The sequence below is a fragment of the Hyla sarda genome, chromosome 11 (assembly GCF_029499605.1).
Source record: "Hyla sarda isolate aHylSar1 chromosome 11, aHylSar1.hap1, whole genome shotgun sequence".
Classification (NCBI taxonomy): domain Eukaryota; kingdom Metazoa; phylum Chordata; class Amphibia; order Anura; family Hylidae; genus Hyla; species Hyla sarda.
The window spans coordinates 92,517,580-92,639,475 of NC_079199.1; the positions used below are offsets into that span (position 1 = coordinate 92,517,580).

The following is a 121,896-nucleotide window of genomic DNA, read 5'->3' on the forward strand; positions in this document are numbered from 1 at the left end:
TTCCGCCACAAAATGGGGGCCTTTTTTACACCCACTGAGAGGGAGGACAAACTGACCTACTACAGAGGCATCCTGTGTAGTCAGTTGGCCGATGCCTATCTGCGCCATCGTCCATCCTCTCACAGGTCTGATTCGGGGGGCCCTCTGCACTCACCTTCCACTGCCATGGCTGCTGGGGAGGGTTGAATTGGCAGGAGCAGTACCAGCTCCATCAGCAGCAGCCTGAGTCTACAGTCGCTGATTAGTACCTTTCTTCACCCACATAGTGAAGCAACTCAACAGCAGCAGGTAGACGTGGAGCAGGACCTGAACCAGCAGCTGGTGGCATACCTTGACCTGACCATGCGTACACACCTTGAAGATCCATTGAACTTCTGGCCAGCCAAACTTGATTTATGGCCGCAACTAGCAGAGTTTGCCCTAGAAAAGCTGTCCTGCCCGGCCAGTAGTATGCCATCAGAGCGGGTGTTTAGTGCGGCGGGCGCCATAGTCACCCCAAGGAGAATCCGTCTGTCCACAAAAAATGTAGAGAGACCAACCTTTGAGAAGATGAATCAGGCATGGATCAGCCAGGATTTCCACCCACCAATGCCTGATGCATCAGAGTAGATTGACCATGGTGCCACACCAACACTTCACAAATATGGATAGTGCCAAACAGATTTAAGGCACTGCTCCCCAGTTACAATCATTCCTCCGCATGAGACCCTTTTTCACCCACCTTCATCACCGGGTACTGGTATTGCCACCCACCGCACCACTCTGTCACCGGATCACTTTCAATACTCCTGATGCTTCTACGGCCACCTCCAGACTGTGCCATTCAGCCACTATTAGGCCTCCTCATGCTTCAGCCACCTCCAGGATGTTTCATTCAGCCACTATATGGTCTCCTCATACTTCAGCCACCACCAGGCTGTGCCATTCAGCCACTATATGGTCTCCTCATGCTTCAGCAAACTCCAGGCTGTGGCATTCAGCCACTATATGTTCTCCTCATGCTGCCGCCAACTCCAGGCTGTACCATTCCGCCACTAAATGGTCTCCTCATGCTTCAGCCAACTCCAGGCTGTGCCATTCAGCCACTATATGGTCTCCTCATGCTTCAGCAAACTCCAGGCTGTGGCATTCAGCCACTATATGTCTCCTCATGCTTCAGCCAACTCCAGGCTGTGCCATTTACCCACTATATGGTCTCCTCATGCTTCAGTCACCTCCAGGCTGTGGCATTCAGCCACTATATGGTCTCCTCATGCTTCAGCCACCTCCAGGCTGTGTCGTTCAGCCACTATATGTTCTCCTCATGCTGCCGCCAACTCCAGGCTGTACCATTCCACCACTATATGGTCTCCTCATGCTTCAGCCAACTCCAGGCTGTGCCATTCAGCCACTATATGGTCTCCTCATGCTTCAGCAAACTCCAGGCTGTGGCATTCAGCCACTATATGTCTCCTCATGCTTCAGCCAACTCCAGGCTGTGCCATTTACCCACTATATGGTCTCCTCATGCTTCAGTCACCTCCAGGCTGTGGCATTCAGCCACTATATGGTCTCCTCATGCTTCAGCCACCTCCAGGCTGTGTCATTCAGCCACTATATGGTCTCCTCATGCTTCAGCCAACTCCAAGCTGTGCCATTTAGCCACTATATGGTCTCCTCATACTGATGCCACCTCCAGGCTCTGTCACTGTTCCACCATGTGACATGTGACTCCTTGTTATATTTGGTCCTTTGAAAGCACGCGTCGGTGCCCGAGACATTAAAACTTGGGAGTGTAATCTTAAATTTCAATTTCAAAACCTTAAATTTCAATTTTAAAATTCATCTTTTAATCTTAGGGATTGTGAAGCCATGTTGTCTACTCATGCTGCCGCCAGTTCCAAACTGTGTTATTCCGCCAATATATGGTTTACTGATGCTACAGGGCCTTGTACATTACCTAAAAATATTTTATGGTAGCACTAGCTACCATAAATCTTCGATCAAAAATTTGAAATTCATAATTTAATCTTAGGGATTGAGAAGCCCTATTGTCCACTCATGCTTTCGACACCTCCTGGCTGTGTCATTCAGCCAATATATGGTTTACTGATGCTGCAGGGCCTGGTACATTACCTAAAAATATTTTATGGTAGCTTTGAAATTTAAAATTTCAAAAATATCTTTAATCTTCTCTATTGTGAGGCCCTATGGTCTTGTCAGGTTGTTGCCACCTCGAGACTGGGTCATGCTGCCACCAATTCCATGCTGTGTCATTCTGCCAGATTATGGTGTCCTCATGTTGCTGCCACCTCTAGGCTCTGTCATTGTGCCGCCATGTGACTCCTTGTTAGATTGGGTTTTGTGGTAAAGCAGTATTATTTCAAGGTAAACCTTTTCAAGACTGAGGCCCTATGGTCGTCTATGTCATATTACTTGTGGAATAATAACAAGGATCCAATGAAACAGCTTGGAGCGATAACAATGAACCATAACTGAAACATTCGCACTTTCATAGTCAGGGGGGCGCTGAGAGGCAGGGACTGGAACAAGTGGTATCTCGTCTGGCGGAGGACCGCCAGCTCGCTGCTCACCAGAATGGGTACTAATAAATTCAAATTAAATTAAAATTACATAATAAATCTCTTCATTCTCTTAAATTTTTACACCATATGGTCTCCCTGCTGCTACATCGATGCTCTGCGGCAGTGATTCTAATAGCAATGCAGGTAATCTGCATGTTATTCTGAATAACAGTATTATTTCACTAACACAGCACACTCCCTATGCATGTTAGAACAAAGCAAATTAGTCTACACCCCTATTGAGGCTTTCTGTGGTCCAGAAATAGCCGTTTTTTATACAGATTCGCCACGAATAAATTTGTACCGAAATGTTACCAACATTTTTAAAATGTACCAATTTCTTCGGAAAATTCAGCAAATCTAATTTTCCAAAAGTTCGCTCATCTGTAGACTGCACAATTAAATATAATTACGCATCATAAATTTGAGTGCCAAGTTTATTCATGAAGATTTGATATGGAGTGGGGCACCTATCCAAAAAGAGTGTCATATTGATTTGCTTTTATTGGAGTAATACATATTCAGTTGAATTCTTCTTTTAATACCTGCTGTGTTGGCTGAAAAATAATTCATAACAATGAAAAGCTGCCTTAATTCTTATGATCCACCTAAAGAGTAAGTGATTTTAATGAGGTACTCCGCTGCTCAGCGTTTGGAACAAACTGTTCCAAATGCTGGAGCCAGTGTCGGGAGCTTGTGACATCATAGCCACGCCCATTATGACATCACACCCCGCCCCCTCAATGCAAGTCTATGGGAGGGGGCGTGACAGCTGTCACGCCCCCTCCCATAGACTTGCATTGAGGGGGTGGGACGTGACATCATGAGGGAGCGGGGCTATGGCGTCACGAGCTCCCGGCGCCAGCTTCAGCGTTCGGAACAGTTTGTTCCAAACGCTGAGCAGCGGAGTACCCCTTTACGTCTCTTTTAAAAGGTGGACATCATTTCATAAACTCACATTCTGACTAAATTCAGCATCCAGATTACAAACCATCCAAACATGGAAAATATTTGCATTTCATGTCGTCGATTGTGATATATTTTTGCATCTTTCCATTTTAACATTTTACTCCGTCTCTCCGTACAGTGTGTGCAGGACACGCGTATTTCTTTTAGACCAGTGGTCACGTCCTATTGCCTTTTATACAATCTACTAATATAATTACCAATATGTTATCATTTCTGGAAATCTGCATGTTGGTTGTTGATTTCATTTCTATCCTGATAACATTCCCTGGATACATGTTCATATTAGTTGTGAATATTCTGGACTGGATGAAGAACAAAAGACTTGATATAAGTGATCAGCTGATCTCTGGGATTAGTCTCTTTCTTCTTCTTCATAGATTGCTTCTAATGAGCGTTCACTTCATTTTTGCCATTATAGGAAGTCATAAAATGAAACAAAATGTTCTTTTGATTTATATTTTCCAACTCTCAGTGATATTCAGCACTTTGCTGTTCTCCACATGGCTCGCCATTCACTTTTGCCTGAAGATTGTGAATATAAACCACAAACTCTATATATATATTCAGCGTAATTTCCCCAAGATGTTTCCGTGGATCCTTCTTCCGTCCATCATTGTATCACTTCTTGTAAGTTCTCCTTCTGCACTGAGGATGTCACAAGAAACATCTCCAAACTCCACACATTCTCTATATGATCCAGAATTTAAAGGCTTAAATGTTTTATTGTATTTTTTCCCTTATATGGTATTTTCTTTTTTGTGTATTCTACTGTTTTCTGGTTCAGCTCTGAATATAATTTTATCTCTGTATAGACACATCAAACAGATCAATAATAACAATCTACAACTTAGCGCTCAGATTGTTCAGGCTCATGTCACTGCGATGAAAACCATTCTATCTTTACTCGCTTTCAATTTCTTCTATTTTGCTTTACTTATCTTTTTGGTTCTAGTACATTTATATGGAATGACAGGTTATGGTGTAATGTTCCCTTATGCACTGTGTCATATCCTTGGTATACCAATATTAATACGGGGAAGCAACAAGTTACAGAAAAAGCTTCATTCTATTTGGCTTCATTGTTTTCATTCAGAATAAGCTTTGACTAGAAATTCTACCCCATGATATGGCACTGTAGAGAGTACAAAAAGAGCGCTACTGTGTTTCGACGGGAGTCAAATGAGACAGAGATATGAGCAAGCACTTACGCAGGACTAACTTTTATTAGAAAAAAGAAGTCAAAGGTAAAACTTATCAACGCGTTTCGGCGCACACTCACACTTCCTCAGGTCCACAATCACAATTTTCTGTAGTCCCGGCCGGGATTCCAGTGGGCACAATGTTCAACGCTGCCATAGAAAATCATGCACACCAGCAATCATGTTGTCAGGAAGCTAATGGTGTTAACATCGCTCATAAACTCCTTAAATGCAGCGGTCACAAGTTAACTGTGGCCTGTAAAGGGTTAATCTACCCAGAGCGTTATTGGCGACTTTTCTCACCCTTTAGAAGCATTTTTAAGGTCATCAAATTGCAAATAAAAAATATGAAATTATGAAATTATGAAACAGTGAGGTACTTAGCTTGCAAATTTGGCGGCCAAATAGCTTGGACCGTCCCACCACGGTAAGGTGACCTCATTTTGGGACGGACCCTACACTATTTTCAAGCTTAGTACCTCACTGTTTCATAATTTCATAATGAAAAACATGAAAAGCTGTATAGCTTTTCATGTTTTATCTATATACTCATGTTTCATCTATATACTCATGTTTTATCTATATCTTTGTGCTAGTAGTGTGCTGCTGTATTCTCCTGTTGCTGTATATTTAGCCCAGCAGCCTGCACCTGTAAGCCAGGTCCATATAATAGTTTGGAATCAATAGTGCTGGCCAACTTATTCTTTGGTTGTATTACACATACGGGGGAGAGGCTACATCCATGTTGGCTCTTGCACCCCAACCACCTCTATCAGGTGTATATAAGGTGCCTTGGATGTTTCAGATCCTGCAATGCCTGCTGAACGATTCACACAGAGGCATATTCATAGTGTAGGGTCTGTCCCAAAATGAGGTCACCTTACCGTGGTGGGACGGTCCAAGCTATTTGGCCGCCAAATTTGCAAGCTAAGCACCTCACTGTTTCATAATTTCATAATTCCATATTTTCAATTTGTTGCACTACAGCTGTTTAGCTTTTCATGTTCTATCTATATACTCGTGTTTCATCTATATACTCATGCTTTATCTATATTTTTGTGCTAGCAGTGTGCTGCTGTATTCTCCTGTTGCTGTATATTTAGCCCAGCAGCCTGCACCTGTAAGCCAGGTCCATATGATAGTTTGGAATCAATAGTGCTGGCCAACTTATTCTCTGGTTAGATGGATAGATAGATAGATAGATAGATAGATAGATAGATAGATGGAAAAGGGAATTTCTGCAGAACACAAAATCCGTGAAAAAAATAATAATGTGGGTTTATTCTATCAAACAGAGTGTCCAAGAACAACGTTTCAACCAGCTCACCTTTATTTTTTCAAGCTCAGGATGCCGTTGAAATGTTGCATTTGATATGGGTCAATAAATTCCCAATTTTTGCACTTGAATTAAAGGGAACCAATCATCAGATTTTACCCTATATAACTGTCGGCCGAAGAACGGGAGTAGGGGAGAAGAGCTCCCCGCCCAGGTGACTACTTACAGCGGCAGCGGTGACTAGTTTATAACTTCATATCTTCACCATCCCTGGGGGCAGGAGCGTCCCCCGGGAATGGTGAAAATAAAGATTTTACCCTATATAACGCTTTGCCAAGCGTTATATAGGGTAAAATCTGATGATTGATTCCCTTTAAGGGGTGTGCTGCTGAAATTCTTTTTTCTGCATTATCTATGCAGTCTGCGATTGGGACTGCATTCTTTTGCTTGCACCCTGGGACTTTTCAATTCATTGTGATAGTACTGCCTATCCTTGTATAGATGATAGATAGATAGATAGATAGATAGATAGATAGATAGATAGACAGAGTGATATATATATATATATATATATATTTAGAAATGGGATTTTCTCTTATTAAATGAAGGGGATAAAAAAGAATATAGGGATAGTTTATATAGTATACAAGCTTTACATCAAAACTTTGCAAATATCCTGCCCATACAATTCCATAGGTCCGGACACTTTTTGTCTCGGTTAAAAATATAAGACAAAAAGAATAAATTGTAAAAAAAAGGTTTAAAAATCTGTCATTATGTCTACGAAAAAGCTACCATCGGCACACACATTAGCCATAATTCCAATGGCCGTTCAAATGATGAGCAAAGTCCTATTTCAATCCCGCCCTCAGCACCCATCACAGCTCTGCTCCCAGGCTCATTTGTCCAATTGCTGAGAGGCCCCTGACATGAGGCTAGAACTCCCCTCTCACTGCGCTAGAGCTGGGAACTGTTGTTTTAGACCATGCACTCCGAGCTGTGATGCCCAGCATTAACCTATGAGATGCCGCAATCAAAGTTACATTACTTTATGAGCTTATGTTTCTTAATATATTGTTCCTTATGTTATTATAGGACACTTTGCTATTTACTTGCTTTTAAAATTCTCAACCTTTATATGTTTTTAATGTGATTGAAAAAACAGCCACTAGGTGGCTCTGTTCTGTTCACTGTCTCAAGGCAAACTGTTAGTGTGGTCTCCTACTGGGCTGGCGTGCTGGGCATGACGAGTCACAACTCTTACAGGCTTCAGTAACGTCTCGCCTGCGGTGGAACACCTACTTTCTCCTACCGGAAGCTCACACAATGTGAGCAAGGGGAAAAGGTATGATTAGGAATTTTTTTTTTAAGGGAAGGAGGGGTGTTAGGAGTAGTTAGGGAATATAATCTGAGTTAGTTTAGAAAATGTGGTTCGATGACAGGTACTCTTTAACCCCTTAACGACGCAGGAATATATATTTACGTCCTGCGCCCGCTTCGGCAATATAAAGACAGGTCACGCATCATTTCGGGTCGGTCCTAGCAGTTATCAACCACCGGGACCCGCGGATAATTCCGGACATCACTGATCACGGTGATGCCCGGTATTAACCCTTCAGACGTGGCAATCAAAGTTTAAAAAAAAAAAGCATTCCCGGCAGCTCAGTCAAATTGGTCAAACCGCGGTGTCCCGATCTGGGAATTGCATAGCACTTAACAGTAATAGCAATCAAAAGAATGCTTTAAATAGTTCCCTGAGGGGAATAAAAATTTTAAATTAAATGAAGTAAGAAAAAGTCTTTAAAAATGTGAATAAGTCCCTCCCCCAATAAAAATTGTAATCGCCATTTTTTCCCATTTTACAAATTAAGAAGTGAAATAAATAAAAAATACAACGTATTTGGTATCGTGGCCGTATGTAATAAAATATTAAGTCCTAAATTGCTGATTTTGTTCACATCCCATCCCAGAAAAATAAAATAAGAGGCAATTAAAAAGACTCATTGACACTCTGAGTTTGGCTTTGAATGAAGTGGAGTGAAGTGCCAACCCAGCAGGAGAGGTTGGGAGGATAGGGGAGGCACCATGACTACACGAGCTGCAGCTCCGCCTCCGGGACTACTTACCCGGCGGTGAGCAACGGCTATTAAAGTTGTTTTTAACAACTTGTGGCAACCGAGTAAACTTATGGTCACAACGTCCGACCACTGTGCAAAATCAGAGAAAGAGTCCATAATTGTAATAGGGAAAATGACAGCTCATAATGATGTAATAAAGACATGGAGAATGACAAGAATAAACGGGTATAAGACAATGTACATGGATTCGATTATGTAAAGTGCTTCCTTTATTATCAATTAACCCAAAAGTAAATAATAAGAGTAAATGATGATGTAACTGGGTCATAGTGAAAGGTGGTCATTTAAATAATGGAAAAGAAAGATTATAATAAGTATAAGACATAAGTGAATAACATGCAGGATGATTGGTTAATTTGTATGAACCACTAATATACACCCTTATTGATGTTCTGTACTATTTGGATCCGAACTCTGCAGCTATCAATAAATCTTCTTTACACCAAAGTGGTTGTTATCGTTGTGAGTTTTTGCTGAGCTTAAAATAGTATTAGGAGATAAAGAGAATGTCCACAACACAGTGGTTGCTCACAAGCAGACTTGTATATTCTAAGCGCAAGGTTAAAGGGGTATTCCAGGAAGAAACTATTTTTCTATATGTCAACTGTCTCCAGAAAGTTAAACAGATTTGTAATTTACTTCTATTAAAAAATCTTAATCCGTTCAGTACTTATGAGCTGCTGAAGTTGAGTTGTTCTTTTCTGTCTAAGTGCTCTCTGATGACACCTGTCTCGGGAACTGTACAGCGTAGAAGCAAATCCCCATGGCAAACCTCTTCTACTCTGTGCAGTTCCCGAGACAAGCAGAGAGGTCAGCAGAGAGCGCTGTTGCCAGACAAAAAAAAGAACAGCAGCTGATAATTATTGGAAGGATTAAGATTTTTTAATAGAAGTAATTTACAAATATGTTTAACTTTCTGGTGCCAGTTGATATACAGTGATCCCTCACCTTACAATGGCCTCAACATACAATAGTTTCAACATACAATGGTCTTTTCTGGACCATCGTAAGTTGAAACCAGACTCAACATACAATTTCTACGGACAGTCCAGATCTGTGAAACGTGTCAATGGCTGGAAGAACCGACCAATCAGAATGGGCATTCACTGGTAAAACCCCTGTATTACTGAAGTGTATGCACTGACTGGTGTCTGGTAGAGCCCCCTACAGTATAGGGAGGTATTACATGTTTTGTACTACTCTTTACCTGTATTACTGAAGTGCATGCACTGACTGATGTCTGGTAGCGCCCCCTACAGTACAGGGAGGTATTACATGTTCTGTACTACTCTTTACCTGTATTACTGAAGTGCATGCACTGACTGGTGTCTGGTAGCGCCCCCTACAATACAGGGAGGTATTACATGTTCTGTACTACTCTTTACCTGTACCTGGGTTAGCTGCTCCTTTGGACACCAGGTGAGGGCGACTCCATTACTTTTTTAGAACATTGTGTGTACTGTATAGGACCCCGAAGAAGCTCCTGTCCTCTACATAGACCAGTGTTTCCCAAGCAGGGTGCACCCAGCTGTTGCAAAACTACAACTCCCAGCATGCCCGGACAGCCTTTGGCTGTCCGGGCATGCTGGGAGTTGTAGTTTTGCAACAGCTGAAGGCTCCCTGCTTGGGAAACACTGACATAGACAGTGATTTACAGCTCTCAGCAGATCTTTATTACTTTTATTTGGAAGGATTTGCTATATCTATATTAGTTATCTACTTATTTTTCTTTAATTCTCCCTTTTTCCTATTTTTGGATGACATTTTGGTGCCTTCAGAACCAATTACCAGGTTTCCATAGAGTTCTGGTCTCAACATACAATGGTCTCAACATACAATGGTCGTCCTGGAACCAATTAATATTGTAACTTGAGGGACCACTGTATATATATATATAAATTCCTGGAATTTAAATGTTGATGTGAACAGCCCCCTAGTAGGTTAACACAGAGGGTTAACCATGTTACAAAAAATGTGTGTACAGTTAAAATCTGTGGCTGAGAAATGAGTCTTGCCCCATCACTAAACTCTTATAGACCATAGGCAGCTGTATGCCTGCGGCCTGTAAGAAGCCTGGAACCCTTCAGGATGTCAAACTTCAGCTTGGATGTTTTTTTTTCTTGTTTTTTTTTTTTTTTGGGGGGGGGGGGATCTTGGGTGAGTTCCTGTACTTTTTTCCAGGATTTTACTCCTGATTACAACCCCATAACGTTATCCCTCCTACAACCGAATTCTACAGAAGGCCCTATGTTTTCCAGTAGGTAGCATTCTTCATACATGTAAAAGGCCAGATGGGTCTATTGGACTGCCAGAAAGGGGTCATCAGCTTGTAAGCATTCCTGCCCAGGAACAGAGGCAAAACCATGAACAAAAATAGTGTTGGGCGCGAATATTCGCAATGCAAATATTTATCACGAATATCGCATATTCGCGAATTCGCAAATATTGTGAATATAGCGCAATATATTCGCAATGACAAATATTCTCTTCTTTTTTCACAGTACACATCACAGTGATCATCATCCCTCCCTGCTTCCAGCTTGTGGTCTAAACAAGGCTCCAATACTAGTTACTGTGTCATACAGGCACGCGCACGGAAATTTACATATGCAAATATTTGCGAATATTGATCCCTCCCTTCTTTTAGCTTGTGGGCCAATGAGAATGATCACGTTTGCTGAAGATCACGCGATATTGCGCATGCAAATTTTATGGCGCATAGTAAAAAAAAAGGCAGCGAATATTGCGAATATGCGAATTTTGCAAATATATGACGAGTATTCATCCATATATTCGCGAAATATCGCAAATTCGAATATGGCCTATGCCGCTCAACACTAAACAAAAACACTTCAGACCACATGAACTGCAGTGATGGGAGCCCAGAGCATGTTTCAAAAGTTATTTTACTGTTTTCGCCGTTTTACCTGTATTCTGTTTATCCTAGTTGTTTTTTTTTCTTTGATGTAAAATAAAATAGGACATACTCACCTTACTGCTCCATTGTTGCTACAATTTCCCTCCAGTCTTTAAAGGGTACCTTTCATCAAAAAAAACTTTTGATATATTATAGATTAATGTATGCAGAATAACTTTCCAATAGCATGTTATTAAAAAATATGCTTCTTTCTATTTAATTTTCCACTAGGGGTCTCCCTACCAGTCCTTTTTTATAGATTTCAGACTCATGCTGGAGTCCTAAAGCTCAGACTGCAGCCGGGACACAGACAAACTCAGCACTGCTCCCTGCCAGGGAGTTTGTCTGTGTCCCGGCTGCAGTCTGAGATTTAGGACTCCAGCATGAGTCTGAAATCTATAAAAAAAAAAAAAAGGACTGGTAGGGAGACCCCTAATGGTCATTTTTTCAAAGTGGAAAATTAAATAGAAAGAAGCATATTTTTTAATAACATGCTATTGGAAAGTTATTCTGCATACATTAATCTATAATACATCAAAAGTTTTTTTGATGAAAGGTACCCTTTAATTCTTTTCCATCTTAACACAGATCATGTGATCACTACAGGTAAACACTGGTTGTACTGGGTCAGCACTGATGCCAGCAGCAGAATTTATTGTACCCTGAATATAAATAATACATTTGCATATAATATATAAAAAAAAAAACACACATACAAAGACGTATATACTGCGCATCATGCTTTATTTTTTTTACCTATATCCATGATCCATGTAGTGTACAGTAAAGATTGTCAAAATATAGTTTAACTATTCTAAAGACACTAGTGCACTAGTAATACAAATTCTACTATGAAACCTACTGTAAAATGGCAATAGTATAGAGAGAGTCAAAATCCACCATATGTAGGAGTATTAACCCCTTAAGTATGAGCAAGGTTAATGTACAGCGCTGCTAAATGTTACTTAGTGCACAGCGCCGTACATTTATGGCGCTGTGTCTCGTGATCACCGCGTCTCCGGATGTGGTGATCAGGCTGGGGCATATCGCCAAGGGGGGTCCTGGTGACCCAATGGCCCATAAAATAAGGGTGATTGGGGCTGTCCGAGGTGATTGGTCTGCCGGGACCAGCCAACCTTTTACCCCTTATAAAAAGGAAAAGTTAGGGGCTACACAAGCATGTTAGTGTAAAAAAAAAAAAATGTTACACTAACATGCTGGTGTTGCCCAAGGTAAAAGGAGAAAAAGATCCCCAAAATTTGTAACACAATTTCTCCTGAGTACGGAGAACTGTGCGGGTGCACAAGAGGGCTCAGGAGTGAGAGAGTGCCATGTACACTTGAGGCCTAAATTGGTTAAAGGGGTTCTCCTGTGCTTACACATCTTATCCCCTATCCAAAGGATAGGGGATAAGATGCCTGATCGTGGGAGTCCTGCCGCTGGGGACACCCGTGATCATGCACGCGGCACCCCGTTTGTAATCAATCTCCGGAGCGTGTTCGCTCTGGGTCTGATTACGGGCGACTACAGGGCCGGCGGCGTGTGACGTCACGCCTCTGCCCCCGTATTACATCACACTCCACCCCTCAATGCAAGCCTACGGGAGGCTTGAATTGAGGGGCGGAGCGTGACGCCACACGGGGGCGGAGGCGTGACGTCACACGCCGCCGGCCCGGTGATCGCCCGTAATCAGACTCAGAGCGAACACGCTCCGGGGACTGATTACAAACAAGGGTGCCGCGTGCATGATCACGGGTGTCCCCAGCGGCGGGACTCCCGCGATCAGGCATCTTATCCCCTATCCTTTGGATAGGGGATAAGATGTGTAAGCACCGGAGAACCCCTTTAATTGCACAGGAAACTACATCTTGGAAACTACACCCCTCAAAAAATGTAACAAGGGGTACAGTGAGCATTTACACCCCATAGGTGTCTGACAGATTTGTGGAACAGTTTTTGGAGAAAATTTTAAATAAAAATTTTCATGTTCACAGACCACTTTTCCAAAAATGTGGCAAATGCCAGTGGGGTGTAAATGCTCACTGCACCCCTTATTACATTCCATGAGGGGTGGAGTTTCCAAAATGATGTCATGTAGGGGGTTTCCATTTCTTTATAAATGTGACATGGCCCACAAAAACTATTCCAGCTAATGTCCAAAAGCTTCTTCCCTCCTGAGCCCTGCCGTGCGTCCTCTGAACACATTATATCCCCATATGGGGTATTTCCATACTTGGGAGAAATTAGGTTACTAATTTTGTGGGGCTTTTTCTCCTATTATTCCTTTAAAAAAAAAAAATTGATGCACCAGAATTTTAGTGTAAAAATAAAAATGTTTCTTTTTCACGGACCACTGTTCCAAAATTGTGTCAAACATTTGTGGGGTGTAAATGGTCACTGCACCCCTTATTACATTCCTTGAGGGGTGTAATTTCCAAAATGGGGTCACAGGAGGGGGTTTCCACTGTCCTGAAACATGGGGGCTTTGTAAGTGAAAAAAATAATTTTTCATTTTCACGTCCCACTTTAACGAAAGTTCGTTAATCGTCTGTGGAGTGTTAAGGCTCACTGGACCCCTTGTTAGGTTCCTTGAGGGGTGTAGTTTCCTAAATAGTGTGCCATGTGGGTTTTGTTTAGTTTTTTTTTTTTTTGTTCTTTTTTGCTGTTCTGGCACAATGGGGGCTCCCTATGTGGCATGCCCCCCAAAAACCATTTTAGCAAAATTTGCTCTTCAAAAGCCAAATTTTGCTCTCTCTCTTCTGAACCTTGTAGTTTGCCCGCAGAGCACTGTGTGTCCACATATGGGGTATTTACATATTCAGAAGAAATGGGGTTACAAATTGTGGGGACTTTTCTCCTAATTCCCCTTGTTAAAATGAAAAATTTGGGGTAACACCAGCATTTTAGTGAATTTTTTTTTCATTTTCACGTCCCACTTTAACAAGTTTGTTAATCACTTGCAGGGTGTTAAGGCTTACTGTACCCCTTGTTATGTTCCTTAAGGGGTGTAGTTCCCCAAATAGTTTGCACCATGGGGGCTTCCTAAATGTGACATGCCCCCCAAAAAACATTTTGGGAAAATTCGCTCTCCAAAAGCCCAATGCTGCTCCTTCCCTTCTGAGCCCTGCAGTGTACCCATGGAGCGCTTTACATCCACATATGAGGAACTTCCATACTCGAGAGAAATTTTGTTACAAATTTCTGGGGGCTTTTTCTCCTTACACAAGATGGGGCTACAAGTACATGTTAGTGTAAAAAATTAAGATTTTGAGTTTTCTCCTCCACTTTCCTGCAATTCCTGTGAAACACCTAAAGGGTAAACAAACTTTCTGAATGTCACTTTGAATAATTTGAGGGGTGCAGTTTCAATTGTGGGGTCATATATGGGGATTTCTTACAAAAAGGCCCCTCAAATCCACTTCAAACTGAACTGGTCCCTGAAAAATTCAGACTTTAAATTTTTCGTAAAAAAAATTGGAAAATTGCTTCTATACTTTGAAGTCCTCTAATGTCTTCAAAAAGAAAAAAAATTTCAACTTTATGATCCCAACATAAAGTAGACATATTGTATATGTAAATCAATATATCATTTATTTGGCATGACCATTTTCCCGGCATTGAGTGCCAGACACTGCCTCTGAGACCGAAGCGTGATGTCACGCCCACGCCCCATTCATAGACAAGAATGGAGGGGAAGTGGCGTGACGTCACGAGTAGTGTTGGGCGCGAATATTCTAATTTTGAATTTTCATTTCGAATATCGCAAATTTCCGAGTTCGCAAATATTGCGAATATATTTGCTATATATTCGAAATTATGAATATTCCCTTTTTTTCCACATATGCGCATATTCGCATATGTGAATATTCGCATATTCCTTCTTTTCACTTGAGTGGCAAATAGAATGATGCAAATACACTTGTCAGAGGTTATCAACAACATCCCTAGCAACCACAAGTAAAGTTGCTCACCCCCTCACTGTTTTCTTCCTCGCATATGCGAATTTAACAAATACGCAAATTTCGCGAATATAGGATAAATATCTGTCTATATATCCGCAAAATATCGCGAATTCGAATATGGCCAATGCCGCTCATCACTATTCACGAGGGGGCGTGACCGTGACATCACGCCTCGGTCTCAGAGGCAGTGCATGGCACAGAATGCGGGGGCTGCACCGAGTTTGGGGGGTACAAGTGGCGGGACAGGGGATAACATGTATAAAGCTGAATACCCCTTTTATACTTCAAGATAACATCTGGCTACAGAATTTTTGCCCAAAAAAATTTGCTGTGCATGTGTATCAATTCAGTCTTATGGGATCTGCTCTCATATCTGAAAGAACAAACGTGTACAGTATTTACTGCTCAATGTCAATAACACATGGACATTGGTTTAGTATCGCTTTCAGTGTTGTGTCCATTTTTTTAGTTCCCTTAATTAAAAAGTAGGAACTGAATGTATGGCATATAGAAATGAGAATTCCATATGGAAATCCCCAACGGTTGTGACTCAAAGTCAATATGAACACAGAAATAAATATAAGAATATTAGCAGCCAGTAAAGTGGTGACCGTCTTAATGGCACGGATATGAGAGTCCATGTTTGGAGATCTGAAGACCTGAGAATTCTCTTGGATTCTTATCATGTGTTTACACAGAGAGATGATGATGGTCAATGCCGATACCGAGCAGAGGAAGGAGAACAAGCCACATAGTATCAAAGAGATCAAAAATAACCAATAACATCTTGCAGACTCTTTGATGGCAACAGTTTCGAACGTTGCGTTTAGCGGACAGTCCTGCTTGGACTCCAGTGTTGAATAAAGACTCAAGAAGAAGAATCCTGTTAGAATAGTCATATTCATCCAATGTAATGAATTAGGGAATCTTCTCTGAAGGCAAATGTAGAATCGGAGATTAATATTGACGATCTTTAGACAGAAATGTACGCTGAGGATGGTGGAGAACCATAAGGTGCACAAGTTCACGTACATATGGACATGTTTTTCCTTTTCATAATACCCATCAATGGGCAATGATAAAAGATCTTTGTACAGTATAAAACCTTCATGAAGTCCGTATAGAAGGCTTGAGACACTAAAGCTGAGTATAAGCTGATCACTTAATGGAAGTCTTTTATTCTTGAAGAAATCTAGAAGATTCACAACAATGATAAAGAGGTTGCCTGGAAATGAGATGGTTAAAGTCACAAAATTGATAAATATTAAGGTCATTATTCCAGGGTTCATCTTTCTCTTTCTGCAGCTAAGCAAGAAATGTTAAAAAATGTTCCTTATCTGTTGTTCTTGTTTGTTAGAATACATTATACCATCAATAACTGAACTGTATCAAATGACTGACTGCAACGTGAGACGCTCTCTTTTGAGTTTTGCACATGTAGTCTTAGTGATGAACGGAAAGATTGAAATTGGCTATTAAACAAACAGCCACATGTCTCATACTTACAGGATGTCTAATTAGCTAGTGTATGAGGAAAGATTAGAAGAATTACATTTGTTTAGTTGTGAGAAGAGATGATAAAGGGGGGGGGGGGATATGATCAATGTGTACAGTGGTCCCTCAGCATACGATGGTAATTCTTTCCATATGGCCCATCGTTTGTCAAATCCATCGTATGTTGAGGGATTCGTGCAATGTAAAAAGTGCATTTAAAACTCCCCTGTCCCCGCCGCTCCGGACCGCGTCCTCACCGCTCCCGATGCTGTCCCAGGGGCTCCCGATGCTGTCCCGCTGCTCCGGCGTCTTCTTCTGGATCCCCCGGTGTCCGGGCCTCGCTTTCTGGTGAAGTTATTACATTGGTGCGCCGGGACGGCGTGCGCAGCGACGTAATAACGACGCCAGAAAGCGAGGCCCGGACTCCGAAGAAGATGCAGAAGATGCCAGAGGATCGCAAAGTAGACCCGGAGCAGTAGGGATAGGTAAGTGAACCTGTCCGGGATGCTTAAACTGCTATGTGACAGCAGCTTAAGCATTTTGCGCTGTCGGATAGCAGTTAATGCAATGGCCCCGACATATAAAAGCATCGTATGTCGATTTGATCATATGTCGGGGCCATCGCATGTCGGGGGGTTACTGTATAAGAATATAAATGGCCCATACAAAAAATATGGGGAAAACTGTTCCTGGTTAAACCCCCTCAAAGGACAAGGGAGGGGACTACCTCCGTCTGGAGAAGAAAATGTTTGGTCTCAAGGGAAGACGCCTTCTTTACCATAAGAATTGTGAATTTATGGAACATTCTACCTCAGGAACTGGTCACAGCACGAACACTTGAAAGCTTCAAAACAGGGTTAGATACCTTCCTAGAACACAATAACATTAATGCTTATGCACAAATATAATCACATCCCTTCCCCTTCATCCAACCATACCCCTTCCCTTCTATTTCTTGGTTGAACTTGATGAATGTCTTTCTTCAACCGTACTAACTCTGTAACTATGTAATGCATTAAAAAAAGTATTTAAATCCCTTCATTTTTATTCTTTCTTCTGAAATGTATAATGCATTATATTATCTATTAACAATCGCCCGTAATACAAAGCAAAATCAGGTGTCATGTCTGGGGTAAAGATCAGCGTAAGAACTAATCAAAAGAGACAAACACGGAACTCGGCACCATACATGCTTATCTCGGGTTGGCACTTGCAGTGCTGCAGCAACTATAGACCTACGAACAGTGGCTGGGGTGAGTGTGTATAGTATGGTGTGCTCTACATATGGCAAGAGATACTTATGAACTGGAGCACTCACCACAGCATGTAGATCTTCATCTATTCAGTCCATGAAAAATATCATAAGATAAAAACACACAGCACCCCATTGCAAACAATGCAGGGCAGGGAACGGCGGGAGTAGGAGAATTTTAAGCATTCTTGTTTTGTTAAAATAGTACTACTTTTTTTCAAAGCAGTATTAGATAATTTAAAAAAACTACGTAAATATGGGTAGTGTTTTGATTTTATTGACCTACAGAATAAGGATATTGGGCCTTATTTACTAAGAGAGTGTAGATTTTTTTTTGTGTGTTTTTTTTTCTGCCAGCCTATTTTTCTATGTTATTTACTAACGTTGCATTTTTTTCCTACGTTTTGATGCCTGTGTACTGCCCACTTCAGTGCTCCGACCATCGCTTTGGCTATACCAGTAGGACCCCGGACCGGTGGTCGGAGCACTGAAGATGACGTGCCGCTGGTTACTTACCGAGCTGGCCAGCGCGCGTCTTCCTCCTTCTCGATCCTCCGGTCCTCGGCGCTTTTGTTTCTATGGGCGCACGCACGGGACGTCAGTGATGTTCCGGCGTGCGCTATCTCCAGGAGGCCCCTGCGTTTTTAAACTTAGTGGGGGGCCTTAATAGTGATGGGGGAAACACCGACTCTGCTCGGGGCCCCAAGTAATTGATTGGTTTGCCTGTCCTGTTGCAATGGGCCTGGAGTCAGGTGTGTGTCTTGACCTCCGCCGAACCCGCAAGACTGTCTCACCGCGCCACTGCCCTAGTGTAGAACCCCCAAAAAATAAAATTAATAATTACACAACATGATGTATTACCCATGCCCCATTATTACATAATAAAAGTATAATTATAGTGTATGATAAACCTAATAATGACCCACCCACACACCCCACTCCTACCCCAATATTAATCCATTTTCCTCTTATTTTTCATATAAGATTCCACTCCCTTGTAACCCCAGTTGATTAAAAGAGTTCCAGATCTTTCAGATGTTGATATTTATCAAATCTTGGTGCAGAAGATGAGACGTATAAAAACTGTTTAACCCCTTAAGGACTCAGGGTTTTTCCGTTTTTGCACTTTCGTTTCTTACCTTTAAAAAATCATAATTCTTTCAATTTTGCACCTAAAAATCCATATGATGGCTTATTTTTTGCACCACCAATTCTACTTTGTAATGACTTCAATAATTTTTCCCAAAAATCTACGGCGAAACAGAAAAAAATCATTGTGTGAGAAAATGTAAGAAAAAACGCCATTTTGTAATTTTTGGGGGCTTCCGTTTCTACACAGTAAATTTTTAGGTAAAAATTACACCTTCTTTTTATTCTGTAGGTCCATACCATTAAAATGATACCCTACTTAGGAGCAATAAAGAGCAATATATCATCCGCATATAATGACAGTTTGTCCTATAGACATGAATGGAGGGGGGGTGGCGTGATGTCACGAGGGGGTGTGATGTCAGGAGGGGGCGTGATGTTACGTGTCTAATCCAGAAAACAAAGAGCTTGGAGACTGAGACTGGAGACACAGCCCCGCATAGAATGCGGGTGCTGCTCTTTGGCCGGATAATCCCTTTAATATAAACATTTGTTATGTCTTTTAAAATCTTTATTATTTTACTCATAGGGTGAATATGATACACAAAGCAACGCATGCAAACTGGTCAGAGATCCATTACTCTTCCAGGAATAATTTGCAAGAGATATCAGATAAAACTGATTTGCATATGCGCCAGATGGCATTATTGTGTACACTGCCAACAATTCAAATGGACTGACCCATGTAAACTGATCAATGTGATTTGACTCTTATTAAAATACTGGAATAATATCATTAGAGATGAGCGAACTTTTGAAAAATTTGTTTCGGCCAATTCGCCGAATTTTCCAAAAGAAATTTGGTTCGGGCCAAATTCATTTGCGGCAAATCGCTATTAAAAACATCTATTTCTGGCCTACAGAGAGCCTCAATAGGGGTGTAGAGCACTTTGCCTTGTCCTAACACGCATAGGGAGTGTGCCAAGTTAGTGAAATAATACTGTTATTCAGTATGAGACGCAGATTACAGGCATTGCTATTAGAATCCTTGCTGCAGAGCATCGATGTGGCAGCAGGGAGACCATATGGTCAAAATTGAAGAGACTAAATAGATTGTTAATGTAATTTTAATTTAATTTAATTTGAATTTATTTAAATTTTTATGTACCCATTCTGGTGAGCATCGAGCTGGCGGACCTCTGCCAGGCGAGATACCACCTGTTCCAGCCCCTGCCTGGATAAGACTAGGGGTTATCCAGCCATAGGGCCTCAGTCTTGAAAAGATTACATCGATTTTTTTAAATTTAAATTTAAGATTTATATTAGATTCCCAAGTTTAATGTCCCGGTGTTTACTTTGAACTAATACTGTATGACCACAAAACCTAATCTAACAAGGAGTCACATTGTGGCACATTGACAGAGCCTAGAGGTGGCAGCAGCATGAGGAGACCATAATCTGGCAGAATGACACAGCCTGGAATTGGCGGCAGCACGAGGAGACCATTTAGTGGCAGAACGACCAAGTCGGGAGGTGGCAACAGCCTGACAAGACCATAGGGCCTCACAATAGAGAAGATTAAAGATATTTTTGAAATTTTAAATTGAAGATTTTAGATATATTAACATTTTAAAAGTTTCATTTAAGGTGCCAACACCATAAGGAGACCAAATGGTGGCACAATGACACAGCCTGGAGCTGGCGGCAGCCTAAGAAGACAATATAGGGCTTCACAATCCCTAAGATTAAAAGATTAATTTTAAAATTGAAATTGAAGATTTTGAAATTTAAATTTAAAATTAAACTCCAAAGTTTTAATGTCCCAGGCCCCAGCATGTGGTTCAAAGGACCAAATCTAACAAGAAGTCAAATGTCACATGGTGGCACAATGACAGAGCCTGGAGGTGGCATCAGTATGAGGAGAACATATAGTGGCTGAATGACCGCCTGGAGTTTGTGGCAGCATGAAGAAACCATATAGTGGCTGAATGGCACAGCCTGGAGGTGGTGAAGAATGCGGAGAACAATTAGTGGCTGAATGGCACAGCCTAGAGTTGGCTGAAGCATGAGGAGACCATATAGTGGCTGAATGAGACAGCCTGGAGGTGGCAGCAGCAGCATCAGAAGTCCTAAAAGTGACCCGGTGACAGAGTGGTGCGGTGGGTGGCAATACCAGTACACAGTGATGAAGGTGGGTGACAAAAGGTCTGATGCGGAGAAATGTTTGTAACTGGGGAGCAGCACCTTAAATCTGTTTGGAACTATCCATATTTGTAAAGTGTTGGTGTGGCACCATGGTCAATCAACTCTGATGCATCAGGCATTTGTGGGAGGAAATCCTGGCTTATCCATGCCTGATTCATCTTCACAAAGGTCAGTCTCTCCACATTTTTCGTGGACAGACGACTTCTCCTTGTTGTGACTATGGGACACGGTGGAAGATGAAAAGGAAGAGTTGCACACTGTCACAGGACCAATGGCCTGAGAGCGTGGAGGCAGAAGCGGCGTGACCTGTCCAAGTTGCTGTTGTGGCTGTGCAGAAACCACATTCACCCAGTGGGCCGTAAAGGTCATGTATCGTCCCTGACCATAGTTACAGCTCCACACGTCGGCGCTGCCGTGCACTTTGGTACACCTTGGTAGGGTGGGGTGGTGGGTGTTATCACCAGTACCCGGTGACGAAGGTGGGTGAAAGAAGGAGAACTTGGAATCAGATGTGTGGCATCAGGCGGGTGGAAGGATCAGAATAGTAGCTGAGGCAGGTAGGCAGAAAAAAAAGGTCTTTTTTGTCAAAGTATTGGTGTGCACAAGTAAGTATTGAGGATATGCATTAGCTAAAACTTAACTTTTCTTAGGATAAAATATATGGACCCCAAAGGTGTGAAAAAAACACCATGTGCCACCAATACCACCAAGTATTTATGTGATGCAAAGACCTCTAAAAGGTGGAAGGGAACAACGTATGGTCCATTTTAACAGGTGTTGGTAAAAACTTCCTCTGTAAAGCCCTACTCTCACACTATTAATTCCCTTATTGGCAAGTGTTACTTGTCCTAAAAAGGGCGGTCCCACACAGGAGCCTCTCCCTATTTCCACCTAAAAAAAATTGCCAATTCCCATGGTTGGAAATAGAGAGAGGTTCCTGTGTGGGGCTGCTCTTTTAAGGACGAGTACCACTTGCCAAGAAGGGAATTTATAGTGTGAGAGTCGGGCCTTACAGGGGAAGTTTTTCCTGCCACCTGCTACAATGGATCATACGTTGTTCCCTTCCACCTTTTAGAGGTCTTTGCATCTCATAAATACTTGGTGGTATTGGTGGCACATGGTGTTTTTTGCACACCTTTTCCTTTTGTTAGATTAAAAAAAAAATTGGGGTCCATATATTTTATCCTAAGAAAAGTTAAAGGGGTTGTCCGCTGCCCTGCCTTCCGGAGCTCCCCTCACAGCGTCCGGAAGTTTATTACTCCGAACGCTGTGTGCGGGCTTCTGTGTTCGAGGCCGCCCCCTCGTGATGTCATGCCCGCCCCCTCAATGAAAGTCTATGGGAAGGGGGCGTGACAGCGTTCGCGCCCCCTTCCCATAGACTTTCGTTGAGGGGGCGGGCATGACGTCACGAGGGGGCGGCCTGAAACACGGAAGCCCGCACACAGCGTTCGGAGTAATGAACTTCCGGACGCTGCGAGCGGAGCTCCGGAAGGCAGGGCAGCGGATAACCCCTTAAAGTTTTAGCTAATGCATATCCTCAATACTTACTTCTGGTCTGATGCAGAGAAATTTCTGAAACTGGGGACCAGCACCCTAATTATGTTTTGCAGTATCCATGGCTGCACAATGAGAGAGCCTGGAGTTGGTAGCATCAGCATGAGGAGACCACAGAGCAGCAAAATGAGAGAGCCTGGAGGTGGCAGCATCATCATGAGAAGATCATAGAGCAGCACAATTAGAGAGCCTGAAAGTGGCAGCATCAGCATGAGGAGACCATATGGCGGCACAATGACAGTGCCTGGAGGTGGTAGCATCAGCATGAGGAGACCATATGGTGGCACATTGACAGAACATGGAGGTTTTAGCATCAGCATGAGAAGACCATAGAGCAGCACAATCAGAGAGCCTGGAGGTGGCAGCATCAGCCTGAGGAGACCATAGAGCAGAACAATTAGAGAGCCTGGAGGTGGCAGCATCAGCATGAGGAGACCATATGGCGGCACAATGACAGAGCCTGGAGATGGTAGCATTAGCATGAGGAGACCATAGAGCAGCATAATGACAGAACCTGAAGGTGGCAGCAGCATGAGGGCCATGCCAACTGAGAATTGAGTCTGAAGAACCCACCGACTGGGGGTGTTGGATGTCGCTTGGGATGAAGTGGATGACCAAGTGAACCGATCAATCACGGCTGCTGGGTTGCTGGTCGAGACACAACTGCTAGCTGACACTGGGAACTCAGACCTCTCGCTGCAACTCCGGCTGCCACATGCCCCCTACTCTGCTGCAACCTCTCCCTGTGCCTGATGAATTTAGGCCTCTGCCGCTCCTCTTTGCACGTCCCGGCACTTCACTCCCTGACATACTTATTGCGTATATGAGGGGAGTACAATACGCCTTACTACGCTTTAAACAGTATTTGTCTAGAACAGCAGCAGGTGTGTTTGGCTGTCCTTTCACAGTATCTAGGCCCTTGACAGATTAAATGGTACAAAATAGTACACTACTTAGATGTACGTATGTGATATGCACTTATGAGGGCAGAAAAATGCACTACAGTACGCTTAAAAAACTTATTGGAGTAAAACACCAGCCGATGATTACTTTTGGCTGTCCTTTCACAGTATCTAGGCCCCTGACAGATTAATAGGTACAAAATAGTACACTACTTAGATGTAGGTATGTGGTACGCACTTATGAGGGCAGAAAAATGAGTTACTGTACGCTTAAAAACCTTATTTTTGCACAACACCAGCAGCACACAACAGTACTGGAGCACACGAAAGCTGTGTACAAAACCAAAAATTGCACTCTGTCAAAGACTATTAGGAATGTGCTGCTTGGTATTATATCGTCTACAGACTAGTATAACCAGCAGATGATTCGTTGGGGAACAAAGATACAGAATTGTGCTGAAAATTATTCCTGCCTCCTCTGTCTGCTAAGGTTTATGAAGTTGAGGCAGCTTATTGAAATGTATGAGGCAATACACAGCTCTCTGCCCCTCTCTGTAATGCAATGCTGTAGAAAGTGACTGGGAGGTAAATCACTGCAGTAAAAATTATTTTGTGTGAAAAAGCACTGCTCGCTGTCCACCAGAACGCTGACACGACTATGAGGTGAAACGCTGCTGTAAAATGCTTTTCTGTGTAACACACAGCGCTGTTCTATCTCTCTGCAATGACAGGATGAAGTCACGAGCCGGAATATGGCTGCCGATTAGATAGGGCTGTGACATCACAGGGGTGACTGGCTGCTGATATACTGCATCCTGCATGTGATTCAGGGTCATCCCACCTACTCTCGTTCCTGCCTTCCCAGAGTTCCTTTCTCCATGTCCTTATATGTAGATCCACTCTTTTAGATGCCCTGGAGCCTGAACCGCACTAAATGGAGTTTAATTAAGCGATTCGCTCGATATAATCGCAGCGATATTCGCATTAGTTGCAAATCGTATTTTTCATGAAATTCGTAACGAATTCGGATTCGTCAGCTTCGATTCTCTCATCTCTAAATATCATGTCTGAGTCAGAAACCAGTACAGCTAAGTCTGTAAAAAACAGAAATAAATCCAAGGTTAAATCGCATCATGTGTACATCAAACACAAAAATCATAAACTGGACTGATAGCTCTAGAACAGTGGTATTTAAATTGTGGACCCCCCCACCCCCGATATTGTGAAACAACTTACAGCATACCTGAACCAGTGGCGTGGCTAGGGTTTGGTGTCACCTGGTGTGAAAGAAAATGGTGTTAACTGCCACATCCCCCCCCCCCCTCCCCTTCCACAACACACGCAAGTAAATTTTTTTCCTTATAAGGGTACGTTCACACTAAGGCCAACAAGATGTCCAAGGGAGCTGTGGCGGTGTTGAAGGTTTACATGATTTTCCTATGCATGCGGCATTGTATACTTCACTGGAACTACAACATTGTGGATAAAATGTCACTGTGGCTCTCTCAAAGATGTCTGCTTCCCTGCCGCCAATGACACGATCTTTCTGTGCATGCAACCAGCAGTTTTAGTAGTTAAACTTCTGCTCATTCACTCATATGGTTATTACCAGTCAAAGGGTATTCCACTGGCAAACCTTTGGAAGATTTAGCTTCAGGGGTTGGCCATGCCCCCTCATGAAGTCATGCCCCGCCCCCTCAATGCAAGTTTATGGGAGGGGTGTGGAGGCGTAGTGTGACATCACAAGGGGGTGAGGCCTACCCCCCGCAGTGTGCACGCGGCATTCAGAACTAAATGTTCTCAACGCTGGCCAGTGGAGTAGCCCTTTAAACTCTTTCTGCCCTAGAGGACATGTTCACGGAACTGGACGCATGCATACATCCCAGCGATCTACACAGCAGGATGCGCCGCAGGAGATCGGCAGTGGGACCTGGCTGTCAATCATGGCAGCAGCTGTGGAGACCAGAATTGCGCAGTTATCAGCAGCATTAACCACAGAGATGCCGTGAAGAGTCCTGATCATGGCATCTATGGGATGGACAGGGGGAGGGGGCCTGCTGTAGACTGGGTTGCACAGGCTGAATGTCACATTATCCTGACAGAACAGATGGACTGCAGTATAGTATAACAGGTAAAAAATGAAAAATGGAAAAATGACATGTTTTTCAATAAATAAAGTGTAAAAAAAAGAAAATAAAGGCCCCTTTCCCAATAAAACCTTGTATTATCACCGCAAATAAAAAATGCCCAAACTGATACATAATTGGTATTGTTACGATTGTAATGACTTGTACAATAAAATGATAAAGTTACTTATCCCAAATGGGGAACACTGTAAAAAAAAAAAATAATAATAAAAAAAAAAAGGTGTAAGAATTGCAAATTTTGGTCCAAAACGTGGAATGAAAAAGATCAAAAGGTAGCATGTATCGCAAATATTATACCAATACAAAGTACAGCTCATCCCGCAAAAAATAAAAGCCCTCACACTATGGTGTTGGCTGAAAAATAAAAAAGTTATGGCTGTCAGAACATGGCAAAATGAAAAAGGGGAAAAAAGGATTTTGATGTGAAAAGAAAAAAGAACATAAAAAGCTATATAAATTGGTTTTTGACAAAATCGTACCCACAGAATAACCACACAGTGAGCACCGTTAAAAAAAAATTATAATTAAGAAACACCTGAAATGTTCCTATTTTTCACAATATTTTAGAGCTGTTCACAAAAAATGTTGCATGAAGCAACAAAGATTTACCACTAATATAAAGTACAATATCAGAATTGTGTAACTCAGTAAAAGCATGTGGAAGTTATTACAACTTAAAGAGGCACATGCCAGAATTTAAAAATTGGGCACAGTCCAGTCATTAACCTCTTAAGGACCAAGGACGTACCGGTATGTCCTGAGCCAGGACCCGTGGCTAATAGCGTGCGGCACTGATCACGGTGCCGTGTGCTATTAACCCTTTAGACGCGGCATTCAAAGTGAAACTAAACTACCCACGGCTAGTTCAGCGGGCTGTTCGGGATCGCCGCGGCATCCCAAATAGCTGTAATACAGCGGGAGGGTCCCTACCTGCCTCCTGTTGTCCGATCGCCGATTGACTGCTCAGTGCCTGAGATCCAGGCATGAGCAGTCAAGCGGCAGAATCATTGATCAATGGTTTCCTATGAGAAACCATTGATCAATGTAAAAGATCAGTGTGTGCAGTGTTATAGGTCCCTATGGGAGCTATAACACTGCAAAAAATTTTTTTTTTTTTAAATTAATAAAGATCATTTAACCCCTTCCCTAATAAAAGTTTTAATCACCCTCCTTTTCCCATTTAAAAAAAAACAGTGTACATAAAAATAAACATATGTGGTATCGCCGTGTGCGGAAATATCCGAATTATAAAAACATATCTTTAATTAAATCGCACGGTCAATGGTGTTCGCGCAAAAAGTCACTTTTTATATCATGGAAAAAAATGAATAAAAAGCGATCAAAAAGTCTGATCAATACAAAATTGGTACCGCTAAAAACTTCAGATCACGGCGCAAAAAAATGAGCCCTAATACCCCCCCCCCCCCATACGCGGAAAAATAAAAAAGTTATAGGGGTCAGAAGATGACAATTTTAAACATATAAATTTTCCTGCATGTAGTTAGGATTTTTTCCAGAAGTACGACAAAATTAAACCTATATAAGTAGGGGATCATTTTAATCATATGGACCTACAGAATAAATAGAAGGTGCAATTTTTACCGAAAAATGTACTGTGTAAAAATGGAAGCCCCCAAAATTTACAAAAAGGTGTTTCTTCTTTAATTTTGTCGCACAAGGATTTTTTTCCCCTTTCGTCATAGATTTTTGCGTCAAATAACTGATGTCATAACAAAGTAGAATTGGTGATGCAAAAAATAAGCCATCATATGGATTTTTAGGTGCAAAATTGAAAGAGTTATGATTTTTTAAAGGTAAGGAGGAAAAAATGAAAGTGCAAAAAACGGAAAAACCCCTGGTCCTTAAAGGGGTTGTGCGCTGCCCTGACTTTCGGAGCTCCGCTCACAGCGTCCGGAAGTTCATTACTCCGAACGCTGTGTGCGGGCTTCTGTGTTCGCGGCCGTCCCCTCTACCAAAGTCTATGGGAAGGGGGCGTGACAGCGGTCGCGCCCCCTTCCCATAGACTTTCGTTGAGGGGGCGGGCGAGACGTCACGAGGGGGAGGACGTGACGTCTCGCCCGGCGGCCGCGAACACGGAAGCCCGCACACAGCGTTCGGAGTAATGAACTTCCGGACGCTGTGAGCGGAGCTCCGAAAGTCAGGGCAGCGCACAACCCCTTTAAGTGGTTAAAGGGTAGCTCCCACCATCATAATTTTTTTTTTCTGTCCCTGCCTATTGCTCTTCTATACCTAACACCCTCCTTGCCTTTATTTTATTTTTTTTACTATTTTTAAAATGGCATTTAGTCTGCCTGGTAGTGTGCAGACTTCCAGGCAGACTTCCCCAGCAGGCACCACATCACTGATGCCTGCTGGGGCCGGCACTTCCGCCCTTAGTTTCCCTAACAGGGTGCCTCCCGCTGTTTCACCACTACAACTCCCAGCATGCCCTGACATCTATTGGCTGTCAGGGCATGCTGGGAGTTGTAGTGGTAAAACAACTGGAGGCACCCAGGACAGGAGTTTCATAGGGGAAGGAGTGAGCCAGGAGCCGATGCGGGAGGGACGGGTGCGGGGGAGACTCTTCCTGCCGCTCGGTAAGTAAACCCAAACAACCCCCCCCCACCCCCCGTACCTTGCAGCAGTGCCCCCCATCCCCCCGCACCTTGCAGCAGCTTAAGTACTACAACATATCAAAAATAATTTTTCATGACAGTGGCCATTTAAGGTAAAAACAGGCGGCGTCCTTAAGGGGTTAAAACCCATACCGAGCAGCAATCAGTGGTTTTTAACCGTACTGCAGATGTACATCTTGGCTGTATGGCTTTCACCGCCTGGTGTGGTTTTGTCTCCATGTGGCAAAAACAGCATGAAAGTTAAACCTGTTCTTACAGCTACTTTCTACCGTCTCCTATTTAGGGTAGGGTCACACATGGCGCATCAGCAAATGTGCTACTGCCCGCCCCTAGAGTCAGACTCCTTCTTTGCCCATGTGTTCTGGTTTGTCTGCTCATAGCAGCAATACGCCGTTACAAGCAGACACAGACTGAGCTGCAAGTATACTCAGACATCGCAGTCATTCCCTCAGCTAGGCCATGGTCGCTCCCTCTGCCCTCCACAATGTTTGTGAGTACACTGTGCAGACATGCGACTCGCAGCTTAGTATGTGTCTGCTTTGCACACAAGCAAAGTAGGAGGCTGACACTAGGGGCGGTCAGTAGTGCATCCGCAGTTTCAAATACGATGCGGATGCGCTATGTGTTACGTTACCCTTAATGTACGTTTTTTTTCTTTTTATATTGCACAAATGAGTATACACACACTGCATTTATACATAAATACCCATTATATGCTTATACTATATAGTTGTATACAGACTACATACACAAATACATACAGGTGAAACTAACAAAAAATTAGAATATTGTGCAAAAGTCCATTGTATTTCATTAAAGGAGTAGTCCAGTGGTGAACCCAGTGGTGAACAACTTATCCCCTATCCTAAGGATAGGGGATAAGTTTGAGATTGCGGGGGGTCCGACCGCTGGGGCTCCCTGCGATCTCCTGTACGGAGCCCCGACAGCCCGCGCGAAGGGGACGTGTCGACCCCCCGCACGAAGCGGCAGCCGACACGCCCCCTCAATACTACTCTATGGCAGAGCCGAAACGCTGTCTTCGGCAATCTCCGGTTCTGCCATAGAGATGTATTGAGGGGGCATGTTGGCCGCCGCTTCCTGCGAAGGTCGACACCCGCTATCTGGCCGGAGAGCCGGGGCCCTGTACAGAGAGATCGCAGGGGGCCCCAGCGGTCGGACCCCCCGCGATCTCAAACTTATCCCCTATCCTTAGGATAGGGGATACGTTTTTCACCACTGGACTACCCCTTTAATGCAACTTAACAGGAAAGGAAGCATGACGTGCTCCAAAATCTCCTGGTAGACAGATGCATTGACCCTGGACTTAATGAAGCACAGTGGATCAACACCAGCAGATGACATGGCTCCTCAAATCATAGTACAGTGGTCCCTCAACATACGATGGTAATCAGTTCCAAACGGACCATCGTTTGTTAAAACCATCGTATGTTGAGGGATCCGTGCAATGTAAAGTATAGGACAGTGGTCTACAACCTGCGGACCTCCAGATGTTGCAAAACTACAACACCCAGCATGCCCGGACAGCCGTTGGCTGTCCGGGCATGCTGGGTGTTGTAGTTTTGCAACATCTGGAGGTCTGCAGGTTGAAGACCACTGTTAGAGGAAGTTGTACTCACCTGTCCCCGCCGCTCCGCACCGTCACCGCTCGTCACCGCTGCCCTGGATGTCGCCGTCCATCGCTGTCGCCGCGTCTCCGAGGTGTCCCCGACAAGGCCTGCGCTTCCCCGGCATCCGCGCTCTCCGACGCCGCCATCACGTCGCTACGCACGTCGCTCCTATTGGATGACGGGACGGTGTGCGCAGCAACGTGATGACGTCGATGGAGAGCGCCGACGATGCAGGGGATCCCGAAGAGGACGCGCCGGAGCCCCGAGGACAGGTAAGAGACATCACCGGACCACACGGGACACCGTAAACGGCTATCCGGTGGCAGCTGAAGCAGTCAGCGCTGCCGGATAGCCGTTTATGCGATGGCCCCAACATAAAAAAGCATCGCATGTTGATGCTGCCTCTGAGGCCATCACATGTTGAAATTATCGTATGTCGGGGCCATCGTAGGTTGGGGGGTCACTGTAATTGGGGGTGGGGGGGGGCCTTTGGGGTTTTCTCAGCTGTAAGCCATAATCGTCACAATTATGACAAATCACGGCTTGAACTATCTTACTTTGCATGTAATGAGTCTCGCTAATATATTAGTTTCACCTTTTAAGTTGCATTACTGAAATAAATGAACTTTGCACGATATTCAAATTTTTCGAGATTCACCTGTATACACATACACACTGCATTTATACACACATACATATTATATGCTCATATATACTACACACGTGTATACCGGACTGTACACACATATGTTGCATACACACACAAACATGATGTACTGTATACATACAACACACACACACGTATACCAGTCTATACATATACACACATGCAAATCCTACTACACATGCAGTAAACTGTATACACTGCCAAAAGACATATATGGCACACATGTCGACAAGTATATAAACATACACACACATATATCTACAAACAAACACATGCATGTAAAACATGCACACACACAACACTTCAGTTGTTACTTACATAAGCTTCATATGATCTTGAGCTCTTGGTGTGGGACAGGAAGGGGAGGAGTCAGTGGTAGCAGCCTGAAGGAGGAGGAGTCAGTGGTGGTAGTCTGCAGGGGGAGGAGTCAATGGTAGCCGCCTGAAGGAGGAGGAGTCAGTGGTGGTAGTCTGCAGGGGAAGGAGTCATTGATAGTTGTCTACAGGGGGAGGAGTCAGTTGTAGCAGCCTGCAGGGGGAGGAGTCAGTGGTAGCAGCCTGCAGGGGGAGGAGTCAGTGGTAGCAACCTGCAGGGGGAGGAGTCAGTGGTAGCAGCCTGAAGGAGGAGGGGTCAGTGGTGGTAGTCTGCTGGGGGAGGAGTCAATGGTAGCAGCCTGAAGGAGGAGGAGTCAGTGGTGGTAGTCTGAAGGGAAGGAGTCATTGATAGTAGCCTACAGGGGGAGGAGTCAGTGGTAGCAGCCTGCAGGGGGAGGAGTCAGTGATAGCAGCCTGCAGGGGGAGGAGTCAGTGGTAGCAACCTGCAGGGGGAGGAGCCAGTGGTAGCAGTCTGCAGGGGGAGGAGTCAGTGGTGGTAGTCTGCAATCTGCATGCAACGCTGTGAGCAGAGGATGCAGAGCTGCAGAAATGCAGGGAAATAGCTTTCTGCACGAGAGTGTATGCCAGGGCCGACACACAGGAAGCCCTTAGCAAGAGTAAAACAGAACTGCACTAAACAGCCTAGGGGGCGCCACTGACATCATTAACACAGAGGGCAGGATCTGTATTACTCCTAAAGGACAATTCAATGGCCCAACAGTCCTACTATACATTTCTTGAGGGTATGCTCACACAGCGGAATGACCGAACGGAATATTCCATATGGACATTCCACTGCAGCAGAGTCCCATTGAATTCCATGCTGCACTGTTCACACAGAGGAATTTTAGTGCCAGATGTTTCTGCCGTAGAAATTCCGATTCCGGTGTCCGCAGAAAGAATAGACATGTCTATTCTTTATGCAGATTATGCACGGAAATTCATTGCTGTTTATAAGACAGCGCGTTTCCATTAGTCCCAGCGCCTGCCGGACTGGGAAAATGTCTGCATTTGTTTTCTGTGCGGACATTTCGCACGAATTCCGCTGTGTGAACCCGGCCTAAGTGTCACTGTCGGGTTTGCAATCACCTCTCCTTTACCCCGGCTGCTGCCAACACTGAAGGAGCTAATAGAGCGGCCCAAAAGGAATCTGCCCATGCTTAGGGGTGTCACCCAATCTAAGGGTGTCATCTGGTGTGGCCGGCATCACCCTAGCAATGACACTGGAGTTAACTGCAGTACCTTTTTTGATACGCAATTTTAGGAACAAGCCCCTCAGGACTGCCCTAAACTAGAGACTGCCTACAGTCTTAACTTAACTTTTATTTAATATTGATATAAGAAAAAAATATATTTATTGTGCTCTGATGTATACAGTGAGAAATGATATATTAAAATTCCGGCCACCTAAAGTGCGTGCACATCAGTGCAAATTTGCCTGTCACTTAGTGAGAATCATACAGTTAAGCAGTGGGCCATTACTATCAGCGCTACAGCGCCCGACAGCCTATGCAAACACACTGTGCACTGTTCAGTTACAACACTATTGTTAGTGCCGCTGAAGGTGCCGATGTTAAAATAGAATTGCCTCCTAAACTAACGTTTCGCCTGTAAACTGAGCTTTCTCAAAGTAGTGAGGTCCGGCGTACCATGCCGGTCTAAAGTATTTATAGACTCACCAATTACCTCCCATAGATGTCACTTCCGACGCACATTCCCCCGCATCGCATCACTTCCGATGCAACGTAGTGCTATGTTCTGTTTACATTCTGCCGAGTCACATGACCAAACATCACATGATGGTCATGTGACTGTTCCGCTTAGTCAATACAGTGCGTAACACTGTTACTGTGCAGGTGTCAGGACTTAGCCTCTCATTGTCTCCGTTCCGTTATCTGTGCATGTGCCGGGACTTATCTCCTGTGTCTTCTCGTAACTCACTCCACTGCGCATGCGTTAGCACTTAGTCTGCTCCGGAGACCTTCTGTGTTCTTTATAGCAATATAAACTCTTTATTCTGCTTATCCTTGGAGTGTTAAATCCAAATATTATTACAGAAGTAAGTAAATAAGTCACTAAACACAAGTTTAGAGAACCCATAGCGTGATGGAGAACTACATTAAGTCATGAAACAATACACTACTACCTAATGATCAATCATCAATCATGTTGCAAATGTCAAAAACGATCCTCCATAGAGGTTTCCTGCATGTTTAAAAAAGGATTTAGTCGATAAATGTTTGCATTGGACTTCTGCATAATCATGACTCAAAAATCAACAGTATATGGACTCCTAGATAAGCACTGTACAGATAAATTGGACATTAAAGTGAATGAATTATAATATCAATAATGGTATAAACCTAATAATTGCATGGCCATAACCACAAATAAGGAGCTGTAAGCATAGCATTGCTCAAAATTGTCGTTTTTTCATCTAATTGGTTGGTATGGCGCATTTCTAAGCCCCATGGATCAAATATTCAGGGCTAGACTAGGTCAAGTTGCAGTTTTTGAGCCAAATCCAGAAGTGGATCCAGCAGGAAGGAGAAGTAAGGAAGGAAAGAAAAACCTTCCTTTATATTTCCAATCCTTCTGAATACACTTTTGTTTTGGCTGAAAAAGTAAATTAGCAGTTTTCCAAGAAAAAAAAAAAAAAAGCTAATCACAGCAAAAGGGTTTAGCCAATAGAACTACATATAACTGAGGTTACAGTAAAAGCTCCTATACCCTGGGAGTAAAAAGTAAATGACAATAAACCACATCCACAGTCTGTGAAGTTATATGGTGAAAAACAAGTATATTTATTATACAAGTACACACAAAATATTCATAATGCTACTTCTAGACCCTTTAGGTATATATAGTCCCTAAAAATAATAATAATATTAATAATAATAATAATTATATATATATATATATATGTATATACAGTGACCCCCCAAACTACGATGGCCCCGACATACGATAATTTCAACATACAATGGTCTCTCAGAGGCAGCATCAACATACGATGCTTTTGTATGTCGAGGCCATTGCATAAACGGCTATCCGGCAGCGCATTTTGTTCAGAGCACTCGGACTCAGCTGCTGAAGTTGAGTTGTTCTTTTCTGTCTAAGTGCTCTCTGATGACACATGTCTCGGGAGCTGTCCAGAGTATAAGCAAATTCCCATAGCAAACCTCTTCTGCTCTGTGCATTTCCTATGGGAATTTTCTTCTACTCTGGACAGCTCCCGAGACACGTGTCATCAGAAAGCACTTAGACAGAAAAGAACAATTCAACTTCAGCAGCTCATAAGTACTGAAAGGATTAAGATTTTTCAATTGAAGTAATTTACAAATCTGTTTAACTTACTGGAGCCAGTTGATATATTAAAATAAGTTTTTTTCCTGGATAACCCCTGATCTGAAAGTCACTAGGGAAACATGAAACACTAGTCCAGCAATGTGGTTTTTTTTTTAGTTCCTTGTGCGTTTTCTTCTCACTTGGTGTGTGTTTTTGGGGTTAGTGGCAGTTTTTCAAATATGTAGCATTTCCCCCCGTTTGTGGTATATCTCTCCAGCTAAAACAAACAAAAATCAAACCAGGCCATTCTGGATGAGAAAGCTGTGAATCACATGGTTAAAGAATAACTAGTAACAGCAAAAACACCACTAAAAATGCTTGCATCAAAACACGCCTTTGGGGTAAAACACTACAAAAACAGAGTAAAAAGGACAAAAATAGTCCTGCATTTTAAGTGCTTTTTCAAGCCAAAATAAAAGAAAAAAAAACAAAAAAAGAATGGGTGAAAGAGGAATTCTCAGATGCTGTAAGATGCTGTGTGTGAATCAGCCTGATAGAATCTGGTCTCAAATCTGGAAGAAAAATATGTACAGTTTTTACTGTTTGTTAATATTAACACACGGACATAGGTTTAGTGTCACTTTCAGGAATGTGTCCAATTTTTTAGTTCCCTTAATTAAAAAATAGGAACCCAGTGTATGGCAAATAGAAAGGAGAATACAAAACAGATATCCCCACTGACTGAAACCCACAGTAAATGCAAACACAGAAATAAATATAAGAATATTAGTAGCCAGTAAAGTGGTGACCGTCTTAATGGCACGAATATGAGCGTCCATGTGTGGCGATACGGAGCCCTCAGTATTCCCTCGGATTTTTGTAATGTGTTTACGCAGGGAGATGATGATGGTCAATGCCGATACCGAGCAGAGGAAGGTGAACAAGCCGCAAGGTATCAAAAAGATCAAAAATGACCAATAACAACGAGTATGCCCTTTTAAGGCTTCTATTGTGGATGTTGTGTTTGGACAGTTCTGCTTGTTCTGGATTGCAGAATAAAGATTAATGAAGAAGAATCCAGGTAGAATAGCCATATTAATCCAATGTAATGACTTAGGGAATCTTCTCTGAAGACAAATGTAGAATCGGTGGTCAATATTGACGATCTTTAGACAGAAATGGACGCTGAGGAGGGTGGAGAACCATAAGGTGCATAAGTTCACAAACCTTTGGGTTGGCGTATCGATTTCAAAATACTTATTAATGTGCGACTGAAATAGGTCCAGTATAATCCATTCATGAAGTCCACTTAGAAAGCTGAAGACACTAAAGCCAAGTATCAGCTGATCACTTAATGGAAGTCTTTTATTCTTGAAGAAATCTAGAATATTCACAACAACGATAAAGAGGTTTCCTGGAAATGAGATGGTTAAAGTCACAAAAGAAATATATATTAAGGTCAATTGTACAGGATCCATCTTTCTCTTTCTGCAGCTAAGCGAGCATAGAAATATTCCTGATCTTTCATGGCTCTTATTTGCTAGAAAACATAAAACCATCAATGGCTGAACTGTATCAAATAACTGAATGGAACATGAGACACCAGTTCTTTTGCACGTATACTGTTAGTGATGATGGTAAATGGAAAAAGATTGAAATTGGCTATTAAAGAAAATCATACGGTTTTTGACTTTGCATAGTTTTTTTCTTGGAATTTCAATCAAACGAGTGAAACTTTATTTATAATGGAATGAAAAGTTAAAAATGTATACTTTTTTTTCTTAAAAATTCGGATGCAACGGACATTAATTTTGAAAAATTAATGTCCGTTGCATCCAAATTTTTAAGAAAAAAAAAGTATAAGTTTTTAACTTTTCATTCATTTATAAATAAAGTTTCACTTGTTTGATTGAAATTCCAAGAAAAAAAACTATGCAAAGTCAAAAACCGTATGGTCCGAACCGGATGGAACTGTACGCACATACGGTTCTGTACGGTTCCCATTGACTCTCATGTTACAAAAAAAACGCATACATTTCAATACGGTTTTTCACCTGGACCAAAAACCGTGGTAGGCTACGGTTTTGAGTAAAGGAAAAAACTGGCAAAACCGTACAGGATGCAAAACGGACACAGCCGGATGCATCTTTTGGCATACAGTTTTCAATGGAGAGTGAATGCATACGATTTTCAATACGGTTCCGTACAGTTTTCACATTGAAAACATATACAAACTGTATTGCAAAAACGTGGTGTGAACCCAGCCTTACAACACTCGTAGATATTTTATAAACAATGTATTAAGAAAGTAGTCAGATCCCTTCATTCTTTCCACATTTTGTTACATAGTTACATAGTTAGTACGGTCGAAAAAAGACATATGTCCATCAAGTTCAACCAGGGAATTAAGGGGTAGGGGTGTGGCGCGATATTGGGGAAGGGATGAGATTTTATATTTCTTCATAAGCATTAATCTTATTTTGTTCCAGGAATGTATCTAATCCTGTTTTAAAGCTGTTAATTGTTCCTGCTGTGACCAGTTCCTGAGGTAGACCGTTCCATAAATTCACAGTCCTCACGGTAAAGAAGGCGTGTCGCCCCTTGAGACTAAACTTTTTTTTCTCCAGACGGAGGGAGTGCCCCCTCGTCCTTTGGGGGGGTTTAACCTGGAACAGTTTTTCTCCATATTTTTTGTATGGGCCATTAATATACTTATATACGTTTATCATATCCCCCCTTAAACGTCTCTTCTCAAGACTAAACAATTGTAACTCCTTTAATCGCTCCTCATAGCTAAGATGTTCCATGCCCCATATTAGTTTAGTCGCGCGTCTCTGCACCCTTTCCAACTCCGCAGTGTCCCTTTTATGGACAGGTGCCCAAAACTGAACAGCATATTCCAGGTAAGGCCGTACCAATGCTTTATAAAGGGGGAGTATTATGTCCCTGGCCCTTGAGTCCATGCCTCTTTTGATACATGACAATATCCTGCCGGCTTTGGAAGCAGCAGCCTGACATTGCATGCTATTCTGTAGTCTGTGATCTACAAGTACACCCAGATCCTTCTCTACCAGTGACTCTGCCAGTTTAATCCCCCCTAAGACATACGATGCATGCAGGTTATTAGTACCCAGATGCATAACTTTACATTTATCCACATTGAACCTCATTTGCCAAGTGGATGCCCAGACACTTAGTCTATCCAAGTCATCTTGTAACTTATGCACATCCTCTATAGACTGTACCGTGCTACAAAGCTTGGTGTCATCTGCAAAGATAGAAACAGAGCTGTTAATACCATCCTCTATATCATTGATAAATAAATTAAACAACAGCGGTCCCAGTACTGAACCTTGGGGTACACCACTAATAACCGGGGACCAATCAGAGTACGAATCATTGACCACCACTCTCTGGGTACGATCCATGAGCCAGTGTTCAATCCAGTTACAAACTAAAATTTCCAAACCCAAAGACCTTAACTTACCTGTCAGACGTCTATGAGGGACAGTATCAAATGCTTTAGCAAAATCCAGAAACACTATATCCACAGCCATTCCTCTGTCAAGGCTTCTACTCACCTCTTCATAAAAGCAAATTAGATTGGTTTGACAACTTCTATCCTTAGTAAACCCATGCTGGCTATCACTTATAATACTATTATCCCCTATGTATTCCTGTATGTAATCCCTTATAAGTCCTTCAAACAATTTACCCACAATGCACGTTAAACTTACCGGTCTATAGTTTCCTGGGGAAGACCTAGAGCCCTTTTTGAAGATTGGCACCACATTGTTGGCACCACATTGTTATGTTACAACCTCATTCTGAAAAGAATAATTGTCACGCCAGAGGTAAGTGCAGACCTTAATCTTGCCCCAACCACTGTCCCTACCAACTTGAATGATCCGACCAAAACTGGGCAACAGTCTCTACACTTGCTAAGTTCATGGGGCAGAAGGGAAGTCAGACAGGCCAGGTCAGCAACATGCAAAAAAAAAAAAGGCATAAAAAAAAACAGACAAGGGGTAAATTAAAAACAGGCTAGAGAATTAAATCCTAGAGGGGGTGTAGTACCAAATCAAAAACAACAACAAAGTCAGGAAAAGCCAGAGTCAAACCAAAAGGGTGCTGCAGTACAAAGTCAGGAGGCAAAGGCAGGGTCAGGTCAAGCACAGGTAGAGTCACAGTAGGTGAGGTGAGAAATGCAAAGAATACAAGGAGATCATAAAGTGTAACCATCTCAATAATGACATAGGCTGTATACACAGAGCGTTAAATATCCTACCACTGGGAGGTGGGAGCTCCGGCACTGCAGATGATTGGCCTAGTACTTATACCTACTTATAGGCCTGGCAGGCAGAATCATATGTTAACGTCATACAGCCTTGCAACACTGGCGACTACTGGAGATAGTACTGTAAGAAGGTTCTGAAGTTTACCATCAATGTAACATACTTCTACTGTATAGCACCTACCTAGCCTATGGCAAACACATAGGCCATCAGAAAGCTCTCACCTGGCATGATAATCAAATGGATGGGGCAATTAGATTCTGAAAGCGACCAGCACATTAGATCTATCTTCCTAGAGGACTATATATTTCAAATGGTAAATGTCCTGGGTCTGAGTTATTTCTGATGTCATCAGTCAGCTGCTGTTAGCTGGCACCTGCCACATATAGAGCAGGATTAAGAGCTCTCCCCAGCAAAAGTCTGTCATATATGTATGCCCAATTGGGGACATGTATCAAAACCTGTGCAGAGGAAAAGTGGAGCAGTTGCTTATAGCAACCAATAAGATTGCTTCTTTCATTTTGAAAAATAAATCTTCCCAAATATCTCATACGTGTAAAGAATTTCTAGTAAGAACAACTTGTTTTGTTTCACAAATAAAAATATGAGAAATTAAAACTGAGCTTTGGTTGGATTCTTTGGGTAAAAAGAGAATCTTACTATAAGACTGTTAGATAAATTTCCCCCATGGCACAGTTTAAATACGACAACGCCAAAAATTACGGCAGAACACTATAAGCACTTACATGCATAACATGCATCAATTAGAATTGAAGTACTGCTATAGAAAAAGTTGAGGTTCTTTGATCAAATTGTGTGCACCATCCCACCACGGTAATCCGGTGACCTAATTAGTTTGGATTCTACACTGTAGATATAATCTCTCTACTAGACTACTAGGAAACAGTTAAATGTGCCTGTATACTCGACTGTCAGTTTTAACAGCAGCGAGCTAAAGGGTTAATATAACGCCTCAATGGGTGTGGACTCTCTATGCCACCTACGGGTTTGGCTTTAGGACAAATTTCGGAATGAAGGCTAAGTGTTTCCTTGGTTTTCACCCTTTATTCTGCTCCAGGAGGAGGAAACTGGACTTCAGCCTCAGGGCAGACACCAGGTTGCTACCAAATAGTGGTCCTGGGTTAAGTAGCAACTGGCCAGGCAGACCAGAATGCTCTGGTGCCAAGCACCAAGGATATAGGCAGGTGTGTATTAGCGCAGCCAGAGAATCTGATGAAGCAGAGCTGACTTTGTGTATAGTTAAGCTGGAGCTGTTAGAACAGCAGAACTAAGGAGCTCAGATGCAGCCAGGTGATGTAGGCTTAACCAGCAGTCAGAGGTGTGGTCGACAATCTGAAACATGCACTGAAAAAGCAGACAGGTACAGAAGGATCAGACTGAGGCAGAGTCAGGACACAGGCTTGGTTAGGAATGCAGAATTACAGGAGAAAAGACGGGAACCATTGCTGTGAAGATTCACAATATTGCTCAGGAAATGATGAAGCCTGAGACAGTGCAGAGGAGGAAGTCCTGAGCATGTAGCGAGAAGGGAGAAACGAGTGTGTGGCTCAGCTGGCGTTACAGTTAACAGCCGATTGCCGCATGCAAGCTATTAGCATTGCCCCCCAGCTACTTAAATCAGCTGAGGGTTGCCAGGCATGGAGTGGGCTACAGTCAGGAGCCCATTCCATACACCCCATCATGGGTCGCACACTGCAAAAACACACTGCAGTAGCGGATTTCGTATGCCTTTTAAAATAAATGTGCCAAAAATGATTACTTTTTGTAAGCAGTTGCTGGCTGTGTTACTACACACATGAGATGTTAAAAGATGCAGTAGAAATGAGTTGTCAGCAGAGGTGGTGGACTGGAAGTAGTATTAGAAGTCTATAGGAGGGGTGGTGGACTGGAGGTATTGGTAGCCAGTAGACAGCAAGGGTTGGGGTAGTAGTAGCGAGTAGGCAGCAGCATCGGCATATCTAATCTGGGGTATCAGGCACAAGAGTTTTACAATCCTCACTGATCCATGCCTGATTCATTTGAACAAATGTGAGTTTTTCCACATATGTGGCAGAAAATCTTGTGACGATGCCACCTGCTGTGCTGTATACATTCTCTGAAGCTACAATGGATAGTGAACAGTTCCCACATGGCAAACTGGACCAGTTCTGGCCAATAGTCCAATCTGGTGTCCTAAAACCAATGGGGTCTGGGCTGGTGGTGTCTGCCAGAGAAAGGGCCCAGCTGAGGTATGCATCCACCTAATTGTTCAGATGGTGGTAAATCATGTCATGCTGGCATACTGGATTAATGTCATCATGTACTCCAACATGAACATGCTGCTACCTTTTGAGGGGCAGTGCTGGCACAGACAGTAGAGTGTTGACTTAGTGGGGAAAGGAGAATGGCCCCCTGTTCAGCAGGTGTTTACTGTTGGAAAGCCATGGCCATCTGGCTACTACTGCCTTGGTCGGTCATCACAGTCGTCATTGTCGTTACAAGCACTGTCATGTTGTGTGGTTGCCTAGTCCCCGATCTCTTTGATCCTCCTCGGATCCAACGTCCTCATCCAGCTCCTCCACAACCTCTATACTGCAATACATACACACACACACACACACACACATATATATATATATATATATATATATATATATATATATATATATATATATATATATATATATCCTATGCATGTAACCAGCAGTTTTAGTAATAAAATTGCTACTCATTAATTCAAATGGACATTTCCAGTCAACTAACCTCTTCCTGCCCTAGGATGTATGCATACATTCATGCGATCTCCTGCACAGCATGATGCACTGCAGGAGATCTGCGGTGGGACCTGGCTGTCAATCACAGCCGGGGGCCCACCGCAGCTGCTAAGACTGGGATCACGCAGGTCTCAGAAGCATTAACCACATAGATTCTGTGATCAGTCCTGATCATGGCATTTATGGGATTGACAGGGGGAGGGGGCCGGCAATAGACTGGATCGCACAAGCTGATTGTCAGATAATCCGGACAGAACAGATGAACTGCAGCATAGTATAACAGGTAAAAAGAATAATAGAAAAAGAAAAAGAAAAAAAAATTATATTTTACAATAAATAAATAAAGTATATAAAAAAAGAAAATAAAGGCCCTTTTCCCAATAAAACCCTGTATTATCACCCAAAAAAAAAACACGCCCAAACCTATACATAATAGGAATTGTCACGTTTATAATGACTTGTACAATAACATGATAAGGTTATTTATCATAGGGTTATTTATTATAGGTGAATACTGTCAAAAGAAAAAATGTGGAAGAACTACGAATTTTGGTCCAAAACGTGAAATGAAAAAGATCAAAAGTGGTACCAATAAAAAGTGCAGCTCATCCCGCAAAAAAATAAGCCCTCACACAATGTGGATGAAAAAAAAAAGTTATGGCTGTCTGAACATGGCAACATGAAAAAAAGGGGGGAGGGGGGGGGGATTTTGTTACGAAAAGAAAAAAAAAAGAACATAAAAAGCTATATAAATTGGATATCGCCATAAGCGTACCAACCCACAGAATACAGGTAACATCATTTTTACCACACAGTACGTTCACTGTGTTGTAAAAATGATGTTACCTTAAAAAAATATTATAAAAAAAATACCAGAAGTTTTTCACAAAAAATGGTGCATGTATTAAACACTAACATAAAGTCAATATAATACAATATGTCACAAAAAAATAGTCTCAGTAAAAGCATGTCAAGGTTATTACAACTTAAAGAGACACAGGCCAGATTTGAAAACTGGGTCTAGTCATTAAGGTAAAAACAGGCGGCATCCTTGAGGGATTAAAACCAGAGTCAGTGGTATTTAACCGTACTGCAGATGTACATCTTGGCTGCATAGCTTTCCCCACCTGAGACCCTACCCATAGGCCATGTTCACATGGCCGAAACTGAGCAGAATGCCTGGAAAATATTTGCTTTATTCTGCGGCACTAGGACTGCTTGGAAATGCGCCATCTCCATAGACAGCAATACATTTCCAAGCGGAATCTGCAGAAACAAAATTCTGTGGATGCCGAAATCAGGAATAGAAATTCTGCCATGTGAACAAAGCCTGAGGGCGCATTCCAATGTTGCAGCTGCTGTGGAAGAAACCATGTCTGCAGGTGGTGGCCAATGGTTGCATCATTTTGTTGGGAACACGGCAGTGTTATTGGAAAAAACATTTGTGTATTGACCACGCATTAGGAGGGGTTTTGTCTCTGTGTGGCAAAAACATCAGGAAAGCTAAGCCTGTCCTAACCGCCCCTTCTTCTCTCTCTTATTTAATCTACAGTTTTTTTTATATTGCACAAACGCATATACACACACACTGTATTTATACACACATATATACTATATGCTGGACACATGCAAATCCATAATACATACATACTGTATACACTGCAAATAGACATGTAATGACATAAACTCCCACTAGTCCACCACTGCCTCCTATTCGCTGGCCACTGCCACTCCCACCAGTCCACCCCTGCCTGTTGTCCTGTCCACTGACTACTACTACTACCACCATCAGCTCATCACTGCTTGCTGTTTGCTGGTTACTACTACACCCACCAGTCCACACTGCTTGCTGTCTGGTGGCTACTACAACTTCTACCATTACACCACTGCCTGTTGTCTGTTGGCTACTGCAACTCCCACCAGTTCATCACTGCCTGCTATCCTGTCCCCTAGCTACTACAATTGCCACCAGTCTACCACTGCCTCCTGTTTACTGGCTTCTAAATCTCCATCAGTCCGCCACTGCCTGCTGTCCTGTCCATTGTCTACTACAATTTACACTAGTTTGCCACGGCCTGCTGTCTCTTGGCTACTTCAATTCCACCAGTCTGCCACTGCCTTCTGTTTACAGGCCAGTGCAACTCCTACTGGTCCACCATGGCCTGCTTTTCGCTGGCTACTACCATTAACACCATTCTGCCACTCCCTGCTGTCTGCTGGCTACTACAATTTCCACCAGTACACCACTACCTGCTCCTGTCCACTGGTTACTACAACACCCACCTGTCTACAATTAATTTCTGTCTGGAGGCTACTTAAAATCCCTTCAGTCCACCACTTCCTGCTGTTTACTGGCTACTACTACACCGACCAGTCCACTACTATCTGCTCCTTTCCATTGGCTACTACTACTCCCACCAGTCCGCCACTGGCTACTACAACTACCATCAGTTGTCTACCCTTGCTGCTACTTCTACTACCAGCCAAGTCTACACATACGCAGTCCATGATATCTAAAAAAGGTATAATTTTTTTTTGGCTTTCCATACAAAAGCTATTTCTTCTTCACTATTTTGGGACACCAATCCCGTTGCAACTCTCAAAAAGGATATGTTTTGGAATGCTCAACCTGTTAACGACCATGGACGTATATACTCGTCCATGTGTCGTTAACGGTGTATGACGCGGGCTCCCGACTCGAGTCCGAGTCATACTGGCCGGCCCTCAGCTGATTACTGTAGCTGGGGGCCAGCGTTAATAGCCGACATGTGGCCGGCTATTAACCCTTTAGATTTCCGATGTCATGATCTGAATGATAAAGCCTGGCAGGACCAGGATTTATCAATTGAGCGCAGATCACACAGATCAATGTGGTTTTATGATCTATATGAGGAATCAAATGATTCCTCCTAAAAGTCTCCTAATGGGACTAAAAGTGTAAAAAAAAAAGTTTTAAAAAAGTTTAAAAACACTAACCCCTTCCTCATAAAAAGTTTAAATCACCCTCCTTTTCCCAAATTCCATATAAAAAATATATAAACATAATAAAAATAAACATATGTGGTATCGCCGCGTGCGTAAATGTCCGAACTATAAAAATATATCATAAATTTAATCGCACGGTCAAAGGCGTACTCGCAATCCAAAATAGCGTATTTTTTGGTCACTTTTTATACCATGAAAAAAGGAATAAAAAGGGATCAAAAAGTCCGATCAAAACAAAAATGGTACTGATTAAAACTTCAGATCACAGCGCAAAAAATGAGCCCTCATACCACAAAAATTATAATTAAAAAGTTATAGAGGTCAGAAGAAGACAATTTTAAATGTATAAATTTTCGTGCATGCAGTCATGATTTTTTCCAAAAGTACGACAAAATCAAACCTACATAAGTAGGGTATCATTTAAATCGTATGGGCCCACAGAATAAAGATAAAGTTTCATTTTTACTGAAAAATATACTGCCTAGAAACAGAAGCCCCCAAAATGTACAAAATTGTGTTTATTCTTCAATTTTGTCGCACATGGATTTTTTTTCCATTCGCCGTAGATTTTTGGGTAAAATGACTGACATCATTACAAAGTAGAATTGGTGGCGCAAAAAATAAGCCATCCTATGGATTTTTAGGTGCAAAATTGAAAGGGTTACTATTTTTAAAAGGTAAGGAGGAAAAAATGAAAGTGCAAAAACAGAAAAACGCTCAGTCCTTAAGGGGTTAATAAAAGCCATTGCGTCTTTCGATATCTGTGTATATTTTAACAGGCATCTTCCAACAACCAGAGATACTTTATGCAGCTTTATTTTAGGGTAAAAATCTGCTAGCCCAGTGTGAATCTTAACAAGCTTTTAGTATGTCACTTTAAAGACCTTAGTTCACAGGGAACAGGTTCTATGCGAACCAAACATTTTCCCAAAGTTCCAAGAGCCCAGCGAACCAAACTTTTCAAAAGTTCAATCATCTGTAGTAAAGTTACTGAACGGCTAAGTATATGTATAGTCAGTTTATTGCATACAGCAATTGTTTTTATATTACTTAACTTACCGTATTTTTCGCCCTATAGGACGCACCGGCGTGTAAGATGCACCCAATTTTTAGGGGCAAAATCTAAAAAAATAAAGATTTTGAACCCAATAGTGGGCTATTGTCCGGGCATGCTGGGAGTTGTAGTTTTGCAACATCTGGAGGTCCGCAGATTGAAGACCACTGCATAGGAGGTAATACTCACGTGTCCCCGCCGCTCCGGACCCATCACCGCTGCCCTGGATGTCGCTCCATCGCTGTCGCCGTGTACCCATCGCTCCGGAACGTCTCTGCTGCCGGCCGGGTATCCTCGCTCTCCGTCGCCGCCATCACGTCGTTACGCACGCCGACGCACGTACGCGACGACGTGATGACGAGGAAGGAGAGCGCCGGCCATACAGGGGATCCCTGAACGGAGAAGACACCGAGGAGGCAGGTAAGGTCCCCCCCCGGTGTCCTGTAAGCACTAACCCGGCTATTCAGTCGGGCTGATCGGGACCGCCGCGGTGAAATCGCGGCCGTCCCCAACAGCCGACTGAACAGCCGGGTTAGTGTCACTTTCGCTTCAGACGCGGCGGTCAGCTTTGATCGCCGCCTCTGAAGGGTTAATACAGGGCATCACCGCGATCGGTGATGTCCTGTATTAGCCGCGGGTCCCGGCCGCTGATGGCCTCAGGGACCGCCGCGATAGGGGTGTATTCACCGTATAAGACGCACCGACTTTTCCCCCCCAGTTTTGGGGAAGAAAAAGTGCGTCTTATACGACGAAAAATACGGTATATTTTCAGATAGCACAGAAATGTTGGCTTCTGAGATATCCCCCATTATTTCTATGGGAGGGTATCTCTGTGTAATTGTCCTGATAGTTCTATACTGTGCTTATCCTGTACTTTTTGTATATCTTTTCTCATAATTAATCCTTACCCATCAGCAGGCGTCTAATGTCATCAACGGTGGCCGCCATGTGTATGTTTTTAGTTAGCTTTGGAACTACTTTGTACTAGGCTTTTGACTAGAGCACATTGCCAAAATGGATGTATCGCACATTTAGAAAGAAAGACACAAGCACAATCCTAATAACTAATATAGGTAGTTACTATTTATTTTGATCAAACTGTACAAGCTCACTCACCACTTTCCTGCTGGGCTGCCGGGAGGGAACCAGTCGTCATCAATTGGCTAACCTGACAACCCCTCCGGGTTAAGGACTGTACCGTTGGGTCTGAGCGAGTTGTCCTTATGGGACCTTATATCTAACTTTAGCTGGCAGCGAATACTGACCAGCTGTACCATACTTGGTTATTGCTTCCTACTTTCTATATCCCCTGATGAACCCCGTATTGCTCCACTTTATCTGTTTTGGAGGGGGGAAACGTGTCGGGATTGATTACTTCTTCCTAGTGTTTTATTGCACAGGTTGCAAATTGTAGGATAATACTGTTGTGATTAGTGTTGCTCGCGAATATTCGCAATTCAAATTTTATTCGCGAATATCGCATATTCGCGAATTCGCGAATATTCGCGAATATAGCACTATATATTCGTAATCCGAATATTCGTTTTTTTTTTTTTTGTTTTTTTTTCACAGTACACATCACAGTGATCATCCCTCTCTGCTTCCAGCTTGTGTGGTGTAAAGAAGGCTCTAATACTACTGTGTGATACTGGTGTGCGAATGTTCGCATATGCGAAAATATTCATCTGCAAATTTTCGCATTTGCGAATTTTCGCTTATGCTAATTTTGTATATGCTAATTTTTTGCATGTGTTAATTTTCGCATACGTGAATTTCTGCATATGCGAAAATAAAACGAGAATATTACGAATATGCGAATTTAGCGAATATATGACGAATATTCGTCCATATATTCGCGAATATTTGTGAATTCGAATATGGCCTATGCCGCTCAACACTAGTTGTGATAGGTGATGGTATTGGAACCCCATTGATTTGTCTTGGCTCTCCATCCATCTGACCTATACCTTATTTAAACTTTTTTTTTTTGAGGACTACTTATCTTATCACAAATTACTATTAAAGGTTAAGTTTTAATTGAGCTAACTATTCTACTTCTATGAACTGTAAAGAAACGGCCCAATGGTCCAGCAATGGCACTAGTGCCAGACCTAGCTCCCTGGCAATGCCACCCCACAGACACAGTGTCGCCGCAAGAATGTCCCCCATGCAGCCCCACCCTAGTGTAAACAGATCACAAAGCTCTCTTTACCATGTCAAAACACTGTCTACGGGACTGTTGGAGATAGGTGAGTACATAGATTGGCTCTTTCAGTCCTGTAGACACAGTGTGTAGGCCTAACCACTGCTACACAGAAATAGGGAACTTGGGACCTCCAATCTTGTGATTTGGTGCAGCCGCAGCAGTAAGACCCCCAGAAAATATACATTTATCACCTATATTGTTAAGACAACCCATTACACTGCAATGTATTGATGCCACTATGGTCCTTCATGAGAGATGTAAGAAAGTCTGTTGTTTTATTAAAGGGTTACTCCACTGCCCCAGCGTTCGGAACATTTTGTTCAGAACACTGGGTGCGGGCTGCAGAGGTCATGACATCAGAGCCATGTCCCTCGTGATGTCGCGCCATGCCCCTTCAATACAAGTCTATGGCTGCCACACTCCCTCCCATACACTTGCATTGAGGGGGTGTGATGTCACGAGGGGCATGGTTGTGACATCACAACCCCCCGAAGCCCGCACCCAGCGTTCGGAACAAAATGTTTTTAAACCTTTAAAGTTCTCTTATAGATATTTTGGGTTCATTTTCTGTATGGAAATTCAGCTATGTACATATACTCGAGTATAAGCCGAGTTTTTCAGCACGATTTTTCACCCCTCTCGGCTTGTACTTGAGTGAACTCTCCGCCCTCAGTGGTCTTCAACCTGCGGACCTCCAGATGTTTCAAAACTACAACTCCCAGCATGCCCGGACAGCCGATGGCTGTCCGGGCATACTGGGAGTTGTAGTTTTGAAACATCTGGAGGTCCGCAGGTTGAAGACCACTGTTCAGACATTGACAGGCGGTGATGATGAAGGGGGGGGGGGGTGGGATGATGACAGGGGGATGATGACATGCGGTGATGATGAAGGGGGGATGATGAAGGGGGGGATGATGACAGGGTAATGATGAAGGGGGATGATGACAGGCGGTGATGATGAAGGGGGGATGATGAAGGGGGGATGATGACAGGCGGTGATGATGACGGGGGTCTGGATGATGACAGGGTGATGATAATGACAGGGTGATGATGATGAGGTTGTTAATGATGGCGGTCTGGATGATGACATGGGGGGATGATGTATTTCCCACCCTAGGCTTATAGTCGAGTCAATAATTTTTCCTGGGTTTTTGGGGGGAAATTAGGGGCCTCGGCTTATATTCGGGTCGGCGGTACTATAAATTCTGCACTATATATGCTACATGTGACCATATTCTAGTAGGTCACATGAGGTTATAAAGATCCAAAAATACAAAAAATCATAATATAGCTATAACTATATATATATATATATATATATATATATATATATATATATATCTGGTATACTCCAAATAGGAGAGTAAAGATTTATGACTATTTTACTACTTCGAGGACCAAGCAAATGATCCTTTGCAGGGCTAGGCCTACACAGCAACTTTGGCCATGTTGTTGCGGCATGCAATGTGAGCGCACACAATTTGGATGATTCAGGGAGGGCACCATTTTAATCTTAGCTGGATAACCTATGTCTTGGTCAAAGTTGTCATGTATTCACTTTTTTAGAATAAGCTGTCATTTGTATGTATGTATTAGGAGTCGACCACTACTACTGCAGCTTAAAGGGGTACCTTAGTGGAAAAAATATTCTTTTTTTGTTTTTTTTATCAACTGGCTCCAGAAAGTTAAACAGATTTGTAAATTACTTCTATTAAAAAATCTTAATCCTTGCAGTACTTATCAGCTGCTGTACGCTCCAGAGGAAGTTATGTAGTTCTTTTCAGGATGACCACAGTGCTCTCTACTGCCACCTCTGTCCTTGACAGGAACTGTTCAAAGTAGGAGAGCAGGAGAGGTTTGCTATGGGGATTTGCTCCTGCTCTGGATAATTCATGACATGGACAGAGGTGTCAGCAGAGAGCACTGTCGTCAGACAGGAAAGAACTACACAACTTCCTCTGGAGCATACAGCAGCTAATAAGTACTGGAAGGATTAAGATGTTTTAGTAGAAGTCATTTACAAATCTGCAAAGATGAGATAATAAGATGGCACTCACCACGGTCGTGACTACATATCCTTTATTCGGGGATAGCAGGGAACAGAGGTGCAGTGTCAGGCAGGTATCATGGCAAGGACGCCGGGGACCTCAGCCATGGTCCTTGCCATGATACCTGCCTGACACTGCACCTCTGTTTCCTGCTATCCCCGAATAAAGGATATGTAGTCACGACCGTGGTGAGTGCCATCTTATTATCTCATCTTTGCAGATTGGGATTGTCTGCCTTTCTTGAAAGATTGAGCACCACCTGGTTCATTGTTATTCGCCTGCCATGAAACTACACATTCCCGGACTATCAGCAGTGCCGGTCTCTTTCTCAATAGACATAATTTACAAATCTGTTTAACTTTCTGGCACTAGTTAATTTAAAAAAAATAATAATTTTTTTTTTCCCCCACCGGAGTACCCCTTTAAGGCTATGTGATCCATAGTCTTAAGTTAAAACCCTGGAAGATTATTTTTTTTAAAAGATTTCTAAAGATGCTTAAATGATGCAATATCAAAGAGTTAAAAGGTAAATTTGTCTGTTTATCTAAACTGCACAGAAACTTTCCGGCCAAAACGTAATACTATCCAATGATTTAAATAAGAGTCAAATCAAGTTTATCACTTTACATGGATCAGTCCATTTGGGCACTGTTATTATTTGCAATATATAAGTAAAAAACATCATGTACATATGCAATCAAATTCCCTTTAATGTCCTTTGCAAACTCTGGCTGGCAGGGTAAGTCATCTCATACCAATTTGCCTGTATCACTTTTACTGTATTATTAGAATAATACAGGTCACAAAAGTGCTACAACTCAAGGTATGTGTGTATATATGTCTAAAATAATCAATCAATAATTAACTAATCAATAATTCAATCAATGCCATTTTACAGCATACAGCAGCTAAGTGACATCGTCTACTTCTCTTCATGTCTCCAAAATGGCTGCTTCACCAAACAGATAATATTGTCAGGAGACTGGAAAAGCTGGGGGAGTACTGTGAACTTTGCCCTGTGTATATCTGGTCGCCACAAAGCTTTTCCAGTCTCCAGGGGAGGATAGCTGTTTGGTAAAGCAGCCATATTGGAGCTCTTTGGGAGCCTGGAAAAGCTGGGTGGCATGCATTCTGTGTGTCAGTAAGCCGTGAGGAAGCGCATGTAGCGTGAAACAATTGTCGCTTACACTTTGTTATGCAACTGTCTGTCTCTGCTGCTCCATGAACATAACGCGTGTTTGTTGTGAGTGCCGCCCATTCTTTTCTACTCCAATGGAATTCTCATACTGTGCGTCACCCACCTTCTGTCTCCTGAAGCCCCAGCAATTATAAGATACTCATACTCCCTGCACTCCTCACTGAAGCAACGTTGCCATGCCCTCTTTCTGCCCCCACACTGATGTCTTCTCTCCCTTCTCTCACCCCTTTCTAAGCCCACAATAAATATTCTCTGCCCTTTTGCGTCCGTGACGTCACGCCACACCCCTCCATTCATGTCTATGGGAGGGGGCGGGACAGCTAGTACATAGCTGTCACGCCTCCTCCCATAGACGTGAATGGAGGGGGCGTGGCGGCCGGCATCGCTAGTCATCGGGCACTTAATAGAGTTCGCTCCGTACACCGAATGACAGGGGTGTCGCAGTGGAGATGGTGGGATCCCCATCCGTGGGACCCCCACAATCTTACATCTTGTCTTTTATCCTTTGGATAGGGTTTTTTTTTTTCTTTATGAAATATCAAGAAAATAATCAGTTCAACTGCATGGGGAATGGTGTAAAAAAGCTTTGACCTCAAACTGACCTATGCATTGTGACGTCACGGCTCCGCCCCCGTGTGACGTCACGCTCCGCCCTCTCAACTCAAGCCTAAGGGAGGGGGCGTGGCAGCTGTCACGCCCCCTCCCATAGGCTTGCATTGAGGGGGCGGCGCGTGACGTCACACGGGGCGGAGCCGTGACGTCACAATGCTCCGGCCCCCGTGATCGACAGTAATCAGACCCAGAGCAAACACGCTCCAGGGACTGATTTTAACGGGGTGCGGCATGCAAGATCATGGGGGTCCCCAGCGGTGGGAACCCCGCGATCAGGCATCTTACCCCTATCCAAGCGCCGGAGTACCCCTTTAAGTGGAAAAAATAAGAGTTATGGCTATAAAATCAGAAGAGGGACAAAGAAAAATGCAAAAAAAAAAAAAATGGCTGCTCCATTAAGGTGTTACGTATATGACTTTTCTTGCTATCAATGACAAGTAAATAGGATTTGCATTTGGATCAGGTTGTTGTTACATTAAGCAATGAATAGAAGAAAATAGAACAGTCCAGGTTGTGAAAGGTCTTCTTTTAGTATCAAAAATGATGCTGGAATCATCCATTTACGTTTATGATGTTATTATTTTGTCGATTTTGATCCCAACAAACATGTTCATTTTTATTGTTAATATTGTGAACTGGACAAGAGACAAAACCCTTCGACCAGGAGACCGGCTGATCACCAGTATAAGTGTATGCAACCTCGTAGAAGAAATGATTATGTCCATAAGATTTCTGCATCTCATTTGGAATAGTCCCGTGCTCTTGAAGGTATACTTTGCTTTGCGTTTTATGGTTGTTTCTTGCAATGTCTGGTTCTCCACCTTCCTCTCTGTTTACTTCTGTCTGAAGATTGTGAATGTGAAGAATACAATATATATCTGCTTACAGAGGAACTTCTATAAGATCTTACCTTGGCTTTTTATTTCAACCGTAGTTGGGTCTGTACTTGGGGGTGTCCCATTGCTCTCTAAATTCTCAGAAGAAACATCCTTGAATTCAACGCTCAGCTCCTCTGTTGGGTATAGGCCAAGAAGATCTTCATTTATTTATGTCGAGGTGAATAAGATTTCAGCTGTTATCATTCTACAATCCACGGCACTCTTGGTATTCTCCAGCTCAACCTTGGCCATCATCACGTCTCTCTTCAAACATATAAAACAGGTTCAACAAAATCTTGGTGGTTTTAGGAGACCCAACATGGAAGCCCACGTCCAAACATTGAAGACTGTGACATTTTTTCTCTGTATTTATATTATGGTTATTTCTTTTACGTTGACGTTAAGTTTGCTGTCCTTTTATGACATGTGGTCTTATGTGATATATCCTCTGTTTGGCATAAGTAAAGTGATGGCCTGCTGACGTTTAATGAAGACAAGCCGGAATTTGGATAAAGCTCTGAATGACGTCTTCAGGAGATTTCATTGCACCAAAAAATTGAATGAGGTGGAAGAAAATATGTAATATATCTTTTGGGCCTTAGGCTTCTTTCACACTGCTGTTGCACCCCGTCGAGAATGGGCATTAAAGGGGTACTACTGTGCTGACAACTTATCCCCTATCTAAAGGATGGGGGATAAGTTGCCTGATCGTGCGGCGTACCGCTGCTGGGGACCCCCGCGATCTCGCACGCAGCACCCCGCTCTCATCTGATCACAGCTCTGCCCCTGTGTCATGCCACGCTCCGCCCCCTCAATGCAAGTCTATGGCAGGGGCAAGACAGCTGTCTCGCCCCCTGCCATAGACTTACATTGAGGGGGTGGAGCGTGACGTCACATGGGGCGGAGCCGTGACGTCACGATACTCCAGCCCCGTGATCGGCAGTCATCAGACCCGGAGCGATGTTTGCTCCGGGGCCTGATGAGAGCGGGGTGCTGCTTGCAAGATCGCGGGGGTCCCCAGCGCGATCAGGCAACTTATCCCCTATCCTTTAGATAGGGGATAAGTTGTCAGCACAGAAGTACCCCTTTAAACTCTCTTTCTTTTTTTTATTTTTTTTATTTGACGGCTGTCATTTTGACGGGGAGCAACGGGCAACATCGGGTCTTGATGGACCCCATTATAGTCAATGCGGTCCGTCAGGCGTCACTGTTTTTCAGAGGGAGTAGCAGGTGAAAAAGAAGGTGCAAGCAGTATTTTTTCTCCCGCTATTCTCCCCGGCAGATCCGACGACCGTCACACTACGGCGTGACAATGGTAGTGTGAAAGAGGCCTTAGTTATTTATTTTTTGCGTCTTTTTTGCTGAAGATCAAGGCATATTACCCATATAAACAAGATATGAGATGAAGACCTATAGAGGAGGAACTATAGAAAACGTTTAGTAACTGCAACCCTAAGACTATGTTCACAGGGGCAATGTCCGCACAAAAAATTTCTATGCGGACATTGCCCTGACAGTGGAGTGCCAACATAAGATGCCATCGCTAGGATCCTCAGGAATGCACCGTCTCCTACACGGCAATGCATTTCTGTGCGGAGTCCGCAGAAAGAATAGACATGCATATTCTTTCTGCGGAAACCGGAATTTAAATATACGTGCCAGATATTTCCAGCATCTGAACAGCGCAGCAGAATTCCATTGAGATCAATGGGATTTTGCTGTTGCTGAATCTCAATCCCAATGCAGAATTCCGCATGGGGATTCCATCGTGTGAACATAGCCTTACACTAATATCAATATTCTCGATCATGGAAATGGTTAAAGCATACCATCATTTGAATAAACTTTTGGGGTTGGGGGTCTTACTCCTGAGACAAGGACCGATCTTACTGCTTACAGTAGCACAAGTAACCTGCAGCCTGGCATTGTTGTGTTAAAAAAAAAAGGGGCCTGGGACACTTTGGAGAAACAGCCAAGCCATTGGTTCCATGACCAAATCAATATAACACCGAGCGGCCGAGTGAAGGCTAGAACCATGCCACCCCACACCATAATCCTGGGATTTGGACCCGTTTGACCTTGTGAAGACTTCTTCATAATTTGTCCATGTGGTCTCTAGACTAATCTCCAGCTATCATTTCAACTGAAGCAAAAGCAAAACTCTTCACTACAAACGATAGACCTCCATTACAGTGCCCACTGCCATCTTACTCTGCACCATGATAGCTTCTGGTATAAGGTCAATGGAAAACCTGTAGCTGTGCATCTGGTTTGTAGTCCAATGTCATGCAAGCACCTTCTGATAGTTTGTGTTTACCAAGTTCGACACCCTAGGCTTGGTATGTGATATCCAATTTTACGTGCAGTACAGAATGAATCCCTATGTACCATATTTCTGACAATCTGCCCTTGCAGAGGTTTGCACCTCTTGCTGTTATTTCATTTAATTGTTGGCCTTCCAGTCACTGGGACATAAAACATTGAACAGTGCTGACACCTCGGACTATGTATGTCTGCTGGTGCAATATACAGAAGTCTTTAAGTGCAAGGATCCTGTCCCTCTCTGTCTGTGACAAGTGATGATAACTGGCTCATCAACTAGTGATATGATTTCTGAGGTTTTTCACAACAATCATAATAATAATAATAATTATTCTTATTACAATTATAATGCTGTTTCATAATGGTAACATTCTTTAATAATTTTTTTGTTGACTTATCAGCCACATTGAGGCTTGTCTGACTTCTTCCTTTTATTTATAAGTTCCTCGTTTTTTTCATTATGCAGTCAATATTCATTTCTGGTCCGTGTGAAGCAGTGATGTTTTAGATTTATGTTATGTAATGATTTATATATATATATATATATATATATATATATATCTCACTAAAGTGCCACCCCTGTCAGCTAAAAAAAAAAAAAGGATACGTAGACTACAATTCGCACAGTTCCCCAATATTGGACAATTGAAGACTGCAAGAACATTCCCTGTCCTAATGAGCCTCGATTCCAGCTGCAAAATTCAGATGACAAAGTCAGAATTTGGCATAAACAACATGAACGTATGGATCCTTATTGCCTAGTATCAGTAGTTCAGGCTGGTGGTGGTGGGAAAAACAGTACAAAATCACCAGACAAAAAATAAACGGGAACAAGCCAGAGGGTCAGTACCAAGAGGGCAGTAAAGTACAAAATCAGAGGTGAAACAAAGTCAGGACAAGCAATGGGTCAAAACTAGACAACAGCACATTACAAAATCTGCAGATAGTAGAATGTCAAGCCACAAGAGGTCAGAACAACAATAGCAAAGCAGGGAAATAAGGAACGCTGGTGAAGGGAATTAACCTGAATCAAGGTCCACCAGGAGGTGTGAGCCTCGGGGCCACATCTGATTGGTTTGGTGCTCTCACCTCCTAATAGACCGGCTGGTTAAGTGACTCAGCAAGGAACATCCCTGTGATGTGCAGGGCCATTGTCCTGAGGATGAGGAAAGCCGCCAAACAGAGGATGGAGGCTGTGCTGTAGTCCGAGCAGATAAGGATTATCACGGCAATTATGAAAATACTTTCAGATACACAAAAATAAGGTCATATCAGCCATCATAATCATAAAGTAGAAGCAGCTATTCTATTTAGCACAGGATTTATACTGTAAATCTGAGAATCTACGAGTAGTGACTGTGGTCTAAAGAGAAGTATAACTCTTTTATCCTTGTTTTAGGCTTTACTATTTAATAAAATATCCTTTAAAAATAGTAAATATTCATTTTCGATTCAAATGGTAATATATATATATATATATATATATATATATATATATATATATATAAGGAACCATAGCTCATTTATGAGTTGTTTCTAAATAAAGCTTCTGTTTTGTATTAATTAAATACTGTATGTAAGATCTGTGCATTTACATATCATCAAGCAGATTCCCTCGGGTACTAGAGACATTGAGGGATATTTATCAAATCTGTACTTTCCTCTGTACTGGCTTTCTTACTGAAAAGTTACATAATTAGTGGCGGTCGGGCAACAAATTTGTCAAATGGCGCACGGACATTGTTAAATGACCACAGAACTGTTCTGAACCTTAAATGTCACAGAGAGTAGCGGACATGTGACAAGCGTATTAAATGTCGCACGGACCTTAGTACAATTGTCGCATAGAGTTACATAGGTATGGTTACTTGCCCTTTGATAACTTCTAACTCTGGCCTGTGCGACTTTTGTGAGACTTTTCACAAAAAGCCGCTTTAGTAATCACTGCACAAAGTGATCTAAATAAGAACACTTCATGGGTCAGGAAATTTAAACAGTTCAAATGAAATGTCACATAAAAAGTTGTATGGGGCCAGCCTGTGACTTTTCATGACAAATAAAAAAAAAGGAGTCTAAATAGATTGATAAATTCCCCTCATTGTGGCGCCAGATGGTACCAGAATTATGGTATCAATGACTTGCATATCCACATCGTGGCCATCATGGATTCAAAAGGCAGAGCTCAATTCTGTATGAGAACAAGTGTGATGAGATAATATGGCCAGTAGAGGTCTCTCAAATCGTTTTGTAAACAGACTGCATCAGGACAAGCATCTTAGAAATTCTAACTAGATATCATATAGGAATACGCAGACTAAAGGGTATCTTTCAGCTCTAAATCATGAGGTCAAGTGTCAAGGAAGTGTTTCTGAGCCGCAACATGCATGCCTTCTCCCTCCCCCACCCCTCCCTGCCCTGCATGATTGATGTACATGGGTCAGTAGTGGAAGCCTAACATTGTGCATCAATCAGTCAAGACAGGGAAGGATGGAGGATGGAAGAGGCATGCTGTTGCTTACAAACCCCTACTTGAGCTCTAAGCATGATCTAGAGCTGACAAATTCCGTTTAAACTGAATGGCATATGCTATTACATATGCAGTACGTTCTTGACTAGTGATGAGCGGCATTGGCCATATTCGAATTCGCGATATTTCGCAAATATATAGACAAATATTTGTACTATATTCGCAAATTTCACGAATTCGTTATATTCACATATTCGAGGAAGAAAACAGTGAGGGGGTGGGCAACTTTACTATTGGTTGCTAGGGATATTGTTGATAACCTCTGACAAGTGTATTTGCATCATTCTAATTGTCTCACAAGTTAAAAGAAGGAATATGCAAATATGCGCATAAGCGAATATGCGGAAAAAGCGATTATTCATCATTTCGAATATATATAGTGAATATATTCGCAATATTCGCAAATTCACGATATTCGCGATAAAAATTCGAAATGCGAATATTCGCACCCAATGGTATTCTTGACCCAGTCTTTGACCACAGGTACAGACAGCACAACTGGGCAGGGATGTGGCAAGTATCTTAAAAGATCTTATACAGGAGCACCAAAACATGTTCTGACTGCCCCTACTGTGACCTAATTCACAAATAATACATCAATGGTACCCCCACTCATTCCCTCCGTTCACCTGTGAAGGGCTCTACTGTGCCCCCATACAGTAATATAACCCTCTGTGTTTAGAGCAGTAATAATGCCCCCCTGTACTTCATACAATAATAATGCTGCCCTGTGCTCCCAAATCATGATAATGTCTCCTGTGCCCCCATATAGTAATAATACTCCCTGTGCCTCCATTAAAAAAATAATGTCCATTTTGCCCCATACAGTAATAATGCTACCTGTACTCACAAATAGTAATTCTATCCTTCATGACTCTAATTAGAAATCATCCCCCAAGTGGTAACAAGGGAGGGACCAAGTGGTAACAAGGGAGGGACGCATCCCGGATGCAAAAAAAAATAAAAACAGAGGAACTGAACTTTATGAAAGTGCAACAGGCCAGTGCAACAGGCCACTGTGGAACCTTGTTGCAAAGAGAGGAAAACACACACACATATATATATATATATATATATATATATATATATATATATACAGTGGTCCCTCAACATACGATGGTAATTCGTTCCAAATGAGCCATCGTTTGTCGAATCCATCGTATGTTGAGGGATTCGTGCAATGTAAAGTATAGGAAGCTGTACTCACCTGTCCCCGCCGCTCGAGATGATGTCCCCGGGCCTCCGCTGGGCTCTCCGCTGTCTTCTCCGGTCCTCTGCTTTCTTCCGCAAGGCCTTACTGGGCCTGCGTAGCGACGTCATTACGCCGCTGCGTACGTCATTCCTATTGGATGACGTGCGCAGCAGCGTATTGACGTCATCGGAGAGGGCCGAGAAGACACCGGAAGACCAGTGCTGGACCCGGAGGGCACCCCGGAGCATCGTGGAGGGGTAAGTAATACTTACCGCACCACACGGGGAACATTAAGCTGCTATCCGGCAGCAGCTTAAGCATTTGGCGCTGCCGGATAGCACTTAATGCGATGGCCCGACATATAAAAGCATCGTATGTCGATGCTGACATCTATATGCGATGGCCTCTGAGAGGCCATCGTATGTCGATTTCATCATATGTCGGGGCTATCGTAGGTCGGGGGGTCACTATATATATATATGTATATACAACTTATGATGTTATATTCACAATAAGGTATATTTTTGATTACTTTTTGTATGAGATTTTTAGGATTTGGATTTTATCATTAAAGTTTGTTTTTCTTCCTTTGTGCCCCTAGACAGTGATAGTACCCTCCTTTGTGCCCCCAGACAGCAATAGTGTCCTTCCTTGTGCCTCCAGACATTAATAGTGTTTGTGTCCCTTTATAGTAATAGTGACTGCTTTTTTATTTTTAGAAATTCCTAAAGAAAACTGTCCAACAGCAGAGCTCGGGGTCTGACTCGTCCCGTACATGTATGTGACTGGTGCAGTGGTAAAAACACCATGAGAGATCCTTCTTCCAATATTGCTCATCTTCACGCTCAGTTTATCATCCCAACCGTCTATCCTGACTCCTCTTCTGCCTTATAACATGCACATAGAGGGAAGACCATAAGGAAAAGCAAAGGCAGGAGTGTGTGTGGTGAGGCAGGTATCTGGGATAAGGGGTCTGGTGGTAGCTGCGACCTCTGTGACCCCTATAGTCACTCAACTGCTCTTGTTGGTCGTTGGTCGGGTCAAGTGCAGCAGGTAAAGGGAAGACAGCATAGTCTCAACATGCTACAATTTTGGGAACATCAATAGACACACTCGAATCACCAGTAGTTTAAACTTTCTCTTTATGTAGAAAATAGTAGAAAATACATAATTTCATTAAAGATCTTATAATCAACCAAGTGCGCTGATCACAGTCCTTTTGTGGAGCAGCTATGGGGCAAACTTTTCATTTTCACTCTAAAGGACTGTGATCTGCGCACTTGGTTGATTATAAGATCTGTAATGAAATGATGTATTTTCTACTATTTTCTACATAAAGAGCAAGCTGGTGATTGGAGTGTGTCTATTGACGGACTGATTGTACTGGAGATTAGAGCCTCCAGATCAAACAATAACACCCAGCATTGCGCTTGATTAAAGGAGAACTACGGGATTGAAAAATGTATCCCCTATCCTAAGGATACTGGATAAGTTTCAGATCGCGGGGTCCAACCGCTGGTGCCCCCCGCAATCTCCCGTACGGGGCCCCGGCTCTCTGGTTAGAGAGGGCGTGTTGACCACCGCACGAAGCAGCGGCCGACACGTCCCCTCCATACACTGCTATGGGAGAGCCGGAAATTGCCGAAGGCAGCGCTTCAACTCTCCCATAGCAGTAATGGAGGGCGCGTGCCAGCCGCCGCCTCGTGCGGTGGTTGACACGCGCTCTCTATGCAGAGAGCCGCGGCCCCGTACGGGAGATCTTGGGGGGCCCCAGCGGTCGGACCCCCCGCAATCTGAAACTTATCCCCTATCCTTAGGATAGGGAATAACATTTTCAATCCCGTAGTTCTCCTTTAAAGGGGTTCTCCACTGTCCTGCCTTCCAGAGCTCCACTCGCAGCGTCCGGAAGTTTATTACTCCAAACGCTGTGTGCGGGCTTCCGTGTTTGAGGCTGCCCCCTCAAGTTGTTTTGGCATTTCAGAAAATCCTATTGACTTTTAGCTAACATCTGGGTGCTGTGTTTTTTTCCACAATGGTTGGTTTCAACATAAGTCAAGTAGGGGAGAAGGGAGGAGGTAGAGTAATAGGAATAAAGGGAATAGAATGAGAGATAAAGGGGATAGGATGGAGTGAGGGGGCGAGGAGAGGGTGAGCGGGGGAAAAGGGGGTGGGAAAGAAGGAATGATACACACAGCAGAGTTGGTATTAAAGGGGTACCCCACCCCTAGAGATCTTATCCCCTTAAATTATCCTACTCTGCAGGGACAACCAGTGATTTCCGAGCTGGCAGTCCGGACATAAATGTTCAAAACACCGGAGTGCCAGAGATCGATAAGATGTCTAGGTCTAGGCCACTTGGACCCCCCGCATTCAGGCATCTTATCCAATATCCTTTGGATAAGATAGGGGATAAAATGTCTTGGGGCAGAGTACCCCATTAAAGGATTACAATTAGGGCTAAGGGGTAGACCATCCAGGTTCAAGAGTCAATATTGAAAAAGACACGTATCTGGGATACCTTTGTTGGGATCTCCGGGGGGAATGTCCCATACAGAGAGTGGAGTATTGATTTGTTAAGAAGTGAGGTTTATGCTATGGTGTATCAAATATTAAATTTTAAATGAGGAATTAAAAAAAAGAAATATTAAAAGTCTAAACAAGTGTGAAAAGTACAGTATGTGTCTTCCTTTTAATGGATGAAGATTTATAGATCTATGTCACTTCCTAATATGCATTCTGTCTATAAACTCCATTGAACAGGGCTACATTAATGTCTAAACCACAGCATACAAAGTAAAAATCCACAGCAAGAAGTGCAACATATTTTTCGCACCTTATAATGTATATGTGATAGTTTACTTCCACTTAAAGGGGTACTCCGGCACTTAGACATCTTATCCCCTATCCAAAGTCCAAAGGATAGGGGATAAGATGCCTGATCGCGGGGGTCCTGCCACTGGGGACCCCCATGATCTTGCATGTGGCACCCCAGTTAAAATCAGTCCCCGGAGCATGTTCGCTCCGGGTCTGATTACCGGCGACTTCGGGGCAGGCGGCGTGTGATGTCACGTCTCCGCCCCCGTGTGACGTCACGCTCCGCCCCTCAATGCAAGCCTATGGGAGGGGGCGTGACAGCTGTCACGCCCCCTCCCATGGGCTTGCATTGAGGGGCGGAGCGTGACATCACACGGTGACGGAGGTGTGAGCAAGATCACAGGGGTCCCCAGCGGCAGGACCCCCGCGATGAGGCATCTTATCCCCTATCCTTTGGATAGGGGATAAGATGTATAAGCGCCGGAGTACCCCTTTAAATGTTACTCAAAAATCTTAAAGTACTGCATAGAATGTCCATGTCAGCCTAAGTCATTTAGGAGTCTTCCTTAAAAATAGGCATCTGAGGCACACCGCATGTAACTTTTTCTGTAGCTTGGTGCTTCCCCGTACTAATATAAGGAAACAAAGAACATGAAAAATTGTATACATGAGGAGGTGAATGTACATCCATTGTAGTCGAACATAATCTTCGACCGTAGAGATCACTAACATAAAATACAAGATATTATAGGCAAGTAAGGCGACAAGAGTCTTTACGGCAGTGACATGAGCGTTGAGGGTCTCAGCTCTTAAACTGACGCCATTATTCTGCACCCGGTGAATGTGTCTGTACAAAGAAACGACTGCGACCGCAACGGAGAACACAAATATTATTATGCAAAAAGAAGCAAATACAAAATAAAGTTTTAAAAAAAACAATGATTTGAGAAGTGAAGGATTTGGCTTCGGGAAAACATTACTAGAATTGAAGTATAGAGTTGGCATATCCATGGCAGCAGGACCACTTAGAAGTAAAGAAGCCAGGACGGATAGAAAGAGGATCCAGGGGAACGTCTTTGGGAACGTGCGCTGGATATGGATATAGAGGTTTTGGTTGATGTTAGCAATCTTCAGGCAGAAGTGAACGGCGAGCCACGTGGAGAACAGCAAAGTGCAGAAGATTTGAGACAGATAAGTAATATTGATGATCAGCCATGCCAAACTGGTAAATATCTGGAAGCCATGGATCAGTCCGGTACATCTGAAGCCCACTTGAAGGATTCTGTGACTGAGGCTTGATAGGCCAATTCCACAGATGAGTTGATCGCTCACATCAAGCTTTCGGTTCTTCTTCCAGTCTAGAATGTTCACAACTAGTATGAAAATGTATCCAGGAACAACAATCAACAAAGAAATCCCATCTGGGACATGTAGAATAATATTCCAAGGGGTTTCCATACTTGTAGCTGTAAGAAGCTGCAGAGATAAGAGCACAGTGCCCGTCTCTCTGTTTTAGGAGCACCTCCCAGGTGTTGAGATGTTGTGCACTAATGGAATGTATCAAATGCTGTGGTTTTTGCAAATATTTTCTATTTCTGAGCTGTTAAATGGAAATTAGAAATGGTGTTACTCATATGCATGCCCTATTGTGTCCTATTAGGTTCCTCTACAGGCAAATACATTTAGTTCTTGGAGGATAATAAGTAAAACATAGGTAAAGTAACTGATTGCAAAGTAAACCACAGCAATGCAAAACACTACATACTTTTTAGATCTGATCTGAGCAATGAGGAACTTACAGAAAATGTCAGATAGCAGGGAAGGAAAGTGAAGAGAGCCAAAAGCCATGGCAAACTGCATGTGCAGCTTGTCCCTATAAAAATCCAATTTAGCTTCCTTCTCAGAAGGTGAAAAATATTCCCCCATTTTGGTTTTATACCAAGGGTCCAAGAGTGTGGCTATCTAGTAATCATCTCTTTCATTCATGTGCACACTACACCTGTCAGTGTCAGCAGGCAGTGGTGGACTAGTGGTAGTTGTAGCCAGTGGACAGTAGGCAGTGGTGAACTAGTGGTATTTGTAGCATGTGGACAGTAGGCAGTGGTGGATGAGTGGTAGTTGTAGCCAGTGGACAGCAGGCAGTGGTGAACTAGTGGTATTTGTAGCCAGTGGACAGCAGGCAGTGGTGGACGAGTGGTTGTTGTAGCCAGTGGACAGCAGGCAGTGGTAGACTAGTGGTAGTTGTAGTCAGTGGACAGCAGGCAGTGGTGACCTAGTGGTAGTTGTAGCCAGTGGACAGCAGGCAGTGGTGGACTAGTGGTAGTTGTAGCCCATGGACAGCAGGCAGTGGTGGACTAGTGGTAGTTGTAGCCAGTGGACATATATACATGTAGATAGAAGGAGCTAGGATGGCACCAAACGGGAGAAATTAGTCAAGACAATCTGAATGCAACGTGATAGACACAGCTGAGCTTGTTGCCTGGAGATTGGCCGAGTGGCGGTGCTAGGATAGACGAAAAGGACAGCTAGCAATATCATATGTACGGAGGAGAAAAAAGTATATCCGCACTCACCACCGGGTTCGGCATCAGATGTTCCTACGTGGGAGAATCCACGGGATCAGAGAGACGACATCGCTTTGTGCATTCACAGGCAGTGGACAGCAGGCAGTGTTGGACTAGTGGTAGTTATAGCCAGTAGACAGCAGGCAGTGGTGGACTAGTGGTAGTTGTAGCCAGTGGAAAGCAGGCAATGGTGGACTAGTGGTAGTTGTAGCCAGTGGAAAGCAGGCAATGGTGGACTAGTGCCAGCTGCAGCCATTGGTGGACTAGTACTAGTTGTATCCAGCCTTGTGATGTCGCTCCATGTGGTTATGTAGAGTGGTAATTCCTAAACTCAGGTCCTGGACATGCCTTACTTCCTGTTTGCAGAGTTGCAACAGGATTGGTGTCTTAAAATAGCAAAGAAGAAATACTGTAACTTTTGTATGAAGCTGAAAAAAAATCCAGGAAAAGCTGAAAAGAAAATGCAGGTACTATACAGGTCAGTCCACACACAATGCTTTAACCAAATTTATTTTAATAAATCCTCCCTCTCCCCCCCCCCCCCCCCCCATGTGTTCCTCATCCCTTCTCCCAAAATAGTGCTAAGGATTACCTAACCTTATTTTAGTCAAAGTTCAGGGCAAGACCGGGTTCTTCGGGTTTGGCTTACTCATCTCTAGAGCCTTTCGGAGTCAGCAGAAAAGTATTACCTGTAGAAAATATGGCCCAGTCATTATTCCTCTTTCCAGTCTATTTGGGCATCCTACAGGTCCTGTAGCCTATAGACTTTAGTCCTTTGATCCTTCTACCTTTAGATTCAACCTCCAGATGGGGTGTGAAACAGCTGTAACCTCATTAGACTTATAGGTTGAACCTTTTGGACTTGATGGTCAATCTCGTGAACTATGTATCTACCTAACACTTTTCCTGTATAAGCACATATGTGAGCAGCAATAACTTATTGATCATACTCTGATTATACTTTTCTCTGTATATAGTCCATGCAGGAAAGAATAGGATGGCACTCGCAAGTGGGATGCAAATACAAATACAGTTTATTAACTTACATAGGTCAGGCGGGTACAAGGGTGTGGGAAGGAGCAGACAGATTGGAACTACGCCCGTTTCACGGCCTCCTGCCACTTCTACTGGTTCATGAACCAGTAGAAGCGGCAGGAGGCCGTGAAACGGACGTAGTTCCAATCTGTCTGCTCCTTCCCACACCCTTGGCTCATGTTTTGGTTTGCTCATTTTCACCCCTTAACCCCCTCCATATTAAAAATTTAAATCACCTCCCCTTTCCCATTTTACATATAAAAACATGTCAACATAATATATATGAAAAAATTAGGTATCGCTGCACGTGTATTGTCTGAACTAGTAAAATATAACATTATTTATTCCTAATGGTAAATGGCGTAAATGCAAAAAAATACCAAACCCCAGAATTGTGTTTTTTGTATCCCATTATTTTCCAGATAAAATTACATAAAAAGCAACAGAAAAGCCTGGTACTGATATGGTACCAATAAAAACTACAGATCACAGCGCAAAAAAATGAGCCCTAATATAGCCCGTTAAAAAAAAAAAATGTTATAGGGTCAGAAAATTGCAATTAAAAAAAAAAATGTTTAAGTTTAGAATTTTTTACAATTAAAAGTAAAATATGATGCAAACTATACAAATTGGGTATTGTTGTAATCGTGCCGATCTAAAGTTAGTTTGACCGCACAGTAAATCCTGTAAAAAAGCAAACCACCCCAAATTTCCCCCAAAATTTTCTTTTGCAATTCTACATCACAAATATTTTTTTTTCCATTTTGGAGCATATGTTATGGAAAAATGAATGACTGCATTACAAAGTACAAAAAAGTACAAGTACAAAAGTACAAGTACAAAAAACAAGCCCTTATATGGGTGTGAAGATGAAAAAATAAAAGAGTTATGGCTATTAAAGGGGGGAGAAGGAAAAAATGAAAGGGCAAAAATGAATATTGGCCTGGTCCTTAAAGGGTCACTCTCATTAAAGCTAATTTTTGCAATTGCACTCCTTATGGAAAATAAAAAAAATATTTCTAATATACTTTGTTTAAAAAAAATGACGTTTTCTATGTTTTATTTGTGCTTAAAAAAGCTCAAGAGCACATTTTCCCCCATCTTATACACAGACTTTGGACCGAAGTCCAAACACAGAAAGTGCAGCCTGGAGTGCTGAGGGGGTGTGTCCATCCTCATCCAATCATAGCTCCTCTCACACTTAACTGCCATATGCTTTTGGTTGCCCCCCCCTCAGCACTCCAGGCTGCACTTCCTGTGTTTGGACTTCGGTCAAAAGTCTGTGTATAAGATGGGGGGAAATGTACTCTTGAGCTTTTTTAAGCACAAATAAAACATAGAAAACTTCATTTTTTTTAAACAAAGTATATTAGAAATATTTTTTATTTACCATAACGAGTGCAATTGCAAAAATTTGTTTTAATGAGAGTGCCCATTTAAGGGGTTAATGGGAACCTTGATGAGATTTGAACCTAGGACCTTAAGCACTGAGTTACTGAGCCACCCAGTGGCGTACCAAGGGGGGAGGCGGCCCGCCCCGGGTGCCACTCTCAAGGGGGGTGCTCTGCATATACCTATAGGGAAGGGGGGAGAGGGGGGTGCTCTGCATATACCTATGGGGAAGGGAGTGAGAGGGGGGGTGCTCTGCATATACCTATAGGGAAGGGGGGAGAGGGGGGTGCTCTGCATATACCTATAGGGAAAGGAAGGAGAGGGGGTGCTCTGCATATACCTATAGGGAAGGGAGGGAGAGGGGGTGCTCTGCATATAACTATGAGAAAGGGAGGGAGAGGGGGGTGTAGCTCTGCATATACCTATGGGGAAGGGTGGGGTGTAGCTATGCATATACCTATGGGAAAGAGGGTGGGGTGTAGCTATGCATATACCTATGGGGAAGGGTGGGGTGCAGCTCTGCATATACCTATGGGAAAGAGGGTGAGGTGTAGCTCTGCATATACCTATGGGAAAGAGGATGGGGTGTAGCTCTGCATATACCTATGGGAAAGAGGGGGGTGTAGCTCTGCATATACCTATGGGAAAGAGGGGGGGTGTAGCTCTGCATATACCTATGGGGAAGGGGAGGTTATAGCTCCACATATACATATGGGAAAGAGGGGGGTAGCTCTGCATATACCTATGGGAAGGAGGGGGTAGCTCTGCATATACCTATGGGAAAGAGGGGGTTACCTGGCTACCTACCTACCTGCCCTTTTACTGTGCAGGACACCAAGGAGGGCATTATTACAGTTTGTGGGCCTATAGATGGAAAGATTGTGTAGAGGAGGGCACTGAATATATGCAGAGTCTGACATGTTTTCCTGCAGATGTTAAGAGATCCACATGGCGGTCTTATCCGGACGGAGAAGAAAAGGATCAGAAAAGACGTAATTGTGAGTCCCAAAATGTAACTGTAATCACTTATATGGTATACACATCCTGTGTACAGCTGATATCTACTGCCACATGGTCCTGTATATAATCACTTACATTGTATACAGATTCTTTATAGTACTGGTCTGTGTATAGTGGTTTTATTCAGTACAATATGGCGGTATTATCCAGTTATTGTGTGGTGGTATATATTTACTCCTTGTATACCAGTATTATTGGTCATGGAAATTTACCTACGTTAAAGTGTTTCTTACATATATAAATTTTAAATTATTGTGTGTGGGATTTGGGTGGAATAGGAGCGTGGCAGAAGATTGACAAGCTGCAGAGCCTAGCAGGGGCCCCTGCCTTTTTTTTGGTCCGGGGGCCCTGAGTGTTGTCAGTCCGCCCCTGAGGGGGGGGGGGGGGGGGGGGTAGGGAGGGGGTGTAATTAAGGGGGGTGTGTGTCGGGGGGGGGGGTGCCAAACAAAGGGTCCGCCCTGGGTGCCAAGTTCTCTAGGTACGCCCCTGGAGCCACCATGCCACCATGCACCATTCAAACACTAAAGGCTCATATGGACCTCATTGACTCACGGTAAATGAAGTATATTGGGAATCCGTCATTTCGATGGATAAAACTGCACAGAATGTTGTACTTCTTAATAGATAAATCTAATGGTACTTCCAGTGGATGCTCCAAACGGTATAAATGGTGATGGTGAATCATTCAGCAACATGTACAATTTCAATAAGGATTCTCGTAGGTATTTGTGCATGCTTAAAGGGGTACTCCCCCCCTAGACATCTTATCCCCTATCCAAAGGATGGGGGATACGATGTCTGATCACGGGGGTCCCGCCCCTGGGAACCCACACGATCTCTCCTGCAGCACCCCCTGTCATCCAGTGCAGGGAGCGAACTTCGCTCCGTGTCTGATGACTAGTGTTGAGCGGCATAGGCCATATTCGAATTTGCGAATATTCGCGAATGTATGGACGAATATTCGTCATATATTCGCGAATATTCGCATATTCGTTATATTCTCGTTTTATTTTCGCATCTGCGAACATTCCCGTATGCGAAAAATTAACATATGTGAATATCAACATATACAAAATTCGCATATGTGAAAATTAGCATATGCGAAAATTAGCATATGCGAATTTTCGCATATGCGATTTTTCGCACGCCAGTCTCACACAGTAGTATTAGAGCCTTCTTTACACCACACAAGCTGGAAGCAGAGAGGGGTGATCACTGTGATGTGTACTGTGGAAAAAAAAACGAATATTCGTAATTACGAATATATAGCGCTATATTCGCGAAATTCGCGAATTCGCGAATATGCGATATTCGCGAATAATATTCGAATTGCGAATATTCGTGAGCAACACTACTGATGACTGGCAATGCAGGGGCCGGAGGCTTGTGACGTCACGGTCCTGCCCCATTGTGATGGCATGCCCTGCCCCTTCAATGCAAGTCTATGGGAGGGAGCCCCCCCTCCCATAGACTTGCATTGAGAGTCAGGACATTATGTCATGTGGGTGCGGGGCCGTGACGTCACGAGCCTCCGGCCCCTGCCTCACCAGTCATCAGGCACGGAGTACCCCACCCGATCTCTGGTCCAGCGTTGTGGTGTACGGTCACACCCGTCACGCCACGCCCCCTCCATTCATGTCTATGAGGGGGGGGGCCTAGTACACAGCTGTCATGCCTTCTCCCATAGAAAAGAATAGAGGGACGTTGCAGCTGTGTGTGTGCACAGAGTGTACCGGATGACTTGGATGCCGTGGCAGAGATCGCAGGGGTCCCCAGCGGCCGGATTCCTGCGATCAGACATGTTATTCCTTATTTTTTGGGTGGGGGGATAGCATGTCTGGCAGCGGATTACCCCTTTAAGTAACACGTCTATGAACAACCACCGTATACAAATAGAATATTATTTCAGCTTTTGTTATAATTCTTTTATTTATGTGTATTGAAAATCCAAGAACACTCTAAGGTTGCACTAGAATTAGGGTAAAATAATATTTGTGTATTATGTGTATCAAGATTTATTTCTACTGATTCATCACATGGAATCAGTACATTAGATAATAGTATGAGTTAGTCCTGGTGATACCAAATTGTGCATGTTTGGGAACCTAAGGACCTTTCTGTACATGGTATCCATTAGAGATTAGCGAACTTACAGTAAATTCAATTCGTCACGAACTTCTCGGCTCGGCAGTTGATGACTTATCCTGCCTAAATTAGTTCAGCTTTCAGGTGCTCCCGTGGGCTGGAAAAGGTGGATACAGTCCTAGGAGACTCCTTCCTAAGAATGTATCCACCTTTTCCAGCCCACCGGAGCACCGGAAAGCTGAACTAATTTATGCAGGATAAGGCATCAACTGCCGAGCCGAGAAGTTCGTGACGAATCAAATTTACTGTAGGTTTGCTCATCTCTAGTATCCATCAGTAATGGGTAAGGTACCACAGACTGTAGTCTGGTCTAAATTCTGGTGAAAAGTGTGGTCTAGATAACTAATATCTATTCTACATATTCAATGTGACATCTCATTTGATGAATCTTAATGATGCACATTTGGTGCAACCTTTGTGTGGTCTTGGGCTTTTAATACAGAAAAATATCAATAATAATGATATGCAAATGGAAAAAAAACATCTGTGGAATGTCCTGCCACGCTGCATGCACTTGGGAACACAAAGCCTCAAGATTTTTTAGAGCCGAGACAAGTGCTCTCTATCACCCAAAGTGCAAGAAAAAGTGCAAATGTGTCACACTAAAAAAACATGCACATAGGATGCGGTCTATCGCTAAGACCTTCTCCAACAGGAGAGAGGCCCCCAACAAACCTACCCTTCACCTTCGGGCCAAAAGGAACCTGCAAGGATCCAGGTTCGATGCCCCTTTTCACCGAAACTACTAAGAGGCTACAAATGCCCCTGGCTTCAACCTAGGCATTAACCAAGGTATCAGCCATGGAGCCGTATACTGATGGCATCTCGACCGAAGCCAAGATCCCCAGGGGTTGCAGGGAGGTGAGGAACCAAAAGGCCACACACACCTCCCCTAGACCGCCAGGAGGGACACCCAGAAGGGCTACCGCATCCTGCCAATCCTGTGTACAAACAAAACACACAAAGTGGCACAGTGACATACAAAAATAATAAATAAGTGGATAAGTGCAGATATACTGGCCGGTCATCCAGCCAGATCTATAAAAAATGTCCCTGATCCTAGCCAGAAGGCCGGGATACCAAGGGTGAGTGCCAAAGGTGAAGAGTATATGGTGCAGTGCGTTCACTCAGTAAGCTATCACACCCAGTGAGTTTTGGCACCTCAGGGTCACCACTCACAAAAGTACCTCAGCTCTACACCCCCCAACCTCATGGCGAGACCCAGAGGAAACAGGTCACATCAGGGCAGCCGTTGAGCTGGTGTTGTGGCACCAGCCCCGAAACGCCCCGGTACACCTGTCCCCTCCATGCAGCACCCATCCCCACCAGTCCAAAAACGGTGCATCCGCTCAACAGCTTAAACTGATAAGAACATATACTACACTTGATCTTAGCCAAAAGGCCGAGAAGCCTTGTGCAAGTGACTCTGAGGGTCTCCCTGCCTCCAACCAATAATGTCCCAAATATGCTCAATGGGAGACAAGTCAAGAGATGCAATTTTTCCATTGTAGCACAATTAGGCAATGCAGGCTGCGCATAGTAGAACAAGCAAAATGAGTGACTTGTGCGATCTGGCATTGTTTTGTTGAAAAATGGCTTCTGGGACACTTTGAAGAAATGGTGTTACCAATGGTTGGACAAACAAATCAAAGTAATGCCAAGCTGTTAGAGTACCTAGAAAAGTCCAGCGACCATATATTATGCCACCCCACACCAGGAAAGGTGTGATGTTCCCTTGTTAAAGCCTCTTCATAACATTATCCACATGGTATCTAGACCTATCTCTGGCTACCATTGTGTCTGAGACAGAAGAAGATAGTCCTCCATTCAAGTCTCCACTGCAGTCTTGCTCCTCACCATAATAGCCATTGAGATTGGTGGTGTGAGATAAATGGAACACATATAGCTGGACATCTGGCTCATAGTCCAATGTTGGGCAAGCACCTTCTCATTGCTTGTGTAGACACTGTTCAACATCCTAGGTTTGGTAGGTGACTTCCGATTGTACTCACAGTACAGAATGGATCATTATGTGCCATCTGACAATCTGTCTGTACCTTGGTTCACCTCTGTGCACCTCTTGCTGTCATTTCATTTTGTTGTTGGTCTCTCAACTACTGAGACAGGGAACATTGAGCAGTGCTGACATCTTGGTGTTTGCTTCTAGCGATCTGCCCGAATTATAAACCAAGGTTTCTCAGTTTCAGGATTCTGTCCCCAGTACAGCCGCATCCATGTATTTCATTAACATAACTTGGTAATGGGGTCATCGGTCTGACCCACAAAAAATTCCTTAAGGACACAGGGCGTAAAAGTAAGCCCATGGGAATTTCAGTCCCCACAGCTAGCCGGTCGGGGACCAGACCGGGATACCTGCTGAAATCACTCAGCAGGCACATGGCCGAGGGGGGTCTGCAATCGCCAGAAATCACAAGTCAATTCAGACCCAGTGAAAAAAAACAGGGATCGGGGGTGTCCAAGACAGCCCCGATCCCACTGAAGGGATAGGAGTGAGGTGGCAGGGGTGCCACCCCTCCTATCCCTGCTATTGGTCGGTCAGAAGGGACCGACCAATAGCAGATTGGGGGCGGGGGGGGGGGGGGGGTTAAAGTTCGGTTTCCCCGCTCTGCCCACCCAAAGTAGTCCATGATGTGAGCGCCGGCGGTGGTGGAGGTCCCTTACCGGGGGGGCGATCGGCGGCGGTGGCCGGCGATACTCCAGCTTTCGCAGCGTGCGACGATCCTGCTGCAGGTGGTGAGTAGTTGCCTAGCAACATCTGCAGGGTGACAGTTTGGAGATCACTATGCAGTGGTCTCTAAACTGTGGCCTTCTAGATCATGTAAAACTACAACTCCCAGCATGCCCACACAGCAGTTTGCTGTCTGGGTATGCTGGGAATTGTAGTTTTGCAACACCTGGAGGGCCACAGTTTGGAGATCACTGTGCAGTGGTTTCTAAACCGTGGCCCTCAAAATCTTTCAAAACTACAACTCCTAGCATGCACGAACAGCAAAAGGCTGTCTCGGCATGCTGGGACTTGTAGTTGCTTTCCTCCAGCTGTTGCATAACTACAACTCCCAGCATGCCCTTTGGCGATCAGTACATACCGGGAATTGTAGTTTTGCAACAGCTGGAGGCACATTGGTTGGAAAATACTGAGTTAGGTAACAGAGCCTAACTCAAGGTTCTCCAACCATTGTGCCTCCAGCTGTTGCAAAAATACAACTTTCAGCATGCACGGTCTGTCAGTACAAGCTGGGAGTTGTAGTTTTGCAACAGCTGGAGGATGCCCCCATGTGAATATACAGGGTACACAGGTGGGTTTACAGTGAGTTTTTTTTTTCCACAGAACACATCACAAGGCTCCTATTCTATTCACTGTATTAGACTAGAGACCGAATATTCGCGAATATGAGAATATGCGACTAAGCGAATATTCGCAAATATCCTCATATTCGCGTATATTGTCACTAAAATTAGATAGGTAGATATAGATAGTGACCATATTCGCAAATATGAAATGACAATATTCAAAATGAAAAATATCATAGACCCATTATCACTTCTGTATAGACCATGAATATTAGGAGATAGATAGATAATATAGATAGATAATATAAATAGATAAATAGCATAGATAGGTACATAGTTATCCGCATGCACATGCGCATTTGCGCATGCGCTTTTATGCAAAGTGAATATAACAGCGAATATATTGAATATGCGAATTTTGCAAATATAGGAAGAATATTCGTCCCTATGTTCGCGAAATATCGCGAATTCAAATATGGCATGTGCCGCTCATCACTATAGCTTGTCTGAATGACTCTGTAAATAAGGTTCAATAGACTTATTCCAGAGATGAGTTGGTCACTTACCATATTTTTCGCCCTATAGGACGCACCCAATTTTGCCGTTGGCTGTCCGGGCATGCTGGGAGTTGTAGTTTTGCAACAGTCTGACACTCAGACTGTGCAAACAAAATTCTTTGGTCTGATGAATTCAAGATTGAAGTTTTTGGCCTCAGTTCTAAACATCTCGCTTAAAGAAAACCACGCACTTCTCATCCCCTGTCCAATACCATCCTTACAGTGAAGCATTGTGGGGTCAGCATCATGCTGTTGGGTGTTTTTTTAGATGGGACAGATAGACTAGTCAAGGTTGAGGGAAAGCTGAATGGAGCAAATTTAAGAGATATTCTTAAAGGGGTACTCTGTCCCTAGACATCTTATCCCCTATCCAAAGGACCCCCATGATCTCCCTGCTGCACCCGGCTTTCGATTTAGAGCGTTGGGGGCAGCGCTCTGTGCCGGATGACTAGCGCCCCCTTCCATAGACTTGCATTGAGGGGGCATGACCTTGACGTCACGAGCCTCTACCCCGCATCGCCAATCATCTGGCACAGAGCGGAGTTTGCTCCATGCACCGGATGTTTGGGGTGCCGAGATCGCGGGGGTCTACAGCGGCGAGACATCTTATCCCCTATCCGAGGCCCATGCTGTCTGATCTTTAAGTGGCAGAGGATGCAAAAGTGAGGAGATGCTGCTGGTACTAGGGGACATCGCTATTGAGAGGAACAGAGCAGGAAGACAGCGGAGAAGAAATGCAGGCACTAGGCTGCTACAGACACTGGGAGGGGGGAACCTACTGCAATGGGCCATAGCAGTAGGTCCCCAGACCAGAGGAGCAATGGACCACTAAAGCGGAGCAGTATAGAGGCCTTCAACTATATGGGGGAAGTGAGGAGGCCAACTACTGTATGGCGACACATAGTGGGCCTACAATTACAGAACATGGTGAACATGGTGGTTGCCTTAAACTACTGTATATGGGGCAGTGTGGGGGCCAACTACTGTATAGGGGGCAGTGTGGTGGCCACCTACTACTATATGGAAGCAGTATGGGAGCCTACAACTATATGGTGGCACAGAGGATGCCTACTAATATTTGAGGGCAGCTCACTACTATATGGGGCAGTATGGGAGCCTAAAACTTTTTTTTTTGGGGGGGGGGCGGGGGGCACAGAGGTGGCTTAACTACAAACCGGCACTATTACTGTGGTGGGCATAGTGTTGGAGAAAGGAGTCTAAAATGTTGGTTTGGCAGGTACAGTGGAGACGATTCTTAATGGGTGGAGAGAAATCTTAATGGGTGGTCTGGACCGGATAGTAACGAAAAGGAAAAGTAAATGACCCAATCAGAGAAGATATGTCCTGTGAATCAGGAGCCCTAGGGACATAAGGAGAGTTGCAGGCAGGGCCGGATCATCATTGGTGCTCCTGGAGCACCTGCTCCGGGCCCCGTGTCCGCAGGGGGCCCCATCACATTCGGGACGTCCCTGCGGGCTGCTCAGTGGCGGATCGGGGGGGGGGGCATTTTAAAACAGTGACTAGCATCGGCTCCTGTGGGCCCGGACTCCTCCTGCTTTTTCTGTTTTTTATATTTCCTTACCTGGCCGCGCTCGGCAGGCTCAGGTGATGCGTCGGGTCTTGTGGGATGTGACGAGTGACGTCTCCTGCAGCTCCTCTGCACGGCATCAGGGACGTCACTCATCATTTCCTGCAGCTGCGGCCGCTACAGGGCACAGTTTTCTTCATTACACCCCAGCGCTGCAGGAAATGATGAGTGACGTCCCTGACGCCGTGCAGAGGAGCCGCAGAAGACGTCACTCGTCACAGCCCACGAGGCCCGACGCATCACCTGAGCCTGCCGAGCGCGGCCAGGTAAGGAAATATGAAAAATAGAAAAGGCAGGAGGAGGGGGGAGCAATGAGCAGGGGAGGATTATGAGTGGCGCTTTTACCCTGTACCCCAATTTGAGGCTCTAGCTGTTACAAAACTACAACTCCTATAATGCCTGAAGATCTCCAGACATATTGGGTGTCGTAGCTTTGCAACAGCTGGAAAGAGTGAAGTAATTTTAGACCATGCAGCCCATCTTATTTTATCGGGGGCCTGACTCCTGTTCCACTCAGTGGAAGGGAAGGGGGACTGTGGGGGGGCCTGTCGGGGGGGGGGCATCATAATGAAGTGCTCCGTCTTCCCGGCAGCCTTCATCTGGCCCAGGTTGCAGGGGTGCTAAGGAGAGCATATGAAGTAAAGAAAAGCACAATTTGCAACTATATTAATTACAAACATATCACTAATATGGGGGGTACAACATTTTGGAAATGGGCTGCCAGTGGGTACTTAGGCAAAAAAAGATCTGGCTCCAGAAAGTTAAACAGATTTGTAAATTAGTTCTATTAAAAAATCTTAATCCTTTTAGAACTTATGAGCTGCTGAAATTGAGTTGTTCTTTTCTGTCTAAGTGCTCTCTGATGACTAGTGTTGAGCGGCATAGGCCATATTCGAATTCGCGAATATTCGCGAATATATGGACATATATTCGCGAATATTCGCATATTCGTTATATTCTCGTTTTATTTTCGCATATGCGTAAATTCGCGTATCCGAAAATTAACATATGTGAATATTAGCATACACAAAACTAACACACGCGAAAATTCGCATATGCGAAAATTAGCATATGCTAATTTTCGTATATGCGAATTATCGCACGCCAGTCTCACACAGTAGTATTACAGCCTTCTTTACACCACACAAGCTGGAAGCAGAGAGGGATGATCACTGTGATGTGTACTGTGAAGAAAAAATAAAAAAAAAAGAATATTCGTAATTACGAATATATAGCGCTATATTCGCGAAATTCGCGAATTCGCGAATATGCGATATTCGCGAATAATATTCGAATTGCGAATATTCGCGGGCAACACTACTGATGACACCTGTCTCGGGAACGGTCCAGAGTAGAAGAAACTCCTCATAGCAAACCTCTTCTACTCTGTGCAGCTCCCAAGACAAGCAGAGATGTAAGCAGAGAGCACAGTTGCCAGACAGAAAAGAACAACTCAACTTCAGCAGCTGATAATTATTGTAAGGATTAATATTTTTTAATAGAAGTAATTTACAAATCTGTTTAACTTTCTGGAGCCAGTTGATATAAAAAATAATAATAAAAAAAAGGTTTTCCCTTGAATACCCCTTTAATACACTCCATCTTTTCTGTTAATTCTAAACATTATTTCATGAAATAACACGCTGTACTGCATTCAGATTCCATCAAATTATCCAGACAAGGAAATAATTTGCATTTCATATTGTCAACTAAGATTCCATTTGCATCTTTCCATTTTAGCTTTTATTCTTTCTCTCTCTCTGTAATATGTGTTTTATAATAAAAAAGACAATTGACAAGAAAAAATGTAACATTACCTCTTTAAGGTTATTGTACTTTCTGATGGTTGTATGAATAGGATATCATCACATTATACTAGATTACAACACTGGGGAAAACCCAAGAGCCTAAACATCTGTGAAGTGTTAACCTGTGCCTTGGGCAGTTTACATTCCAAAGAGAAGACACAACTTGATATCTTACAATGATCTGAGGATTTGTGTCAGTAATATCTTACGGGATTGAAAATGTTATCCCCTATCCTAAGGATAGGGGATAAGTTTCAGATCGCGGGGGGTCCGACTGCTGGGGCCCCCCACGATCTCCCGTACGGGGCCTGCACTTATCCCCTGCACTCACAGCTGTCAATCAAGGAAGTGTCCATGACATAGGTGATGATGCATGGACACAGCAGGACTAGTATGTGTCCAAGCAGGCAGGGGGCCAGTTGTTTGACTGGCTTTTTGAGTATGAACTACTGAAAAACTTCTAATGAAAGCCAATGCAAAACCTATTGGTTTTGCATACTTTACAACATATCAAAAGTGTTTGTATCTGACAGCGTCCATTTAAGCATTAGCACTAGGAGTAGACTTGAGGGAGCTGTCATGTCGGGCAGGGATAGAGTGCAGCCCTGATCTCGCCCACTCCCTCTGTCTTTGCCTACTTGCGTACCCACTCTACACAGCGGGTCCACAACCACAGTGCCGGTCCCTTTCTGATTCAGTGAGGGACAGTCTCAGGTCAAAACAATAAACTACAAAAACTGACAAAGGTTGGGAAACAGCTGGAGGCACACAAAACTTACATAAATAAACCTAAACACACACACTGAATGTGAAGTCATTGAGCCGAGTCAAAGCCAGGAGGGAGCGGAGTACAATAACAGAGCCAAAGAGTGGTCAATAGCCAAGCCAAAAAGTCACAGAACCAGATTACAGTATAAGTACTGAGATTGCTAGTTACAGTTACAAGAACTTTCACAGGCAAGGTAAAGACTTCCTTATATATCCCTGTGCACGCATGCGGCTCTTTCAAACCTTTGCCACGACTCCGCTCCGGTCTGAGACTCCGCTGGCAGCCCCTGGGTCCGGGCCTGATGTCAGTGACGACGTCCTCCTCCGCGCAGGAGTACGTCTTACGTCACTGAAGGGGCAGCCCTCCGCTGCTGACGCCACAGAGGCTGTGGATAGCGGTACCCAGTCTGGGCAGCATGGCGGCCGGTAAGGGAGTGGCGAGCGGGTGACAAAATGAAGGGCCGGGTTATCATGAGGGGCCGGGGGACTCGGGGGGGGGGGAGATTTTAATGAGTGACTGTGGGCGGGGGAACCACCAGGGGTAATTAGGTAAATGTATGGCTGGCCCAGGATCATGTAGTAGGGTCAAGACCTGCCCAGGGGGGTTTAAATTGAACCCCCCTGATCCCCCTGTGGTATTTTCATTGAGATTCTCCTCCCCCTCTAATCAGGGCACAAATGGATCAGGGGAGAATTAAATTGGCTGGGGGGGGAAATTACAATCAGAGTGCCTCCAGCTGTTGCCTTTGGCTATCCAGGCATGCTGGGAGTTGTAGTTTTGCAACAGCTAAAGAGCCCCAGGGTAGGGGAAGGTGCTCTACATTGTTTCCCTATCAGACTGCCTCCAGCTGTTGCAAAACTACAACTCCCAGCATGCCCGAACAGCCTTTGGCTATCCGGGTATGCTGGGAGTTGTAGTTTTGCAACAGCTAAAGAGCCCCAGGGTAGGGGGAAGTGCTCTGTTTCCCAATCAGGGTGCCTCCAGCTGTTGCAGCTGCCCCTTTTGCTCCACATTAAAGACAGGCCTGAGTAGGACCCTCATCATCCACCAGCAACACCCCCCCCCCCCTCCAGCAGTCCCATTAACCAGGTAAATTAAATATTTTAATTAGCTATTAATTTGCAAAAATATATTTTACATTGTTAAGTGAAAGTCCTTTTTTTCTTCAGATTGACAGCTGACTTCACGATCCTGTATATATAGCATTAAGGTAAGAAACAATATATGCAGTGTTATATTTGTTTTAAATGTCACAATGGTTTTGCGGCTCCCATTTTTTTTTTTCCTTCGGAAACGGGTCCAAGTGGCTCTTTTTGTCGTAAAGGTTGCAGACCCCTGAGCTAGCAGGAGGATTCTAATTGGTTCAGCAAGCTAAACCACACCCAGAAGCACTGAGGCGTAGTCCCAGCAACAAAATAACAACAGGGCTAGAAAGCATTAATCCTACGGGTTCTGGCAGAACCAGTCATCACAGGAGCTTTCCGAAAGTTTGGCTCGCAGAACTTCGTAAAGTGTTTGCATTGCTGCACAACACAACTTAACTGTTTTGTCACAGTAAACTAGCAAATCCGTTGGTGTAATGTAACATCTTGCTGAGCTGAGCACTATGCACTGGCCCAGCAGGGAAGGAGTTAATTAGCGCTGCAGACCCTCTTCATGTGTAATCCCACCTCCAGTGATGACTTTACAAGGGGCTGGCTGAGGTACACAAGAAGAGACCTAGACCAGTGACAAGATGGAAAGTATTACTCTCTTCACGGTATACATTATACAGCAATATAAATGTCTGTAATGTATACACCCCCCCCCCCCCCCAAAAGAGTTCACTAGTGCTGCCTAGCAGCGCTAATTAAAAGGGAACTCCGGTGGCTCACTCAACTCTAACAGATGGTTTTGCCAAGTTTGAGCAGGTTTCTCCAAGGTTAGAGGACTGTGTTGAGTAAACAGACATTGGAAACCTCTGAGGGTATGTACCGAGGTCAGTGAGACTTATGTCCATGTGTAGGTGGAAACAAGGTGGAGCCAAATACCATTCAATTGGTACTTTGGATCCTGAATTAGGAGTAAATTGTCCAAAATTAAATTAATTTTGCTGGAGATCTTGTAGTGCTTGCTGCAGAACCCAGTCCTCACTATGTGGGTGTTAGGCTCATTTCACACTGTGCTAAGCAAATATATTTTATTCCAAACTTCTTATTTCATCCTATTGTGCGTGAAAATTTCACATATGTAAAACATTCCATCTCTTCAAGGAAATATCTTATTTTACATTTAAATCAAAAGATAATAATGGATCAGGAAATAACAATGTAATATATCTTACAATAGAAAATATAGAATTACAGAAGTAGTGTCACGATGCCGGCTGGCAGGTAGTGGATCCTCTGTGCCAGAGAGGGATTGGCGTGGACCGTGCTAGAGGATCGGTTCTAAGTCACTACTGGTTTTCACCAGAGCCCGCCGCAAAGCGGGATGGTCTTGCTGCGGCGGTAGTGACCAGGTCGTATCCCCTAGCAACGGCTCAACCTCTCTGGCTGCTGAAGATAGGCGCGGTACAAGGGAGTAGACAGAAGCAAGGTCGGACGTAGCAGAAGGTCGGGGCAGGCAGCAAGGATCGTAGTCAGGGGCAACGGCAGAAGGTCTGGAATCACAGGCAAGGAACACACAAGGAACGCTTTCACTGGCACTAGGGCAACAAGATCCGGCGAGGGAGTGAAGGGGAAGTGAGGTGATATAGGGAAGTGCACAGGTGTAAACACTAATTGGAACCACTGCACCAATCAGCGGTGCAGTGGCCCTTTAAATCGCAAAGACCCGGCGCGCGCGCGCCCTAGGGAGCGGGGCCGCGCGCGCCGGGACAGAACTGACGGGGAGCGAGTAAGGTACGGGAGCCGGGGTGCGCATCGCGAGCGGGCGCTACCCGCATCGCGAATCGCATCCCGGCCGGAGGTAGTAACGCAGCGCCCCGGGTCCGTGGAACCGACCGGGGCGCTGCAGTGAGGGAAGTGTAGCGAGCGCTCCGGGGAGGAGCGGGGACCCGGAGCGCTCGGCGTAACAGTACCCCCCCCCCTTGGGTCTCCCCCTCTTCTTGGGGCCTGAGAACCTGAGGATCAGACTTTTGTCCAGGATATTGTCCTCAGGTTCCCAGGACCTCTCTTCTGGACCACAACCCTCCCAATCCACTAAAAAAAAAGTTCTTCCCCTGACCTTTTTAGAGGCCAAAATCTCTTTGACAGAGAAGATGTCCGAGGAGCCGGAAACAGGAGTGGGAGGAACAGATTTAGGAGAAAAACGGTTGAGGATGAGAGGTTTAAGAAGAGAGACGTGAAAGGCATTAGGGATACGAAGAGAAGGAGGAAGAAGAAGTTTGTAAGAGACAGGATTAATTTGACACAAAACTTTAAAAGGACCAAGATAGCGTGGTCCCAACTTATAGCTCGGGACACGGAAACGGACATATTTAGCGGAGAGCCATACCTTGTCTCCAGGGGAAAAAATGGGAGGAGCTCTTCTTTTCTTATCTGCGAATCTCTTCATGCGAGAAGAAGCCTGTAAGAGAGAATTTTGGGTCTCTTTCCATATGGTGGAAAGATCACGAGAAATTTCATCCACAGCGGGCAGACCAGAGGGCAAGGGGGTAGGGAGGGGGGGAAGAGGGTGACGGCCGTACACCACGAAAAACGGAGATTTGGAGGAAGATTCAGAGATTCTGAAATTATACGAGAATTCGGCCCAAGGTAGAAGATCTGCCCAGTCATCCTGGCGGGAGGAAACAAAATGTCGTAAATAGTCACCCAAGATCTGGTTAATTCTCTCTACTTGTCCATTGGATTGAGGATGGTATGCAGAAGAAAAATTTAATTTAATCTTGAGTTGTTTACAGAGAGCCCTCCAGAATTTAGACACAAATTGGACGCCTCTATCCGAGACGATCTGTGTAGGCAACCCGTGAAGACGAAAAATGTGTACAAAAAATTGTTTAGCCAACTGAGGCGCTGAAGGAAGACCAGGAAGAGGGATGAAATGTGCCATTTTGGAGAATCGATCAACGACCACCCAAATAACAGTGTTGCCATGGGATGGGGGTAAGTCAGTAATAAAATCCATACCAATCAGAGACCAAGGTTGTTCGGGGACAGGTAGAGGATGAAGAAAACCAGCGGGCTTCTGGCGAGGAGTCTTATCCCGGGCACAGATAGTGCAGGCTCGCACAAAGTCCACCACATCAGTCTCTAGAGTCGGCCACCAATAGAAGCGAGAGATGAGTTGCACAGATTTCTTGATGCCCGCATGACCTGCGAGATGGGAGGAGTGACCCCATTTGAGGATCCCAAGGCGTTGGCGTGGAGAAACAAAGGTCTTTCCTGGAGGAGTTTGCCTGATGGAGGCTGGAGAAGTGGAAATCAGGCAGTCAGGAGGAATGATGTGTTGAGGAGAGAGTTCAATTTCAGAGGCATCTGAGGAACGAGAGAGAGCATCGGCCCTAATGTTTTTATCAGCAGGCCGAAAGTGAATTTCAAAATTAAATCGGGCAAAGAACAGAGACCACCTGGCCTGACGAGGATTCAGCCGTTGGGCAGACTGGAGGTAGGAGAGGTTCTTGTGATCGGTGTAAATAATAACTGGAAATCTTGATCCCTCCAGCAGATGCCTCCATTCCTCAAGTGCTAATTTAATGGCTAGAAGCTCTCGATCCCCGATGGAGTAGTTCCTCTCCGCCGGAGAGAAGGTCCTGGAAAAAAAACCACAAGTAACAGCATGCCCGGAAGAGTTTTTTTGTAGAAGGACAGCTCCAGCTCCCACTGAGGAGGCATCAACCTCCAATAGGAAGGGTTTAGATGGGTCAGGTCTGGAGAGCACGGGAGCCGAAGAAAAGGCAGACTTGAGTCGTTTAAAGGCGTCTTCCGCTTGAGGAGGCCAAGACTTGGGATCGGCATTTTTTTTTGTTAAAGCCACAATAGGAGCCACAATGGTAGAAAAATGTGGAATAAATTGCCTGTAATAATTGGCGAACCCCAAAAAACGTTGGATGGCACGGAGTCCGGAGGGGCGTGGCCAATCTAAGACGGCAGAGAGTTTATCTGGGTCCATTTGTAGTCCCTGGCCAGAGACCAAGTATCCTAGAAAAGGAAGAGATTGGCATTCAAACAGACATTTCTCTATTTTGGCATAGAGTTGATTATCACGAAGTCTCTGAAGAACCATACGGACATGCTGGCGGTGTTCTTCAAGATTGGCAGAAAAAATCAGGATATCGTCCAGATATACAACAACACAGGAGTATAGTAGATCACGAAAAATTTCATTAACAAAGTCTTGGAAGACGGCAGGGGCGTTGCATAGACCAAAGGGCATGACCAGATACTCAAAGTGTCCATCTCTGGTGTTAAATGCCGTTTTCCATTCATCCCCCTCTCTGATGCGGATGAGATTATAAGCACCTCTTAAGTCCAGTTTGGTAAAAATATGGGCACCTTGGAGACGATCAAAGAGTTCAGAGATGAGGGGTAGGGGGTAGCGGTTCTTAACCGTGATTTTATTAAGACCGCGGTAGTCAATGCAAGGACGTAGAGAGCCATCTTTTTTGGACACAAAGAAAAATCCGGCTCCGGCAGGAGAGGAGGATTTACGGATAAAGCCCTTTTTTAAATTTTCTTGGACGTATTCAGACATGGCAAGAGTCTCTGGGACGGACAGAGGATAGATTCTGCCCCGGGGTGGAGTAGTGCCCGGGAGGAGGTCAATGGGACAATCATAAGGCCTGTGAGGAGGTAGAGTCTCAGCTTGTTTTTTGCAAAAAACGTCCGCAAAGTCCATATAGGCCTTAGGGAGACCGGTTACATGAGGAAGCACAGGGACACGGCAGGGTTTACTGGGAACCGGTTTTAAGCAGTCCTTGGAACAAGAGGGCCCCCAACTCTTGATCTCCCCAGTGGACCAATCCAGGATTGGGGAATGGAGTTGAAGCCAGGGAAGTCCAAGAAGGATTTCAGAAGTGCAATTGGGGAGAACCAACAGTTCAATCCTCTCGTGATGAGATCCGATGCACATTAGAAGGGGCTCCGTGCGGAAACGTATAGTACAGTCCAATCTTTCATTGTTTACACAATTGATGTAGAGGGGTCTGGCGAGACTGGTCACCGGGATGTTGAACCTGTTGACGAGGGAGGCTAAGATGAAATTTCCTGCAGATCCAGAGTCCAAGAAGGCCACAGCAGAGAAGGAGAAGGCAGAGGCAGACATCCGCACAGGCACAGTAAGACGTGGAGAAGCAGAGTAGACATCAAGGACTGTCTCACCTTTGTGCGGAGTCAGCGGACGTCTTTCCAGGCGGGGAGGACGGATAGGACAATCCTTCAGGAAGTGTTCGGTACTAGCACAGTACAGGCAGAGATTCTCCATGCGGCGTCGTGTCCTCTCTTGGGGTGTCAGGCGAGACCGGTCGACCTGCATAGCCTCCACGGCGGGAGGCACAGGAACAGATTGCAGGGGACCAGAGGAGAGAGGAGCCGGGGAGAAGAAACGCCTCGTGCGAACAGAGTCCATATCCTGGCGGAGCTCCTGACGCCGTTCGGAAAAACGCATGTCAATGCGAGTGGCAAGATGGATGAGTTCATGTAGGTTAGCAGGGATTTCTCGTGCGGCCAGAACATCTTTAATGTTGCTGGATAGGCCTTTTTTAAAGGTCGCGCAGAGTGCCTCATTATTCCAGGATAATTCTGAAGCAAGGGTACGGAACTGTACGGCATACTCGCCAACGGAAGAATTACCCTGGACCAGGTTCAACAGGGCAGTCTCAGCAGAAGAGGCTCGGGCAGGTTCCTCAAAGACACTTCGAATTTCCGAGAAGAAGGAGTGTACAGAGGCAGTGACGGGGTCATTGCGGTCCCAGAGCGGTGTGGCCCAAGCCAGGGCTTTTCCAGACAGCAGGCTGACTACGAAAGCCACCTTAGACCTTTCAGTGGGGAACTGGTCCGACATCATCTCCAAGTGTAATGAACATTGGGAAAGAAAGCCACGGCAAAACTTAGAGTCCCCATCAAATTTATCCGGCAAGGATAGTCGTATTCCAGAAGCGGCCACTCGCTGCGGAGGAGGTACAGGAGCTGGCGGAGGAGATGATTGCTGGAGCTGTGGTAGTAACTGTTGTAGCATAACAGTCAGTTGAGACAGCTGTTGGCCTTGTTGCGCAATCTGTTGTGACTGCTGGGCGACCACCGTGGTGAGGTCAGCGACAACTGGCAGAGGAACTTCAGCGGGATCCATGGCCGGATCTACTGTCACGATGCCGGCTGGCAGGTAGTGGATCCTCTGTGCCAGAGAGGGATTGGCGTGGACCGTGCTAGAGGATCGGTTCTAAGTCACTACTGGTTTTCACCAGAGCCCGCCGCAAAGCGGGATGGTCTTGCTGCGGCGGTAGTGACCAGGTCGTATCCCCTAGCAACGGCTCAACCTCTCTGGCTGCTGAAGATAGGCGCGGTACAAGGGAGTAGACAGAAGCAAGGTCGGACGTAGCAGAAGGTCGGGGCAGGCAGCAAGGATCGTAGTCAGGGGCAACGGCAGAAGGTCTGGAATCACAGGCAAGGAACACACAAGGAACGCTTTCACTGGCACTAGGGCAACAAGATCCGGCGAGGGAGTGAAGGGGAAGTGAGGTGATATAGGGAAGTGCACAGGTGTAAACACTAATTGGAACCACTGCACCAATCAGCGGTGCAGTGGCCCTTTAAATCGCAAAGACCCGGCGCGCGCGCGCCCTAGGGAGCGGGGCCGCGCGCGCCGGGACAGAACTGACGGGGAGCGAGTAAGGTACGGGAGCCGGGGTGCGCATCGCGAGCGGGCGCTACCCGCATCGCGAATCGCATCCCGGCCGGAGGTAGTAACGCAGCGCCCCGGGTCCGTGGAACCGACCGGGGCGCTGCAGTGAGGGAAGTGTAGCGAGCGCTCCGGGGAGGAGCGGGGACCCGGAGCGCTCGGCGTAACAAGTAGGAAAACAAATCAGTTGGGAAAGTTTCTGCATGGAGAAAAACTCTTCCCTTAGACATCTTAGTTTATATACCTTAACTTACTCTGACATAATAATAAAGACAACTTTAGGGAAAGTACAGGATCAATTTCATTTTTTTGTCTCTTCTGAGAATATCCATTGTAGCCCCTGATTGGTTAGCACATAGTCTGGACGGGCTTTATAAGCAATGCAAGAATGCGGCAAGTTGTATTCTAAAGGCTCAAACCAGGAGAAAACAGCAAAAGAAGCAAAAAAAAACTAAGAGCAATATGGATATGAGAATCCCGGTGGTTCTCTTGGCCTGTGTGATTTGTTTTGGCAACAGTATACCATTACCATCCCAACCGGTAAGACTCTACTGATCATGTATTACCTTCCATTCACTTACCATTTTACACCATTTATACATAAAGGATATCTGCAGGGGAAAACACTTATCCTTTATGCACAGGATAGGAGATAAGTGTTTGATCGTGGGGGGTCCAAAAGCTGGGACCACCGATCTGCCGTGGCTCTTCCATACTGGAGGCGTGATGGCCGCAGCGTGACGTCATGCCTCCTCCATGTAACTCTATGGTAGAGACAGGGAGGCAGCGCTCTTGCCTCTCCCATAGAACTGTATGGGGATGTGGGGGGGGAGGGGGCGTAACCGTCGACCTCTCAGATAAGAGCGACATCCAATCATGCACAGCATGGGTACTAAAATAAGAAGGGAAACAAGAAATATGGGTAAAAACTTTTTCAGGTAAAACCCCTTCAAAAAACAAGGGAGCACTCCTTTCGCCTGTACAAAAAAAAAAAAAAAATGGTTTAGTCCCCCGGGATAGTAAGACATTTTTACCATAGATACATTCTTATCCTTAAATTTGAGAATTTCTAAAATAGGCAACTAATAAATAATTTTAACATTAACGTTTCACTATCAACATTTTGCAGGAACCTGTTACAAAGAAAGTCAGTAATGGTAAGTAAAGGCGCATACTTTTTATTAGAGGGTCAATTATTTTATATATATATATATATATATATATATATATATATATATATTGTATTTGTAAGTTATGAAATGTATTTATTAACCAACTGTAATGTTGGTTTTTGTCCCAGCCTCATTACCCCCAGCCCTTGACATTCCATCCCGTAATTAGCCGTCCTTGGGTAGGAGAGTCTTAGGTCCTCTTGTGTTCTTCCCTCGAGCCTGCCTGATGGCTGGGTGGTCTTGTCTGCCAGGGGCCAGGAAAGGAGTAGAAGCACAGGATGGCATAGTCAAACCTACACAAGTACCCACTAAGGGAAAAGGGGAGAAAAGTAGTGTCAGTTAGCTGGGTCTTTAACTGAAAGGTTTGTCGGGGACAGAATCAGATCCAAACGGATAGTCAATGTCAGAGCCAAGGTCAAAAGTAAAAAGAGAACATCAGGCACAAAGTCAGAACACCTATGAAAGGTCAAAGGCTAAAATCAGGGGTCAGGGTGCAAGGGGTGCAACATCAATAGCTGGTTCAGGAGATGCCCGAGTGTTGTACTCAGGTATCTTCGTCGCTCCCATAGAAATATATGGATTGTGGGGGATCCAAGTGGTCAGACCCCCCAATGGAAACATGTCCTCCATCCTGTAGAAAGGGACAAAGTTGTTTTCACTGGAAAACCTCATTTATATAGTTTGGGAGTATATGAACAGTGATTGTCACAGAAAATAGACATTGATGACTATAGATTTATGTGGCATCCAGTCTGTACCTGTGAGCGTTCTAGTGGGCGTCAAATAATAGCTCCATTAACCCACTATTTGCTGATCTTTATGTAAGGGTGTATTAACCCAATATTTGTTTATATTTTTGATCCAACTATTTGGTTACTGGATTATAATTATACAACAAGTGAACTTTTTAAGTACTTATTTGTGCTCTGATCATTTTTCTAGGCGTACTCTGGGTGTGCTTTATGTTTTTTTTTTATGTTCTGATGACTCTACAAAACTTGTCGAGAAGAGTGAAACAGGTTGAGGAACCAGAGAAAGATAGAATTCCTCCCCATTAAGCATCCCCACACAGTCATACCCAGTTACAGTAATCATTTTATACATCTACCTTGAGAGAGTAGTGGATGCATGGAATAGGCTTCCAGCAGAAGTGGTAGCTGCCAATACAGTGAAGGAGATTAAAGGAGTACTCCATCCCTAAACATCTTATTCCCTATCAAAAAGATAGGGGATAAGATGTCTGATTGTGGAAGTCCTGCCACTGGGACATCCCCCCCCCCCCCCCCCCCCCCGCGATCTATGCTGCAGCATCCCAGTCATGCAATGCACGGAGCAAACTTCACTCCGTGCCAGATGACTAGTGATGCGACGCCGGAGGCTCATGATGTCACGGCCACGCCCCCATGATGTCACACCCTCCATCTCAACGCAAGTCTATGGGAGGGGGCGTGGCTGCCGCCACACCCCCTCCCATAGACTTGCATTGAGGGGGTGTGGCGTGACATCAGGAGGGGCATGGCCATGATGTCACGAGCCTCCGACGCAGTATCCTTTGGTTAGGGGATAAGATGTCTAGGGGCAGAGTTCCCCTTTAATCATGCATCATACAAGATAGGGACAAGGACTATTCATAGTGTTCAGGATATTGGGCAGACTAGATGGGCCAAATGGTTCTTCTCTGCTGACACATTCTATGTTTCAATGTTGTACTTTTTACTTTTTATGCACACTTCTTTACTTGTATAAATAGTTTATACTAGATAGTGGTGTCATTTTATGGTTGATGGTGACCATGATCTTTATTGTATGTACCTAAAAATAGTCTTATCAATCCATAGTAAATGTTAGGCCTACAAAAATAATAACTTTTTTTGTCCACAGGAAACAATGAATTCCCGGGATTTGGAAATATCTTCAATAGAGCGTCCCCAATAAACACAGGTAAGATCTATTATTTAAAGCTTTGCCCCATGATTAAATCTTACATTTCTCCATTAGATTAGGCAAAACATAGAATTTTTTTCAATTGGAATTATTAAGGGTTAAAAAAGCTCCTGGGTGTAGCTATTACTGTTCCATATTTGTTTTGGAGTTTTTTTGATTCCATCTCCGAACTTCCACAGGATGGGGGACAATTATAATTTGTGTCTATGCCTGTGATGGCGCACGCCTAGACTAGACAGGCAGTCTATGATGCCCTGTTCACATAGCAGAAACATCAAATCTGGTGTCTGCAATTGGCATGTCTATTCTTTCTGTGGACTCTGCACAGAAACGCATTGCCGTCTATGAGAGGGTGGATTTCCGAGTGGTCCTAGCGCCGGGATGTTCCGCTGTCAGGGGAATGTGGGCACAGAGGTTTTCAGTGCAGACATTCCCCCGTGTAAACATAGCCTGAGACATTGGCAGCCAGAATGGAGTGGTATACTGGTAGCGTGATGAAGTCAATTGGTTTGAATTCAGATCAGACCCCTAAATCTATATATATATATATATATATATATATATATATATATATTTATATATATATATATAACTCAATGTGTGTGTGTATGTTCCAGCATCACGTCCAAACAGCTAAAGATACAGTATTAACATGAAACTTGGCACACATGTTACTTATATGTCAAAAACAAACATAGGATAGGTAATTTAACCCTTACTCACCCCCCATTTGCCAGGGTCTGGGTTTTTGTTTAAAGTCCCATACAAGTCAATGGGAAATATATGTTACTGCATAACTTCCAAACGTCTGGAGATATTTCGATAATACTTGGTCACATGTTACTTATATGTCCACTTAAAATATAGGCTAGTTAATTTAACCCTTAACTACCCCCGTTGGTGAGGGTCTGGGTTTTTGTTTAAAGTCCCATGCAAATCAATGGGAAATGCTGGAGATATTTCAATACCTGGTACACAGGAGGTCGGGATAGGAGGTCGGGATATAAGGTCGAGATAGGAGGACGGGATAGGAGGACGGGATAGGAGGACGGGATAGGAGGACGGGATAGGAGGACGGGATAGGAGGACGGGATAGAAGGACGGGATAGAAGGACGGGATAGGAGGTCGGGATAGGAGGACGGGATAGGAGGACGGGATAGGAGGACGGGATAGAAGGACGGGATAGGAGGTCGGGATAGGAGGATGGGATAGGAGGTTGGGATAGGAGGATGGGATAGGAGGTTGGGATAGGAGGTTGGGATAGGAGGACGGGATAGGAGGACGGGATAGGAGGACGGGATATGGGGTTGGGATATGACAACAATATATGAGGACGGGATATGAAGTAAAAAGCTTCCGCCTTTGTTATTTTTTTTCCTCCCCAACAAGGATTAGGAAGGAAAAACCTGGCAATGCCGGGTACTCAGCTAGTTCCATTACAACTTAACCCTAATATACCATATTTAAAGGGGTCCTCCACTGGCCAGCGTTTGGAAGTAAATGGTCCAAATGCCGTTTTCGCGTTGCGGGTGTCAGTCATACCCCTCGTGACGTCATTGTCACACTCTCACAATGCAAGTCTGTGGGAGGGGGCAGGGGTATAGCTATAGGGGGCACAGAGGTATCAGGGCCCTGGTGCCTAAGGGGGACCCGCAGCACATCTGCCCCATAAGAGACCAGTATCATAATTGTCACATTGGGCCCTGTTACAGATTTTGCTTCGGGGCCCAGAAGCTACAAGTTACGCCTCTGTTTGGGGGGGGGGGGGGGGGGTGGTGGTCCAAGGTCCCAAAAACTGTGACTAGAGTAAAATAAGGATTTCAACTGAGCATACCATTTCCATTAGCTTTTTGTGTGAAATGTTCATCTATAGCTAATAAAACGTTATCAATAAAAATGGCATTATTATTACCTTTATTGATGTTTTGTCCTTAACTGTTCGCAGGAAAGAATGAATCTCATGACATGTTGGATATCTTCAGCAAAATAACTCAAGGAAACCAAGGTACTATAGGAGACCACACATTATTTGTCATTTTATCCGCTGCAGTCACAATTGTAGGATCCCTAATAATAAATGCAGATGGTGGTTTAAATGGAAGAAGCCACATGGTAAGTAATCCGTGTTAAACCCGACCACGGGAATATGTAAAGATGTTTTCCTATAGTACCACAGATTTCTCTGACCTGCATGGGGATAGTCCCTTGCGTTCTGCTGCGGCAGGTGAAAGGGACGACGTTTCTGAAAATCAGTCATGAGGAGCCGCGTATCACGACAGGTCACATATTAATTCTGTTTACCCCACGGTGTTTGTGCAAATAGCAGGACTTTTGTGCAGCTAATGTTTCTCTGCGTATCTATCTATAGGGGTGTTTTGGTAGCCTTAGTGGTGTATTTATACTGTGTTAGTTGCTTAACACTTTGCCTTTCATTTTTCAGTAGACCCTAGCCACTTGTGACTGCATCTAATTGTAGGTTTACAGGGGTACTCCGCCCCTAGACATCTTATCCCCTATCGAAAGGATAGGGGATAAGATATCAGATCGCGGGGGTCCCATGGGATTTCAGCTGCAGCACCCACCTGTTGCGGCTTCTGGCAGCGTTGGAGGGTCTCATCCTAATGCCTCCCGACCACGGTGACGTGAGATCGTGACGTCGCGACCCCGTGTGACGTCACGCCCCGCCCCCTCAATGCAAGTCTATGGGAGGGGGCGTCACGCCCCCTCCCATAGACTTGCATTAAGGGGCGGGGCGTGACGTCACACGGGGACGGAGTCGCGACATCACGATCTCACGTCACCGTGGTCGGGAGCCGAAGCCTACCAGCGTTTCCGGAAGCTGCAACAGGTGGGTGCTGCAGCCGAGATCCCGGGGGTCCCCAGTGGCGAGACCCCCGCGATCTGACATCTTATCCCCTATCCTTTCGACGTCTTATCCCCTATCCTTTCGGGCGTGACGTCACACGGGGGCGGGGTCGTGATGTCACGCCCCGCCCCCTCAATGCAAGTCTATGGGAGGGGGTGTGGCGGGACCCCCGCGATCTGACATCTTATCCCCTATCCTTTCGACGTCTTATCCCCTATCCTTTCGGGCGTGACGTCATACGGGGGCGGGGTCGTGACATCACGCCCCGCCCCCTCAATGCAAGTCTATGGGAGGGGGCGTGACATCACACGGGGGCGGAGTCGTGACGTCACGATCTCACGTCACCGTGGTCGGGAGCCGTAGCCTACCAGCGTTTCCGGAAGCTGCAACAGGTGGGTGCTGCAGCCGAGATCCCGGGGGTCCCCAGTGGCGGGACCCCCGTGATCTGACATCTTATCCCCTATCCTTTCGATAGAGGATAAGATGTCTAGGGGCAGAGTACCCCTTTAAGTCCTAGATATTGCTTAAATAATTGCACCATGTAAATTATAGCCTGCTCACACTCTCTTGACACTTTGCTCCCCTGATGATGTTGCTTGTCGCATAGCCACAGAAACGTGCTGGGAGGTCTTGGGAGTGACTGCTGTATAAGCATTGTTTTTGTTGACTCCACCTTTATATAGGTTCTCTACAGCACTCTAATAGTGGGGTTATTTTTGTTATAGGGTGTTGCAGTCATTACAGTGTGCTAATGGCAGAACATTGTTAGTATATTGCTCAATTGATCAGTATACCTGGAGGTCCAGCTCACTGTTGTATAAAGTGGGCGCTTTGTTTGGGTTTTTCTTTTTTCACAGGTATACACATACCGTATTTTTTGTCATATAAGACGCTCCGGCATATAAGACGCACCCAATTTTAAAGCATAAAAATCTAGAAAATAAAGATTCTGAACCAAATACAATGTCAAGTATAGGACAGTGATCTTCAACCTGCGGACCTCCAGATGTTGCAAAACTACAACTCCCAGCATGCCCGGACAGCCGTTGGCTGTCCAGGCATGCTGGGAATTGTAGTTTTGCAACATCTGGAGTTCCGCAGGTTAAAGACCACTGGTATAGGAGGTAATACTCAACTGTCCCCGCCGCTCCGGACCTGTCACCGCTGCCCTGGATGTCGCCCTCCATCGCTGTCGCTGCGTCCCCAGGGTGTACCCGTTGCTCCGGAATGTCTCTGCTGCCCGGTATCCTCGCTCTCCGTCGCCGCCATCACGTCGCTACACACGCTGCTCCTATTGGATGATGGGACGGCGTGTGCGATGACATGATGGCGACGAAGGAGAGCGCTGGCCATGCAGGGGATCCCGGCACGGAGCAGACACCGAGGAGGCAGGTAAGGTCCCTCCCGGTCCTGTAAGCTGTTCAGGATGCCGCGATTTCACCGCGGTGGTCCCGAACAGCCCAACTGAGCAGCCGGATTAGTGTCACTTTTGCTTCAGATGCGGCGGTCATCTTGATCGCCGTGTCTGAAGGGTTAATACAGGGCATCACCGCGATCAGTGATGTCCTGTATTAGCCGCGGGTCCCGGATGTTGATGGCCGCAGGGACCGCCGGTTTTAATGTGTATTTGCCGTATAAGATGCACCAACTTTCCCCCCCCCCCCCCCAGTTTTGGGGAAGAAAAAGTGCGTCTTATACGGCGAAAAATACGGTACTTTTGGTGAGTTTAAATTTTTTTATGAAAAGCTACATTTTAGGCACTTCAAGCTTCTTTCTACAATTGTGAATGTTTTGCCTTGAAGTCTTCATTACTGGGTTTGGATAGACAGCTATCTTTATGTTTGTATTTTGCAAGTGAACAGGAAAGGCAGAATTCTTAAAGGGGTACTCCGCCCCTAGACATCTTATGCCCTATCCAAAGGATAGGGGATAAGATGTCAGATCGCCGTTGTCCCGCTGTTGGGAACCCCCGGGATTGCCGCTGTGGCACCCCGCTCTCATTACTGCACAGAGCGAGTTCGCTCTGTGCAGTAATGACGGGCGATACAGGGGACAGAGCAGCGTGACGTCATGGCTCCGCCCCTCGTGACATCACGGCCTGCCCCCTTAATGCAAGTCTATGGCAGGGGCGACAACCGCCACGCCCCCTCCCATAGACTCGTATTGAGGGGGCGGGTCGTGACATTTCGAGGGGCGGAGCCATGATGTCACGCTGCTCCGGTCGCTGTATTGCCTGTCATTACGCGCAGAGCGAACTCGCTCTGTGCAGTAATGATAGCGCAGTGCCGCAGTGGCAATCCCGGGGGTCCCCAGCAGCGGGACCCCGGCGATCTGACATCTTATCCCCTATCCTTTGGATAGGGGATAAGATGTCTAGGGGCAGAGTACCCCTTTAACTGAGATAATATGAGCCTCAAAGCTCTGTCCTTTCTTGGTATACATACATGAAGGAAAGCTTTCTAACCAAACTAAAACGGGTGGAAGCCTTGTGCTGCTGAAGAGAAAAGAAATTTACATTAAAGGGGTACTTTACTGGAAAACATTTTTTTTTTTTTTTTATCAACTGATGCCAGAAAGTTAAACAGATTTGTAAATTACTTCTATTTAAAAATCTTAATCCTTCCAGTACTTATCAGCTGCTGTATACTACAGAGGAAGTTCTTTTCTTTTTCAATTTTTTGAATGGGACTTAGTGTTTAGTATTGGGGGACTGTGTGTAAGTGGGGTTCAGTGTGTGGCTTGTCCACACTACATAATTTTACACTTTTGGCACAATCACACTGATCTCAATGGGATTTTGCTGCTCAGTTTACTCTATGAGGCTGGAATTCCACTAATTCCACCCAAAAAAACAACCATTCTGCCGCGCAGCGTTTTTTCTGTTAGCTGCAAGTCAATAGGGAACTTCAAAATGCCTAATCCAATGGTGTTTTTTTCAGTTTGGCTTTTTATTATTATTATTTTTTTTTTTCCTGCTATTTTGGCCTAAGTGGGTGATTTTGAAAAACGACTTCATGTAAAGATTCTGGCGTTTTTTCAGTAAAATCTTGACGTTTTTCTCCCATAGAAGTTTTTTTTTTTTTTTTTTTGGAGCCAGCTTTTTTTAAATTAAATTTCGTAGGTTACCATAAAAAAAAAAAATGAAAAAAAAGATGCAATATTAAAAATGGATAAAGGAGCCATGTCATTGTAAAACTAATTTACTGTACTTTCTTATTCATTTTGTAAAACTTTTATTATTAATGTATTTTAATTATGTAATTTATAAACTGTGATTTATTTTAACTACTCTTGAACTTTATTAGCAATTTTTTCATCAATATTTAGGTACTATTACTACTCCCAGCATGGAACAGAGCCTGTTCCATGCTGGGAGCTGTAGTACCTGCACTAAAGGACAGATCGCACCATGTCTCACTCTTGATACCCGTTGCGATCCGGACTTCTAATCCAGAGAAGCAGGCAGCTCCCCGCGATCTCTCGTACGGGGACCCGGCATTGCCGCGGCTCTGTTCGGCATAATGCTCGTGTTGTCAACCTCACTGAGGTCGGTGACGAGCCCCCTCCATACAGCCCTATGGGAGAGGCAGGGATGAACGAATGCTGCATCTCCGCCTCTCCCATAGAGATACATGGAGGGAGCGTGTCGGCCGCAGCATGACACGGAGCCGGGGCCCCATAGATTTATCCCCTATCCGCACAATAAGTGTCTAGGGCTGCAGATCTCCTTTAATACATTTTGGAAAGTTATCATGATGGTGGAATCTAACCCAATCTCTTGCTCATGGTCCACATAGGCAGCAACCGTACAATGCATGAAGGTGACATGATGCAGAAGAAGGGCCGCAGTGCTGTCAACTGTACAGAGTGCCTCTGGCCTAAGTCTTCTCTTGGAACCGTCAATGTGCCTTATGTCCTTTCACCTGCCTATAGTAAGTCATTTTTGGCTTATTTTTGCCTTACTGTTATTTTCGGACTATATATGTGATATGATTTGAGCCAAATTGATAACACATTTTGGCTCAAAACCTAACCTGCCATCATATAACACTACTCTTCTATATTCTTTCCACCATCTAGTTCTCTCACAGACTGTTGCCTATCTTTTTCATTACAGACTCTCAATACCAAGCTTTGTTTTTAAGGGCAATGCAGGAATTCGAGACCTTGACCTGTGTTCGGTTCATTCCAAGGACAACACAGACAGATTATATAAACATTGTATCCACACTGGGGTAGGGCTAAATTATATCATTGTACTTGTTTCTTTATCCCTATTTGAAATGTTCAATGCCCAACTAGGATTCTTTGAGCCCACCATAGGAGAGTATTCTGAGATATTATCTTCTGCCCATACATTTCATGGGAATGTCCTTTTTGACTTGAATTTGAATGGTTTTCATCGTCTTGCCCACATTGGTCTTCCTCATATTGTGACTAGCAGAGTACCTGGCATTGCTCAGTTTTTGCAGCAGCTTAAAAGGGCACTCTGCCCCTAGACATCTTATCCCCAATGCAACCCCCCTGCAATCTCTGTGCCGGCACCCCAGAGTTCTAAACATTATATTCAGAACGCTGGCTTCAGGCGGCCGTGTGCAACCAAAAAAAAGAGTACAACAAAAATAAATTCCCCTCTATGATTCATTCTACATGAACCATTTTGTGCGTTTTACCATGAAATCTCCATCCACGTAACCTTTCGATAAAGTAACCATATATGACATTTATAATGGGTTAAATAGATTGGTATATTCTGTTCTTGTATGTGTTCCTTGCATATATTTTGGAGTTTTCTGCAAATGTTGTGTCACAGAACGTGCTCCTTACATATACCAAGCTCTGTATTTGGGAATAGATTTATTGACCGATTAAATAATGGAATCAACTTTTGCCTTTATTCCTCCAGTTGTGCATCGTACATTGGAAAAATAGGAGGTGTTCAGAATTTGTATTTATCAGCGGATTTCTGCATGTTAAGAGGTATCATACAACACGAGTTAACCCATTCTCTTGGATTTGTACATGAAACCTCTCGGAGTGACCGTGATAACTATGTTGACATTATAACCAAGAACATTGCACCAGGTATTGTGAATTCTTCCAAATTAAATGTGCAATAACTTTAATATTATTTTTATCTGTAATTCATATCAGGGTGACAAGTTAGTCCTCGGAACACCATTTACACACAAAAAAAGGGATCTAACCAGAATTTCTAAATGCAGTTTCTTGCCACCTGCCACCTGTTTCAAGCTACCTCAGGCATTTCATAGGCATATAACAGGTGCAGTGAGCGAGGTTAAGAACCACTATTATTTACTCTGAAACATTTGGTAAGCTATTCCCGGCCCCTCTGGCACTAAGTAACGCCCCCCTGGCACTTACCACAGTCTAAACATCTTTTTATGCTATGAACATAAGAAGCCCTGCAATAGGTAGGACATCGAGTCAGGACATCACCTGAGGGGCAGCCACTCCTCATTCAGGATATCACCTTTGGTGAAGCCCCGCTCCAGTTAAGATGCCACCTTAGGGGAAGTCCTGATGCAGTCTGGACATTATCTGCGGGAAATCTCTTCTCTAGTAAGGATATCACATGAGGAGAAGCCTGGGTCAAGTCAGGATATGACATCAGGGAAAACTCGACCTCAGTCAGGATATCACCTTAGGAGAAGTTCCACCTGAGTTAGGATATCATCGGAGAAGAAGCCCCACCTCAGTCAGGATATCACCGGAGGATAAGCCCCACCTCAGTTAGGATATCACCTGAGGGAAATCCCGCCTAAGTCAGGATAACACCAGAGGATAAGCCCAGCCTCAGTCAGGATATCACCAGAGGATAAGCCCCGTCTCAGTCAGGATATCACCAGAGGATAAGCCCCGCCTCAGTCAGGATATCACCAGAGGATAAGCCCCGCCTCAGTCAGGATATCACCAGAGGATAAGCCCCGCCTCAGTCAGGATATCACTGGAGGATAAGCCCTGCCTCAGTCAGGTTCTCACCAGAGGATAAACCCCGCCTCAGTCAGGATATCACCAGGGAATTAACCCTGCCTCAGTCAGGATATCACCAGAGGATAAGCCCCGCCTCAGTCAGGATATCACCAGAGGATAAGCCCCGCCTGAGTCAGGATATCACCAGAGGATAAGCCCCGCCTCAGTCAGGTTATCACCAGAGGATAAGCCCCGCCTCAGTCAGGATATCACCAGAGGATAAACCCTGCCTCAGTCAGGATATCACCAGAGGATAAGCCCCACCTCAGTCAGGATATCACCAGAGGATAAGCCCTGCCTCAGTCAGGATGTCACTGGAGGATAAGGCCCGCCTCAATCAGGATGTCACTGGAGGATAAGCCCTGCCTCAGTCATGATGTCACCAGAGGATAAGCTCCACTTCAGTCAGCATATCACCTCAGGAGAATCCCTGCTCTGGCAGAATATCACCTTTAGAGAAGCCCTGTTCCAGTCAGGATATCACCTGAGGAGAAGCCCTGCTCCAATGAGGACTTGACCCAAAGCAGTGGTTGCATGCAAAGTCATGAATTCAGTTTGTTTTCAGACAGCATATAGTCTTGTCACCTATACCCATCATATGTTGCTAAATGTCTATTCCCCCCCCCCCCCCCCCCCCCCATCCCCCGGCCAGAAAATACCACTCTAAGCTCCTTAACCAACTCCATAATCCCTGAATGGATATTTCAAATACATAAATATCAAAAGTAAGAAAGAGATAAATATTTGTACCAAAAAAAGAAAAAAAATTATAAAGTATGTTTTCTTTTACAGAATATCTGTCAAATTTCCAAAAGTATTCTACCAACAACCTGGGCCTGGAATATGACTATGCCTCATTGATGCATTTCCCCAGGTAATAATTTATATATTACACATTTACGATAATGAAAAAAGGTAAGTACACCCTCCTCCACTTCTATGTCTTTTAGGGATGAGCGAATCGAATCTGACAAATCCGAATTCGTTGCGAATTTCAGGATTTTTTATTTTTTGCATATCGCTGTGATTTGATTGCGCAAATTGCTTAATTAAACTCCATTTAGTGCGGTCCAGGCTCTAGGGCATCTAAAATGACGGATTCACATGTGAGGACATGGGGCAAGGAATCCTGGGAAGGCGGGAAGATGGGTAGACTGGTTGACCCTTAATCAAAGGCAGCATGCAGCCTATCAGCAGCCAGCCACCCCTGTGATGTCACAGCCCTATATAATCAGCAGCCATCTTGCGGCCAGTCATTTCAGCCTTCTATTGCAGAGAGAGAGAGGAACAGACAGCGCTGTGTGTTTCACAGAAAAGCATTTTTACAGCAGCAATTCACCTCCCAGTCACATCAGCGTTCTATTGCAGAGAGAAAGGGACAGAGAGTAGTGTGTGTTGCACAGAAAAGCTTTTTTACAGCAGCGATTCACCTCAAGCCCAAATCCAGCCTAGAAGAACTGATAGGGAAGGGAGTGAGATTGGGAGAGAAAGTGCAATTTTGGGTGGAGTACACAGCGACTGTGTGCTGCAGCATTGGTGTGTACAACAACTGAAAAGCTAATAGCAGCCAGCCAGTTATGTTTAGCAGAACATTAAAAGCATATTGTCCTCTATTAAGTGTAACCTGTGCGTACATCTAATTGGTTTACCATTTTGTTCCTGTTAAAGTCATAAAGGCCTAGATACTGTAAAAAGCCAGGCAAAAGTACACACCTGCTGGTGTTGTAGACAAATACAGTTTTAAGCATACTGGAGAGCATTGTGCTCCCCTCATAAGTGCATACCACATACGTACATCTAAGTGGTGTACTATTTTGTTCCTGTTAAAGTCTTAAGGGCCTAGATACTGTGAAAGGCCAGCCAAAAGTACACACCTGCTGGTGTTGTAGACAAATACTGTTTTAAGCGTAGTGGAGCACATTGACCTACCCTCATAAGTGCATACCACTTACATACATCTAACTGGTGTACCATTTTGTTCCCATTAAAGTCTTAAGGGCCTAGATACTGTGAAAGGCCAGCCAACAGTACATACCTGCTGGTGTTGTAGACAAATACTGTTTTAAGTGTAGGGGAACGTACTGTACTCCCCTCATATATGCACTAAGTATGTCAGGCAGAGAAGTGTCAGGACGTGCACAGAGGAGGGGTAGAGGCCTAAGTTCATCAGGCAAAGGTCTCAGCAGACATGGCGCGAGTGGCAGCAGGAGTCTTAGCAAGAGGCCTGAGCTCCCTGTATCAGCTAACGGTCATGTCTTGACCAGCAACCCATCTGCCGTCATCGATTGGTTAACACCGTCATCCACTTCACAAGTAACATCTGACACCCCCAGTCAACAGTCAGTGGGTTCCTCAGACACAACCCTCAGTAGACATGGCCCGGGAGCAGTTCCTGTCCTCCCCTTGCCTCTGTCCTATGCTGTTACCTCCCCCACAAAAGTATATTATGCTGTGTGTTCAGCTCCACTATTTAGTGAGGATTATCTACTAGAGGACAGTCAGCAGCTACTGCCTAGCCAAGAAGTAGAGGAGACATACACTGCTTCCTCCGCTAGGCGGGCAAGTAGTGATGAGGAGAGTGGCATGGGAGGTGGTGTTGCAAGTGTTCAGGCTCCTGAAGCAGACACTGTTGAGGAACCTGAGGAGGACATCAGTGACTTGCAGACACAACTCGATGATGATGTTGATAATGCTCTGTGTCATACCCATCTTCTGTTGCTCCAGATGCTACTGTTCCTCCTACTTCGAGTCAGTCATTCTGCCAGCAATCCATCGGCGAAGCCATGTCCAAGAGACAACAGTATGCGTCCACTCGTCCAACACATTTTTGCTGAATGTGCTCCTGTCCAAGTTGCAGTTTTCAAGTGGTGAACTCGGCACCTTTCACTGGAACCAATCCCTATTTCCACCTAAAAACCCTGGGTTTGTAGGTGGAAACAGGGAGAGGTTCCTGTGCGGGGCTGCTCTTTTTAGGGCGAGTAACACTTGCCAAGAAGGGAATTTATAATGCGAGAGTAGGGCCTTACAGGGGAAGTTTTTACCCCCACCGGTTATAATGTTCCCTTCTACCTTTTAGAGGTCTTTGCATCACATCAATACTTGGTGGTGTAGGTGGCACATGGTGTTTTTTGCACACATTTTCTTTTGTTTGATAAAAAAAAAAATGGGTGTCCATATATTTTATCCTAAGCATATTATTAAAAGTTAAGTTTTATGTAATGCATATCCTCAATACTTACTTGTGTGCACTAACATTTTTACAAAAAAGACTGTTTTCTTCTGCTTACCTGCCTCAGCTACTATTCTGATCCTGCCACCCTCCTGATGCCACAGATCTGATGCCCAGTTCTCCTTTTTTCACCCACCTTCAACACCGGGTACTGGTATTGCCACCCACAGCACAACTCTGTCAGCAGATCTCTTTTAGGACTCCTAATGCTGTTGCTGCCACTTCCAGGCTGTCTCATTCTGCCACCATATGTTCTCCTTGTGCTGATGCCACCTCCAGGCTGTCTCATTCTGCCACTATATGTTCTCCTCATGCTGATTCCAGCTCTAAGCTGTCTCATACTGCCACCATATGTTCTCCTCATGCTGATGCCAGCTCCAAGCTCTCTCATACTGACACCATATGTTCTCCTTATGCTGCTGCCACCTCCAGGCTGTATCATTCAACCACTGTATGTTCCCTCATGCTGCCTCAAACTCCAGGCTGTGTCATTCAGCCACTATGTGCTACCGTCAACTCCAAGCTGTGTCATTCAGACACTAAGTGGTCTCCTCATGCTGCCGCTAACTCCAGGCTGTGCCATTCAGCCACTATATGGTCTCCTCATGCTTCTGCCATCTCCAGGCTGCGTCATTCAGCCACTATATGCTCTCCTCATGCTTTTGCCATCTCCAGGCTGTGTTATTCAGCCATTATATGTTCTCCTTATGCTGCCACAATCTCCAGGCTGTGTCATTCATCCACTATATGTTCTCCTCATGCTGCCTCCAACTCCAGGCTGTATCATTCATCCACTACATGGTCTCCTCATACTTCTGCCACCTCCACATTGTGTCATTCAACCACTATATGTTCTCTTCATGCTGCCAATAACTCCACGCTGTGTCATTCAGCCACTATATGCTGCCACCAACTGCAGGCTGTGTCATTCAGCCACCATATGTTCTCTTCATGCTGCTGCAAACTCCAGGGTGTGTCATTCAGCCATTATATGCTGCTGCCAACTTCAGGCTGTATCATTCAGCCACTATGTGGTCTCCTCATGCTTCCGCCACCTCCAGGCCTTTTCATTCAGCCACTATATGTTCTCCTCATGCTTCTGCCACCTCCAGGTTGTGTCATTCAACCACTATATGTTCTCCTCATGCTGCCGCCACCTCCATGCTGTGTCATTTAGCCACTAAATGGTCTCCTAATGTTGCCGCCAACTCCAGGCTGTGTCATCTATCCACAATATGTTCTCCTCATGCTGCTGCCACCTTTATGCTGTGTCATTTAGCCCCTATACGGTCTTCTTATGCTGCCGTCACTTCCACACTGTGTCATTCAGCCCCTATATGGTCTTCTCATGCTTCCGCCACCTCCAGGCTGTGTCATTCAGCCACTATATGTTCTCCACATTCTGCCGCAAAATCCAGGCTGTGTCATTCAGCCACTATATGCTGTTGCCAACTTCAGGCTGTGTCATTCAGCCACTATGTGGTCTCCTCATGCTTCGGCCACTCTAGATTTTTTCATTCAGCCACGATATGTTCTCCTCATGCTGCCACAAACTCCAGGCTGTGTCATTCAGCCACTATATGCATCGCCAACTCCAGGCTGTGTCAGTCAGCCACTATGTGGTCTCCTCATGCTGCTGCCAACTCCAGGCTGTGCCATTCAGCCACTACATTGTCTCCTCATGCTTCTGCCACCTCCAGGTTGTGTCATTCAACCACTATATGTTCTCTTCATGCTGCCGCAAACTCCAGGCTGTGTCATTCAGCCACTATATGCTGCTTCCAACTCCAGGCTGTGTCATTCAGCCACCATATGTTCTCTTCATGCTGCTTCAAACTCCAGGGTGTGTCATTCAGCCATTATATGCTGCTGCCAACTTCAGGCTGTGTCATTCAGCAACTATGTGGTCTCCTCATGCTTCTGCCACCTCAAGGCCTTTTCATTCAGCCACTATATATTCTCCTCATGCTTCTGCCACCTCCAGGTTGTGTCATTCAACCACTATATGTTCTCCTCATGCTGCCGCCACCTCCATGCTGTGTCATTTAGCCCCTATTTGGTCTCCTCATGCTGCCGTCACCTCCACACTTTGTCATTCAGCCCCTATATGGTCTTCTCATGCTTCCGCCACCTCCAGGCTGTGTCATTCAGCCACTATATGTTCTCCTCATGCTGCCGCAAAATCCAGGCTGTGTCATTCAGCCACTATATGCTGTTGCCAACTTAAGGCTGTGTCATTCAGCCACTATGTGGTCTCCTCATGCTTCGGCCACCTCTAGATTTTTTCATTCAGCCACAATATGTTCTTCTCATGCTGCCACAAACTCCAGGCTGTGTCATTCAGCCACTACATGCACCGCCAACTCCAGGCTGTGTCAGTCAGCCACTATGTGGTCTCCTCATGCTCCTGCCAACTCCAGGCTGTGTCATTCAGCCACTATATGTTCTCCTCATGCTGCCGCCAACTTCAGGCTGTGTCATTCAGCAACTATATGGTCTCCTCATTCTACCAACACCTCCATGATGTATCATTCAGCCACAATATGGTCTCCTCATGCTGTTAACACCTCCACGCTGTGTCATTCCGCCACTATATTTAGTTTATTAAAGGATATCTGCAGCAAAATACAACTTATCCCCTATCCACAGGATTGGGGATAAGTATTTGATCGTGGGGGTCCAACCGCTGGGACCCCCCGCGATCTCCTGCCGCGGCTCTCCCGTGCAGGAAGCATGACGGCCGCATCGTGACGTCATGGCCGACATGCCTCCTCCGTGTATCTCTATGGAAGAGGCGGGGGCATACCATCGACATTTGGGAGATTGTGGAGGTCCTAGCGATTGGACCCCCCCGCGATCAGACACTTATCCTCTATCTTGTGGATAGGGAATAAGTTGTATTTTGCTGAAGATGTCCTTTAAATCATTGGTGTGGTGTCTGAGATTTTTGTAAGTAGTACTGCTATTTTTGCCATTTAAATGATGGACACTATAGTGACACATGACAGACCACATGAAAAGTTAATGGAGTCTGCCAGTCACCACTGATGTCCATCATTCTACAGACCTGCAAAAGCCACAATTTGGTTGTATAAAGAGATTCTTATCATACTATCAATAGCTAAGTCATTTTAATAAAATCCTAAACTTCAATGTCATTTATATTATAAAGCAATTCAACCGGTTTAATTTTTTTTTCTTCAGAGATGCATTCAGCATTCTTCCTGGACAAGCTACCATTGTACCAAAACCTAACCCAAATATGCCTATAGGACAACTATATGGACTGAGCGTTCTTGATGTGTCAAAAATTAACAAGCTATATAATTGTAGTAAGTACCTAAGGAAAAGTCAAAGATGTATTATGGGAAAGCATTTTATTTCCAAAAGATCTTCTTTATTAACAGTATAAGTGCAGGTTACAGAGCAGAAGATCAAAATTATGTAAACACAAAGGTGGATTAAAACATGTTCATTTTAGGCTGACGCCTGGGGACACTGTACAGTCCCAAAATGGACATATACTCTCCTTGCTCCTGATTTTCCTACTATGGTTTTGTTGCGCTTTGCACAGAATTGTGGCAAAACTTTAGCATTGTTACAACAAGTTAGCACAAACCACGGCAGAATTAGATCAGGGAGGTCATTCGGCAATTGTTTAAGCAGACTGTGCAGGACTATGACGCCCCCCCCACAGGTTTTACAGTGTCAGCAGAACTGTAGAGGTGTGCAAGAAAGAAAGGGAAGTCGGAAGACCAGGTTGTGTGTGTGTGTGTGGGGGGGGGGGGGGGGGGTCATAGGTAGACAATTCTCTGGAGGGGGGGAACCCAAAAGAGCAATCAAGAAATTAGGGACATGGGGGCAGGGTGTTTAGAGGTATGTAGGGAGGTGGGGGTAGGAAGACTAGTCTGTGCGTATGTGTGTAGGTGGGGGGGCGAGTACGTGAGGAGGCACAAACACCAGTCTGTGTGGGTGGGTGCAGCAGGGAGACACCTGTCTGTGGGGGGGGGGGGGGCGATGGGGGGGCAGTGCAGCAAGGAGACCGGTCTGCTTGTTTGGGGGGGGGGGAGAGACGGGAGGGAGACCAGTCTGTGGGGGGGGGGTGCTGGGGCTTAGGAAGATGAGTCTGTGTGTATGGGGGGGCAGCAGAGACCAGCCTATGTGAGTTTCTTGAGGGAAGGTAGGTAGGGAGACTAGTCTGTGTGTATATGGGGGGTGTACTGACCAGCTTGTGTGGTAGGCAGGCTTGGTGACCAGTCTGGGTGTGGGGGGGGGGGGGACCAGGTATCAGTGAAACTAGTCTGTGTGTTGGGGGGGGGTTATATTGTCCAGTTTGTGTGTAGAGGGCAGGGTGACCAGTGTTTGGGAAAGGAAGGGGTAGGGTTACCCCTTTAAGGATAGAGGGCCATGGAAGCATTGTGTGTGAAAATTTAAGTCTGATTTTGGGTGCGAATAAACTTTAAAGTCCAGTGTCTGTTTTGGGGCTAGTTGTGGTCTGAAGTAATTTTGCAATTTATCTTGCCATATGGGGCAGGACACATTATTTTATACTTAAAGGGGTACTCCAGTGGAAAACTTTTTTTTTTAAAATAAACTCGTGCCAGAAAGTTCAGCTGTTGATTACACTAGTCTGCCTAAATGAGCTCAGCTTTCCAAGGGCTCTGGTTGCCTGGAAAAGTCCAAGATGACAGTCTTAGGTCTCCTAGGTCTCTATTCACCTTTTCCAGGCAACTGGAGGCCTTGGAAAGCTGAACTAATTTATGCAGACTAAAGTAATCAACAGCCGAGCTGCGAGGTTCACTACGAGCCAATTTACTGTAAGTTCGCTCAACTCTAATTATAACAGATGGTATATTTTAGATAATAACCAATTATTATAATTATTTTTTTCAGATCAATGTGCTAATTTGCTTAATAATTTGAATGGGACTTTCACATCAGCCAACTACCCTTCAGTATACCCTAATAATGCCAATTGTGTCTGGCTGATCAGAACCCCAGTTGGACAGGTAAACAATTAAATACATATGGCGGTGCCCATTATCTGATAAGGATGTAGCTGCTTCTGGGATTGTTCTTTTATCATGTAGATCCAGGTAACAAACTGTTCTAGGTGGAGAGTTGCTGATGAAACTTTAGAGGGTCTTCTTGATTGACCAATTGGTGGGAGGGATCAATGATATGTATGTTGTGGAAAAGTCTCTTCAGCCTAAAAAAGTATTTCTTATTGGTGCATACTTTTTATATGTATTTAAACATTGCTTAAAAGCTTTATATTTAGCTAAAAAAAAAATTGTAAATGTCCAATAGATTCTACGAAGCTTGGTAGCACACTCTGACGCCATTGTCCCCAGACTTATAATATAACCATGCTATACGTAAAGGGGTACTCTGGAAGAAAAATTTTTTTTTTCGAATCAACTGGTGCCAGAAAGTTAAAGAGATTTGTAAATGATTTCTATTAAAAAATCGTAACCCTTCCAGTACTTATCAGCTGCTGTATGCTCCAGAGGAAGTTGAGTTGTTCTTCTCTGTCTGACCACAGTGCCCTCTGCTGACACCTCTGTCCGGGTCAGGAACTGTCCAGAGCAGGAGAGGAGAGGTTTGCAATGGGGATTTGCTCCTGCTCTGGACAGTTCCTAACACGGACAGAGGTGTCAGCAGAGAGCACTGTGGTCAGACAGAAAAGAACTACACAACTTCCTCAGCTAATAAAAACTGGAAGGATTAAGAGTTTTTTAATCGAAGTAATATACAAATATGTTTAAAGGGGTATTCCAGGCAAAAACTTTTTTATATATATATATCAACTGGCTCCGGAAAGTTAGACAGATTTGTAAATTACTTCTATTAAAAAATCTTAATCCTTCCAATAGTTATTAGCTTCTGAAGTTTTCTGTCTAACTGCTCAATGATGATGTCACGTCCCGGGAGCTGTGCATGATGAGAAAATATCCCCATAGGAACTGCATTGAGCACTTAGACAGAAAACAACTCAACTTCAAAAGCTAATAACTATTGGAAGGATTAAGATTTTTTAATAGAAATAATTTACAAATCTGTTTAACTTTCCGGAGCCAGTTGATATATAAAAAAAAAAAAGTTTTGGCCTGGAATACCCCTTTAACTTTCTAGCACCAGTTGATTTAAAAAAAAAAATGAAACAACAAGAGAAAACAGGAGAATTACAAATCGGCACTGGATATGGGACTGCCTCTATTCAATGGATGGCTGGTAGTGGAACGCGCTATGACCGGACAGGAATAAGGGAGGTGCTTCATGAAAGTACAGTCATACCAAGAAAATGAAGAACGGAGCACTCACCGGTGTATATCCTGGATGTGCAGATAATTGCCGACGGAATATTTGTCTTCGGAAGATGGACCGGGGGGAGCTCAGACGCCGGCCACGGTCCCTATCACGCCAATCGGTGCTTCGTCAGGCCGTAAGAACTGGAAGGATTAAGATTCTTTAATAGAAGTAATATACAAATTTAGTAGAAAGAAGTTGATCAGCTCACCTCAGCCCCCAGTGCATGGCAATCCTCAGGACAAACAGCACAGTAGACGAAAAAGGCCAGCACATTAAAATCCGGGGTTTATTGATATCTTGTTAAAATTCCATAGAAGAGGCAGGTAGGGGAGTGCATCAGGTAATATCATATACTGTATGTGATAGTAGGCCAATGGGGGGGGCAGGGCATGGGTCCCAGTGATCGGAACTTCCGCCATCAGACACTGATTTAAGGCAGAACACAATCCCTGTCACCCATGAATTGCTGTTGGGGTCTCTTTTGCCCACCTGGTCATCCAATATTTATCTGTTTAGAACTTTTTGAAAATTTTTCTCCATTCCCTTTCTCTCTCTCTCATCCTTGACATTTAAGCTGTTGACTGGTAAAGGGGTACTCCGCTGCCCCAGCGTTCGGAACATTTTGTTCCGAATGCTTGAAGTGGGCAGCGGGGGGGGGGAGGGTCGCGACTTCATGGCCACGCCCCTCGTGACATCACACCCCACCCTCTCAATGCAAGTCTATGGGAGGGGGTGTGGCACCGCCACGCCCCCTCCCATAGACTTGCATTGAGGGGGGTGGGGTGTGATGTCACAAAGGCCATGGCCGTGAAGTCACAACCCCCACCGCCGCACTTTCAAAGCATTCTAAACGAATACTGAGTGCTGCAAAGAGATAGCAGGGGTCCCAGCAGCGGGGCCCTCGGGATCAGACATCAGCACCCCGGGAGCCTTAGTTTTAATAATATGATAACACACAACATTTCATTATAAACAATAATATTTGACATATTTTTTCTATTTAGGTGGCTCTTCAGTTTGCAGCCTTTGATGTCCAATATTCAAGTACATGTGCTTATGACTACTTGAGAATTTATGATGGTCCCAGTAGATCGTCACCAGTCTTACTGGATAGAACTTGTGGAACAGGACTGGTTCCTCTAATGGTGTCTTCAACCAATCAGATGCTGGTGGAGTTTGTCAGTGATAAAGCTACTGCTGGGATTGGATTTAAAGCAACATACACTGCTAGTATGTCTTTTTTTCCCCTCTTTTTATATTATTATTGTTATAATTATTTTTTTATTATATTTTTTTCTCATTTTAATATTTTTTTTTAATTTTATTATTATTTATAATACCAGGATAACTACACTTAGATTTACATTTTAATTTAACAGAGAATATTCACCAGAATAGCAGTTGCTCTTTAAAGGGGGTATTCCAGGAAAAAACTTTTATATATATATATTTTTATATATATATTAACTGGCTCCGGAAAGTTAAACAGATTTGTAAATTACTAATTACTTCTATTAAAAAATCTTAATCCTTTCAGTACTTAGGAGCTTCTGAAGTTAAGGTTGTGCTTTTCTGTCTAAGTGATCTCTGATGACACGTGTCTTGGGAACCGCCCAGTTTAGAAGCAAATCCCCATAGCAAACCTCTTCTAAACTGGGCGGTTCCCAAGACACGTGTCATCAGAGAGCACTTAGACAGAAAAGCACAACCTTAACTTCAGAAGCTCCTAAGTACTGAAAGGATTAAGATTTTTTAATAGAAGTCATTTACAAATCTGTTTAGCTTTCTGGAGCCAGTTGATATATATATATATAAAAAAAGTTTTTTCCTAGAATACCCCTTTAATAGCAGCCATTGTAGTGGTGAACTCCGCCTTTCTGTTTGTTAAAGGGATTGTCCGGGGAGCAGAAAGGTTCTGCTCCCCGGCACTTCACTTTCTACCTTCCAAGACGAGAGGAGGCAGGCAACCAATCACAGCTCAGCTTTCATATCTCTGAGCTAGCTGTGGTGAAATGAAAGCTGAAATGTGATTGGTTGCTATGGGCAAAACTAGACAGTTTTAGTTTCAGGAAGATTGATAAATCTGGGCCATTGTGTGGCTGTTAGACATCATGTATGGGTATGATTTGGCCCGTACCCGCATCCCATGTGGTTCTCAGAAGTATACCTTCAAAATAGCCATTCATCTACATTGCTTTTATATACTGATACAGTTCACATGCAGGGGACCCTTCAGGAAGAATTTCTGGCCAAAAAAAGCTTTCCCTGGTACAATCATTGACCAACATGACAAGGACTGTCTAGGATGAGACAACCATTTTAAGGATCTAAATTTCTCTCGAATATGAGAATAAGTAATAACTGTATCTCCTGAACTCATTTCCTGTTTAAAGGGTACCTCTCATCCAAAAAACTTTTGATATATTATAGATTAATGTATGCAGAATAACTTTACAATTGCATGTTATTAAAAAAAATATGCTTCTTTCTATTTAATGCTCCACTTTGAAGAAATGACCTACCAGTCCTGGCAGCAAGCATTTCAGACTCATGCTGGAGTCCTAAACACTACGAGCTGCCAGTCTGCTTTGTTCACAGTCTGTTTGGCTGTGAACAAAGCAGGCTGGCAGCTCTGAGTGTTTAGGACTTCAGCAGGAGTCAGAAATGCTTGCTGACAGGACTGATCGGGAAAAATACAATAGAAAGAAGCATATTTTTCATTAACATGCTATTGGAAAGTTATTCAACATTCATTAATCTAAAATATATCAGAAGTTTATTTGATGAGAGGTACCCTTTAAGCCGGTAATGTTAAAGGAGACCTGCAGCCATAGATGCTCATCCCCTATCTGCAGTGTCTGATCACAGGGGGTATGACCGCTGGGACCTCCCGCAATCTTCCATATGGCATAGTGGCATTACCGCAGCTGTGCACGGCAAATGCATATGTCGTTGACCTCACTGAGGTCGACAGACGCGCCCCCTCTATACAGCTCTATGGGAGAGGCGGGGATGCATGAACACTGCATTTCCGTCTCTCCCATAGAGCTACATGGAGGGGGCATGTAGAGCAGGGGAGAGCCGTGACAGAGCTGGGGGCCCATACAGGAGATCGTGAGGGTCCCAACGTTCGGATAGGGGATAAGTGTCTGTGGCTGCAGATCTCCTTTAAACTGTTTACATGTTCTATCTGACATTTTGTTCCTTCTATCAGCCTTCTGGCAACACCAGCCTTACCAAGGGCCACATCACATATTCCCTTCCAAAAACCGTAAAAAATTGTTGGATGTTTTTGGAGCCCAGTGTCAGGGACTCAACTTTATTAATGTCTACAAGTCCTAGTCCACTGCTTCCATTTGGGCCTATTCCTATTTTTTTTATATCCCCAGAGGCATAGGGCTTCAATATGGGATAAATGTTCACAAAATAACCTCAGTCCTGTACCTATTTGGAGGCAATTTACTATTATGATGGGTCAATCCATCCTCATATTATACTGTTTATCGAGTTTGAATCAAAGACTAAGACATCCCTGTATAAGGGTAATTTGTTTTAATATGTCTTAGGCTGCATTCACACTTCGTTTTTACATTACGGGTGCCGGATCCGGTCGAAGGAGGGGCAAACCTGGCTCTCCCGTACCCCAGCCAGACCAGCGCCGAACTCCATTTACTTTAATGAGCCAACCGGAGTCAAATGGTGACTCCGATCGGCTCATTTTTTACCCGTATCCCGTTTTGTTACCGGACTTAAAACCGTAGTATACTACGGTTTTAGGTCCGGTTAGGAAACCGCATACGGGTCAAAAATGAGCCGACCGGAGTCACTGTTTGACTCCGATTGGCTCATTAAAATAAATGGAGTTCAGCGCTGGTCCGGCTGGGGTACGGGAGAGCCCAGTTTGCCCCTCCCCCAGCCGGATCCGGCACCCGTAATGTAAAAACGAAGTGTGAATGCAGCCTAATATGTGGGTATTATTACATTGATCATTTCTCTTTCAGTACAATGTGGAGGAGCCTATTATGCTGCAACAAAGACATTTTCCTCTCCCGGCTATCCTGTCACCTATTACTCATACCTAGACTGTGGCTGGATAATCACAGCTCCTACCGGATACAAGGTGAGAACATGTTACGTCCATGTGTTATAGGGGCTCATAGAAGCATTGACATAGACTTTCATCAAATATACTGATGTTCATCCCCATTAAAGTAGGGCTTCTTAGACTTTTACTACTTGGGTCTCCTACAGTGATGCTGGGGCACGCGGTGCCTAATAAATACCACTGTGCAGTACAGTATCCATAATACCCCAACTAGAGATGAGCGAACTTACAGTAAATTCGATTCGTCACGAACTTCTCGGCTCGGCAGTTGATGACTTTTCCTGCATAAATTAGTTCAGCTTTCAGGTGTTCCGGTGGGCTGGAAAAGGTGGATACAGTCCTAGGAGACTCTTTCCTAGGACTGTATCCATCTTTTCCAGCCCACCGGAGCACCTGAAAGCTGAACTAATTTATGCAGGATAAGTCATTAACTGCCGAGCCGAGAAGTTTGTGACGAATCGAATTTACTGTAAGTTCGCTCATCTCTAACCCCAACAAAGCCAGTTAAAGCACGTGTAACCTTCTTAGGCTAGGCTTTCATGTAGTAATTTGGATGTTTTGTTTAACACTATTTAATTTTTTCTTACCAAAACCATGAGGGTCTTATATACAGTGACCCCCCAGACCTACGATGGCCCCGACATACGATCATTTCAACATGCGATGGCCTCTCAGAGGCAGCATCAACATACGATGCTTTTGTATGTCGGGGCCATCGCATAAACGGCTATCCGGCAGCGCAGACTGCTTCAGCTGCCACCAGATAGCCGTTTACGGTGCTGACGATCACTTACCTGTCCTCGGGGCTCCGGTGCGTCCTCTTCGGGATCCCCTGCATCGTCGGCGCTCTCCATCGTCGTCATCACATTGCTGCGCACGCCGTCCTGTCATCCAATAGGAGCGGTGTGCGTAGCAACGTGATGGCGACGACGGAGAGCGAGAATGCCGGGGAAGCAGAGGCCTTGCCGGAGCGTCGGGGACACCACAGGGACGCAGTAACAGCGATGGGAGGCGACATCCAGGGCAGCGGTGACAGTCCGGAGCGGCGGGGACAGATGAGTAGGACCTCCAATACCAGTGGTCGTCAGCCTGCAGACCTCCAGATGTTGCAAAACTACAACGCCCAGCATGCCCGGACAGCCACTACAACACCCAGCATGCCCGGACAGTCCTGCGCTGCCATTGGTCAGAATCAGTTATGACCAATGGCAGGGGATAGGAGGAGATCGCATCACTGCGACCTCGCTCCTATTCCTCAGGATGATCGGGTTTTCACTGACAGCTCCGATCATCCCTATTTTCCGGGTGATCAGCCTGGAATAGCAGAAAATCACATGTCTGAATTGACATGTGATTTTCTGCGATCGCCGACATGGGGGGTTTCAGGATCCCCCTCGGCGATGTGCCGGGATACCTGCTGAATGATTTCAGCAGCCATCCCAGTCCCCAACCGGCTAGCGGCAAGGACCAGAATTCCCACGGGAGTATGCATACTCCCCACGTCCTTAAGGACTCGGTATGCAGGGCGTACGCCCGGCATCCTGAAGAGGTTAAAGGGGTACTCCAGGAAAAATAGTTTTATATATATATATATATATATATATATATATATATATATATTTATATTTATATATAAAACAACTGGCTCCAGAGAGTTAAACAGAATTGTAAATTACTTCTATTAAAAAATCTTAATCCTTCCAATAATTATGAGGTGCTGAAGTTGAGTTGTTCTTTTCTGTGTGGCAACAGTGCTCTCTGCTGACATCTCTGCTTGTCTTGGGAACTGCACAGAGTAGAAGAGGTTTGCTATGGGGATTTGCTTCTACTCTGGACAGTTCCCGAGACAGGTGTCATCAGAGAGCACTTAGACAGAAAAGAACAACTCAACTTCAGCAGCTCATAAGTACTGAAAGGATTAAGATTTTTTTAATAAAAGTAATTTACAAATCTGTTTAACTTTCTGGAGCCTTATAATAAATATATATATATATATATATATATATATATATATAGATATAGATATAGATATAGATAGATATAGATATAGAGATATATATAGATATATATATAGATATATATATAGATATATATATATAGATATATATATAGATATATATATATAGATATATATATAGATATATATAGATATATATAGATATATATATATATATATATATATATAGATATATATATATATATAAAACTCAACATGTGTGTGTATGTTCTACAAAAACTTTCAAATGGCTAAAGATATTAACATGAAACTTGGCACACATGTTACTTATATGTCAACAACAAACATAGGATAGGTGATTTAACCCTTACTCACCCCCATTTGCCAGGGGCGGGGCTTATGTCCCATGCAAGTCAATGGGAAATATATGTTACTGCATAACTTCCAAACGGCTGGAGATATTTCGATAATTCTTGGTCACATGTTACTTATGTCCACTTAAAATATAGGATAGTTAATTTAACCCTTAACTATCCCCATTTGTGAGGGTCAGGGTTTTTTGTTTAAAGTCCCATGCAAATCAATGGGAAATGTATGTTCCCATATAATTTCTGTACGGCTGGAAATATTTCAATACCTGGTACACATATTACAGGTCGGGATAGGAGGTCGGGATAGGAGGACGGGATATGAGGACAAGATATGAGGACGGGATAGGAGGTCTGGATAGGAGGTCGAGATATGAGGACGGGAAAGGAGGACGGGATAGGAGGACGGGATAGGAGGACGGGATAGGAGGTCGGGATAGGAGGTTGAGATAGGAGGTTGAGATAGGAGGTCGAGAAAGGAGGACGGGATTGGAGGTCGGGATAGGAGCTCGAGATTGGAGGACAGGATAGGAGGTGGGGATAGGAGGACGGGATAGGAGGACAGGATAGGAGGACAGGATAGGAGGTGGAGATAGGAGGACGGGATAGGACGTTGAGATAGGAGGATGGGATAGGAGGACGGGATAGGAGGTCGGGATAGGAGGTCGGGATAGGAGGTCGGGATAGGAGGTCGGGACAGGAGGTCAAGATAGGAGGACGGGATAGGAGGTCGGGATAGGAGGTCGGGATAGGAGGTCGGGATAGGAGGTCGAGATAGGAGGTTGAGATAGGAGGTCGAGAAAGGAGGACGGGATTGGAGGTCAGGATAGGAGCTCGAGATTGGAGGACAGGATAGGAGGTGGGGATAGGAGGATGGCATAGGAGGATGGGATAGGAGGACAGGATAGGAGGTCGAGATAGGAGGTCGAGAAAGGAGGGCGGCATAGGAGGTCGGGATAGGAGGTCGGGATAGGAGGTCGGGATAGGAGGTCGGGATAGGAGGTCGAGATAGGAGGTTGAGATAGGAGGTCGAGAAAGGAGGACGGGATTGGAGGTCAGGATAGGAGCTCGAGATTGGAGGACAGGATAGGAGGTGGGGATAGGAGGATGGCATAGGAGGATGGGATAGGAGGACAGGATAGGAGGTCGAGATAGGAGGTCGAGAAAGGAGGGCGGCATAGGAGGTCGGGATAGGAGGTCGGGATAGGAGCTCGAGATTGCAGGACAGGATAGGAGGTCTGGATAGGAGGACGGGATAGGAGGACGGGATAGGAGGTTGAGATAGGAGGACGGGATAGGAGATCGGGATGGGAGGTCGAGATAGGAGGACGGGATAGGAGGTCGGGATGTGGGGTTGGGATATGACAACAATATATGAGGACTGGATATGAAGTCAAAAGCTTCCTCCTTTGTTTATTTTCCTCCCCAACAAGGATTAGGAAGGAAAAACCAGGCAACGCCGGGTACTCAGCTAGTATACATATATAAAAAGTTTTTTCCTGGATAACACCTTTAATGTGATACAAAGTATCAATGGTAGTTTTTGGACCACATGGTCAACATGGTCAACTTCAAATCAAGATAACAATAAAGGTAATAGTATAGCACTGCCATGGAATGGACTAGATTAGGTAGTGATAGAAGTGATTCTTAAAATATGTCTATTTTTCTTTATTTCAGATTACTCTTACTATAAGAGACTTTGCCATTGAAACTGAACCCTCGTGTGCCTATGACTACCTGGCAGTGTTTGATGGACCCTACATCACTTCTCCACTTATAGGGAAATATTGTTCTGTAATCCCTCCTCCGCTGGTGTCTACGGGTAGTTACATGCTGATCAGATTCCACAGCGACAGTAGTGTTCAGATGAGGGGTTTTCAGGCCACATACACTGTCTGTGAGTATTAAAGGTTTTACCATTATAGATCAGAATTCAAGAGAATTTCCATAGTGCTTGCATTACAGAGTACATTGTACGTTGGGTCATGATTCGTTCCCTAGGCCTTATGCACATGGTCCTGCTGTTGATTTTGTCGCACTTCTGGAAAAAATCATAACTACATGCAGAAAAATTTATATGTTTAAAAATGTCATCTTCTGACCCCTATAACTTTTTTATTTTTCCACGTACAGGGTGGTATGAGGACTAATTTTTTGCGTCGTGATCTGAAATTTTTATCGGTATGATTTTTGTTTTGATCGGACTTTTTGATCACTTTTTATTCATTTTTTAATGGTATAAAAAGTAACCAAAATACGCTTTTTGGAGTTTGGAATTTTTTTGCCCGTACGCCATTGACCGTGCGGTTTAATTAATGACATATTTTTATAGTTCGGACATTTACGCATGCGGCCATACCACATATGTTTATTTATTTATTTTTTTACACTGTTTTATTTTTTTTATGGGAAAAGGGGGGTGATTCAAACTTTTATTAGGGAAGGGGTTAAATGACCTTTATTAACACTTTTTTTTTACATTTTTTTTGCAGTGTTATAGGTCCCATAGGGACCTATAACACTGCACACACTGATCTTCTACACAGATCACAGGCGTGTATTAACACGCCTGTGATCAGCATTATCGGCGCTTGACTGCTCCTGCCTGGATCTCAGGCACGGAGCAGTCATTCGCCGATCGGACACAGAGTAGGCAGGTAAGGGCCCTCCCGGTGTCCGGTCAGCTGTTCGGGACGCTGCGATTTCACCGCGGCGGTCCCGAACAGCCCGACTGAGCAGCTGGGTCACTTTCACTTCCGCTTTAGAAGCGGCGGTCACCTTTGACCGCCGCTTCTAAAGGGTTAATACCGCACATCGCCGCGATCGGCGATGTGTGGTATTAGCCCTGGGTCCCGGCCGCTGATGAGCGCCGGGACCGACGCGATATGATGCAGGATCGCGGCGCGATCCCGCTTCATATCGCGGGAGTCGGCGCAGGACGTAAATATACGTACTGCGTTGTTAAGGGGTTAAATAATGTTTATGTACCACCATGTAAAATCTGAGGCATATGGATGTATAATTTGGGCCCTCGGCTTTATATATATATATATATATATATATATATATATATATATATATACCCTAATTATTGGCGTGTAACACGCACTTTTAAAACTAAAATTTAAGGCAAAAATTATATATGTTATACACCGATAAATCTTCTGGTCACTGATTTAAAGCGGCCGCAGCAACGGCTGCTTGTTAAGTATTAGCAGCACGACCGCGGCCACTTTAAATCAGTGACCAGCGGTGGCTCCTCCCCGCTCTCTGCTTTTAATTTTTCTTACCTCCCTCATCATTCCCCCTTTTCCCTGCTTTTCATAGTTTTTTTTATTTTCCTTACCTGGCTGCGCTTCGGCAGGCCAGGTCAGGTGGCGAGTTTTGTGGACTGTGGTCAGTGAAGCAGATGAGTTACGTCCTCTCCCGGCTTCTCTGCGCGGCATCAGAGACGTTACTTTTCATTTCCTACGGTCGCCGCACTCCGAACTCTGACTAGCAACAGCTGCAGGAAATGAAAAGTGACGTCCCTGATGCCGCGCAGAGGAGCCGGGAGAGGACGTCACTCATCTGCTTTACTGACTGCAACCCACAAGACCCCCCGCCTGACCTGGCCTGCCGAAGGGCAGCCAGGTAAGGAAAATAAACAAAACTATGAAAAGCAGGGAAAAGGGGAAATGATGAGTAAGGGGAAGAATAGCATAGGAGGAACATGATGGGGGGATGATGAGACAGGGGGAAATGATGAGGGGGGGAAATGATGGGGGACATGATGAGACAGGGTGGGGGATGATGAGGGGGGAATGATGGGGGGACATGATGAGACAGGGTGGGGGATGATGAGGGGGGAATGATGGGGGGACATGATGAGACAGGGTGGGGGATGATGAGACAGGGGGAAATGATGAGGGGGGGGGAATGATGGGGGGACATGATGAGACAGGGTGGGGGATGATGAGACAGGGGGAAATGATGGTGGGGGGAGGCACTAAATGCTTAATGTCTGTATGGCTAGTGTTGATCTATGAAAGGGGGATATAATGAGACATGGGGGGATGATGAGACATGGGGGGTGGCAATGAGAGGGTAAAATGTGGCACAGGGAATGATAAAAGGGAAGGAATGATGTGGCACTGGAAAATGGGGGTGCGTGTTATACGCCAGTGCGTGTTATACGCCGAAAAATATGGTATATACATATTTTTGGGGAATTTGTGTTGTGGTCCCTAAACACAACCCTGTTTATGCTACCTTACCATATGATGCAAAGCACCAAGGAGGTAAACAGCGATGCTACTGCATGTGCATTTCTGCTTACTCCATTACGTGGGCTGCTGAGATGCAATCATCCTCTTGAGGTTCTATGGGTTGACACTGAGCACAGGTAGGGCCGGCCCTACAATGGGTGCCGCCTGGGTTCATTGGACTCTGGCGGCACCTTCACAGGGGCAGCAAATGTCCCTGCCAACCCAAGAAGATTTTTAACCCCTTCCCAACCCCTGATGTACCAATATGTCATGTGTCGGGTTAGGGGAATATGGCGAACCCAGTGGTCGGGTCCGCATCATATCCATCAAATCCCAGCTGACATCTGCCAGTACTGATGGACATCAGAGCTGGCTCCGGTAATCCCTGGGGTCTAGGGGGCCTATCTGCAGCTCCGCCATGAAATCTCGGGCTGCAAATGGGTTGCTGGGGAAGAACGGGGACTAACACATTCTTCCTGATGCTTTGTGGATCGACACTTGCTTATAGGGGTACTCCACTGGAGAACATTGTTTTTTTAAATCAACTGATGCCAGAAAGTTAAACAGATTTGTAAATTACTTATATTTAAAAATCTTAACCCTTCTAGTACTTATCAGCTGCTGTATGTTACACAGGAAGTTCTTTTCTTTTTGAATTTCCTTTCTGTCTGACCACAGTGCTCTCTGCTGACCCCTCTGTCCATGTCAGGAACTGTCTAGAGCAGGAGAAGTTTGCTATGACGATTTGGACAGTTCCTGACATGGACAGAGGTGTCAGCAGAGAGCACAGAAAAGAAATTCAAACAGAAAATAACTTCCTCTTTAGTATACAGCAGCTGATAAGTACTGGAAGGGTTAAGATTTTTAAATAGAAATAATTTACAAATCTGTTTAACTTTCTCGCACCAGTTGAAAAAAATATATATTTTCAAACTGTACAGTACTGAATGGTAACACAGGCAGCAGCTTCCTATCTAGAAGAAGAAGTGAATCCAGCAATGGGAGATGCTAAGTAGTGTTGCTCGCGAATATTCGCAATTCGAATTTTATTCGCGAATATCGCATATTCGCGAATTCGCGAATATTCGCGAATATAGCGCTATATATTCGTAATTACGAATATTCCTTTTTTTTTTTTTAGTTTTTTTTTTTTTCACAGTACACATCACAGTGATCATCCCTCTCTGCTTCCAGCTTATGTGGTGTAAGAAGGTTCTAATACTACTGTGTGAGACTGGCGTGCACATTTTCGCATATGCGAATATTTGTATATGATACTTTTCGCATATGCGAATTTTAGCATGTCGTAACTTTTGTATGTGCGAGTTTTCGCATATGTTAATTTTCGCACGCGCGAATATTCGCATATGCGAAAATAAAACGAGAACATTGCGAATATGCGAATATTCGCGAATATGACGAATATTCGTCCATATATTCGCGAATATTCGCGAATTCGAATATGGCCTATGCCGCTCAACACTAATGCTAAGTATACAAGACAAGAGCAGGTACTTCTGTCTTTTGACAAGAGTCCCTGCTCTTTTTTTTAAAATCCAAACCAACTGGCCAATCAACTGTCCAAACGTATGCTACCAAAACTAATTTTGGGAGGTTTGTTCATGTCTAATCGCAAGCAATAATGATTGAAAGACTTCCCAAACATTAAAGTATAGCGTGATTTTTATTATAGGATTATCATTTAGATTGAAAGTTGCATAATAGTTAAAAGTTACCATATTTATGTTTGAAGTCTTTGTGCCTTTCTTAGGGTCTGTTCACACGGCAGAATTTCTGCTTTCAGAATTCCGCCTCAAATTAAAGCCCATAGACTTCTATGGGATTCCGCGCTCCCATTCACACTTCTGAATTTCTGCAAGCGGAAATTCAGAAGTGTGAATGGGAGTGCGGAATCCCATAGAAGTCTATGGGCTTTAATTTGAGGCGGAATTCCGCAAGCGGAAATTCAGAAGTGTGAATGGGAGTGCAGAATCCCATAGAAGTCTATGGGCTTTAATTTGAGGCGGAATTCCGCAAGCAAAAATTCTAGGCTAGGTTCACATTGCAGAATCTCCGGGCAGAAAATTTCTGCCCGGAGATTCCGAGTGCGGACAGCGCCGACTAGGACCGCTCGGACACTGCGGTCTCCAATGGACTGCAATGTATTCCGCAAGTATTTCCGTTCACAAATTCCGCATCACAAATTCCAAAGTGTGAATTTGTGAACGGAAACCCATTCACTATACTATACGTTTTAGTAAGCGGAATTTCTGCCTGCAATTTCAAAGCGGAATTGCAGGCGGAAATTCCGTAGTGTGAACCTAGCCTTGCTTTCCCATACTGTTTGAATGTAACAACCTGTCTTCAATAGAAACTTTATTATGTATAACTGACTCTTATAAGCCTCATTTCTGATGTTTTGTACTTTGTTCTCTAGTTTATATTCTATTGTTTAATGTTAAGTTTTTTACATTTTTCTTTTATAATAGCGCCAAAATAGAAGGTAAAGATGGAAAGCCCAAAAATACCGCCATTAAACCATTCAAAAAATGAAGGACATCATTTCGGTTTTCAAGAATAAATAAGTAACATCAAACTCAATGTGATACCGGAGGTGGCGTCCCGACCACTGACACCGAAACTATAAAATCAAGTTACGATACAAGTTATGTATAAAATGTATGATATTCACAATGACACCTAATTCCACAGCTATGCTTTTTTTTTTTTTAAAGGGTGACTCTGATCTTTGAAACTTATCTGTCAATAATAGAAGAAAATTGGAATCTTGTTATGAATGTATATGGTTCTGTACTATGCCTGATTTCTGATTCAATTACATATAGCAAAGTTCTTATCGCATTTCATTGTGTCTTTTTTTATTATGGTTTTACAGCTTTATGCAACAGATATAGCATTTTATTCATTTACACTTTTGGAGAATGTATCATTTAATGTATCATTGAGGGACCGTTAGAGGACAACTTTCTTTTCAGATACTCCTTTTGTCACATTTTAGGCACATTGCTTATTTGTACCCAATTCGGTTAACCTCGGTTTCCCTTAGTTGGATAAACTTGTGAGCTGCACTAAGGCTGATTTTACATATGTCCGACATCCGGCATGGGTGAACTCAGCCTAAATCTCGACACAACTGATGCCGCACCTGATGATAACGTGCATCAGTTGTCATCAGTTGTATGGCATCCGGCATCCATTATTTCTGGCAATGGAATTGTTTCTGGTGTTGTCTGGCGTGTCCAACCATCTGGCGTCAAAATTGGGACGCTGGATGATTGTGATCAGTTCTAGCATCAGTTTCCCTCCAGTGCGCGACGCAGGGAAAGTATGCCGCAACTGATGACAACGTGAATCAGTTGTCATTAGTTGTATGGCATCAGGCGTCCATTATTTATGGCAATGGCATTGTTTCTAGCATCATTGTTTCTGACGCTGTCTGGCGTGTCCAACCATCTGGCGTAAAAATTGTGATCAGTTCTAGCATCAGTTTCCCTCCAGTGCGCGACGCGGGGAAAGTATACACCTTTTCCATTACTAACCCAGCCTTACACACCTTTTCCATTACTAATACAATACTTCTACACACCATACCCCCAATCATCTTAGATCTAGCAGGACATTCCCATTTTTTGGGGTCATGTACTACATTCTGTGAGGGAAAGCTGCAGCCTAAAGTAGCTGTCCAGCAGCCATCCAGCAATACAGAACCGGGAGCTTCAGCGGTGACTCCACTGACTGGCTTACGCGACCAACAACTTGATCAGGCTGCAGCTGGATTTAAGGTAAACATTTATCATAGCAGCACACAAGGGTTAAAAAAGGTGCAATTTGGTTGCTGAGAGCAACTACTGCTCCACTTTCTCATAGAAGAAGATTTATCAAAACTAGTGCAGAGGAAAAGTGGCCCAGTTGCCAAAAGCAACCAAACAGATCACTTCTTTCAATATGAAGAGCCCTTTTCAAAAATGAATACACAAAACACCAGCTATACGTGAATGCCACAAGGGGCCACATAAAGTACTCTCTCCAAAAATAGAGGAAAATTACAATAGTAGAATAAACAATCTCTTTATTGGAAAACAAAAATAAATATCATTAAAATCAGACATAGAAGATAAGGCACCAAGGTACACATACAGAAAATGGGGGTGCGGATGGTAGCTGGAAGATCATGGGGTACAGGATAAGAATATCAATACAATGGATATATAGTGTGAATAAATGCGGATAGAAGTGGCACTCACAGGTGAAAATCCAGATAGTATCTAACACACTGGTAAATGATTGCGGTATAAAATAGAGATAGAGAAACGGGCAATGGTGAGTACTAACAAAACCTCACATAGGCCACATTAGAAAAGATTCCTGCCATGCATCCTGCCTGAAACCACCTCACCTCCTTACCCCGAATATACATTTTCGCTACTGCTATGTCAGGAGGACATGTCTAAACCCGGAATCAGAGTCAGTATATATTGGTAGAGATGAGCGAATTTCAGAAAAATT

General features: G+C 44.2%; 2 protein-coding genes and 1 pseudogene across 2 annotated transcripts; 2 read left to right on the forward strand and 1 right to left on the reverse strand.

The window, feature by feature from the left end:
• Positions 1-52,039: 52,039 nt before the first annotated feature.
• Positions 52,040-52,792, forward strand: LOC130294968 (taste receptor type 2 member 4-like). The gene has a single exon (XM_056545124.1). The coding sequence runs from the start codon at positions 52,040-52,042 to the stop codon at positions 52,790-52,792; it is 753 nt and encodes a 250-aa protein (XP_056401099.1).
• A 6,574-nt stretch (positions 52,793-59,366) lies between these two features.
• LOC130295301 (embryonic protein UVS.2-like) lies at positions 59,367-120,146 on the forward strand. The gene is made up of 14 exons (XM_056545931.1): positions 59,367-59,405; positions 86,301-86,328; positions 88,225-88,284; positions 90,234-90,293; positions 94,952-95,086; positions 95,272-95,389; positions 96,061-96,239; positions 97,941-98,022; positions 103,582-103,709; positions 105,271-105,386; positions 107,694-107,919; positions 110,691-110,809; positions 114,800-115,019; positions 119,859-120,146. Exons 4-14 carry the CDS (start codon positions 90,254-90,256, stop codon positions 119,867-119,869), a joined length of 1,374 nt encoding a protein of 457 aa, XP_056401906.1. The 5' UTR covers positions 59,367-59,405; positions 86,301-86,328; positions 88,225-88,284; positions 90,234-90,253; the 3' UTR covers positions 119,870-120,146.
• LOC130296052 (U2 spliceosomal RNA) lies at positions 70,646-70,736 on the reverse strand (annotated as a pseudogene).
• Positions 120,147-121,896: the final 1,750 nt, after the last annotated feature.

Coding starts and splice junctions, on each gene's coding strand:
- LOC130294968 (XM_056545124.1), top strand. CDS start 52,040: ATGTTCATTTTTATTGTTAATATTGTGAACTGGACAAGAGACAAAACC.
- LOC130295301 (XM_056545931.1), top strand. CDS start 90,254: ATGTTGGATATCTTCAGCAAAATAACTCAAGGAAACCAAG. Junction 95,087..95,271: donor TGTCCTTTCACCTGCCTATA/GTAAGTCATTTT, acceptor TTTTCATTACAG/ACTCTCAATACCAAGCTTTG. Junction 105,387..107,693: donor TCAGAACCCCAGTTGGACAG/GTAAACAATTAA, acceptor TTTTCTATTTAG/GTGGCTCTTCAGTTTGCAGC.